The sequence below is a fragment of the Talpa europaea genome, assembly GCF_964194135.1.
Source record: "Talpa europaea genome assembly, chromosome: 14".
In the NCBI taxonomy this organism is placed as follows: domain Eukaryota; kingdom Metazoa; phylum Chordata; class Mammalia; order Eulipotyphla; family Talpidae; genus Talpa; species Talpa europaea.
In genome coordinates, this window is record NC_140082.1 from 71,732,953 (window position 1) to 71,877,131 (window position 144,179).

General features: G+C 45.1%; 1 protein-coding gene across 3 annotated transcripts; it reads left to right on the forward strand.

The window, feature by feature from the left end:
- Positions 1–13,830: 13,830 nt before the first annotated feature.
- On the forward strand, positions 13,831–95,903 carry CNIH3 (cornichon family AMPA receptor auxiliary protein 3; the record flags this gene model as incomplete). 3 transcript variants are annotated; one of them, XM_084254181.1, is made up of 6 exons in its annotated part: positions 13,831–13,911; positions 46,178–46,246; positions 50,871–50,918; positions 87,597–87,709; positions 91,794–91,937; positions 95,876–95,903. In XM_084254181.1, the coding sequence occupies 6 exons, from the start codon at positions 13,831–13,833 to the stop codon at positions 95,901–95,903; spliced, it is 483 nt and encodes a 160-aa protein (XP_084110307.1). The 3 variants fall into 3 exon arrangements, with proteins under 3 accessions (XP_084110307.1, XP_084110309.1, XP_084110308.1); XM_084254183.1 differs by lacking the exon at positions 91,794–91,937; XM_084254182.1 differs by lacking the exon at positions 50,871–50,918.
- Between the last annotated feature and the right edge of the window lie 48,276 nt (positions 95,904–144,179).

A 144,179-nucleotide genomic window follows, 5' to 3' on the forward strand; every position in this document is an offset into this window, starting at 1 on the left:
CCCAGGTGGCCTGCGCCCTGGCCTGGACCTCAAAGTCTTTGTGCCCCTGCTTGTCTGGAAGGGGGCTTGTGTGGCAACAGTAATTAGAACAAATGGAGTTATAGGATCTTGAGGCACATCTTGACTAAGCTATAGGAAGACTTATATCACTACACTCTCCCCCTTTCCAGAAAACATGAATTCTGTCCACAGTGGGTACCAAATTAAAAAGGTCACTTGGTGATTAAAGTGCAGGTGTCATTGCATTTATCTATCACTGCATAACAAATGACACCCTCGACTCCCAAACTTAGTTGCTTAAGGCAACAGCCACCCTGTATTTGCTCATGGCTCAGTTCTGGGCTGGACATAGCTGGGTTCTCTCTGTTCCATGTGGTGTTGGCTGCACCCACCCATGGTTTTGTAATCAGTTGACTTACTGTGGCTGGAAGAACCAGGCTGGCTTCCCTCAGCTGCATGACCTGGAGAGCTGGCGCTGGCTGGCCCTCTCAGTTCTTGTGGAACATCATATTTAATGAGTCAGATTTATTTTTATTAATTTTGATCACCTTCAAATCTATGGAGCTTTGCAAACATTTGGCAAAGTTGCAGCATTCCATAAATAGAAACAACTTAAAAATTCATTATGTTCTGTCATTAGTCATTTTAATAATTTTCTAGATATTTGTACAGCTTTTTAGAACTCATACATAATTTGTTTCAAGTGGTATATCCTATTTCTTTGTTTCTATATAGTTCTTTACTTATCCTTCTGTCCTTAGTTACTTGTATTGATTCTGTCCTTAGTTACTTGTATTGAATTCATTTAACAGAAATACTTATTTCTTGTAAGCTACAGAAAAGTATATCACTAGTAGAATGTTGTTTATTAAGAATAATTCTCTTATTTTTTCATTTCCAAAATTTTTACTACTATTTCACAAATTATTTGATTTATGGTAGACTGAATTGTATCCCCTCAAAATTCGTGTGTTGAAGACTTAACCTCCAGTGTGACTGCATTTGGAGCTGGGTCTATAATGAAGTAATTAATGTTAACTGGGGTTATAAGGGGTGATTTGCATCTTTTCATGTACCTATTGGTACACGATATGTCCTCTTTGGGAAAAAGTCTATTTACATCCTTTGTGTATTTTAAAATTGGATTATTTGTTTTTCTACTATTGAGTGATGCAAGTTCTTTATGTATAGGATATTTGCCCCTTATCAGACAATGTGGCTTGCAAATGTTTCTTTCCCAATATGTAGGTTGTCTTTTCATTTTGTTTATGGTTTCTTCCGCTGTGCAGAAGCTTTTTAGCTTGATGTCGTCTCACTTGGTTTATTTTTGATTTTGTTACTTGCGCTTTAGGTGTCATATCCAAAAAATCGTTGCCAAGACCCATGCCAAGGAGTTTTTTCTGGTGTTTTCTTCTAGGAGTTTCATCGTTTCAGGTCTTACACTTAACTTTTTAACCTATTTCAAGTTAATTTTTGTGAGTGGTATAATAGAGGGGTCTAATTTAATTCTCTTATAATGAATATCCCATTTTCCCAGCACCATTTATTGTCTTTTTCTACTGAGTATTTTTGGCTCCCTTGTAAATATTAGTTGATTATAAATGCTTGAATTTGTTTTTGAACAGTCAATTTTTAAAAAAGATTTATTTATTTAAAAAAGATTTATTTATTTATTTATTTATTTATTTATAAGAAGAACTGGGGTACAGGCCAAAGTTGTGGGGGTGTGAGAGGATTTACCAGAGATAGAGTGGGGAGCAGAACAGGCAGATCTACTGAAATACTCTGCTGAGGGGAGCAGCTGGCAAGACAAGAGAGGTCTGCTGCGCCATGTGGGTTAGCTCCCTGGCCAGGGATCAAACTCTTGAATGTCGATAGCTTGATAGCACTGTGCCTTTAACCCCTTTGCCACAAGGGAGGTCCTGAACTTTCAGTTCTTCCCATTGGTCTATGTGTCTGCTTTTGTGACAGCATAATACTGTTTTGATTATATAGGTTTATAATATAGCTTGAAATCAAGCTATTATTGTATGATGTTTACTTTATTCTTCTTTCTCAGTATTGCACTATCGTTTTATGACTGTGGGGGTTCCATATGAATTTTAGTATTGTTTTTACTTTTGTAAAAAATGCCAAGGGGGGGTCTCCCCTGGTGGCGCAGCAGTTTAGCGCTGGATTGCGAGGCTGCCTGCCGCCTCTGCAGCGCCAGTTCTATCCCCGGCCGCCGGCGAGGGTCCCACAAAAAAAAAAAAAAAAAAAAAAGCCAAGGGAATCTCCGTACAGTCCATCGAATCTATCAATTGAATGCATTGAATCTATAGATGGCTTTGGATAGTGTGGGCATTGTAACAAAATTGATTAATCCGTGAGCATGGGGTAACTTTCCACTTGCATCTTCTTCAATTTCTTTTATTAAAGTCTTACAGTTTTCAATGTAGATATACTTTACCTCCGTGGCTAAATTTATTCTGAATTTATTGTTTTTGCTGTTATTGTAATTGTAATATTTCTTTTTTTTTTAGATAACTTGTTAGTGTATAGAAACACTACTAATTTTGTATGTTAATTTGGTATCCTACATCTTTATTGGATTAGTTGATTAGATCTGTTTTTTAGTGGAATGGTTAAGATTTTCTATATATAGACTAATGTCATCTACACATAGAGATAATTTTACTTCTTCCTTTTCATTCTGATGCTTTTTATTTCTTTCTCTTGCCTAATTGATCTGGTAAGGTCTTCAAGTACAATGTTAAATAGGATAGTGAGAATGGCATCTTCATCTTTTTTCTGATCTTACACAAAGGCTTTCAACCTTTCACTGTTGCATAGACTATTAACTGTGGGCTTGCCATCTATGACCTTTACGATGTTAAGTCTTGTTCCTTCTATATGTGTTTTATTAAGAGTTTTTATAATGAATGAGTATCAAATTTTGTAAAATGCTTTTTCTGTGTCCATTGAGATGATCATGATTTTTTTCTTTCACCATATTAAAACAACTCACCCTTTTAAAAAGTGACATCTGTTCCTGTTATCCAGGCAGCTCAGCTGAGAGCTGCCAACCACAGTATTCCTGCACTGTCCCTCCTGCCCAGGCTGGGCAGCTGGGCCACTGTGAAAAATAGTAAGAATTTAGTCCTGGTAGATACTTCCAAGAGTATGTGAGGGGTGAGTTGCTGAACTGAGTAAAGGCTGGGTGTTTCTAACTGACAATGAACTTGTTATTTTTTTTTTTCTTGGTTACATTTGAACCCTTTCTCATCTTTGTTTAATATACATAATTTCTAACTTAAATTTTGGGTCAAGTTGACAAAAATATCTTTACTCAACTTCGAACACCATCTGCATCCCAAAATTACACCCCCAAAACCAGTGAAACCCTTATATTTTTGTTAAAATAATCAAATTATTTTAAATGAAGAAATAAAAAGTATTGTTATTTTGTACCAGTTTTTGCACAGTGTAAAAGATATTTAGGTCATTTGGATTTCCTCATAGTAACAGAAGGTATACTCGAGGCTATACTTCATTATTAATATCATTGCCTTTTTTTCCTGTGGACTTAGAAGATTGAAGTGTATATTTAAGTGGCACATTAATAAACTGTATGCAAAATTGATTGTCTTTTTCTTCTGTGAGTTCATTTTTAATTTTTTATTTATAAATTCTTAAGTATGTAAATATAGAAACACCACATTTACCACTTACACAAGAATTACAGTGCACACATACAACTAAAAAGTAACAATTATTTAGAATTTGTAGCAACCACATGCTTTTAGTATTGTGACAAACTATAATGTATATAGCATGGTGTGTTTTGTGATAAATGAGCATATGAAAAGCCTGTTTTTCAATGGTACTTGTGATGTCTTATGACAGTTGGCCTGGATGAATGAGTTTAATTTAGAATTTTTAATTATTTATTAATTTTGCTGTTTGTAAAAATAACCATTACACTTTTTACCAATCAGGACAAAAATCTTTCAATATTATCACAATCACTGCACTTCTACTAATGAATATTGGTTGAATAAGTTGCAAAGTGGAAAGCAGAAAATCTTTGAAGATAAATGTTCTTTCTGGTTTTAGAGGGTCCTGGGTGAGGAGAGAGAATGGTTTTGCCAGCAGCAAGAGGGAAGCAGGTAGTAATTTCTCGCAGACTGCAAAGAGCTGAAGTTGCAGTTCTGGAGGAAAGGGGACTTAATACTGCTTTGCATCAATGACTCATGGACCCAGGGAGACTGGATCCAGGCATAAGGGCCCACAGCACTTGAACTAGGAGAGAGTAAAAGGCCAGATGTAAAAAAGTCAAGGACCAGTCCATCTGGGCTATCTCAGCAGGAACCAGGATGGACAGATGACCAGTGGTACAGGGTGGAGCTGCCCAAGGGCAGCGGGGAGGTCCCAGTGAAGGCTGACACTAAATTTCATGTGAGTCAAGCAAGAAGAGAGTTCAAAGTTAGAATTAAATTATTTTAAAGAAAATGAAAAAGTGATTTATCTAGCACTCACAAATCGCTAATTCATAGCTAGCTTCTCCACACATGTGAAAGTGTAGCAAGCAAGTTAAGTGATGGGTTTCTAAGCTAGGCAATGTCAGCTTGGACACAGGAGGGCATTCAGAGCAACAACACTAGCTTCTGTGAGTAAAGTCACTGTGCTCAGCACAGAGCTGTCCATGGCAGACATTCAACTTGAAAAAAATTATTGTGAAATAAATTAGGTTCAAGAAAATGGTTAAAAATTTAGTGGTGTGGGTAAGAGGTGAATGGATAATCTCTAGATCTTGTTTATTTTTTTAAAGATTTATTTATGCATACAAGAACTGGGGTATAGGCCAAAGGTGTGTGTGTGTTGGGGGGGTGGATGGGTGAGAGGATTCACCAGAGACAGAGTGGGGAACAGAACAGGTGGATTGACTGAAATACACTGCTGAGGGGAGCAGTGGGCGAGTCAGGAGAGGTCTGATGCGCCACGTGGGTCACCTCCCTGGCCAGGGATCAAACTGGTGCTGCAGTGGCTGTAGATAGCTTCATAGTGCTGTGTTTTAACCCCTTAGGCCACCAGGAAGTCCCATTTAGATCTTGGTTAGAACAAACTAGCTGTAAAATACAATTTGGGGACAATTACAAGCATTTATGGAATGTTGCTAACAGTTGTTTGAAAATTTTATAGTAAATAGTCATTTAAAAACTACAATGCTCAGGACATTCCAATATTAAAACCCACCAAAGAGAGAGAAACAGAGGGAGGAGGATTAGCTGGGCCTCTCCTTTTTCTGGTTGGATCCGAGGAAGATTTTGGATAGTGGTGGGGAGTGGGGATGGAAAATGCAGTGACCTGGATTTATGTTGAGGATGGGGAAAGCTTTCAGGGATTCTGACATGGCGTGGCTGGGGAAATCTGGATAATACCACATTGGGACTAAAGAGTGCACAGAGTTTATATATGGTGGAAAATACTAATTAGGAGATACTTTTGAATTCTGTGCTAAATCAAGTGTCTGACCAGATGTTCCTATGGATGGAATGGGGTAGTGATGGGACAAAAAGAGCTTAATTAGCTCACTTGACTAAGCTTTCCATGAATTCAAAGCCACTCCTTTTTTGGTTTGACTATTTCATCTGGTAGAAGCCTGCCAGTGAGGTGGAAAGGGGTGTGTAAGGGAACGGTAGAAATAGGATAGGGAAGAAATGTCATGATAAGCCAAATCTTTAGTGGGTGGGGATACATTATTTGCCTTCACTATTGATGAACTGATAAACAGAAGCTAGGGGAAGGTGGAAAACCCAAACTAACCTATATATGTAACTTAGAAGGAGGTAAAAAAACATGTCAGATAAACATGGAACAATCAAACTTACTTAAGAGCAACAGAGAGGGTTTGGTGTAATTTGTCTAAAGTTGCCCTCTTGTCTACAAAGTCTCCACTGACCACACTGTCCCCAAAGCCCTTGGTCTCTTTTCTTATACACACTATTAGCACCACCGAACACCTGGAAAATCCCATTATGGCAGTGTGGAGTATTCAAAGGCCACTCAAAACTCTTGTTCGTTGCTTTTCTATTTTATAAAGGCTGGAGTGAGAAAAGACAAACCTTTACAGACTCAATTGCTATTAGGTGGAGGTGGCCAAGTGTCAGAGTTTGGCTAATGAGATGTGGTAGATGCCCAGATCCCTCCCTTTACTCTTGCCCAAAGACATATCTGTCAAGCTGAAATCTTTCGGTTCTTTTCTTTTTTTTCTTGCATGCAGCCTGAATAAAATGCCTGGAAATGCAGCAGACTTCTTGTGACCATGAGAACCAAGAACAGCAAGACAGGAAGGTAATAAATAGGAGTTGGGGATAATAGGTTTTAATGGAGCTGCTACACTAGCCTTGAACTGCTTATCCTGATTTTCTGTGCTAGCAGGAAAACTACTTCCCCATTAAACCATGGCATCATTTAAGAAATATGTTCTATTATAATTAACAGAAATCCTAACTTCCATGGCTTAAAAAAGTGAAAAGTTTTATTGTCAGAGAATAGGAGGGCCAGGGCTGACCCAAAAGAGTGGATGTTTTGTCTGCTAGGAAAAGAATCTCACCAGAGAACATTAGGTGTAGTTGAACTAGGCAAGGCTTTATTAGAGACTCATATCTGAGGGAACCATTTCTGTTAGGGGGAAAGGATGTCCTGAGCTAATCCCATACAGGCTTTGTGGGCCCCACCCCCACTCCAGACTAAAGCCATCAGGACATTGGGAAAGACAAATCCCGTCACCACCAAAGGGAAGGTGGCTGGGACCTGAGGGTGGAGTTAAGCAGCCAGGTTGGGTATAAAAACCAAACATGTGGGCCTTGGGGGGCTCGCTATCGCTCGCCTCCTGGCTACACAGCTCCTGGCTGGCGGCCAGCTCTCAGAGTGCCATTTTGGGATTCCTGATCGGCAGATCGGGTAGGACGCATTTAAAACTTTGTCTCCCACTTTTCTCCCTGAGCTGTACATTTCCTCATTTCCCCTTCCCTTGTAAATAAACCTTTTATTAACCTTTCGCGTGTGCCTGCAGTAGAGCACTGATAAGGCCTTTTAAGCGCGCGGGTGAGGACCCACGGTCAGGCACCCCGTTTTGTATCCGGGTTGCTCTACAACATTTCCAAAAAGGAGAATTTAAACTGGCTCCTCTAAGGCAGTTAAGAAGATATTTAAAGGCTAGGGGCATGAGGTGGGGTGGAGAAGAGCAACATGATTACTTATACAGGATGGGGCTGTGCCCAGGCAAGTACACACTAGTTACACTCCTGCTGTGCCTATAGGCTCTCAGCCTTCTGCCTCCAGGAAATTGTGAAATAATCATTGGTGAGAATCTAGTGCTTTTTGCCTAGCATGGCATTGTATGGTCAGTGCGGTACACAAACTGGACAGGATTTTCCAGTTCATGATTTAGTCTACCTGCTCAAACAGAACTTGGGGCAACTCATCCTACCAGCTTGTACTTTCTTTTACCTAGGTTGTCTCATATTTTTTTTTTTTACCTTTTCCACTCTTAATTTGTTGATTTCCTTCTCACACTCACAAGATGGCTACTGTACCTGTGGGCATTAGGTCTGCATTCCAGATTTGAAAAGCTATGTATCTCATGGCTGCTTCTGGTTATAAGGTGACTAGGGAAAAAAAAATCAAGTAATTGGCTTTTCAGTGTCTGCAGTAGATAAAGCAGTGTAGATTGGTCACTCACATTCTTAATCACTTTTTCCCTTGCCTTCCTCTTCTGTGTCTTAGTATTTTGTGTGTGTGTGTGTGTGTGTGTGTGTGTGTTTTGTAAATACTGCCTTGTGAAGGAGTTATTTGACTGGGAAATTTGTGGATCCCTGACAGTGCCCCCCCACATACGGATGCTATATAATATTTGTTGAATTTAAAAACAGGAATCCCGGGAGTCTTTATTTTCTGAAATTCTACTGCAGCAGTCACCTTTTCTAAGATACCATTCTGCAAGTGATAAAACAGGTAAAGCAGGACTGGGGGAGGGGCAAGCAGAATGGAGGTAAGGATATGGATGGAGATATGAAAGTCACAATGGTAGAACGGCCAATCCAGTTCCTTTTGTTTGAAATTTTCTTTTGATACAGACACTCTTGATTCCGGTAATGTGGAGCTAGGTAATTCAGAATCAGTCCTCACACTGAACACAATTTAAAAAAATTGAATGAAATATAAAAGCCTTTTCTTTTTTTTTAATTTAAATTTTATTTTTATATTCCCCATACAATTACAACCCCCTTATTTTTACCCCAAGCCCTCCTTTCCCCGCCCCCCACCCCCCCATAGAGTATCTCTTGTTCATAGTTATTTGTTGATTTTGATATTTTCTTTCTTTTTTTTTTTTAAAGAGGCATGTATTTTTCTTTATTTATGATTTATTTATTTGTTTGTTTGTTTGTTTTGTTTATACATGCACTGGGTACAGTCAGAAGCGCGGGAGCGTGAGAGAATTCACCAGAGCCAGAGCGGGGAGCAGAGCAGGCAGAAGGACCGAAGTACACTGCTGAGGGGAGCAGCGGGTGGCAGGAGAGGTCTGCGCACCATGTGGGACCCTCCTCTGGTGGCCGGGGAGCGGCCGGGGATCGAACCGGCGCCGCAGAGGCCGCGGGCAGCTTCGCAACCCAGCGCTCAACCGCTGCGCCACCGGGGAGGCCCGATATTTTCTTTATTATAGTTATTCTTTTTCCTGGTCCCTTATTTAAGTTTTCTAGATTCCTGCTATGAGTGAGACCATCCGATATTTTTCTTTTTCTTTCTGGCTTATTTCGCTGAGCATGATTCCTTCCAGCGCCATCCATGTTGCTGCAAATTGCATGTGTTCATCTTTTTTGAATGCTGAGTAATATTCCATGGTGTATATGTATCACATCTTCTTGGTCCAGTCATCTATTTTTGGGCATTTGGGTTGTTTCCAAATCTTAGCTATTGTAAATAGTGCTGCTATAAACATAAGCGTGCAGGTGCTTTTTGGAATTGATGTTTCTGTGTCCTTTGGATAAATACCTAGGAGTGGAATTGCTGGATCATATGGAAGCTCTAGGTCAAGAAATCTCCACACAGCCCTCTATAGTGGTTGGACCAGTTTGCACTCCCACCAACAGTGCAGGAGAGTTCCTTTTTCTCCACAACCTCGCCAACATTTGTTGTTGCTAGTTTTTTTAATATGTGCCATTCTCACTGGTGTAAGATGGTATCTCATGGTAGTTTTGACTTGCATTTCCCTGATTACAAGTGATGTTGAACATTTTTTCATATGCCTGTTGGCCATTTGCATTTCCTCTTCAGAGAAATTTCTTTTTAGCTCTTCTGCCCATTTTTTCACTGGATTATTTTCTTTGTTGTTGTTGAGTCTCATCAGCTCTTTGCAGATTTTTGTGATCAGTCCTTTATCGTTAGTGTTGTGTGCAAAAATTTTCTCCCATTCGGTGAGGTTTCTCTTTGTTTTTGTTATTGTCTCTTTTGCTGTGCAGAAGCTCTTTAATTTGATGTAGTCCCAGCTGTTGATCTTTGCCTTCACTATCACTGCTTTGGGTGATGTGTCTGTAAAGATGTCTTTGATATGCATATCATGTAGTGTTTTGCCTATATTTCCCTCTACGTATTTTATGGTTTCAGGTCTTATGTCTAGTTCTTTAATCCATTTTGAGTTGGTGTTTGTGCATGGTGTTAGGTAGTAGTCAAGCTTCATTCTTTTGCATGTAGAGACCCAGTTTTCGCAGCACCGTTTATTGAACAAACTTTCTTTTCTCCAATGCATATTCTTTGCTCCTTTGTCAAAGATTAGTTGACCATAAGTCTGTGGGTTTATTTCTGGATTTTCTATTCAATTCCATTGGTCTGTGTGTCTGCTCTTGTTCCAATACCATGCAGTTTTGATTATTATGGCTTTGTAGTAAAGTTTGAACTCTGGGAGTGTGATGCCTCCATTCCCTTCTTTTTTTTTTCAGGAGAGCTTTGGCTATTCGGGGTTTTTTGTGGCTCCATATGAATTTCATCAATAATTGTTCTATTTCTTTGAAGAATGACATTGAAATTTTGATTGGAATAGCATTGAATCTGTATATTGCTTTTGGAAGGATGGCCATTTTAATAATGTTAATTCTTCCAATCCATTAGCAGGGGATGTCTTTCCATTTCTTTGTGTCTTCTTCTATTTCTTTTAACAGTGTTTTATAGTTTTCTTTGTATAGGTCCTTTACCTCTTTTGTTAGATTTATTCCCAAGTATTTGATTTTTTTTTTGTTTCAATAGTAAAAGGGATTTTTTTTTATTTCTTCTTCTTCAGATTTATTGTTTGTGTATAGGAAGGCTACTGATTTTTGCGTGTTGATTTTGTATCCTGCCACTTTACTGAACTGATTGATGAGTTGAATTAGTTTTTCTGTGGAGTTTTTGGGGTTCTCTATGTATATTATCATATCATCTGCAAATAGTGATAGTTTGACTTCTTCTTTTCCTATTTGGATTCCTTGGATGTCTTTCTCTTGTCTTATTGCTCTGGCTAGGACTTCCAGTATTATATTGAAAAGCAGTGGTGAGAGTGGACATCCTTGTCTTGTTCCAGATCTTAATGGAAGTGCTTTCAGCTTTTCACCATTGAGAATGATACTGGCTGTTGGCTTGTCATAGATGGCCTTTATGATGTTGAGGTATGTTCCTTGTATCCCAAGAATTTCAAGGGCTTTTATCATGAATGGGTGTTGCACTTTGTCGGAAGCTTTCTCGGCATCTATTGATATTATCATATGGTTTTTATATTTCTTTTTGTTGATGTGTTGGATAACGTTGATTGATTTTCGGATGTTAAACCATCCTTGTGTCCCTGGAATGAATCCTACTTGGTCATGGTGAATTATCTTATGGATGCATTGTTGGATTCTGATAGCTAAAATTTTATTGAGGATTTTTGCATCAGTGTTCATTAGGGAGATTGGCCTGTAGTTTTCTTTTTTTGCGTTGTCCTTGTTCGGTTTTGGTATTAGTGTGATGTTGGCTTCATAGAACGTGTTTGGTATTATCCCTTCCTTCTCAATTTTTTGGAAGAGTTTGTGAAGGATAGGCACCAATTCGTCTCTGAATGTTTGGTAGAATTCATTTGTAAATCCATCATGTCCTGGGCTTTTGTTTTTGGGGAGGTTTTTTATTACCATTTCAATTTCGCTGCTTGTAATTGGTCTGTTTAGGTGTTCTATTTCTTCTTTATCTAGCCTTTGGGTGATTGTAGAGTTGTAGGAATTTGTCCATCTCTTCTAGATTGTTGAACTTGTTTCCATTTAACTGTTCATAGTAGTTTCTGATTATTCTTTTGATTTCTGCTGTGTCTGTTGTGATTTCTCCTCTTTTATTTATGATCCTGTTTATTTGTGTAAAAGCCTTTTCTTAAAGCATCAAAGATTTAACAAGAGAGTAAAGAATTACTAGGGTCAAATCCAGAAAGGTCAGAAGAGCACTTCAGGCATTTGCTAATGTGGAGGAGGTGGAGAGAGAGGTTGAGTTGTCGTTTTTAGTGTTTGTAGGACTGGGAGCAAAAGTCAGAGTCCAATACTTTTATTTTTAAACAAGAAGCTCCACATTTTCATTTTATACTTGAGCCTGCAAAATATGTAGCCAGCCCTGATGCAGAGGCAATTAAATGATGATCTGTTGACCACTTTGTCAGCAGCTGCTAGACTTGCTCTAGGTTCCTCACTTCCCACTGAAAGGCATCTAGTTTGCAAATTAGAGGTGCAGCCCAACAGCTGAAGGTGGGAGTGTAGTGGAAAGAGCCTTGGGTTAGGAGTCTGTAGACCCTAATTCATTTCTGTCACTAACTAGTTGTGTACTAGCTTTTGACAATTCATTTCTTTCAGCTCTGAAGTCATTGGAATCACATTTGTAAACAGTGCAACCAGCACACCAGGGATAGAATCAGCAACAACTATTGCGTGCCCAGTTCTACACAACATACTAGACCCTCTGCAATCACACCAAACCATGAGGTGGTTCTAGTCTTCCACTAGATTTTCCAATAACTTTCCAGGCTTAGTTTCCTCTTTCCTGACTTATCTGAAACCCAAATTCTGTCTGGAATCACTGGAGCCTCTTTCACTGCTGTAGCAGAAATCTCTTTCAAAGGAAGTATGGTGCGCCTCTCAGTAATCCCTTCCATTTATTGAAGTGCGAGACTCTGTACTCGGTTCTTATATTCCATTTAATTAAAAACTATAGATAGTATTCATCTTTATTTTTTTTCCAGATGAGGAAACCGAGGTTTAAAAAGGTTAAAAAACTTGCAGCCAGAAAGGGGTTTGACTCGAAAGCGCAGACTCTTGAGGGTTCTGCTGGACCAACACCAAACACACAGAGCCACCACGGCTGCCTCTGCTGTCTAGAATCGTCCACAGGCTGGTTCCCCAATCCCAAGGTCAGACGCCTGGGGAGGATGCCGGGAAAGACGCCCAAGGGGATTTTTACAGGGACTGGGGGCGTCTGGAGCATCAAGGGCACGACAGCAACCCCGGGTCCAGGGGCTTGTCCCGTAGCTCCAGCCAGCACAGGACAAGCCCCCCTCCCCCAGCGCCGCATTTTCCATTCAGTCCGGCGACGCTGCGGGCATCGGCAGGGGCGGCTGACGCCCTCAGGCGCGAGGCACACCCCATACCCTTCCGCAGCTTCCCGCCTCCCCCAGACGCACGTGCTTAAAGAGTCCCTGCTTCCCCCCCCCCCCGCCCCACGGCCCCGCCCGCGCCGCCGGCCTCAAGTTTCCTCGGCGAGCCCGGCGCGCGCGGCTGCGGAAGCGGCGACCGAGGGCCCCTGGGTGTCGCGCCGCCCACCTTCCCGCCGCCGGGGAGGGCGAGCTTGGCGGCGCGGAGCCGAGGGTGGGGCGCCGAGAGGGAGGGACCCCGCGCTTGCCGCTCGGCTTCTCGCCGTGGCAGAGGCGGCGGCAGCAGCAGGTGGAGCGAGCTCCGCGGCGAGCGGCGCTCGGCCTGAAATCCGCCACTGCGGCCACCCTGGCGGGAGCAGGTCCCCGGGCTGGAGTCCGTGGCCTCCCAGGTCCAGTTCCTAGTTTGCAGGGAAGTTGGGTGACCAAGGCCGGCGCCCCGGGATCCCCGCCGGGGCCGGGAGCGGGACCCGGACCGGGACTGGGCGCGCCTGGGAGCGCACGGGAGCCCTGGAAGCCCCCTCCGGGGCGCGGGGCCAAGGGGACGTGGCCCTCCCGGGCCATCTGACGACCTGTTCTCTCGGGAAAGAGTCGCTGCCGGCTCTGGGATTTGGGAGGCTCTTGGAGTCCTTCCTCCCAGGCACCTCGCCGAGGCTCTCGGTTTGCGCCCTGGGGGCGCGGGAGGGGCCCGAGCCGCACCCTCGCCTCGCCGCCTGCGCTTGGGCGCGGACAGCGGAGGGCCGTCCCCTGGGATCCCCGGGGCACTAGAGCTGCTCGCGCGGTCCTCCTTGGAGTCCTCGCACCCCTCGCCGAGTTTGTCTCCAGGGCTCTCTGCTTGGCACTAATCTGCAGGAGTTCTCTACTGATTTGGTTTCTTCTTCGTTTGGGGGACAGTTGCCACCAACGACGCCCGACACCCCCTTTCCTGTCTTCGCGGGAGGGCTGGCGCCAGGGTCGCCGGAGCCGCGGGAATCCTGTCCCTGCTCATTGACCCTCAAGTCTGTCCCTGCTTGGCGTGACTTCTCCTAGCCACCGGCTTCGTGGGGAGGGTGCAGACGTGGCTCCTTTGTGCCCCCTTTGAGGGGTGAGGTCCTGGAGAGGCCATTGACTTCTAGGGGCTTCTTGTGTGTGGAGGGATTGGGGTGCGGGCTGCGACCATGGCCTTCACTTTCGCTGCTTTCTGCTACATGCTGTCCCTGGTGCTGTGCGCTGCGCTCATCTTCTTCGCCATCTGGCACGTGAGTACCCGGCAGAGGCTTCTAACTCTTTTTTTTTTTTTCCTCCCCGAACGCGCCCCTGGCCACCCGGTACCCAGTTTATTTAAAACGCCACCCGTCTTCCTCCACCGGCACCGCGCACCGGCGGGGGGCCCGCTGCTGCTCCCCTGTCCCGGGGCAGAAGACTGTTCGCGGCGTCTCGAGGCGGGCGGAGGTACAGGGCACACCTTCGGCGCCCCAGCCGCTGCCCCCGAAGCCCAGGCGCCGCGGGTCCCCGAGGCAAGACACCCGGGTCCGGGCTTGGCCGTGCCTCCCGGCCCCGGGGAGTGACGGCTACAACCTCGTTCACCCCCAACCCCCTCTGTCCCCTTCTCTCCTGTCTGCGGGAGGCGAAGGAGGCCGCCTTTGGGCCCGGCAATTAGTCAAGTAACTATAACAACTAAACATTTAAAATGTCAGCATCTGTGGTGGGTTGCTTTTAGACATAATTGGAGACACAGTAGAAACATGCCGGGAGTGCCTTGTGAGAGGAAGCAGGGAGAGACGGGCGGGGAGCCAGGTAGTGGGGGTCGAAAGGAAAGGACGGTGAGAAAGAAAAAAGCGAGGGGCGGGGAGCCTGCAGAGGACCTGGCTGGATGGGGCTGTGGAGGAAAGTCACACCCCAGAGGCCAAGGAGAGTGAATTTCCTGGGCGCCCCCAGGGTCAGTGCCATCCAGCTCCTGAAAGACACCCCCTACAGGTGGCAGGCCCCCAGCATCCCCAGCAGGCAAGAGCTGTCTGACTTCCCTACCTGAGGCCACACCAGGTTGTGGGGCAGTCGTGCTGGGTCCCAGTTCTGCAGGTGTGGTGTGGGGATGGGGGCAGAATGCTGACTAGAAAGAGGAGCACACAGGGCGGAGAAGGATGGTAGCATTTGACAGCGGCTTGAGCTGGAACTCTGAAGACTTCTTTCTCTGAGGTTGTTTAACCTCAGTCATCATCAGGGAGTTGGTGGGAAGAATGGCAAGGTCAAGCGTTTTAGAAGGAGCACAGCAGTGAGTTGTCTGTCACAGTTAATAGCCTTACCTTGCCCAGCCAGACCCAGTGACAGGAAAGGACCATGAGGTGAATTTCTCCAGGCCTGGCTCTTCTGGGGGATCTTAGGGAGTACCCTATAGAGCACCCGAATGAAGACCAGAAGAAAATTGCAGTGTGGGTGAGATGCAGGTTTCTAGTGAGAGGGTTTATCTTGCAATAGAACAAAACAGCTAGAGTTCTTACCAGGTTGTCCCACAGAGGGGAGCGGGAAGCAGGGAGGAGGAAGACTTCTAACCTCATCACCGGAGAACAGACCCTTGTTGGACTTTCTTCCACATCTGGAAAGTGAGAACATTGCCCTGGATGATCCCTGAGTTTTTTCTTAAATCTAAGGTGCTATCAGTCCCACATACAGGAATTTCAAGGCTGACCAAAAGTCCTACAAGTGAGAAGTGATTTTGCACCCTCTGCCCTGGAATGCTGGGTCTCATCTATGGCAGAGAATTAAGCCTTTGTTAGCAATTGTTAAGGCAAAATGAAACTTCACCTGATTAAAAGAAAGAGAGGTGCCAGACAGATAAGCCCAAAGGTGCAATAGACCTCTGCTAATGTGTTTGGAAGGAATTTTCTGCTTCTTTGGATTTGGGGAGTTATTTGCATTTTGGAAGGCTAACGACTCCCCTTTTCCAAGAAATACTTCATTTTACTATTTCTTTACATTTTTGCATGAACCAAACTGTCAGGCTGGAGTTCTCTGACCTAGCCCCTGAAGCAGAGCAGGTAACCACAAAAGGAATAATTTTCTCTCACTCAGGGGAAGATAATAATTCAAAAGCAGATTAATTGAATGGATGGTTTGTGCAACTGGTTGGCTAATATAGATGTTTTAATCAAAACCAGGCATTGCTGCCATCCCATGTTGGCCTCTGCTCTCCAGGTAGAAAGGGGCAAGATTCCAGTTTCTAATAAAAAGGAATTTGTGCTCTTTAATTCATATGACAGTAACAGTTCCCATGTCTCAGTTCAGCCCCTCCTCTTTCCTTTTCCCTCTCTCCAAACCAGACAACCCAGAGCTTCACCACATTGCTTTGGCTCCTGAGAACTACAAAAGGAAATCTGAGCTGCATCCATTCCAATGCTGGCATTTTATGTGTGGTTGTTGGGTAGAGGATGGCCATTATTTCAACCAAAATGTAAGAGAGGTGCTTCTGTGTTAGAGTGTGCTTGCCTCTTTCCAGACTCATAGTTCCTATGTATTTCTGGGGAGCCATATTGGTTGCTTAGCATATCTTCACAGTTTACAGCAGGAATTGGGCACTTAACAGTACACAGCAGTTGTAGGGCCTGCCCACTGCCTTGGCACATTGTTCTTATTTATGGTACTTACCCACTGAGGGTAATGCTGGTAGCTACTATTTATTATCTATAGTAGGCACTTAGGATCTCTCTGATGTGCCTCTTATTGTTTATCTCCCTTTCCACTGGAAGCAAATTTAGAGGTGATCGACCCTAAGCACAGCATTTTAAGTCTTGTCTTTTACTTTGAAAATTTATCTGTATTTGTTTTCAAAAGAAATATTTCAAATTAATAATTTGTGTTACATCTGCCACTATCTTTGAGTACACTTGTCACCTTTGGGAGACACAGATAAAACAACTTTTTTCCTCTGTAGCTTTGCATATGTATAGGCCTCTTATTGCCTGTACGTACATGTCCTCTAACTGCCCATCCAATTCTTCCAGTTGATATTTTACAGATGAGGAAAGTGAATCAGAGAGGTTCTGAAACTTGCTTGAGGTTGCACAGCTGGTGTGTATTGGAGTTGGGATTTGAGCTGAGATTCTTATGCCTATGTCCTGTTTCTAACTCTAATCCTTGGACTGTTTAACTTTGGTGATTAGTGGACAATGTTTCTATAGAAAAGATTGCTTTTCTATAGAAAAGATGACAGTAAAATACTTGTAGTTAAACTTTCTGATTAGGGTTATAAGAACAAGGTGACATACAATATTTCCTTTTTTTAAAAAAGGAATTTCTATTTCATTTTTGAAAAAATCAGTTTTTTTCTGCTTTTGAAATGATACAAGTTATTGCCTAACTTTTGAAAATAGAGGGAACAAATCACTAATCTTCTCTAGAGAAGATTTGGATGTCTTTTCTTCCAGTCACTGTGTATGTGTATATTTTAAAAATTGCATATGGAGACTTCCATGGGAAAAAAAAAAAGTGCATGAAAGGGTTTCAGATGTGAATTGATGTCTATTTCCAGTCAGTGTGAAATGAACAATGTTTACTCCCCAAACTCTTCTCAGCTCCAGCTTGGTTGAGCCTGTCTACTGACTGGCTCATTTATATAAACACAGATGAAGCCATTCTTTGAAAAGATCAAAGATTCATTACCAGTTATTTCAGATTTCCAACTTTTGAATTTTGAAGTTTTAAAAAAATATATAGAGTCATTTTTTAAAATCACTTTTAAAATCTCTGAGTTTGGACAGTATACAAATAAAATTAATTCCCAACAATATTTCTTTGGATTCACAGCTGCCTTTGCTATTGAAACATCTTAATGGGGCCTAGTAGATGATAACAAGCATATTTACAGAGAGGCCATTCTGCTAGATGAACTATCTCAGAGTTTCAGACAGTTCCAGCCTGTCACAGACTGAGCCAGAGGGAATTGAGTGAACATTTCAGTTTCTCAAACTGTCCATCTGGGAACAAAAAATGGGATTATGTGAAATGGTCGGATGCCTGGGCTTGACAATACATGTTCTTTGAAGACCATACTTTGGCTTACTCAGAGGAGGCCTAAGTTCATTGGTCATGCCTTGCTGGGTGCCTACTTTTTGTTCCCTTTGAGACTCCCCCCTCCTCTGGCATCTCACTCTGATGTGTGCACTGCCATCCTCCCTTCCCTCTCTTTGCTCCATCCCTCTCCCCCTCATCCTCTGTGCCTCACAGTCAGTGTGGGAGGAAGCCCTAAGAGAGCATCGACCTTCTCTGAGTCACCACTGTTTCTCCAGAGTCTAGAACATTGCCTGGCATAAAGGGCTCCTAGAATAAATTCTTGTTCCCACCTGGCTTGGCACAGTTCTGGCTGACGTGGTAACTCACTTCTGATTTCACTTCTAATTTCTTCCCTGGACTGCTCCCTGGGCAGTATGGGTGCATGTGCTTTGTGCTTTCGCTTGGCACTTTGAAACCTTGGAAACTAGCTGTTACAAAAGAAGACTGGCCATTGCTGTGGGGTACAGAGTCCCCTCTGGATGACAGGGGCTAGTTCTCCTGCAGAGGCACAGCTTGGGGAGCAGTGCTGGCTTACACCCCTGTATTTCTACCACAGTTGTGTTAAGAGCGAAGAGAAGGATGCAGAATTCAGAGATGACCTAAAACAATCAGGCCCTGGCCCGATGCGTGACTTTGACGGCACACTGTCTGATGTACAGCGACTGTTACATGTGGCCTTCACCAGGTAATTGGAGTGTCCACATTTATTGGCCCTGAAGTCAGTTCCTGGTGACCTCACTTAACCAGCTTCCCGCCCTTCTGGCTGCCTGGTGTTTCTCCTTACAACCACAAACAACCCCCCCCAGCCCGTCCCCCCTCCCCCCTCCCCACACACACACTGCCTTCTCAGGACTTATTTTCTGCTGTTTCTCACTGCCCAGGACATTTGTAGAGTCCTCCGGTGCCTTCCTTTTTCTAGCTGCACCACCTTCTTGTCACTGTCATCTGGCCTCCCCTCCTCCACCCCAGGCCAGGGATCTGCTCATGGCCACATCCCCCCATCCTGTCTCATCCTGGGGCGTTTGGTCATCTCACTGCCGCTGCAGGGCTACTCCGTTCCTTCAGCCCCACAACTGGGACTGCCTTTCCCCAGGAGCCCCGGGCGCTCCCTCCTGCACTCTGTGCCCTGAGTTGGGGCCTTTATAACCCTGTCCTCCACCTGCTCTCTCCATTTGCTCCCTGCTGCTGTGTTCTGGGACTCCCACCGAGAAACCTTTGGCTCCTGAGAAATCCACTCATTTCTGTCTGTGCTGTCAGCCCAGGCTCAGGGCTGTTTAGGCTGAGACGAAGGCCTCCGTGTTGCTCAGAACACATCAGTGTGATCCTGGCCAGTTCTTTCAGCTCCCACAATACTGCTCTACATCTTTGACATTTTCTTGGAGTCCTCTGAAACTCCCCAAAGATTCATTACCATCTCCTCTCAGTGGGTGACTTCATCTCTACCTCATGGAGAGCAGAGAGGCAATGAGAAAGGGACACCCCAATATTCTGCCTCTCCCAAATGCCTCTGATTCTGTCCCCATAATTTTTCCTTCTCAGCTCAGAGGAAGCAAAGTCTCTCCTCCTATCTGTCTGATCCCTCCTCCGCTACTTCCTAGAGGACATTGCTACATCCCTTACCCACTTCTGTGTCCTCAACAACTGCCTTTTACTGGTCTACCCCGCCCGTCTCCCCCCCCCCCCAACTCCTGGCCTTCAGGTACAGTTTCTGAGCTCTAAGTTTACAGCCAAGCCCCTTTGTTCCCAGGTAGCCCTGGGACCACTCATTCTGTCTGCTCTCAGACAAGTTGGCCTCCCTACGCCCTGCTTCCTGTTCCCTCTTTTTTATTACATGAAACATACAGAGAAGTTTTTTTAATACAGAAATTGAAAAAGCCTTCTGCATCTACTATCTGGAATTAGCAAATGTTAGCGTGGGGCCATGTTGGTTTCTTACCTTTTTTTTTTTTGAGTCATTTGTATCTTTGTGCCCTTACCTTTCTGGACTCTGCTCTCGGCCTCCTGCTGGCCAGTCTCTGAGTGGCAGTTTGTGCTTTTAGAGACTGTGGCTTTGACTTGGTTGTCCACATCCTCCCAAATCTTACCCCAAATCCCACAGTCAGTTCCACATTCAACACCTGTCCCTCCTCACAACCGCAGTGGATGCAGAGGCCAGCGGGACCCGCCCCCCTCCTGTCCATGCTTCCTTTGGTTACCGAACATCTCCCTCAGTTCCCCCTGCTCATGACCCTGCCTCAGCCAGGCACTCACCTGCTCTTCCTCAGAGTATGGTGACCCCAAGCTGGCCTCCTTGGCTAAACGTCACCTGAATTCATAATCAGCCCAGTCTCTTCCCCAAACATAGCTGCCAAGAGTTACCTTTCTAGCACCTGGAAGGGTATTCTGTCATTCCTCTGTGAATCATTTTTATGGACTCTCACCTACGAAGTTTAAAGGGCCTGCGGGACCAGGACCCCATTCATTGCTTAACTTCTTCAGTATATCAGCCATTCTCGACTTTTCACAGTGATCTGAGTGGGCTGTTCAGTCTCCCAGAAACAATCTTCCCCTGACTAGCTCTGTGCCACCCTCTGTCTTCAGGAAAGCCCTGCTCTCTCCCAGATATCTGAGTGTGTCCCTCCATGCCCTGGTCTGCACTAGACACATGTGTTGTGTCTGTCTCTGTGCCTGGATGAGAAACCCCGTGAAGATGGAAACTGACCTCAGCACTTGGCACTCAGCTCAGAAGTGGCATGGTAGTTGGAGTTGAGTGAGTGCAGAATAAATTCAGGATCTGGACAATTTGCTGTAGCTAATCCAGGCTTGACAAACTCTTGTGCAATGAATGGCTTCCTGGACTTTGCTGGTTATAGCAGAGTTACTCCTCAGTTGATGGGAGACACCAAAGGGGACAGGTGAGTCTGGTTGAAGGTGAAGCAGGTCCCACTGAGCTGAGGCTCTGAACAGTAGCCACCAAAGAGGAACTGCTGTCCTAGGAAAGGGCTGTCAGGCTGGCTGTAGCCCATATGCCCCAGGGCAGAGCACATGGCTGGCTTGCAGGTTATGTGCTGATTTTATGCTTGAAGCAGACTGTACCATGTTGTGGTTCTGAACTTTGATTGTGGGTTATTCTGAAATATATCCTTCCCCTAGCTCTTGACAAACACACGTAACTAGCATCTTTATGGCATAGAACAGGCAGATATTAGATTCTAGGCTGATGTGTTTGCACATTGCTTCTGAGTTGCTTCCTTTTTTTACTAGCTGGAAGTCCTTAGGAAAAGAAAGTGAACTGTGTTAGTTTAGAGAAGAGCTTTGAAGTCAGCCCTGGTACAAGTGCTGATTCATATACATGAGTTATAAACTCAGATCTGCAGGACTGGAGGTGGTTACCATTTGGAATCTTCCACAGCCAGGGTTTCCGCATCCTAACATAGGTAGCTGAGACTGGCCTGCATTTCTTTTAATGGCACTTGGGATCTGATTAATTCCCATAAAAGTCACTGAAAACTTCAAGTACACACTTAACTCCTGAATTGTGTGTGCAAATATCTCTTTGAAGCTCTGCTATTTATTCTTTTGTGTATATAACTGAAGTGAAAATACAGGATCAAATGGTAATTCTATGTTAAATATTTTGTAGCTCCTCAAGTTGTACAAGCTGAAAAACTCTACTCTTTCATGACCCTCTGGCCACTGTGGGTTTCTCTGCTTTCTGGTTGGATGAACCAAATGCAGTATCCCAAACATCCCAGATTTACTCATTGCTTAAATGTCTGATCTTTTTTCCTACATTGCTCTGGAGTCCTCAAGTCTTTTAGGCGAATAAAACAGTTACAGAAGACTTTGTCATGGCAGCATTAGACCCTAGTAGTCAGAGGCTGTAAATACTCCTTAAACAGATTTTACTGGAGACAGTTCTTGGATTTTGCCCATGGGTAGTCCCATGGCCACAGTCATTTCTTTGGGGGATTTAATCAAAGTGAGGTTAGTTGTGTTTCCTGAAATGTTTAAGTTTGAGAATGTTTGAGGCTTGTGACTTGAGAACTGTATCTGATATGAAGTTCAAAGGGACAGAAACTTGCCACTCATGTTGTCTCCTTTCTGTGACCTGCCACTTAGCACTCAGAGCTTAGCTCCCTGCCACTGTCCCAGCACATGCTCTTGACCAGCCAGCGGGTTCAGAAGTCTTTGGTTTGGTGAGTCCCTGGCAGTAGCCTTGACAACCTGCTCTTTCTTTATCCTTCTTCCTTTCTTTTTCTATTGTTGTTGGTTTCTTTTTATTCCTTTTATTGCATGTATCCTAGCTCGGCACAGGATGCACTATATTATTTAGCCTACCTGCAGGGCCCACGGGCTGGAGGTTAGCTGACACCACTGCCCTCCCCCATGTGTCCAGAAGCGACTTTGCCAGAGCATCAGTCTTAGGCATCTGTACTGACTGTGTTCACATCATCCATTTTTGAGGATGGGCTATAGCTCTTCTGCTGGGGAAAAGTGCAGGGGAGGAAAGCAGAGTCTTGGAGTTGACTTCTTACTTTTTTTTCCTTATTGGCAACTGATTCATGAACCCTAAAAAAAGAGTTGATAGCAACATAACCGGCTAGCTATAGCGGCCCATATGGTCTCTCATATAACAGACATTTGTATCTTGGATAAAAAGTATTTAAATGTGTTCTGTGAACCTTATTAAGAAAAAGAATTAGCAGCTGCATTCAAGGGTCATGGGTATGGAGATAGTCAAATGATTAACTAGTCTCCCAGAAGGCAAAGATTGGGAAATAGGAATTGGGGGTAGAAGGCCTGGATGTGGGAAGGATCCTCTCTTGGGAGATGTATTCTGAGGGTACTGCATCCACTCCTGTGTCACTGGCAGAGGGGTCCAGCATGTGTGAATGTGGAGCTGCATATCTGGCTTCCATGTTCTCTTGCAGGTACCCCTACCTGGGGGCTTCAAGGGCAGTGGTGGGCAGGCCATAGAGCACAGATTTGTGCCAACTCTTTCTAAAGTCTGCACTGAGAACTATACAGATTGTCCTTTTTCCCTTCTCTGCCCTCCCTGTTTGTGGGAAAATGGTACAGGCTAGTGAGTCCCCTAGGCCTGCCTGAAATATTGTAGAATTTGCATTGTCCTCATTGTCAGAGCTCCTAAGCAGGCTATCGGATGGGGCTTGGAAGTCTTTGCCTGATGGGGCTTTTGAAAGGTGGTGGCATCAAGCTGCCACTTGGCAAGGATGGAGGGGAGGGACGCTGGAAAAGGATTGGTAGCAGCACTGAGTGGGTGCGGGTGGGGGGAACTGGTCTCTGGAACACGTGAATTGTTTCTAGACTCAGGCATCAGAACCAGATGCTGTGAAACTCCAAGCCACTTTATCGCAAATGGACTGTGACTTAGCCTGGGATAATTTCTCTTGGACGTTCTAGAGAGTGATGAAGGAATTGAGCTGAGGCCAACAAGGCATATGTGCTGACTGTGGAAAATGCCTGGAGAGATATGTGTTTGCTCTTGACATCCTTTTCTCTCTTTGATTGGCAGTTTTAGCACCAAAAGGCATGCCCTGGGAAGGGGCTGGTGGCTAATGTGGCTGCTGCTGCTGAGTGACACTCCAGCAAACTGCTCCTTGGCTTTAGAAAAGTCCCTGTGTCTCCCTGTAACTTTTGCTTTCATGTGGCCTGCAAGATCCTATCCCACTCCAAATTCTGGTTTCTTCTTCTGCTAGCTACTTGCATCTCATTCTGTGCCCTTTCTCCTGACAGGGTTTTTCTTTTCCAGTGGACTTCCTGAGCATTTGGAATCAGATTTCTCTGTAGGGAGTATATCAGTTAAGATTCTTCGAGATCAGATCTGACCCCCTTAATTAAAAAAGGGATTTGTGGAATAGAAACTGGAGTGCCTGGAGAATGGATAGAAAGTCTGAAGAAGAAGACTTGAAACAACAGAATAACCTAGATTTAGATCACTGTCCCGCTTTCTTCTGTCCTTGATTATTCCATGGGATGAAGGGGATCAGATTGGGTCATTGTTGCCTGCAGGTTGTCCCAAGCAGGGAGCAAAAGTCTGGTGGAATTTCAGCCCCTCTGTCTCTCTCAAGGAAGGATGGTCACCTGGATTTTATCCTCCCACCAGGATTGCACTAGAAGGAGGAAGGTAATTCACCAGAGGAAATCAGAAGGGCATCACTATTTGGTGAATGAAAAATCACAGATGCTCATTCCTGTCCCTCACCTGGTTTCAGAGAAAGCAAAATTTTCTCTAAATAAAGGTCAACTTCTTCTTGCAGTAGATCCTGTGATGTGTTGTTCTGTGTGGGTTGAGAAAAAGGTCTTGTTTATCTTTATCCTCAGCTTGATGAACAGCTGTGCTCTGGCCAGGATGCTGGACTTACTGGACTGTGGCCTTGAACTGTTTCCCCACAGAGTGATGACTGTCCACTGCCCTTTATCAGTCTCCATCTTCTCATCATGCCAAGGTTCAATGGAGGCGATGTGACATGCTTCTATGGCACACACCTGTCCTTCTGAGCCTACCAGCTTCCCAGAATCCACTTGGATGAGGGCTTTGCAGGAATCTAGCAAAGCACCTGCTCGCCTAGAAGAAACAAACAGCCGTTGTGTGAATCAAGTATAAGAACAGTAGTACTTTGTCAGCTTGGTGTCCCCCAGCCGGTGTAGTCTCAGATTCTAGAGGATGAGTGTGACCCAGTCCTTCCTTTTCCTCTTAGAAAAGCAAATCGTACACCCAAGTTCCCTTCACTACCCCAGAAACCCTTCCTCACCCCACATGTAGACTGTGTAGAGCAGATGTGCTCAATTTCAATTCCCTGCTCTTATACAGAGCCAGAAACGGGGGCCCCTTCCCAAGTCCTGTCAGTACCACTTAATCTGCCCCCCTCTGCCTTCCCAGCAGGCCGCACTCTCTTATAATTAGCAAAGTTGGCAATTTCTGCCACTGTGCAGAAGAAGTTATTTTGCTCTGTAAATGGGAAGCAGCATCAATTGTTTCCCTGGGGGAGAGGTGACGTGCTGGCTCAGGGCTGTGTTGCATGCTGGCACCTCTGTTAAAATTAGCTCCTCCACCATTCTAGGGTTGTTAGAGAGGATCCAGAAACAGTGTCGGGGCAGGATAGTAAAGCTAAGAGAGAAATAACTCTAGGTGCAGCATGCTCTTTTCCAGAAGTAAATCCCTTGAGCCATGGGAAGCAAATTGATGGGCCTGGAACAGGATCTTCACCATGGAGAGGGGAGCACCTGACAACCCCCCACACAGAATTGGTTGTTGGAAGCTACTTCTTAGTTCATGTTCTCCTGCAGTTCTTCAGTTTTCCTTTCTAATGTCAAAATATCAAGCGGAAATTTTATTAAAGAAGAAACAAACTGAGACCCAAGCTAGTAAAAGATTTGGGGGCAAGGGCGCAGCCTGTGCTGTTGGGGGGCCTTTGGGTGCTCCACACTGACTGCATTTAACTGACTTGACTTCTGGAAATGGGGTAGGATTGGGTGGGTTTGGTTTACTGTTTGCTGATTTGTTTTAACTTGACTTACATTAATGAAAGAGGAAGAGTCATAATCACATAGTCCTGGATGATGGTTCTTCAAGGGACCAAAGATCATCTGGTTTGTCTTCTCATTTAGAAGTGAGAACTTAATCCTGGAGAGGTCAAGTGACCAGAGAGGCCACAAGCTCCGTTGACGGCAGAGCGCAGAGCAGAGCTCTAGGTTTCTGAATCCCCCGACCAGAGTCCTTGCTCCAGTGTCAGGGATTTCCATCGAGCAGCCTTCTGTGTTTTACAGCAACTGAAATAAAGAACGCGCATGCGTCTACTTGGTCGTCACAGCTGTGCGCACTAAGCGTTCATATTTCCTACACAACACTAATCGGATTTCGTGCATTTGGTTGTTTTCTAGAAGGGCCTAAAGAGAATGACGTTGATTGAATTAAGAGGCACATGTGGAGTATCTGTTCAAGCCCCGAATTGAAGACAAAGCGTAGCAGCCCAGAGAAAGATGCGAATTAGAAATGTTTTAAAAAATCTTTGTTTCCTTTATCTGTATTTGAGCACTGAGTTCTTTGCTTGTAAACAGAGGCTCCTGCACACACCTGCAGCCGTGACTCAGAGTAGTGAGGCAGGAACATGCCACCTCTGGGTGCCTGTCCCCAAACCACCCTGGGCAAGTCTACTCATCTCTCTTGGGACTGCTGTTTCTTTAACTCTCAAACAAGAAAGGGGACTGGTATTTTCTTCCTACCAGTGTTCTGAATCCGTGGTCCCCTTCTCTCGTGCCTTCACACTTCGGTTCAAGACATTATGGTGGTGCCACTTTAGGGCCGGGTTAGCCCGGGCCCCAGCAATTCCTTTAAAAGGTTTTTATAAACCGTCTTTGTCATGGGGTCTGTCCTCTGACTCAGAACACTCCTAAAGGACATGAGGTCATGAGCAAGGTCATGGCTGGCTCGTTATCAAGTGACCAGTTGAGCTTTTGAGGCTCACAGTTACTCCCACCAGCCTCTCCGTGGGTAGTGACTGTGCTAGGTTCTGTGTTCCTGGGCGGCCCCTTCCAGACCCTCCTCTCTTAAGCTTGCGCTTGATCCCTTTGGCCAGCTGACGTCTTGCCTCTGCACCTGGATCCTCAGTCCCTCTCTTTGGTTCCCCTCCCTGCAGTGGCAAGTGTGACCCCTGCCTAGCAGAGGACTGTCAGATTTGCTTATGGTTTCAGTGCTTTTCAAATGGATGAATAGGAAAGCAAGAAAAAGGAAGCAAGTGGCATTTCCTGATTATCGCTTCTCCAAGATAGAAACCCTGCTTTTGAGTATAACTGTAATATTTCCTGTCCAGACTATAAAGGGAAGAAAAAGCTCACTCCATGAGTCAGGAAGAAGGCATTGCAGCCATGCTTGTGAAGAAGATGCCAAGATGCCCGTTGACCTGGCAGGGCTCATGTGCACCTTTGACTCCAGACACCACCTCTGTGAGGTTGGACAGGCTGTTCGAGATGCTGAACCCTCTAAGGAGGGAGCGAGCAGTGTTTGCAGAGGATGCAGGCAGAGACCCAAGTGCCACAGGGAGAGGCTCAAGAAGCAAGGAATGGGACAGAGCTGTGTCTTAGCCTGTCTGTAGGCTGGATGGAATTAGCCTTTCTCTGGAACCTCCAGGAGCCTCAGCAGAGACCCTCTGAACCCCACCCACCTGACAGGTGGATTCTTTTTCCCATGTCATGTCAGGTCCCATCTTCTGAATTTGGGTTCTAGAACTGTCCTCCAGATTGCCTTTCCTGATTTTACCAGCTTCATTCTATGCTCTGTGCCTCAGTTTCCTGCTCTGTAAAGGAGGAGTGGTTGGGTTAGTGGTTCCTACAGCTGCCTCACCCTTTAGGTGGTATTTCTCACAAGGTCTTGATTAGGGTTCTGGACCCTGATTGTTTGGGAAAACTCCCAGGTGATTCAGACACACGAGCAAATATTAGGAAGCTCCAGGAATTGCTGGGTTAGGAGATCATTCTGACAGTCCATTACTCTTGAATCTTATTCTAAAGCCATATGTTAAATAAGGTTAATCACTTTTTTATTCCTTTGCACTCAAGCTTATCCTGTCCTTACATGCATCTGTTTCACTAACTTGTAGTTATATTTCCTTTGAGTCCTACTTCCTACCAATTCATATTTCCAGTTCCTCCTCCTCCAGGCAGTTTTCCATGATGTGTTTCTTCTTCACTGCTTTCTCTTTTGTCTCATGGCTCCCTCATATCTTCAAGATGCTGTGCATATTTGTATATGTGCATACACATGTATATACATATGCTTATACACACATGGACATATATGCATGTATACATACATGTATACACATAACAACAATGAGCAATAATTACTGTTTTACTCAGGAAACCTATTCTCTTATTTGCTTGGTTTATGAATTCTTTCCTCCATAAGAAAGTAATCTCCCAACTGACTTTCCCTCCCAGTAACGAGCCTTGGCAAATCAAATGGGTAATTGATAGAAAGCTCAGTGAATAATGTTGATCTTTGACCTCTGTCTTCAACAGGAAATTGACAGCCACTTCTAGCATTCTCCTTTAGGCATATTTTCAAATACAGGAAATCTCATCATTTTGTGATGATTTTGTGATTCAGACCTATGCAGGGCCCCTTGTTTCCCTCCTCCAAGCCCTATTGACCTGAATAGGAGTGGGATATAGCTGAACGGGACAATAGCTCCTGCCTGTCTTGTAACCTGAAGTGTCTTTCTGTCTCTGTGTCATGTGAGAGCAGGCTGGAACACCTTTTGCTTTGTGACCCCCCTGCGGTGCATGTGCTTGCTCATGGTGCTTGCCTTCCCTACTCACCAGCCTCAGCCCACCTCCCTGGGGTGCTTTTCCCATCTGTAAAGCAAGGGGGTGGGCATGGTGACAGCTGAAGCCCCTCTCAGCTCTGTGCTGAGCAGCCCATCTGCCCTTCACACGCCACCGCACTACTCTGCGCCCTTAAGCAACAGTTGCCCAAGATACAATTTGAGGTGTCAGGAAAAGGCTGATTAGAAAAGCCCTTTGCTTGCACAGAATGTTAGTGTCAAGTTTGGCTGGGGAAGCCACGTGCGCTCTGGTGATTCAGACTCTCAGCACTCTGTCTATTGGTTCCTGTGATCATCTGAATTATTTATTTATCCACAGCCTCCCCACTGCCTTTTCTAGCTATTCTCTGCTTGTTAGTGTCTGTGCCTAGGGTGGGCAGGGACCAGGAGCAGGTGAAATGGAAACCCCTCACCCACTGTGCTGTTTAATCTGTGGAGTAGGGGTGGCAGGGAGCCCAGGGACAAGATTTGGGTGCTGATGGAGGACGTCAGCCACCACCTACCAAGATCCCCTTTGTGTGGTCACACCAGGGATGGAGGAGTGGTTGTGAAAGGGCAGGAGCTGTTTGGGGCGGCAAGGGCCACTGTTTGCCATTTTCTAAGCAGCTGATCCAAAGGTGGAGGAAGAAAGCTGATCCAAAGGTGGAGCTTGATTGTGAACAGTGGAGGTGACACATTTCCCGTGAAATAGTTGACATTGGCAGACATTACACTGAATTATTTGGCTTTGTATGTGCTATATTTGCTTTTATTCCCCAAGGCCTCAGAGGCTCGTTTGCTATGTAATTGGGCTCTGAAGTCTCTACCATGGCATCTTGGAGGTGAGGTGGTGACAGAGCCTTGGAGGGGAGGGGCCTGGGACCACCCCAGAACCATGGCATCTAACGTTGCATGAAGTTTTTTTGTTTTTTTTTAAATAATAAATTTTATTTTTATATTCCCCATACAATTGCAACCCCCCCCATTCTGACCCCAATCCCTCCCCTCCCGCCCCCCACCCCCCAAAAAGTGTCTCTGGTTCATAGTTTTTTGTTGATTTTGATTTTCACTTTCTTATAGTTATTCATTTTCCTGGTCCCTTATTTAAGTTTTCTAGATTCCTGCTATGAGTGAGACCATCCGGTATTTTTCTTTTTCTTTCTGGCTTATTTCGCTGAGCATGATCCCTTCCAGCGCCATCCATGTTGCTGCAAATTGCATGTGTTTATCTTTTTTGAATGCTGAGTAATATTCCATGGTGTATATGTACCACATCTTCTTGATCCAGTCATCTATTTTTGGGCATTGGGGTTGTTTCCAAAGCTTAGCTATTGTAAACAGTGCTGCTATAAACATAGGGGTGCAGGTGTTCTTTGGAATTGATGTTTCTGTGTCCTTTGGGTAAACACCTAGGCGTGGAATTGCTGGATCATATGGAAGCTCTATGTTTAGTAGGTCCAGAAATCTCCACACAGCTCTCCATAGTGGTTGGACCAGTTTGCACTCCCACCAGCAGTGCAGGAGAGTTCCTTTTTCTCCACACCCTCGCCAACATTTGTTGTTGCTAGTTTTTTTAATATGTGCCGTTCTCACTGGTGTAAGATGGTATCTCATGGTAGTTTTGACTTGCATTTCCCTGATTACAAGTGATGTTGAACATTGTTTCATATGCCTGTTGGCCATTTGCATTTCCTCTTCAGAGAAGTTTCTTTTTAGCTCTTCTGCCCATATTTTGACTGGATTATTGTCTTTGTTGTTGTTGAGTCTCATCAGCTCTTTGCAGATTTTTGTGATCAGTCCTTTATCATTAGTGTTGTGTGCAAAAATGTTCTGCCAGTCGGTGGGGTTTCTCTTTGTTTTTGTTATTGTCTCTTTTGCTGTGCAGAAGCTCTTTAGTTTGATGTAATCCCAGCTGTTTATCTTTGCCTTCACTATCACTGCTTTGGGTGATGTGTCCCTGCCTGCAGGACAGGACCAGAACCTGCAGAAGGAGGAGGAGAGAGAGAATAGATGTGTCCTAATTCCTTTGGTAGAGAATCAGGGTCTTGTTGGCAACTTCTGGCCTTTGCTTTCCCTTCCAGATACCAGCTCAGGCCAGAACTTCAAATTCTCAGGCCCTCAAGGAAGCCAGGATCCACCAGTCCTGTGGCTAATCAATATCATGATGTCTGAGTGGAAAATGTTGCTAAGAGGCGTGGTCTGCTCAGGCAGCTCAGTTGGATTCAGGGTCTATTTTGAGCACTCTGCTTATCTCAAATAAGGACAGCCAACTCTCAGAGCTACCGGCTTCTCCCCACCCCACACTTCCTTTTCCCTTGGTCATGTCTCTATCGCGTTCTGGTTCCTTAGCAACTCTCATAGCATAGGGGCATTGGCCTGTTCTCATCTCCAAGAATTCCTGAAGGTGTCTGTCCCACAGTCCCATTCGTAGTTACAGCAAAGTAAATACGTTGCTGGTGGTGCACCGGGGCGGTGCTTTTTGATTTGCCAAGAAAGTTAAAGAAGCAGCACATCACGCGAGGCTAGCACTGCGGCCAGCGCACCCCGCCATCTCTCTTCTCCCCGCGCTTCACCTTCTCTGATGATGGACAGTTGAAGAGAGATGAAAACTGAGTTGTATTTGTAACACTAGTAAAAGCTGTAAATTTCATTCCTCCTGCATCTTGTGTTGTTCCTTTCAGGATGTTCCTTACAGGCGTCCTAGGCGAGTGGTTCTCAAACTTAACTGTGTGCATGAAATCGCCAGGAAACTTTCACAAAGTTCAGATTAATTCCAGCTTTGGGGGATTCTGGTTTGAGAGGGTTAGTTATGCTCATTTTGAACATAGGCTTTTGTCAGATCTTAGTATTTCACCTCTATTGCTCTTTTGAGTAAGAGTGTGAAGGGTAGTCATCACGTGACGAGAGCTCATACTGATTGAATACCTACTCTAGCGGGTACTTCTCCAACTGCAGAAGCTCATGTAATCCTTGCAGTGTCCTATTATGCAGATTCTATATTATCTTCATTTTTTCAGATGAGGAAATGGAGGCACAGGAAGGTAGCTCATGTCACAGTCTCACAAACGACAACTTATTTAACTTGCCATTAACTTCTGATGGGAAAGTGGAGCCTGGAAGCTTCAGGAATTCTGGCAGGTGGGGACTACTAATAACCTCATAGCCCATGGCTGGGCAGGACTGATTCAGAGCAGCCTGACTCCGGAGCACGGCTCTGTACCCTCGAGTGCTTCGCCTCTCTGCTCTGTCATACCTTTTGGGTATGATAACATCTTGTTAATGGAGCTGAACATAAAAGTCAAGATGTGGTCCTCTCCTGAGGCTCCCAAAGGGCCCTGATTCCAACTGTGAAGCAGTTGTGACCTGGCAGCTTGGACACGTCGATAGGCCTCCTGTGGTCTTGTGGCTGAAGGTACATTTGGAGTTTGCACTTTAGTTTGAGCTCTTGTTTTCCTGTCCTTACACGCATCTATCCCACAATGATCCAGGACCTCCCAAGGATCCTGAGCCTTGGAATTAAAAGGAAGAACGAAGCAAGGCCTGCCTAAGGGCCACAGCAGACTGTTGGAGAAAACGGATGTAACACGAGCAGTTACCTTCAGTGTGTTGGTCACTGTGTCCACAGAGCATCTGATTTGCAGTGTCTTTTGGACATTGGTTCCAGCTACATCTGCATGGAGGCTCATCTATACTTATGGCATGGAGGACATGCAGTAAGATGTTAAATGTAATCACACTTGTCAGCTTGACTGGAGTGAGCAGGCAGGACAGTGAGGCCTGAAGGCCAGACCAGGTGAGGGGTTTGGTCAATAAGGGGAAGGCCTGCCTTCCTGAGGGCTGGGTAGCCTCAGGGTACCTGGGGATAGAGCCCAGGCCAGGCCAGGCGACTCTAGTGTCTCCATATCAGGAGGTGGGTGTTAGCAGAAACCCTGGTCAATCTTGTGGGCTGTTTGAATTGTAGAGCCTAGGAGACCCCAGGGACCTCTTAAGTGGAAAGCCCCATGAAACCAGGATCTCAGTCGACCTTGTTTTTATCCATTGTCCCAGTAGCTAGTGTGGCCCCGCACACAGCAAGCCCTCAACATGTGCTCGGCAAGTGAATGTGTGGAAGAGGCGCTAAATATTTCTCCTGGGAAATTTCAGATCTAGGGTGGTAGCTATGGAGATGGAGTACAGAAACCCAGAGAGAGCGAGGCTGAACTGGTGGTGTCTGAAGACCCTTTGGCTCTAGCATCTTGCCTGGCATACAGGACATATTTGTTGAATTGAAACAAATTCTACAATTCTAGGGAGGAAAAAAGCATCCTAATAACCCTTAAACACTTCCCTGTGTTCGCATCATTTTTAGTGAGATTTCTCCTGGCTGCTGCTCCTTATGATTCAGGAGGTCCTTGATTGATCTAAACAGCTTTATCTTCAGTTGGAGATCCAGTTTTCCCCCCAACCCCTCTGCAGAATCGTAATGCTCATGCATGGCCACTAGAGGGCTGAGGTTTTGTACAAAGCTCAGCGTCAGCCTCTGGTGCAAAGGTCTGAGAAACCTGGAGAGTCCTGAAAATTTGCTTAAGCAGTAGACGCATACGCAACCTGCAACCCACTGCTTGCACATCTGAGCTGGGGGTGCAGGAGAATGATGATTACACCTGTATTTCTAGCAGACCCAGTGTGGACAGTGGCTCAGGTCTCTGTGGGCTGACTAGGACAAATGGGAACATGTTAGAAGGTCTGTGAGGATAGCTTATGGGAAGGGCAGTGGTTGTCTCACCACTGTGAGCAGTGAAGTATGAAACTATTCTTCCCTTTAAGTGCTGGGATTCTTTTATTTTAAAGGAGCAGAAATGTTTGGAAGGATGTGAGATATTTATCAGGGAAAAACTGACACTTTCTGTCTCCCCTGTATATTACATTCTTTTCTCTTTCCTTCCATCCTCTTCTCCCTCTGCCCTGCCTCTGCTTTGCACTTTGTCTGGTGTCTGGTCATTGCTGGGTGCTGCTGTGAGTATTCAGGCCCCCAAAGGTGCTTGACCCATCTCTAGAAGGGAAACCCAAAAAGAAGCAACAAAGAGTGTTGGTGTGGCCTCTTGCACTTGCTCCTGCTCCTTGCTCAGTGCCCTGCTGGATTGACAGGATTGCCCGCCTGTCAATGGGACTTAACATGGAGAATGCAAAGCCATCAATGTTAAGTGTTTTCAACTGCTTTGAAGTTTGGCCATACAGCTCACCCATAAATGCATGCCTGATGTGGCCTCTGTGCTCCACATCTATTTCCAAAGATAGTGTAGTTTAGGTCCTAGTCTGATTCAGAGTATGACACATGGAGCTGTCTCAGTCTGGAAGTTTCTCTTATAGCAGCTGCTATGACCAGCAGATGTTTATATCTATCCTACCAGAAACATCTAAAGAAAAGCACATGAGGCCTTCCCTGGTGGTGCAGGGGTTAATTCTCAGCACTATGTAGCTATCTGCAGCCTGCAGCATGAGTTTGCTTCCCAGCCAGGGAGCTGACCCACATGGCGCAGCAGACCTCTTCTGTCTGGCTCGCTGCTCCCCACAGCAGTGTATTTCAGTCAGTCTGCCTGCTCTGCTCTCCACTGTGTCTCTGGTGAATCTTCTCAACTCCCCCTCGCCCCACACCTCTGGCCTAAAACCCAGCTCGTGTATGCATAAATAAAGAAAAAAATAAAGAAAAGCACATGAGGGGCCTCCACTGGTGGCGCAGCGGTTGAGCGCTGGGCTGTGAAGCTGCCCGTAGCCTCTGCAGCACCAGTTCGATCCCTGGCCGCAGGCGAGGGTCCCACATGGCGCGCAGACCTCTCCTGCTGTGCCCGCTGCTCCCCTCAGCAGTGTATTTCATCACTCTGCCTGCTCTGTTCCCTGCTGTGGCTCTGGTGAATTCTCTCACCATCTCGCGCTTCTGACTGTACCCAGTGCTTGTAAAAATAAATAAATCTTTTTTTTTAAACTTTTTTTAAAGATTAATTTATTTATTTATACAAGCACTGGGTGCAGTCAGAAGCGCGGGAGGGTGAGAGAATTCATCAGAGCCAAGGTGGGGAGCAGAGCAGGCAGAAGGACCCAAATACACTGCTGAGGGGAGCAGCGGGCGGCAGGAGAGGTCTGTGCGCCATGTGGGACCCTCACCCGGGGATCGAACCAGTGCTGCAGAGGTTGCGGGCAGCTTCGCAGCCCAGCGCTCAACCGCTGTGCCACCAGGGAGGCCCTAAATAAATAAATCTTTAAAAAAAAAAAAAAAAGAAAAGCACATGAAAATCCAGTCATTTCTACCACTCCCCAGTGCTTCCTCACACTCTCAAATTTATGTTGCAGCATATTCTCTGTCCCTAGCCATCTTAGGTATTAATAAGGACTGAACTGGCCTGTGGGTAGGAAGCCATGGGGGAAATGCAAAAGAGAAGTATAGACTATATTTAATTCATAAATCAGAGAATTTCTTGCCCTTGGCAATGTGGAGGATATTTTTGGTCCTGTGCTCAGAAACTCTTTAGGGAAACCAGTTGTATTTAATTTTATTCATATTATTAAACAGCTATTTGTCACTCACTGTGCCTGCACTTAGAAGGGATATAAAAAGTAAGATAAAGGCCCAGTCCTCCAGGGATCTTACAGTCTAAGGTGGTAATAACTGTAACATAAGGCAGATGTCTACAATGAAGTTCCAAATCAAGGCCACATCTGACGGGGTATCACGGAGAGATGGCATTTGTATGGGTCTAAGCATTTTGACAGGTAGAGAGGGGGAGAAAGATGGAGGAATTCGTCCAAATGGTCAGGATGCCTCTGGCAGAGTTCTGAAGTAGTCTGGCTCGCCTTTTCCATGGAGTGTAGCTTTGAGTAGGGAATGTTGCAGTGAAGCAGGAATGTCCAATCTCCCCCCAGGCTCCCCACCCGCACACTAGGGGCGGGCAGATGTTGGCTGGGCAGTCATAGGCAGGGACAGGGTGCTGTGTGGCCAAGGCTGCAGTAGGATATTCTTGCACAAGACTGAAAGTCTGTGACAGAACCAGAGCAGAGAGTGGGTGCAGAATCCCTCAGGCAAAGTGAAGCTCTAAAAGCTAGGAGTATTAAAAACAGAGAAGGAATAAGCTATCAAGTCATGAAAAGACATGGAGGAAACTTTAGTGGTGTTACTCAGTGGAATTGAAAAGGCTGCATGGGTCCAGCTATATGATGTTCTGGGAAAGCAAAATTGTGGAGACATAGAAAGATCAGTGGGTGCTGGGGTTTGGTGAGGAGAGAGGGATGAACAGGTGGAGCACATAGTTTTTAGGGTGGAGAAACGCTAATGTATATCATGGTGGTGGTCATTATACATTTGTGCCAGTGTCACTTCCATACATAGAATTATACATTTGTCCAGAGCCACAGAATGTGCAACCCCAAACGAAAGACAATGTGTTAAAGTAATAATGTGGCTTATTAAAAGTACTGAGTTTGGGGTAACAACAGAGTAGGAAATACAGGAGGATTAAAAAAAAGTAAAATAGCTTTGGGAGGTATTTTCTTATTATTTGAACAATTCATGTTTCTTGTAAAAAATGCACACAGTACAGGAATGGTGTGAAGAAGCTACCCAGCGATGACTTTTCTTGTGAATGCTTCTCTGACTAGACTTTCATATGTCTTTATGGAGACACATCTGCACAATTTTGCATCAGTGGAGTCACACCATGCATTCTGTTTTTAAAAAATCTTGTATTTGTTGCTGTTTTTGCTTAACTAGTCCCTTCACCTTTGGGCTGTCACTTTGTCACTGTCACCTCCCATATACAGGGTCACCAGTGTTGGTGGCCTGGTGTAGCTCCTTCATGGTCATGCAGTCATATATAAACACACATGCTGTTCTCACGTGTCTCTTGGTATTGGTTTTAAATTGTTCTGCATCCTGCTTTTTTGTGCTGAATAACAGCCCACGGCAGTCTGTACACTCTGGTCTAGATCTGACTCAGCCGCATAATATCCTGCAGATTGATGCATTGCTGCTTACCAGTCATTCTTTTTGATGGGTACTTCCTATATTTCTGGCTTTTATGTTTTCCTTCTCAAACATTGCGTAAGCATCTCTACTTATCTAGTGCTGTCTTTATTTCAACAAACTAGATCCCCAGAACGGGGATCACTGGGTGAAGGAGATGAATGTTTCCACTAACAGTAGGTACTAACACATTGCTCTTCAAAGGCTGCGTCCGTTTACATTTTCACCAGCAGTGAGGCTCCTTTTTCCTCTGTTTCCCTGACAGCAGTTTATTTATCACAATTAATTTTTTTTCACTCTTATAGGCCTCAACTGCTACTCTAGCCTATCATTGAGGTTGAGACACTTTGATAAATTTTATTGGCCTGTTGGGAGCTCTTGCTGAACAGGAAGTAGCATGGCTTGGAAATTTGACCTGTAATTTCTGGGTTTTAGGGGGAGAGCAGATAATTGGCCTATGACCTCACCCAGACTTCTCTTCCTTGTGTGTTGCTTAAAGCTGGAGGCTTGACCCGATGGGAACAAGCAGATGGTGTCTGTTTTGAAGCAGATCAACAAGGAGATTTGGGGTAACTTTGACATGTCTGTACTGAGACTATACAGAGAATGGGGGAATAAGCTGGGTACAGTCCCCAAGGGACTGCTGGGTGGTCTGTACACAAGAGCCACCAGGTTAGATGAATTTAGCAGGCAGGATCCCCCACTAAGGGATGGTTGGCTCAAGTGTCCAATCCAGGTAATCAATCAATTTGCAGTCAGCTGGACTCAGCCAATTGCTTGGTATGGGAGGAAAAGGTGTAGGTTGAGGAAAAAGGACCTGAGGCCCCTGGGAGATGAGTAGACTAGGGCTAAGCAGTGTCACAGTCTCTGACAGATATGTCCTTGTTTCAGTGAGCACATCCTATACTTGGCAGGGTCACTGAGGCTGGAGTTTGGTTGTACAAAGCAGATTGACAAGGAACAGAACACTAGAGAGATAGTTGAGATGTCCCATGGGGGTTGTTCTCTGGTCTTCCAAAAACTAAGCCCAGGAATGCAAAGCTAAATCTCAGTCTGCACCAGCTTGGGGGGATGTGGACTGCTGATGTGCTTCCTGTCCCTGCTGAGGCTCTACAGGAGTCGGGGCTTGTGTTCACTGCCCAAGCCTTCCTGTGCAGGGTCTTAGCACCTCTGAGTAGAGGTCAAGAGGGAAAAGGTGGTGGAATCGAGGCCAAAGCAGAACTCACTCTCCTTATTCACTAATGGTGAGGGAAGATTGAGGAGAGGAAAACATTTTGTACCAGCCCAGTTGTGTGACCTACCAAGATAAATTATTGATTAGGTTCCTTTTTCCTTCTAACTCATTTTTTTGCTAATCATGTTTCAATCTGGGAGAACTTAGTCACTAAAAGCAACTGTAGTTGATTAAATACTTCATCTACATTTCATATTTTCTCCCTCAAATGCATCTGTATTTGTCAGATCAGCATTTTATATGAGGAACTATTTAGTTTTATTTCTGCATTTTTATTGATTACTTTTGTACTCTTCTTTCATAAAGACATCTGCTAAAGAAAATATAAGACTCTTGCAACCTCTTTTAACTTTTACTTTGTGAATGGTATTGCTGTATGAATTCAATGTAAACTCTGAGTTACTGTTACTTTCTAATATCATTGCAAGTTAGTATGGACTCCAGTGGGGAACAAAGTAAAGCAGCTATGTTCTAACCCCTCTTCCTTTTATAATCTAAGTTTAAAGACATGATGTTGCCTTTGAATAGTCTACATTTATACCTCCTTGCTATCGAATTTGTTCTTAAATAAGCTTCTATATGCTGTTTCTGCATTCCCCACCCTCCCCCCACCTTTTTCCTTTGGTAATAAGCTGAGACCTCAATAGACACTTATTTTTGCCATTGTCTGAAACCTAGTTCTCAACCAGAATCAGCAGATGTCCTGCTGACTTAATTGGTCATAGTCAATAAATCCACATAGCAGCTCACTTCCTTTAGTTGCTTAGGGACACACTTTGCAAATAATTCATCCTGGAGAATTCATTAGGAAGCTGTATTGTTAGGCCAGATATTCCATAGGCGCATTACTGAGATTTAAAAACAACACAAATCTCTGCTGAGAGCATCTAGACCAACTAGTAACTAGTTGTACTTGCTTTAAAATTTTTCCAGACCAGAATAAGTCCTTTCTCTATGGTATGGAATATTGATGATCACCTGTTCATGTGCTGGATCATGTTCTGAATATTTATTTAAAAATTTTTTTTGGGAAGGTCTCTCATTGACTCCTGTATGAGTTGGGGACCCAGTAGAAGGCACAAGGCACATCCAAAGCGGGGTAACCAGGGATAGTTAATGAGAGGACGATTTGCAGAAGAGGGGCAGAGTGAGGAAACCTGCATTGATAAATTTTATTGGCCTGTTGGGAGCTCTTGCTGAACAGGAAGTAGCATGGCTTGGAAATTTGACCTGTAATTTCTGGGTTTTAGGGGAGAGCAGATAATTGGCCTATGACCTCACCCAGACTTCTGTTCCTTGTGTGTTGCTTAAAGCTGGAGGCTTGACCCGATGGGAACAAGCAGATGGTGTCTGTTTTGAAGCAGATCAACAAGGAGATTTGGGATAGTGAAGCACCAGAGTGTAGCAAAAGAGGGGGCAGTTGCCACATCTCAAGGCCACAATGGGGGAGTGTCTCCTGATGGAGCTGTGGTCTCATGTGGAAGTGCAGACACCCTGGCAAGCTTAGTCTATCAGTGAGGGAATTAGGGAGTAAGAACCCGGCTAGGACCCTGTGGTTTTCTGTTGGAAAAACTTCTTATTGGTTTCCCATAATGAGTGAACCAGAGGGAAGGACAGAAGACACATTCTTTAGAGGTCATCTTCCCTGAGCCCAGAGCCAGGTAGAGAAGGGGCAGAGAAGGGTGGAGAGGAAGCTGGGGGTTAGACAGAGACTCTCCAATACAACTTACATTGGAGTGAAGGAAAATGGACATCTAGGCAACTGTACTGTTTAAGAAAACTTTAAGAGGCAAAGTAAGTAGGTGTTCCTGTGCTGGGGCACAACTCTCTGCAGGTGATCGTCACAGCAGGCATTGCTACCAGCGTCTCAGCAGCCCATGTGGGTTTCCTCAGAGAACTACAATTCAACTTTATGGTACCAACCTCATTCATGGGTTTGTGCAGGTTTGGAGTAAATGGCTCCCTGAAAATGACTATACTAGAAGGAGTCTCTCTTTGGGTGCACTATGGAAGCTGAGCTGAGTGCATTTGATCAATTTTTAATTTGTGGTGGTTTCCACATTTGGTTTTGAGGACTTGAGTGGTAAAGCCTAATATTAGAGTCCAAATCCTTCTAGACTAGGAAAAGAAACCTAAAGGTTCCAGGATAATCTTCTCAGGGCTATTCTTGGACCACACAAATATTTGCATTGTCATTTGACCAGATTTATATATGATTTACATTTGCCTATTGACTTAGACCTCTTCCAGGCAGTTTGCAAGTTGAAGTTTCATTCTATCTACTTAGGACTAGCCTTTCCTCTTTCCACTTGTTTCCTGTTTCATGGAGCTGTGGTTCCACTTCTTTCGTTAGTTGAGAGACTTGTTCTAGCTTCTAGTTCAGCTCCAAGTGCAGTTCCTAACACGTAGTAAGTGCCCATTAGATACTAGGTGAGTGAACCATCTCAGGTTCCTTGAGCTGGTCTGGCACAAACCCAGATACTGTTTTGGAGGCCAGGAAAGGACCAGAGTCTTAGAATTTCATAAAGAAAATGGAACATAATATAAGCATCTATTTTTGGGTCTCAGGGATAAGAAAGGACTTCTTAAACTTCAAAAAGTATAAAAAATGAGGCAAAACTTGACTGAATCCATTCAGTGAAGGACACCAGAGAGTTAATGAACAGGTGGCAGGTAAGAGAAAGTATCCAATATGTCTAAAACCCAGCAACAAGTGAAAAATAAAAAAAAAAAGTGATAATCTTAAAGAAAAATGGGTAAAGCATCTAAGCAGATGATTTACAGAAAAAGAAATACAAAAGGCCAGAGTATGGAGAGGATGTAACATTGCTGGAGAAATGCAACAAAGAAAGATCACTCTAAACCAATTAGACTGCAAAAACTAGAAATCTGGGTGCTGCCCAGTGTTGACAGGGATGTGGGGTTCTGAGTCTGTAGCCTAGTGGGGAAGTGTAGCTATTTTGAAGGGTTGTCAGGGACTACTTTGTCCAATTTAAAAAAACAGCATAAACCACCTGACCCAGCAGTTCCACTTCTAGGCATCAATTCCAAAGAAATTGCTGCCTCAGTCCCTAAGGGAACATGCATGCAGCTTTTGTAACGATTTGAAGTGACAAGAGTCAGATCAGTGTGTGTCTCACTGGAGCACAGCCAGGCAAATGTAGGGCTACCCTATGGAGCCCTGTAGCTAGAGGGCTGAGTGAAAAAGGCAAGACAGAGAATGAGACAGGAGTTATGTAAGTTAAAAATGCATGCACCCAAAGAGCAGTACCCATTTTGTAGGAGCAGGGCAAAGGGAAAGATGCATATTAAACATGAACCAATACTTGCCAAGGATGGAGGGAAAAGGCTAATGAGATAAAAGGAAATAAATGAAAAAATAAATGAGAGAGGTCCTACATCAATGATGATAATGTGCTGTGAACTAGATAGTTTGGTTAATTCACCCTCTGCCAGTGAGGATCTCAAAACAAACAAAAAGCAACCTACTATGTACACTGACTTTTAACATTTTAAGTTCATTCTCCAAAGTAGATATACAGATGGCTAACAGGCAAATGAAAAAATGCTCATCACTACTTATTATCAGGGAAATGCAAATCAAAGCCATGATGAGATGCCACCTCACATGGGTGAGAACGCCTTCCATCAATAAGAATAGAAACCACAAGTACTGATGAAGGTGTGGCGGAAAGAACCCTCATACACTGTTGGTGGGAATGTGGACTGGTCCGGCTCCTATGGAAAACAGTATGGAGTATCCTCAAAACATTAAAAATAGTTCTACCATATGATCCAGCATTCCTAGGTATCTAACCCAAGTATACAAAAACACTAATTCAAAGGATATATGTGCATCTATGTTCATTGCAGCACTATTTACAATAGCCAAGCTATGGAAACAGCTTTAATGCCCAAGGACAGATGAAGGGACTAAGGAGATGTGGTATGTGTATACAATGGAGCACTACTCAGCAAAAGAAAAAACATGAAATCTTTCCATATGCAGCAATATGGATAGAACTGGCAGGGATTATGCTAAGTGAAAAGGGTCAGAAGGAGAAAGATGGTTTTACTAGTAATACTAATAAGAAAACATAAAAACATAAGAAAACAAAACAAAGAAATAGACAAAACCCAAAACAAAACCTAGAAATCTGACTGCAGAAAAGAAGTTACCAGAAGGAAAGAGAGAATGTGTGTGGGGTGTGAGGGGAAGCGGGCGGAGGGGAGGCAGAGGGAGAAGGCTCGGTGGACTATGGTGGGAGATTATTGCTGCTTTGTTGGTGGGTGTGGTGTGATAGCATACATTGTAAAGATATAAATCTGTACCCTAAAATCAATGTCACTTCAGTAGACATTAAAAAAAAATAAAAAATTTAAGTTTAGGTCCAGAGGTGGGAATTTTGCCCCTTTTTAAATACACAGTCCACCTTTAATTAAAGGATTCACATTTACATTCAGAATAATTAATGCTTTGCTTGATGGTCTCCTACTCCCAGAGGGTGTTGCTTTTTCAGAATGAAGAGAATGAATAGAGATTGGTGTGTTAAAACAATTATTCTGACACTTGTTAAAATGGTAAGGAAGACTTTATTCAAGATTATTGCAATGGGAGAGAGAGAGGGCTCAATTCTGAATTCAACAGGGATAAATGGGGATTTATAGCCATGGAGCTGGGTTAAGGGATTGTTGGATGGAAAATTACTAAGAGAGGACCGCAAGGATGGGGGCTTCTTACTAAATTGACTAAGAAGGAGTCTTGCTGAAGGCAAGCCAGAATTATCAGATAGCAAGGGTGGGGAATACTCTCTAAATCGACTTAACAGGATTCCAATTAAAACTAGGCTCTGCTGGAATGGACAAGGAAGCCCAAGTTGGGGCAAAATTGAGAAAAGAACTCCTATAAGAGTCTGACTAAAGATGGATGAAGGGGAATCTTTGTCATTGGTAAAGGCCAGCTTCTCACCTGCTGTGCTTTTTGTAGTATCTCCAGTGCCTAACAGTGCCTGGTAGGTGCTCAGTAAGTACCTTAACATGAATAATTATGGGTCTTCATGGAAGATGCTTTGGTGTGTGGAACCTTCCTGCTGCACATCTGTGCTCATTCTTGCATGCTTTCCGCCAGAGTTCCAGAGCTTGACCCTGATGGTGGGGCAGGCCTAGGGATTGGAGAAGTTACTTGCTTCCACAGGACAGAGGACATTGGAACCAAAAGAAGGAACGGTTACAAGAGTTAGGCGGGAGAGTGAAGGTCAAGAGCCCTAAAGGTTGTCTGGAGGGTCACCAATATGAGCCATAAATTGCCCCTGAAGCCTCATGTTTGAGAACCAAGGATGCTAGTGCAAGGATGAGTTTAGTGGAACAGAGATGAAAGGTTCTGGAGACAGTCACCTAGGGCAGGCTCTGTGGTTCCTGGCTTGCTTGACATGGAGGGCCATAGCTGGGGGGGGGGTGAGCTGGATGAGTTAGGGGGCTTTAGTCAGACTGAGTGGGACCAGAAAGGTCCCAGAATGCTGCAGGCTGCCAACCCTCTTTCCACCCCTTCCTCACTGCTTGTGTTCTTCAGAGTGGCTGCCTCCCCTGTGACAAGGGAGCAGAGTGTCCGGACCTTCTCATCACTCTCTCTTCTCAGGATTTTACACAGGCAGGGATAGCTGCTGGCTGGAGCCCGGGTGACTCTGCTGAGTGTCAATGGGAGCAGGTTGGCTGGCCTGCCTGGTCTCCTGCTCACTTGGCTTCCATCCAGATGTGCATGGCTCTGGGGCATCTTTGGGCATCTGGGGCATCTTTGGGCATCTGGGGCATCTTTATGTTAACTAGACAGGGACCAGGGAAGCAATGTCAGAACCAGCTATGTCTGCAAATTCTGGTGCAATCACAAATAAGCTGTGTCCTATGTTTCCCAATTTGTACTCATCATTCAGGTCCAGGGACTGGGTCAGGGGAGCTGAGGCCTCTGTTGCCAGTTCACCTGCTGGTGTCCACCTCCTTTCTGGCAGCCTGAAGCTCAGTCTTCTACTTGTGACAGGAGGGGCCCTGCTACTCTCTTACCCACCCATGTCTTCAGAGCAGCTTTGCCTTTGGCACCTATTTTTACTTTTCTGCCACCTCCTGCCACCCCCAGAGTGGCTGGGTTCCACTGCATTCAGGCTATGGGGTGCTAATGACAGTGCGGAGGTTAGGGAGGGGAGGAGAGTCATGAGACCAGAGGTGGGACCAGACACCTGCATGGTGATAATAACTACAGTGGTAAAGGTGACAGTATGGATTGTTACTACATGCTGGGCTCCATGCCCAGTGCTTTCATGTAATCCCCAACATTATGATTTAGGAATCTTTACTGTCCCTTATTTATATTTGAGATTGCTGAGGCTTGGAGAGGTTAAAAGACTTGCTAGCAGTTACACAGATATCAATAAGGTGGACTTTGGATTTAAATTGAGATATTCTGATTCACATGCATGTGCTCAATCATCATGCATGTTCCACCTCTTCGTTAATAGGAGTTTCCTCCCCTCACCCACCATTGTCTTTATTTCTCTCTAGCTCTCTAGTCTGCATCATCTCATTTCACACTCACAGCTAGACCAGTTGAGGTAGGGACTTTGTTATTCCCATTTTATAGATGAAGAAACCACAGCTGGAGAAGTGACTACAACAGCTAGTTAATTAGTGGGGCCAAGACTCACCTGAGCCCTCCTCCAAGTGCAGGACACTTCCCTCTAATGAGCAGCACCTGCTATAATGAGGGGGATGTGGAGAGAACCCACTGTGTGGAGGTGCAGAGCCAGTGGGGGCTCATCTTGTGGTGGTATGATGAGAGCAGTGGGGCTGGTGTTGGTGGGCTGTGCTATTAAAGGACTTAGGGTGATGTGACATAGGGAATTGTATCTGGAATTGTGGGCTAGGTCTGGGAGTGCTGGTGGAAAGTCACGGTGGAGGGCGTGGCTGACAAAGGACTGGAGTTCATTTTCTCCCTGGCCAATTGTCCTTCTCCTGCAGAGTCCAAAGGGCTCTTGAGCCTCAAGAATTTGCTTTGAAGTTGGCCCAGTACCTCTTTTTGTGGGGCCCCTTGGGCAGCCCACAGCAGGGTTCTCCAGTCCTGGTGAGGGCTTCCACCGCTCTTGTGATGGAGATAAACTCCCCTGTTTGTGCCGTGGGAGAGAGCATAAGGACAAGTCTTGTTTTCTTCTCTGGCCCTTAGGCTCATCATCCCTAAGTTGAAAAGACTCTATCATGCACCTTTTCCAAATTATTTTAAGGCAGCTTTCTTCCTAAGATGAGCTTATTGACAGATCCCAAGATTCATGAAGGTTTCCTGCCGGAGAAAGGGACCAGTGGACCATTACTCTGTCTTGGTTCTCTAACCAAGCCCTAGTGGCCGGGGTCCAGCACTGCCCAGAGCCAGTCCCTGATTTTGGGGGGTTGTGATGGTTTATTTGTTGTCAGCTTGGCTGTGACATTGTGCCTGAGCCTAGTGGTGGCAGGGACAGGCCTCAAACTGCTGCAGAGTCCCTGGCTGGGCCAGTAGCCCCACTCTCTGTATCCTCCTCCCTGGACCGTAGCTTCCATGCATTTCTCTCCACCCACTTCCTGTCTAGTGAGCCACAGATTTCTTCTTTGTCTCCTCTGGTGCAGTCCGTGCTGGTCTCTGAGGTGTAAGAGGTGTTCATTCTCACCCCAAGCTATGGAACTTTCTGGGTGTGGCACAATGTGGTTGTTAGATGTTCCTCTTCGGAGTGAGGCAAGGAACCTCTTCTGTTACCGTCTTGGTGATATCATCTCTTGCCCTAAATCTTTGAAAGAAATTGAACTTGTAGTTTAAAACTTTCCATAAAGAAAACTCTAGGCTTTAGAAAAACACATACGTGAAAATCTTGTGACCTCATGAATTCTTAGATCCAAAAGGATTCTTAGGTCCAACACTAAAGCACAATCAATGAAAGAAAAACTGATAAATTGGATAAACTGATGTGTCAGAATGAAAGAGAAAACATTTCCTTGGAGAAACATACTGTTAAAAATGAAAAGTTAAGCTGTAGAATAGAAGAAAATATTTGCAAAGTACATATCTGACAAAGAAGATGTACCGAGATATATAAAGAAATCTCAAAAGTCATCAGTAACAAAACAAACAGCTAAATTAACAACAACAAAAAGATGAGCCAATGATTTGAACATGCGCTTCCCCAAAGAAGATATACAGATGGCAATTAAGTCTGTGAAAAGATACTCAGCATCATTAGTTACTGGAGAAATGTAAACTAAAATCACAATGAGATGCCGCCACACATCTCTGGAATGTCTAGAATTAAAAAGATTCAAGGAGATGAAGTTTGGGGAGGCCAGGAAGTGACTGGCACACTCATAGATCGCTGTGGGAATGCAAAATGGTCCTGTCAGTTTGGAAAAACAGTTTCTTGGTTTACAAATTCCACCATACACTTACCGCACAAACAAGCCATCCTTCTCCTGCTTACCCAACAGAATTAAAGACTTAAATTTAGACAAAAATCATTATGCAAATGTTGAATGCAGTTTTATTCTTAATTGTCAAAATGGGAAACAACAATCTAAATATTCTTTATCCCTTCCTGGAAGGAGAAAGACTGAAGGGCTGGTTTGGAGTTGCAAACTTTTGCGCCTTTTATCCAAACCCAACCTGCCCTCACCACCTTAGGGTTTGATGTCTTTGCAAATCACAAGATGGTTAAACAGTGGTATTTGGGGGGTTGCAAAGCATGCACACGGAGTAGCCGGAAGAGCACAACTACCTCCAAGTGCCCATTACTGACTTCGGCAGCAGCCAGTGCCTGGCCAGTCCTGTGTCCTCCATACCCTCTCCCCACTGCCTGTGATTTTGAAGCAAATTGATAGGAAGCGCTTGACATGGTGTGTCCACTCCCCTTTGCACTAACATTTTGGTTCTGTGTTTTCTGTTTTAGATAATTGCCTTTGATGAACTAAGGACGGACTTTAAGAGCCCCATAGACCAGTGCAACCCTGTTCATGCGGTGAGTAGAAGGTGCTGGTGATGGCAGGGCTGCCCAGGGCTGTCTGTGAGGCATGGTTTCGACAGGAATGAGTAGAGTATGTTGGGCCCCGACTATACCCCCATGCCAAACTCAAGGTTATTGAGGAGACTTCTCCCTCTCAAAGTCTGCAAGTCCTGTATAGTCCTATTAATCCAGGTGCTGTGTCTGTTAAGTCCTCTTTTTAGTGTGGTTTTTCTTTGTCTGTTGTTGTTGTTTTGTTACTTATTTTGAACAAGGAGAGAGGCTCCATGGTGATGAACATTTTGGAAGGAGCATTGTTAGTGATCGTCCCTGTTCTGGGCTTTGCTCTGAGGGAGATTTTCAGGGTGATTTATGTACAAAGCTCCTAGCCCCTTTCCCGTCTCTCAGGAGGAGCTGTGTGTCTGAGGTCAGTTTCCCTGCCACTGGGGACTCTGACAGTCTGCTGATTTTGGTCTGGCTGCACAGGTGACAGGTTCCCTGCCCCCAGAACATGCTGCTCCAAGCTTGGTGCCCCCTTTTGCTTGTTAGATGGTGCCTGCCGCCCCTCCATCTGCCCTGACTGTAGATGAAGCCTGATGCTGGGAGAGGAGGAGGGCATCACTTTTGTTGAGTCCAAGAGCCAGGGGCCAATTGTGTGTGGACAGAGCTTTTCCTGCAGTTACTCTAAACAGGTTCTGCTGTGTTCAAAGGACGGAGCATGTACCATTAATTCCACTTGTCTCTCCTTCTACATCCACTGTCCTGTGTCTAGTTGAAGTGCCATCCAGACTATGGATTTCACTGCTAAGACAAGTTGTTATTTGCATAGTTCTGTTGATACTTTCATTCAGAAGTTGTAGAGAGAACATCAAGCTCTACCAGCCTGATGCCATGTTTTTTTTTTTTTTTTAAAAGATGTATTTATTTATGCATACAAGAGCTGGGGTACAGGCCAGAGATGCGGGGGGTGAGAGGATTCACCAGAGACAGAGTGGGGAACAGAACAGACTGACTGAAACACACTGTTGAGGGGAGCAGCGGGTGAGACAGGAGAGATCTGCTGCGCCATGTGGGTTGCTCCCTGGCTGGCCGGGGATGGAACTCGTGCTGCAGAGGCTGCGGATTGCTTCATAGTGCAGTGCTTAACCCCTTGCGCCACCAGGGAGGTCCCCCCACTGCCCATGCCATGTTAACCTGAATGGCTTCGCCATCACTCTTCAGTTACAGGGACAAAGGTCTGTTCTTCACTGCCTGCCCCCTGAAGGATATGCACATAGGAAGGTACCAGAAGACCATCTGGCGGGACCAAGCTTCAGTGTCCTCTTCTGTAGAGGATTATTATTGGAGTTGCAATTTTTTTTTTGAATTTTTATTACATGCCAGGAACTTTATATATCTATCATCTGTAATTCTCACAACAACTCTGCCAGACAGGCATGGTTTACCCAATTTAGAGGCTCTGATCCAGGGACTCATGAGTGGTGAGGTGAGGATTGGAAGCCAACTCTGCCTGTCACCAAAGCCCGTGTTCTCGCCACCTACTCTGTGTTGTCTCTAAGAGACTTGATTTTGTAATGCCTGATTTTATCATCCTTTTGGCATCACACTTTGATTCTGTGAAATAGAGCCAAACAACATCAACTGTGTGAAGTAGAATTTTCTTGCAAGTTGAAAGGATCTCTAAGATACACTCAAATACTAACTGTATTTTGTGAAAGTTATTAAAATCCATTTTGTTTCCATCTGTCAGCCTCACCATCCACCTGTGATAGCTTGACTCTGCTGGGCCTGAAAAGGTTTCACCCAGGGTCTCATATCTTTCTGGACGTTTTTATCTTTGGCACCAACATCACACACCTGGCTTGTCAATGTCTTCCAGGTGCTGCGCTAGTCTGGGAGAACACTTCCAGTTTTGGATGCTGGGGAAGTTCAGAACTTGTTTCCATTCCTCCTTGGTTGTCTGGGTTCAAACTAGGAAGTAGCACCCTTAGAATGCCAGAACCTTCTTGTATGATCTCAGGGTATATGTCAGCGAAGAAATTTGTTCTCTCACTAAGTTCCTTCATGTAAACTCAGTACCAGTTTACTGGAGATTAGTAAAATGGGATGTTTTTGTGAACCTGTTTCCCTGTCACCTCAGCAAGCTCCTTAGCTCAGATACAGCAAGAAAAATAAGCACTAATAATATCCACTGGGCACTTCTGGGAAAGTCAGTGCAAGAACAGGACCTGCACACAGTACCTACTTGTAGGGTAAGGAAAAATGTCAGGATTTTCTGCCCTCCCGCCATCAGGATAGATGAGGGAACCCTGTGATCCAGAATGCATGCCTGATGGTGGGCACCTGAAGTGGGTACACCTGCGCTAAGACTGTGCTTATAAGGGCAGCGTCATGGGGACGCCAGCAGAAGCCAAGAAGCTGAGAACGAGCAGAGCCGGGAGAGAAGCAGAGAAGGCCAGAGAACCCACATAGAATGCAGACTTGCTGGGGGCTGGGAGGCCTGCCAGCCTCCCGGCCCCCCAGCACCCCTGCCTGCTGTGTGCTGGGTAAATCCCAATAAAAGCCTGCAAAAACCATCGAGGACTCTGACTCCTCCTTTACCCAGTCTGCTGGATCAGAAAACCTGCACTGTGCCCTGTTCCTGCCTTTACACTACTCAAGTACCTGCTCAAATACTATTTGTTATTTTTTTTTAAAGATTTATTTATTTATACAAAAGAACTGGGGTACAGTCTCACTGGGAGGGTGAGAGAATTCACCAGCAACAGAGCAGGGAGCAGAACAGGCAATCGGGCCGAAGACATTGTTGAGGGGAGCAGCGGGCGAGGCAGGAGAGGTCTGCTGTGCCATGTGGGTTTCCCTGGCCGGCCAGGAATCGAACCTGCGCTGCAGAGGCTGCAGACAGCTTCACAGTGGTGCTCAACCAGCTGCACCACCGGGGAGGCTCTCAAGTACTATTTGTTGATGAAAGAATGAATGAATATTAAGGTGAGGTGTGTACAGAAGCTGGGTTTCAACTTTTACTTTTAGTAAGACTACACTGCTAATTAGTTAATGAATTTATTGAGAAGCCCAGAAATCTCACAGATAGACTGAAGCCCTTAGTGAAAGAAGTCTTCTCTGAGATTTAAAAAGTCCATAAAAATCCTCAATGAAAGAGCATTAGATTTTCCCAGGTTTTATGATGTTATTTTCTGGTGGGAAATTAAATGCTTTGGCTGCCTCATTTACTCATCCTCAAACTCTTTAGGCCTCCATAGAGACCCCCAAGTATCATTTCAGGATCAGGTGGCTTGAAAAATTTGCTTTATTGGTTGATAAGTCCAGCCTGGAAGGACTTACGTTATAAATAAATGCTGATTGGCATGATGCATTTTTAAATAAGTTTGCCCTAGGTGTGTTGGTTCTTTGGATTTGAGATCCACTGAAGCTCCAAATATTGCTGGGTCCTCTGGCTGGACCCCGCTTCCGGGAGGGGGGAAGGAGAAGTAATGCGCTGCTTTCCTCCTAGTTTCTCTTGCTGATTCTTTCTCCCTCTTAGCAGCTGGAGATTCAGCATCAATTTAAAGTAATGAGACATATTGTCCTTTTGAGGACCTGGCTTGCTGGGGGGTGTGGGGGCAGGCAGCTAGTGTATCCTGTACCACAGTCTTTTATCCTACCCCTCACATATTTTTCACAGTATTTTCCACTTAGGCAGCCTTGATGCCCAACTCTAGGTGCGTGTTTGTGTGTGTGCACTTATGTGTGTACACGCATGTGTTGAGGAGGATGGGGTCTGTCCTCCTAGTCATGCAGACACTAATTTGTCCTGATGTGGGCTTTTTCCTCTGGGCCTAAAGGATGCGCAGGAATCACTACATTTATGATGCAATTAGGGAAATTGAAGTGTCCCAGCCACCTGTCTTCTCCAGATCCATGAGGAATCTCATTACCGTCACTCCTGCAACAACAAATTGCCTCGGTAATGAAGCACACGGAGGTGCCACAGCTGTGTTCAGAGAAGTCGGGAAAGGGAAGGCGACAGTGTTTGATGTGAGCAGCATCACCTGCCCAGCCGTGGGGCATCATCCCTCAGCACCTGGAGATGGACTTCTAAGTTCTTGAAAAGTTTAGCCTGGGGGCATTGCTGGGGGAGATCGCTGCCTCTACATACACTCATGGTAGAAAAACAAAACCAACGGGCAGAAAATTTCCCTTCCTCAGACATTAATAGGGTGGATATGCCCTTTGAAGCCCAAGAGGGGAGTCTTTCTTGAAGGGCTGACTGCAAGCTTTGGGACATTTAGTGGCTACGTGGTGCCCTTCTACAGTCTGACCATCTGCCGTATTGGTACACGGAGGCTAAGAGACTTCGCCTGCAGGAAAAAGAACTGACGCCTCTGTTAGGCCAAGAGTGTAGCTCTCCCATGCTGATTGCAGGAGAGTTCTATTAAGAGCAAATAACCATGACAAGCTAGATGGAATAAAAACAGAAACTCTTGTTAGGAAGAGCCAGAGGTGGGAGCATGCAGGCTGTCTGGCGGGAGGGATCTCTGGGGATTCTGTCTCCACTGTTGGGGGCTGAATGTGGGGTCTTCTCAAGCTGTTTCAGAAAAACCTCTGACTTCCCCTCTCCTTTCTTTCTGGTGCATCTGGATAGAGGGAACGGCTGAGGAATATCGAGCGCATCTGCTTCCTTCTGCGAAAGGTCAGTGCACAGGCTCCATGCCAGAGGTGGACTGTCCCGCGGGCACGTGTGCTCACAGCACAAGGGCAGGGCCACTCCAGTCCTGTCTCTCGGGGAAGGCAAATGGTGGGGGAGGGGGAAGTTTCTGTCAGTTCTTTGGAAACCTTCGGAGACAAGAGAAGCTAATTAAAAGGGGTGGCCATCTATCAAAGTGTCATGACAGCACAGGGTATTTGCAAGTGCCCTCTGGTTGAGTTTAGAGGTTCTTTATCTTTCCATGATGATGGATGGCATTTACAACCAAGGTTGCCTCCCAGCCTTTGTTTCTCTTCAGTGCTGCACTTAGCAATGCTCCCGCCCCAATTAGGGAAGTTTTAACTGGAGGCTGGGTTTCCTTTGAGGCTTGCAGCCTGCCACTCCACTTTGCAATTTGATTGACAGTGTAATTGGGAATGTCTGAGGGTTGGAAGGGGAGGTATTATTAAAGGGAACCAGGCATTCAGAGAGTTGGCTCTGAATGGATGGACAGTAGGTCACAGCTGCTGTAAATGTACTCAGGCAGCACATGTATGCACGCATATTTATCTGTGCACGTGCAACTCCAGCTTGGTGTTTAGCACATCATAGAGACCATCATAGAGACCAGTCTGTCACTCTCCAGGCATGGAAGTGTGAGATTTCTGTAGCAGTTGTGGAGAACAGCAACTTGCAGGTTAAATTAGCAGTGTCCATTAGTCTTGTGCCACAGGACACCCATGGTCTCAGGACAGAGCAGATGGATACCAGCCATACAAAAGCCACCTGTCATCCCCAAAGGAGTTTTTGAGCCTTGTGTGAATAGCAGAGAAACCGAATGCCATGACAGCACGGATAGAGAGGAAACAATTTTGTAAGTTTTGATTTTTAAACAAATTTTCAATAGTGATGCATTTCATTGGGTGGGAGCTTAATCAAGAAGTCAGTTATTTTTGCATCTAGTTCCTTGTCCTTTCATGTTTTCCAAGAAACGCAGTACTAGAATTCCACGTCTTATGTATCACAGCAGGAAAGTGTGCTCAGATAAAGAAAATACTATGATCCAAGGAGTAAAGAATGACTAATAACACAAATCTTTTGGCATTAAGGATAATTCATGAATTTATAAATTATTTTCCCAGATAATATTTGGATACCACTGACCTGCTCCAGCTTTAACTCCATAGTCTTTGGCTTGCTCTTTAAGACTGACACCCAGGTGGGATAAAATGGACCAAGACTAAAACATAGCTTTATCTTTCACCTCTAAGTTACCCCTTCCCCTTCCGTGATGAAAGCACCAGCCTGAATTTTGTGGCAGGTTGATAGTTTATTATCTATCACATTGCAGCCTTGCTCAACCTTCTTCCTTGCTTGACCATGGACTTTCTGACCAGACAGTTGGAAATAACCTGTGGCCGCCCCTGCTAAGGTCTTGTTGCCCATAGCCCTGGACTTTTCTAAGGTCAAAACAAAGGATATGAAAATCTGTAGACTGTGCAAGGATTTGTATCACCCTTTGCAAATTTGCATATAGTTTGCATTGCATTTCTATAACAGTAGACTGAGGCATTTTACTCCACGACACAGTGTACGCCTAGTGCCTTTTTCTGGTTTTTGCCCTTTTCATTCACCACAGTACTGCCTCTGCTGTTTCTGTGAAGATAAACACAATTGCTATTCATTGCAGTGGGAAACACCAAGGAGAAAAGTGCAAGGTAGACTCAGAGGACATGAAACACTGACTTGAGGACTTCAAGTGTTATAACTGGCCGATCACATTTTCTGCAGCCTGATGGTTGGTCTTCCACGGGGTCCTGCACTGGGGTGACAGGCACCCCTTGATTGACTTAATGTAGAAACAAGCCACCTGAAGCTTTCACTCCTGCTCCAGAACACTTGCTGTGAGCACATCTTCCTTTCAACATGTCACTCTTTCGGTTTCTTCATGTCTGTGTCTGGGTCCTGGACTCCAAGGTTGTTTGCACTGAGGTTGACATGATTTCCTTCTGAATGTAATTTCAAATTATTTGCATTTTAGCTTAATTTGGTAACTGTTCTCACAGACATTTTAATACTGGGCATGAGGATCTCTTCTTCCACTAGAATGTAAGTTCTGGAAGGATAATGTCTTTGTTCTGTTCATTTCACAGGGCATAGCCTACTGAAGATGATCAATAAAGATTTATTAAGGAATTTAATAAATGAGGGTTAACTTTCTGACACTTCTATAATCTAAGTCCTTCTCGGAAGCATTGAGATCATCAATAATCTTTTCATTTCTTCATTTCGATAATGTCTGTGATATGTCACAAAACACATCTTTCACTACATGGGTGACTTACATCAGACTTATATTTAAAAATCAAATTTAACTCTATATTGTTTTCAGTATTGACCCAGAAGACCTCTAACCTTTTCTCCTATCCCATTCCTTTCCTTGTGTTTATGCCCCCTGACCTGTTTGTAGTTTGTATTATAACCTTATTTATATCTTCTCTCAGCCAATTCTGGTTTAATCTGTTATAGAGCAGGGCGAGGGGTGCCCTAGGGCACCCAAACCTGCCTGTCTAAATGGGCTCTGCTATCTGCCGCATCAAGACAAAACATACTCTATTGCGTAAGGCCTTCAATGGAAAAGAACTTTAATACAATTAGTGTGCGATACAGAGAAGAGAAAGACAAAGAATGTAGTTTCCAAATCAAGCACCCAAAGTTACCCATCCCCTCATGGGCAAATGCCCAGCCAAACAGGGTTGACCTGAAGCGGGGCAGGTGAGGCCCAAAAGCTTGCCATGAGTTGAAAACATCTTCTGGTGGGGACCCAAAGGAAAGGGGCACAAGGGACCAGGCAAGTCTGGAGGGAAAAGAGCAAAATCAAACCAAGATGAAGGCTGTTGTCAGCCTCCCATAGGTGTCTCGTCCAAATCTGCTTCTTTCAAGTGTCTCCTTCCATTCCCCATGTCCCTGGTACACGTCCACGCCAAGAGTAGATTCTTCTTTACATGTCTTTCTGCCCCGTCTGCCTCCTCCAGTCTTCTTCCTCCTTCTCTTTCTGCTTCTTCTCTCTCATTGCTTCTTGCTCAGTCCTTTCTCCTGCTTTGCCTTCCTGCCCAGCTCCATCCTTCCTTAGGATGGGGTAGGGAGTATACACTTCCCCCAGAAAGGTGGTGTAGTGTGGTGGTCAAGTATACGGGCCTCTGCCCTGATTATTATCATGGTGACTCCACAGTAGGGGGGAGTAATAACAGCACCTTCCTCATCCAGTTCTTGTGAGAATTCAGTGAGATAATGCAAGTATATCTAGCTCATAAATGCTCAGCACACATTAAATGCTATTATTAGCCCTATCCTGAGCTCCTCCCTAAAACGAACATCCCCAGGCACACACTTGGGGAAGCAGGCTGACGTCATCCTTGGCTGGTGGCCATCCCCCAATTTCTAAGCTAAGTGTTGCTGGTTGGACAGTGTCATGAGGCGGGCTGACCTGTCACGTCCCTCCTGTCTCTCTTCATGGGCTTCTGAGCTCAGGTTCCCAAGCTGTGAGTGCCCGTTGGGGGTGGCGAGGAGAGCTCATGGGGTCTAGTTAGTGTTGCCACCACCTTCTGGGAACTGTACCTTCCAAGAAATTTCTTGGAACTCGTCTCCTAAACACTCCAGAATGTGATGCATCTCAGCAGCTGATTGTTGTTAAACCACCTCCTCAGCTTTCTCAGGAGAAAGGAAGGGATTTTCAAAGTAGAACCATTTTTAGCTCTGTAATTATCAGAAAATGTGTTCTTTGGGTAATTGGTTGAACTGCAGGATTCACATGTCGACTTTGCTTACGATTCATCCCTTGTGGCAAGAGCCACTTGCTTCTTGCTGTGCCCCCCAAGCATGCCATCGGCTCCGTGGGTTGCTGTAAAGTGCAGGGTTGGGATAGGGAGCATTGCAGACGGTAGAGGGTGGTTTGATGGCTGCTCTCAGGCATGTGTGGGGATGAATCTAGGACCTTCTATTGCATCTCCAAGTTCAGTGAACGTAAGTGAGATTCCGAGATTGGTATAAGAATAAAGAAAAAATTCCTTAATTTTACTCTAGGAAAAGTGACCGTCATCAAACCTTGGTGTGGTTGTCCCGAGGCGCTATGAAATGTTCACCTCACTTGCATCCAGTGAGACAACAGAATGTCTGAGCTGGTTTCGAGTTACACTGACTCTGCCTGAGAGGGGGCACTTAGTTTCATAGTGTGGGGTGTCACTTCTGTCTTGACAATTCTGTGATCCTCCAGTTCATTCCTGGGTTTGTCCAGCCTTACTGAAGTTTTCCTGACAGTTATGCGTGTAGAGGCTCTAGTTTTGTGTATTCTCTCCGTCGAGCAGCCACATAAGATGTGGAAGAGAAGGGGGAGATGAGTGTGCAGAGGTTGGAATGGTGGGTGTTGAGTTCACTGGGAAGGAATAACCAGGCTGGTAGGAGGGGCCAGATGCATCAGGTTTAATTCTGGAAAGAACATGATGATGATAAGGCCACCCGTGCCCCTTCCCCTCTCGTGCTACTCAGAACTGCACCTCTGTCTTAGGGGAGGAGTCACGATGTGAAGTGCAGCTGAATGTGGTGAAGCTTACTAAATCTACTGCAGACGTTCTATGACATGGTTCTGAAAGCAGGGGTTGGCAGAGATGGGGAATGAAGATGAGATAGTCAGTTAAGTGAAATGATTGCACTATTCCCATTTCTTTACCCTTCCCAGTGCGTATGCCTGGCCATGGACTATGCAGGGCCAAGTGAAAATGAAAATTGCCAAAAAATGGTTAAGAATTTTACGACACCAACATCAAAGCATTCGACCAAAGGTGGGGCCTGTTGGAGCACAGGGGTCTGTGCAGCTAAGTCGACCCTGCCGGTGTCCATGCCCTTTGCTCTATAATTTTGCAGTTTCTCCCGCTGGAGGCGGAGTATATTCCCCTTCCCACTGACGTTGGACTTGGCCATGGGAAGGGCACATGGGAAGGCAAATGAATGTGTGCCGAGGTTTAGGGGTCTTCGGTGCTTCACTCTCTCTTGTACCTCTGATGTTGTCAAGTCCACCTCTCTGGTGCGAGGAGCATGAGGCTTGGCATACAGACCTGAGGCAGCTGTAGCTTGGAGCCAAGCCCGCCAGAGCAGGTGACCTCCAGCTAAGCTTTAGATGCATGAGCACGTCTAATGCTGTTGCCTAATGATTGTTGTTTTAAGGCACTGAATTTTGAAGTCATTTGTTATACAGCATTATTCTGGCCATAGCTAACTGATACTGTGACTCATGTGCCACTTCTATAAAGGGGAAAATCCTGTTTTGAAAAAGTGATTTTATTCTGTACCAGAGAGCAGCCATTTGCTGACTCTGTGAATTTATAAATAGACAGTTTCAAGCTCTGTCCTGATTTCTTTGTCTTAGAGGAGGCTACTAAGTGCATTTATGTACTAGAACCTAGAGAAAGAGCCATGTCACTTTGAAGCACAATATTTGTTATGCATTAACTACTTAAAAGAATGCAGAGGTACTGCCCCATCTAATTTCTGACAGTCATGCCACAGGGGTTGACTTGATTTCCAGTGATTTTAGCCTGTTAGGACCATCTTCCTGCAGGACTCTGGAGAGAATGGTGTATTTTAGTTGAGAGGCATAATAGGGTGAGAAGGGGCACGTAAGCTCAGAGGCAGCTGCATGGAATACCTTAGAGGAAATGTCCTTGACGCAGAGAAGTTTTCCAGAGCAGACTTTTCTATTGCTTGGCGGGCGTCTAAAGCACAACAACAATAGCTGTTTATATTTCTTGAGTGGCTATCTGTGTCTTTACAAGGATTAATGTTTAATTCCCACAACAGCTCTATGAGGTAGTCACTATTAATAGCCCCATTGAACACATGAGGTGACCAAGACTTAGAGTGGTCAAATATATATCCCAGAGTCTCATCATTCCTGCATTGGCAGCTAGGATTTGAAGGCAAGTCCCTCTGACCAGAGTCCACATTTTTAATCACTACATTGTAGGGGAAATTATCTGTTCTCTTTGAAAAATGCTCCTTAAGGACCACCAATATAGTAATATTGCTCAGCTATTGTGCAAGGAAGATATGGAACGGAAAGTCACATAGGGCCTCAGGGACCCTGTAACATGCGCGGTTCACACTGATGGGGCTGAGTGGATTCCTTTAAGGCTCTTTTCTAATTCCACTTAACTTCTTGGTAGGATACTTTGCCCTGGAGAGAATGTTTGAGGAAAAGTAAAAATATCCTGGAACAAAACTTGCAACTGGTTCAGAAACTGTGTCTCATGTATAATTAATTTTCAGACATTTTCTGTGGCAAACTCCTTGATAGAGAGAAAGATGGAACATTTTCCTTGCTGTGTAAATAGTGGTGCTGTCTTGGGGTTGTTGAACCAGAAGCAGGAGGGAGCTGGAGCAAGAGCTTTGTCCTCAGTTCACTCTGTCCCCTCTGGGGCCTCTGCAGGCAAAGGAGAGGACTTCATAACAGCTCAGGTTTCTCGCTCGAATCTGGGTAGCTGGTTGGTCCTATCCTTCTTCATTCTCTACTGTTACCATAATAGAGCATCATACTGGTTTACAACAACCATGATGTATATTTCTCATGAGTTCAAGGATCCCAAGTTGGGTCCACTGATTTTGACTAGGATTGGGGAAAAGGGGGTGTCCTGGACTTGGCTTAGACTTACTCATTTGTTTGACAGTCAGCAAAGTATTAGCTAATCTAGGATGGCCTCTCCTGGGCTGGTTGGTTATGCGCTGCAGCTCCTTCCAGTGACTAGCTCAGGCTTATTATCATGGTGTCACAGAGAAACAAGAAACGAAATGGAAATGCAGACACAGTTTTCCAGCTTCAGTTTGCATCAAATCTTCTAGTGTCCTGTTGGCCAAAGTAGTCACATGACCAAGCACAGTGGAAGGGGCTCAGAGTTATAGGCAAAGGGCATGGATACAGGGAAGCCATTAACTGGTAGCTTAAATCCCATCAGTGGAAGGGGATAATGATACAGGAGTTGGGAATTTTGCAGATTTTCTCTAGGATAGTACCATTACTCTTTGATGTGTGTGTGGAGGGTCCACCATCTCTCTTGTATCACTTACTACACTGTATTATTATCTCTGAAAATCTGCATTTCCCATGAATATGTGAGTTACACAAAGGTGTAGCCCAATGTCTTGTTCATCTTTGATTCCCCAGAGTTTATCAGTGTGGAACATATGATTGTTGGTCAGTATGTGATTGGGAGATGAAATACAGAACTGGAATGGATATTAATTTCAGATGGGGATGTTGAGACATAGCAGGCTGGCTAAATGATGGGTGGCATCAGAACCAGAGTGTCATGGGATGCTCAGCCAGCTTGGCCACAGTGCCCCTCTGAAAATCTGAGGTCACTGAATAGGGACAGAACGCCACCCAACTATAAACTCTCTAGGGCCATGCTTCATACCTTTCTCGCTCACCAGTCCATCTATAGGGCTAAGAACATTGTTTTTATTTTTTTCTTTATTGAGGTAATTTTTTTGGTTATTTTTTGTATCATTGTTCATTTTTAAACACTATTTGCTTCCCCCACCCCCTCAGATGTAGTCCTCTTAGAGTTTCCTTCCCCAGTGCACCCGTGCACCATCACCTCAGGCCCTTGTGCTCCTCCTTCCCTCCCTTTGATCCCTTTCCCGCCTCCTCCCCTGCAGGATGTCTCTGGGTTATAGTCGTCTGTTTTTGTTTTGTTGTGTTTTGTATTGTTATTATTTTTTTTTTACACTGATGTCTTTATTTGGTTCCCCTATATTCCTGCTCTAAGCGAGACCATCCAATATTTTTCTTTTTCCTTCTGGCTTATTTCACTGAACATAATTCCTTCTAGCTCCATCCACGTTGCTGCGAATGGCATGAGTTTATCTTTTTTGATTGCTGAGTAGTATTCCATTGTGTATATGTACCACATCTTCTTGATCCAGTCATCTATTTTTTGGCATTTGGGTTGTTTCCAGGTTTTACCTGTTGTAAATAGTGCTGCAATAAACATAGGGGTACAAGTGTTTTTTTTTTTTTTTTAAAGATTTATTTATTTATTTATATAAGCACTGGGTACAGTCAGAAGTGTAGGAGGGTGAGAGAATTCACCAGAGTTAGAGCGGAGAGCAGGGCAGGCAGACTGACGAAGTACACTGATGAGGGGAGCAGCGGGTGGCAGGAGAGGTCTGTGTGTCATGTGGGACCCTCACCCAGTGGCCAGGGATCTAACCGGCACTGCAGAGGCTGTGGGCAGCTTCGCAACCCAGTGCTCAACCGCTGCGCCATACAGGTGGTCTTTTGTATCAGTGTTTTTGTGTCCTTTGGGTAGATCCCTAGGAGTGGAATTGCTGAGTCATATGGTAGCTCCATTTTTAGTAGGCTAAAGAACCAATTTGAGGTAATTTTGATATGGGGTAATATGATGTAGTGGAATAGGTTCACACCTTCTAGATGTGTGGTAGTACCCCACAGCCACCATCCAAGTACCCACTCTTTTACCCTAGACCCCTCTCTTCCTTGTTCACCCTCTAGTAGCCTTCTAATTCTGCAGTCATATTTCTAGGGTTTATTTTGATTTAGTTTTACAGATTCTTTTTTTTTTAAGTAGAGCATTTCTTTTATTTATTTATTTATTTATTTATTTATTTATACATACAAGCACTGGGTACAGTCAGAAGGGCGGGAGGGTGAGAGAACTCACCAGAGCCAGAGCGGGGAGCTGAGCAGGCAGAAGGACCGAAGGACACTGCTGAGGGGAGCAGCGGGCAGCAGGAGAGGTCTGTGCACCATGTGGGACCCTCCTCTGGTGGCCGGGGAGCAGCCGGGATCGAACTGGCGCTGCAGAGGCTGTGGGCAGCTTCGCAACCCAGTGCTCAACCGCTGCGCCACCGGGGAGGCCCGATTCTTTTTTTTTTTTTTTTAATCTACATTCCACATGAGTGAAATTATCCAGTATTTGTCTTTCTCTCTCTCTTGTTTCACTTAGTATAATCTCCTCCAGTTTCATTTATACTGTCACAAATGGCAAGAGTTCATCTTTTTTTTTTATAGCTGAGTAGTATTCCATCACTTACATATACTACATCTTAATCCACTGCTCTGTTGATGGGCTTTAGGTTGTTTCCATAATTTGGCTGTTGTAAATAGTGCTGCAATGAACATAAATGAATGTATCTTTTCAATTAGTGATTTTATATTCTTTGGATAGATACCTAGAAGTGGAATTGCTGGGTCATATTCTGATCTATTTTTAATACTTTGAGAAACCTTTATACTTTTTTCTATAAGGGCCAGACCAGTCTACATTTCTACCAACAGAGTACGAGGGTTCTTCTCCACCCCTCCCCACTCACTTTGCCAACATTGTTGTTGCTGTTTGTTTTTTTTTTTTTTTTTAATATCTATGGGCCATTTTCACTAGACTGAGGTATATGATGTGCAAATATTTTTTATCATTCAGTACAGTATTTTTGTTGTAATGATAGCTTCTTTTGTTGTACAGAGGTTTTTTTTTAAACCTTGAGCAGTTTCATCAATTTATTTTTGCTTTGGTTTTCCTTGCCATTGGAGTCAAGTCTCAGAGACATCCCTGAATCCAGTGTTGTGGAGTATTTTGTCTATGTTTTCTTCTATGTATTTCATGGTTTCTGGTTTTACATCCAAGTCTTTTTTTCCACCCAAAGATTTATTTATTTATGCATACAAGAACTGGGATACAAGCCAGAGGTGTGGGGGGTGAGAGGATTCATCAGAGACAGAGTGGGGAACAGAACAGGCAGATTGACTGAAATACACTGCTGAGGGGAGCAGCGGGAGAGTCAGGAGAGGTCTGCTGCGCCATGTGGGTCACCTCCCAAGCGGCGGGATCGAACTTGTACTGCAGTGGCTGCGGACAGCTTCACGGTGCTGCGTCTTAACCCCTTGCGCCACCAGGGAGGCCACAACATCCAAGTCTTTAATCCATTTTGAGTTAATTTTTGTGTATGATGTAAGAGTGGTCTAGTTTCATATTTTTGTAGGTGGCTGTCCAGTTTCACCAGCAATGTTAGTGGAAGACTTTCCTTTCTAAGTTGTATACTCTTGGATCCTTTGTCATAGATCAAGTGTTCCTATAAATGTGGGTTTATTTCTGGGCTCTCAATTGTATTCTCAATTGTATTCCAATTGTGTGTCTATTTTTATTCCAATACCATACTGTTTTGATTGCTATAGCCTTGTAGTATAGCTTGGAATCTGGGATTGTGATACCTCCATTCTTCCTCTTTTTTGTCAGATTGATTTGACCATTTGGAGTGTTTTGTGGTACCATATAAGTTTCAGTAATGTTTGCTCTATATTTTTAAGAATGCCATTGAAACTTTGACAGGAATTGTATTGGTTCTATATATTGCTTTGGGTTAGATGGAAGTTTTGATAATGTTAAGTCTTACAATCCAGGAGTGTAGAATATGTTTCCATTTCCTTGTGTCATTTATATTTCTTTTAACAATGTCTTTTAGTTTTCATTGAATAGGTCTTTCACCTCCTTTGTTGGATTTATTGCTAGGTAGTTAATGCTTTTTGATGGTACTGCAAATGGGATCATTTTCTCGATTTCTTTCTCTTCATTACCTTCAGTTGAGTATGGTTTTGTTCCTCACTCATTATTCTACATGCAGGCATTTTCAGTAATTGCCTAGAGAGCACTTACAGTTTTCAATGAAAATTTGCTGCCTTTATTATGACAAATCATATGTTAACATAATTTTGGGAAGTGGCAAATATTAGTGTCCATTGTTCTTTATGCTTGTCGTTTTGCATGTCACTTTGCATGTCAAAATCCCCGTGGAGCTTTTCCAACATACTCTGCTTAAGAACAACTTCTAGAAGTTCTGTTCTTGGAGGTCTTATGGAGTCCAGTCATCTGTATTTTGAAAATGGGTGGCCAAGGTGGAGAAACACTTAGGAAATATTTGATGACTTCGATGATTGGTGGGTGCCCTGGTGATTCATAAGCATTTTCCAAATGGTTCCTTGGGGTATGGATCTGCTAAAGGAGAGGAAAAAGGGAGAAGAGATTCGACCCAGAAAGATGGGGAGTCAGCAGGCAAACATGCTCAGGAAGCATCACCCAGCTTGCTGTGTCCTATATTTGGAGGGAACATCAGATTGACCCACAATATGATAGAAGGTTGGTTCTGAGTTAAATGTGGGGCTGGCACAACAAGCTTCATGAAGGAGGAAGTCCAATGGTTGAGGGAGGAACCTGGAAACCAGTGATTTTAGGGTGTCTTATGGGGAAAGTACATTATGTGCCTCATATCACATCTGGAGAGGTTATTAAAGTACAGAGTCCTGAATGCCCTGCCCTTGTGATGATAATTTCATATGTCAATTTGCCTGGACCATCTTGTGCCAGTATGCGGTTAAAGCTTATTATAGCTATTTCCCTGAGGGTTTTTTGGATGAGATTAATATTTAAATTGGGGGGTTCTGACTAAAACATGTTGTGCCTTCCATAACATGGGTGGGTGTCATCTAATCACATAAAGGCCTAGATAGAACAAAGATTGATCTCCCCTAAGCAAGAAGAGTTTCTTCAGTAAATGGCCTTTTGTCTTCAGCTGAAATGTTGGCTCTTCCTGTATCTCCAGTCCGTTGGCCCTTCATGCAAAAGTTGTACTTTTGTGCAAATCATAGTGTACAAAACATTATGATCTGGTGAGCAATTCCTTAAAATCTCTCAATCTCTCTTTCTAGAGATATATGCATATATATGATGTAGGATATAGCTATAGCTACAGCTATATTTACATTTACCTCTACAGCTACATCAAATTATATCTATATCTATGTTGTTAATTCTGTTTCCCTGGAGAGCTCCAATACAACCCCTCTACTCCCCAAACCCTGGGAAGTTTGGGTTTGATAGGTTGCAGAGGTGCCCTAGGACCACTGTTTAATTGAATCTTCATAGCAACCCTGTGAGATGGGTGAAATTGGCTACCTTTACCAGACAGTAAATACATGCACAAGGTCACTCAGCTCATGGGTCTGGTTTCAGAGCCCATGATCACTTCCTTTTTCCCAGACCGCTACCATTTATCTACATCCATATGAGCCAGTAATTTCCCATAATATTTCCAGAGCTTGTCCCTGTACTGGAGGCTAATCTCTGCAGGCCACTAACCAAGAATGATGATCACTTAATTTCCCCTGTAGTCTCCATAGACCATGTGGACTAGAGAAAGTAGGCCACTTAACTTATTGCACGCATTGGCAAAATTGATTCTCACAGCCTGAACTTCTAAGCAATAAAGATTTATGGAGTTTGCAGTTTTGCTTTGAGAACTCACCAAATCTTTGACCATTCTGACAGAAATAATTTAGTTTTCTATAATACCTCTCCACTCATTAATAGAAAAAGAAACTCTAGGTATTATAAGACATGTGGGAGACAGGAAAGCATATTGGAACATGGCTCTGCTATGAGTAAGAGACCTGAGATGACTATGGCTGAAACATGAGGATGCTTGCCTTGTCTAGGAGTCCATGTCCCGGCTATTGGTGGTGGTGGTGGAGGATGAGGGGGACATTCTGCCTCACAGGATCTTCAGGGGACCCAGTCTTCTCCTCCCTGTGGAACTCTCATTATTTGGGTATTTCCTTGTCTACCCGGTTCATGTGGACATCGCCCCGATGTCCTCTCAGGCAGCAGGTGGAGGAGGGGAGAGGAAAAGGGCCCTTTCCGTGAAGTACATGTCCTGGAAGTTGCACACATCACTTCCACTTAACTCATTGGTCAAATATTAGTCAATGCGCATTTTGGTCTTCTTTCGGGGCGCTGTATGCTCAGTCAAGAAGCAGGGATTTTATTCCAAAGAGAAGGGAGCATGGACACTGGGAGACAATGGCATATAGTTGGAATCCATCTAGTACCTTCTATGGATGTAGCCCTGTTATATGCTAAGGTGTGTGTGTGTGTGTGTGTGTGTGTGTGTGTGTGTGTGTGTGTGTGAGATGTGTTAGTTGTGAAAACGTGCTGAGTCCTGCTAAAAGGAATCTTGTTTTTTTCTCTAAATTCCTGTGTGAGAGTCTCTCAAAGTCCTAATCACACAATACCTTCTATTAAGGTTGTTTGTACAGTATCTTACTCAGTTGTATCCTTGAAGGTAGGGATCATGCCCTCCTAATTTTTGTATCTGCTGCATTGCCTAGCATGGTGTCTAATTCATGTTCATTAGCTAAATGGATTAGGGAGCATGAGCTCGGCAACCACATAATGGCTTGGCCTGTTATTTTCATAATTCGTGAGGCAGAATCCTCCCTACTGAGCATGGGATTAAGACTAGTTGAAGAGACCAAAGAAAGGCCATTTACAGGCACAACACCTTATCTCCTCAGAGCATCCTTCAAGGCTCTGTGGGGGAGTGTGGAAATGGAAGTGTTTAGAGAGATGGTTCTCAGCCTTGGCTGCACAATGGAATCACCTGGGGAGTCTAAGAAATAATGTTGCCTGGGTCCCACCCCCAGAGTTTCTGATTTCAATGGTCTGGAATGCAACCTGTGCATGGGGGTTTGAAAACCCCCCTTGGTGATTCTAATGTGCAGTGATGCTGCAAATCACTGAGTTGGAGGGTAAGCCAGGCTTCAGCAATGCAGGTGGGAAAGGCATTTCCACATTCTCATTGTCCCAGGGTATGATTTAGAGAGCCATAATTTTCTAAATCAGAGAGTAAAAGCAATCATTTGCTCATGGGTGCCCAAGTGGACTGAGGATTTAGTGCCCAACTTCTTTCTTCTCACAAGAGGGTCAACGCAGCAGGATGGCTCATTGCCAGTAATCCCTGGGCAACTTGCTTTTTTTTTTTTTTTTTTTTTTTTTTTGGTGGGAACTTTTTTCCCAGGTGCTCCCTATCCAAAATGCAATGAGAAGTAAAAATTTTGTTTTTTGATTCCCCAAATGCCAACCTTCCCAGATACTCATTCTTGGCCTTCTCCAAATTGCTGAAAAAGCAAGAAGTATTTCTGGGTCATGTTTCTAGGCCACAAAATGTGCAGATATTACCAAATCTTAATAGTTTTTTATTTCCCGTGGTATTACCAAGTCTGTGCCTCTCCCTAAAATTAAAGCCGGTGCCAAGCTGTACCTAGGCAGGGCCAACAGAGGGGCCCTTTGACTCAGATGAGAATGCCTATGGGCTCCTGGCTTGTGCTGAATTGATCTGTATATTCCAGATGTATCCTCTCCCCATGGAATAGCTGTATTGCTGTGTTGTCATGCTGGATCCATTTGCGAATTATGTGGGATTTGTTATTCTTTAAGCAGTTTGGGGCATTGGTCCCCTTCCAGCAGAGTTTCACTGGCTTTGATTCCTAAGCTGTCTCTATAGCACAGACAATTACAAAACACATGGAGTTATGTTTCATTAGGATAAGACCAGGCAATAGACAAGAAAATTCACTGAATAAGTTAAATGTGCTATACAAATGCAAAGTGCCATTATTCTGAAGGGATAGAAAAGCCATACTGTTCCCTTTCTGTATCTGCCAAATGGTCAAAGTGATGATGAAATTCGGGAGGACAATGATCCCCAATTATAGCATTGGGAAGTGGGTGGAGAACACGCAGCAACAGCAGCTCTGCTATTGTGGCCTTTTAGTGGTTACATCATTGCTGTTACCACTCAATGCATCAGCATAAAGTAGTGCCAGTGCCGCTGGCATCCTGGTGGGAACCAAATAAAGAAGTCACTTGGGTAAGGTTCCTGCCCTTGGGAAATATATATATGTACATATAGGTATATGGTGGAGATGACGTCAGCAGGGTGCATTGATGAAACAGCACAGCTCATCTCCTGACAGGGTCTACACAGTCCTCCTGCATCAGCTAGACCTTAACAATTGGTATGTGACTCTCAGTGCAAGTGTTTTGGTAGTAGTGCTGTCAACTCTGAATGGTGGTGGGTGTTGTGTTGTTTCAAGTTATTGATAAAGTGTTTCAAGCACAAATATCCTGAACTTTTAAAGGAAGTCAGTGTGGCAGGGGAAAGCCAGAGGTATAATTTGTACAAAGTTCTTTTCCTCTGTGGACTGTCACCTTGGTCAATGCAGCTCTCTGTGTCCTGTTCACTGCTTTGAAACCAGCGTGTATTCAGCACAGCATGGGCAATGCTAGCACAATGGATGAGTGCGTGGAACTGCGGCTGTGCGTCACTAGTGTTTACTCATGCGGCTCTGTAAGGGGGTGATAGGGTCCTGAGAGGCAAGGGACTACAGCACTTGCCTGGGTATACAGAGAAGAACCCAGTTTTTCCTACTGGGTCCTTCTTGCCTGTGAGTGACCTCCACTACTCACAGAGCACCCTTCCTTTGACAGGGCTGCTCCCCAGACTTGTGGGGTGCCCCCCCTGCATCAAGCAATTCTGAGATATCAGATGGGTATCCTACAATTTTCATTTATTTATTTTCCAAAAGGACAGGTTTATTATAAAAAAAGAGAGGAAATGACACTTGCACACATACAAGCAGGCAGAAAGAGCTGCCTCTAAAAGGGACAGTTTTGTTAGGAGACGCCTGCATAGACATAGGTGGGCAGTCTCGGGACGAGAGCTGCTTGGTTATCCTACAATTTAACTCAAACCTGACACCCACAGATTAAGGGCTCAGTCCCACAAGACAACCCCACCCCCATTCAGACGCCAGTGGTAGGCTTAGGGTACCGCCTGTGTTTCCGGCCATCTGGCTATGGATGGGAGATTCCAAAGACCTCCTCCTTGGGTTCATTAATTTGCTAGAAAGACTCACAGAAGTCAGGGAAATACTTTGATAGAATAATATGGATCTGATAAAGGATACAAATGAACCACTAGATGGAGAGATTCATAAGGAGAGGTCTGGGAGTGTCCCAGGCATAGTAAATTTTGTCCCCATGAGTTCTGACCTGGAAGCTTTCCAAACTGTACTATTGGGGTTCTTATGGAGACTTTTTTATGTAGGCATGAGCAATTGTTAACTCCATTTATGAGCCTTCTCCTTCTTTGGAGAATGGGGGGGGCACACTGAAAATTTTACATTTCTAATTAAGACCTGGTCTTTCTGGTGACCAGACCCCACCCAGAAGCCCATCCAGAGTCACCTCTGTAGAACAAAGTTTGTGCCCAGTACTCTTATCATATAGGGAACAGCAAGGGTTTCAGGAACCCTGTGCCAGGAGCCCGGGTGGGGTGGGAGGAGGAGGGCAGAAACCAGCACATATCTTCGGTCATCCCACAGCATGTCGCTCGGGTACTAAGTGCTGGCTTGGCCTTCAATCCAGCTCTGTCTCTCCAGCTCCTGCCTTCCTGGCAGTACGGGTGATTCCATACACGAGGGACCAGGCACGGGTTCGCCTGCCTTTCCCAGGGTAGTTACACACTTTTGAGTTGGTCAGAGCCATATGGATGCCGCCCTCTGCACCCTCTGCATCCCCTTCACGGGACATGCATGCTGTGCGCTTCTCTAGTCTCAGTGCCATGCCTTCCCAACAGATTCTCATTCTCCAGATCAGAAAGAGGCCCTGAGATCTGGACCAAAATCATCTTCTCAATTTCAAGAGACTGATAGGACATGAATGACTTGGGAGAAGGGCCTTCTTATGCTAGTCCCCTTGGGAGCTGTGCTAGTCTGCTAGGGCTGCTGTGACAAGGGCCACAGACTGGGTGGCTAGGATAGCAGAAATCTATTCCCTCGGGGTACTGGAGGCTTGATGTTCAAGATCAAGGTGTGGTCAAGGTGAGGTCTCTCTCCTTGGCTGCAAATAGCTGCATTCTCTCACAAAATCATCGCTCTGTGTATCTGCGTCCTAATCTCCTCTTACAGGGATCCCAGTCACATTGGGTCAGGGCTCATCCTAATGACCTCCTTAATCTGAAGACCCTGTCTCCAAATGTAGTCACATGCTGGGGGACTAGGGGACAGAATTTCAATAAAGCACATCCTTGAGTAATGTCGTTTCATTCAACATTGTTTTGTTGATGAGGGAAAAAATTAATTCCTGGCCTGGGCCACTGTCTGTAGAGTTTGCACATTCTCTCTAGGGGAGGCTCCGGCTACTTGATACCCTGAGTGGAGTACATGGGCTGGAAAATGAATGCATCAGTACAAATGATTGTGGATATTAAACATTTTTTTTTTTTATGGAAATGACATCCCCTGGGTTAAGAGAAGTGATTGACCTTAACCTTGACTCCTACTCTTGTTGGTAAATAGCAGACAAAGTGATTAGCGAGCCTCTGGGTTTTGATTTTACTAGCATTTCCCATCATCCACAGGTGAATCCAGTGAAAGAGAGGGTGTGATTTTGATACTTTCTATTGGATTTTATAGGCTGTTTATCTGAATCAAAAGCAAACTTATTCTGAGCAAAGCCCATGAAGAATCGTCCCATCATCCTCTAGAGGAGGTGGTCCTACTTAACAAAAGGGACTGACCTGCATCTTCATGAGGCCACGCCTCTTGCTGGGAGCAGCACACAAAGCTGGGCCCCCAAGACCAGACAGTTGACTTGGTGCATGATGGACAAGGACAGATCATTCATCACTCTAATTAGCTCTGTTCCTGTCTCCCCAAGGCAGAGTCAGGATTAAATCCATGTATATGATGTGAGCTGCTGCTGCAATGCCAATTGCTGAGATGGGTGGTAGTGCTATAATTATTATGACTACTTTTGTTTATAGGCCATCCCTTCCCAGGAGATTCCAGGCACTTCCTTGCCCAGAAGTTGTCACTTGGTAGCGGGACAGCAGGAGCATTGTGTGGCAGAGGGAGAAATGAAGAACACTGGCCTCCCCTAGTGCCAGGCGGGCTGTCCGAACAAGTGTCGTTACATGCCTGGCTCCTGGGAAGACTGACTCAGTTGTCTCTCTGCTCTGCAGTGTTAACAGGGGGCTTGGTTGCTTGCTGGAGGAAGTGTGCTGACCTAGACTTAGAAGATTGGTCCTTGGTGGTTAGGGCGAAGAGTTTTACATAACAACATCTATTAAGTCTTTGCATGCACATAGGATGTGGCATAGACATTGCACGTCATGCTTGACCGGCTCATCTTGCTCAGTCCTCACTCTGCTGTGGGTGGACTTCACCATGGTCTGCTTTTCACTGATGAGGATAATGAGCGTGAAGGGGTTAAGGAATCTAATCCTGTGAAGCCAGGATTTAAATCCGGTTAACCTTACCCCAGAGCTGGTTCTTTGACTTTTCTTTATTAATGGTTTTTTTTTTTTTTAATAGAGGCATGCTTTATTTATTTATTTGTTTGTTTGTTTTGTTTATACATGCACTGGGTACAGTCAGAAGCGCGGGAGGGCGAGAGAATTCACCAGAGCCAGAGCGGGGAGCAGAGCAGGCAGAAGGACCGAAGTACACTGCTGAGGGGAGCAGCGGGCGGCAGGAGAGGTCTGCGCACCATGTGGGACCCTCCTCTGGTGGCCGGGGAGCAGCCGGGGATCGAACCGGCGCCGCAGAGGCTGCGGGCAGCTTCGCAACCCAGCGCTCAACCGCTGCGCCACCGGGGAGGCCCTATTAATGGTTTTAATTATAAAAGCAGTGTGTCTAGTTTGACTAGAAAATGATGCTGCTGATATGAAGAAAACAGGAGTCAGCTTCCCAATCCATCTTTATTCTGATATTACTACTGTTAAAAAACTTGAGTCCATCTTTTGCTTTTATCTCCATGCACATTTAGACACAAGTACAAACATATATTCCTACATACATTCAACATTGGCTTTTTCAGTCTGTTTATTTTTCCCAATAATGGAAGACATTAGTGTTTTGTAACTTGTTTCCCCCATAAACCTTTATGGCATGGATACCCCGCTAGAGCAGTGTTCAAAGTAATGACACAGACTTTACTAATATTCCATTGGACACACAATGTCTTCAATCGTAGCCATAGTTACGGGCATTCTGTTTGCTTTCAGTTTAGTTTATTTGGTCCCTACCCACTTTTGCATGTCATGTCCACAGACTGTGATGGACAGGTCAAGGAGCATATGAATTTGTACTTTTCTAAAAATTGTGACTCCTTTACTAAAAGATAGAAGCCATTTGTGTTCCTGCCAGGATGTAAAAGGGTGTTTGTTTCCCCACATCATTGTCATTGACTCAGTATTATTGGGATGCCATTATTGGGGTGCTGGCAGGCTGGCCTGTGTCCCACCCCCAGGGCAGGGGCAGAATTGAGTGCTTAGGAAGTTGTTTTCATTTACCAGTGACTCAGTCTGGGCAGCACATTTGAATCTCTTGGGAAGCTTGTAAAATGCAAATTCAAGGGCCCAATCTCCAGGACCTGTGGTGTTTTCAAAAGCTCCCCAGGAAATTCTAACAGCTGTCAAGGAGAGGAGTTTCTGAGAAAGACACAATAACCCTAATTTCCCTCCTACCTCCCTTCCCTTCTTCTAGTTCCCTTCTTCCATCGGTGGGGGGTACCTCTCCTTGCAGGTCAACGGGGATTTTACTGGAAGCTATAGGTGTTTTCCTTCGGCCAGCAGTCTCCTAGGAGTTCATGTCCTTGCAGAAAGTCCCTTGCAAGGACCCTGCAAGCAGCCACTGCTCTAGCGAGCACCTTCTCACCTGTGCTGTCCAAACTCCACAAGAGTGGTAGGCACCCTTGCCTCTGATGACCAGAGACACATGGAAGAACCTGTCCTGCGTAGCAGGTGACGTGGCTTGCTCCTGTCATGCAGGCGCAGATCATCCATTCTTCCACATGGCACTCTGTCCTTTGTTACCTGAAATGCACTGCTGCCTCCAGCTCCGCAGCCCAAGCTCTTATGCCACTGCTCGTGCACAGACCCTATGCTGAGTCCAGTACCCCCAAACTGACCCCTCTCATGGTGTGACTGCTACACTGCCCTTCGTGGCCAACAATGTTCACCCTGCGTTAGAGCAGTCAGAACACATCACGGGCTGATGTGGGAAATTTGAGACCAACAGTGATGCAGGTAGGGTTTTACACCTCGTTGGGGTGGGGGTGGATGTATGCAGGTGCTTACCTTGGTCTGCCTAAATACCTGCTGTGCACTGTCGTAGCCAATGGCTGGGGATAGGACTTATCGAGTCCTGCAGAGCCAGGAGATAACTCACATGTATGAAAATACTAGGAACGTTTGTGCATGAAAAAAGATGAGCTTCTGTCTATTGGGAAAGAACTTGTTTCAGAAATTCTATACTTAGCTCATGAACCAGTTAGGGACACTAGAAAGAGGCACCAGGTTGGTGAAGACACCAATGGTACTAGAGCAGTAGCTGGCCATCATCCTTGGCAGGCCCACATAATTATAGACTGTGACACCTAATATTTGCAAACTGCTCTGTAGAGCATTGTTTTTTCAAACTTGACTGCACATTGAAATTACGTGGTGAGTTTTAAGAAATACTGATTTAAGAAATACTTCTCCCTTGCTCTCTCTTCCAGCATCTCCTGCTCCCACTCTCTGTGGGGTTTTTTTTTTTTTTGTCTTTGATGTTAGTGAGCCCTCCACATACTTATTGCCTGAGGCAGCCTCACAGAGGTGAGCATGGTCTGCTCCCCCTTAGAGAAGCAGCAGGTGGTTGAGAATGTTCTACAGAGAGGGACAGTTTCTTTGGCGGCTGCCACAGCCCCCTGCTCTGGTCACCCCAGACTATAAACCTCACTTGCACCCTTCTTGCTCATTATTCCTCAACTTATTTTTTTTTTTTTTTTGCTGAATCAACCCATTCTTTAAAATTCAGCTCATGTCACCACTCGGGGAGGCCTTTGCTTCCTTCTAGAGTTGGGGGCCGTGCCTTCTGTGGGCCCCCCTAGCCCCTGGACTGCATCCCACTCTGGCTTTACCAGGCAGCCCTGCAGTTTCTCTCCCCATCTAGACTGAAGGTGTGGGCTGAGGCTCTCGTGTGTCTAGTTCTCCAGAACTTAGCCCAGTCCCTGCCCGTTGTGGTGTTCAGAGTTTGGTGAGGGAACCAGATTCGCTTCGGAGACCCCGATAGCCATGGTTCTCATGGTTAGACTCTTAGAACAGTAGAGCTAGAAAGGACCCCGAGTTCTGGTCCAGCTCCATCACTGAAGATAAACTGAAGTGCAGGGAGTAGAGACTCTCTGTGACCCCAAATGGCTAAGTGAAGTCCAGTTTCATCTTCTATTTCCCCTTGAGTCCAAGCCTTTCCCCTCTGGTAATGCTCATCTTTATTCCATTGGGCTATTTTTTTTTTTTTTCATTTCCAATTTCTCAATGCCACCGACTTGCCATCATTCACAGGTGGGTAGTCCTCCGGCTGCCTATTGCAATATTCAGCCTCTGGTTGGCTGCTCTCCTTTCTCACCACAGGAAAGGGAAGGGAAACAAGATATAGTCAGGAGAGCAAATCTGTTGGATGCAAAAACCACCACAAAACAGCACCGAGCTACCCACAACCTTGAATCTTGTGCTGCGTCAGAACACCGCCAGGACCTCTATTGGTGTGGACAGTGGAGTGTTATGCACCAAGTTCATGGAAGTGGTTTTTCTTCTCTCTCCTCCATGTGGAATTGGCCAGTGAGCAATATGATTTCTAGAACTTGGGCAGGCTGCACTGGCATCATCTGTTATAAATGAAAATCTCAGGTCCACGCAGACCTGCAGATTCAGTATTCTAGCCAGATCTCCAGGACATCTCCACTTACATTATTTTGAGTAGATTGGCCAGAACCCCTGGCTGGCAGCTACACCTCTGACTGGCTACACTGCTCTTCTGCAGGTACTGGCACCACTGTGCCTAGCCTCATAGGAGTTTACAACCCAAGTGAACATTCTGTCCTACTGCCCTGCCTTCACCATCCCGGGCTTGCTGTGCGAGGGAAGCCCAGGTACTCGTGGGGCTGTCTCTCCCCTCTTACTGAATCGTGGTCCTTTCCTCTGTGTGGCTGGCCTCTTGATCATCCTCCCCCACTTCTGCCCCATCAGCTGCTCTTGACTGCTCTCCACTCCTTAAGTGTCCCACCTATTCTGCTATTTCTCAACAGGGATACTTGAGCTTATGCACCAGCAGGCATTGATGCTGGTTCCGACCTCTTTCCTCTCTGCTTACACCCGTGTCTCTCCATCCCTTCTCTCTACCACAGGGCCCTCTCTGCCCCATTTTAAGGTTCACCCTTCTCCAGGTTGCCTTGATTCAGCCTCCTGCTAACTCATTCTGGAGCAGATCCAACTAGCTCCCTTTTAGTGGACTACCTTTTCTTTTTCTCTCTCTCATTGTCATCCAGCCCTTTCCCCAGCTTCAAACACATCAAATTTTCCTTGTCTTAAAAAATATTATCAACCTTGGTAACCCTTCATATTACCAACCCACACACGTCTTCTTTCATACATAGCCACGTTCTGGAGCCATTGACACTCCTTGCCTGCACTTCCTCACTCCCACTCATTTCAGAATCCCTTGTAATGCGGCAGATGCGCCTTTCATCCTTTGAAACTGGCATCTTGACGGTCACCAGTGAAGTCTCAATCACCAAATAGGATAGAGCAACTTCTACATTCTTTCGGAGCTTTCTGGAGTGTGACACTACCAGTCACCTCCTTCGTTTTGGTTTCTTGCACAAGGCCATCTTAATTTTCTTCCTGTTTCATGCATACTCATTTCTGTCTCTTTCTGGTTCCTTTTCTTTCCTCACATCCCGACTACAGGTCTTTGTTTTATGTTCTCTCCCCTGAGCTTGTTTTCCTCTTGTTCTATACTAAGAATTGTAAAACTAAGATAATACTAATTATCTAATTATAAATACTAATTTATGCTATATATTTATATAAATATACTATTTATAAATACTAAGAGTTGCAATTTACATAAGTGGCCTATAAATTTGGTTTTTTTGGCTCATTTAATTGTTTAGGAATCTGAAAGTTCCACACAAAAGTCCTGAATTGTGAGAAAAGGATCTGGCAATATTGGAACCATATTCCCTAAGGCGGTAACCAGGCTGGGTGTGGCTTGATGTGATGTGTGTTGTTTAAATTCCCTCTCCTTTTACCTGAACTGTCACAGCAGCACTTGCTAGGTGGTTTTTCCCTGATCTTTGGTCTGCTCCCTAGTCCTCCTCTCCATCTTGCCCTGCACATCACTGTTGGAATGATCCATGTAAACCTTGGTCACATGTTACTTCTTATCCAGAAGTTTCTCTGAATCCCAATTTTAAAGAAAAAAACAACTGTTTAGTATTGCTTCTAAGGACCTCTGTTTTCTCCCCTAACCTATCTTTTGATCTTATTGAAATCTCTTTCCTTTCTAACACTCATTAGCTGACCTAGTATTTTTTGAAGACCCACTATGTGTCAGGGATTGTGACATTCACATGTATTGTGAATAGAGATCTGTAAGACTCTGCTCTGAGACTCCCTTTCTTTATGTCTTTTCTGACACTACTTTATCATCTAGAATGCTCTTTTCTGTTGACTACAATAATATTTTTCATTTTAATGCAAATGTTATCTCTGCCATGCAGCCTTCTCTAATTCACTAAGAAAGGAATAATCTCTGCCTGTTCTATTTCCTTTTTTTTTAAGATCATTAAAACTCTTTTTCTTTTTAGATTTATTTTTACTTATGCATATAAGAACTGTGATGTAGGGGAGAGATGTGGGGGTGAGAGGATCCACCAGAGACAGAGTGGGGAGCAGAACAGGCAGATCTACTGAAATACACTGCTTGAGCGGAGCAGCAGGTGAGACAGGAGAGGTCTGCAGCACCATGTGGGTAGCTCCCTGGCCAGGGATCAACCTCATGCTGCAGTGTCTGCTGATCATTAGATAGCGCTGAGACTTTAACCCCTGCACCACAGGGGAGGTGCTGCCTGCTCTATTTTCTTGGATCTTTTATGGCCTTCCCATGCAGTGATGTCTGGTCTATGTGTTTGGTTATTTGACCTGGCTGCAACCCTCCAGAGTCCATCGCTGAGTCTTCTTCAGCCTCGAGTTGCTGGCAGTGCCTATGCTGCCCCACAACATACGAGGCCACCCGCCATTGATGAGTGTTTATAAAATGGAATTTTTTCCAGAGCAGAGACTGGAACAAACCCAGAGGGAAGTGTTTAAAAACACAAATAAGTTCAGTATGATCCTAGGTATGACTAAATATAGCTGTACAGAGACAAATATGTCATGATAAATTAACAACACATTTGTGAGCCACCTACAATCCATTTTGAAATAAAGCAGTATATAAAAATACTAAATAATATTTCTTCATCTCTTACTTTTCATCGCTGCTATTACCATCTTAGAGTCTTATCTCTTTACCTTTCAGAACCAGAGGTCCCCTTTCTGGTTCTGAAAATCACATGCCAACTCTTGCCAGTCCATCCATCACGACTCCTCCAGGTTATTTCTGCAACCATTACTGTGGGTATGTCATTCCTGTGCTTAGAGGCCTGTGATGGTTCCACATTACCTTTTTTTTTTTTTTAAGATTTATTTATTTATGTATACAAGAACTGGGGTACAGGCCAGAGGTGTTTGGGGTGAGGGGATTCACCAGAGACAGAGTGGGGAACAGAACAGGCAGACTGACTGAAATACACTGCTGAGGGGAGCAGTGGGTGAGACAGGAGAGGTCTGCTGCACCATGTGGGTATCTCCCTGGCCGGGTATCAACTCATGCTGCAGCGGCTGTAGACAACTTCATAGGTTGCATCTTAACCCCTTGCACCACCAGGGAGGCCCTCCTCATTACCTTTTAATGGAGCCCCAACACCTCTCTCTAAGTTTCAATACCCTCCCCAGGGTCCTTTCCCAAGCTGTTGTCCAAGCTGTCTTAAATTAGGGCCAGCCACGTAAAGCTCATCCAATTGTGTGCGATATCTTCTTGAGGGTCCAAAGACTTGCTGAAAGTCCATCCACTGCCATTGCAGCCAGGGTAAGTTCTCTTCTTCTTACCTTCAGCAGTTGTTTTCAAACCTGCTTGCTCAGCAGAGTCAAATGCAAGACATTTAAAATGCAGATCCCTGGGCTCCACCCTCTGAAATTTCTGAAGTGGAGTTTGGGTATCTGCATTTTTAGAAAACTCTGCAAAGTGGGCCTCCCTGGTGGCGCAGCGGGTTGAGCGCCATGCTGTGAAGCTGTCCGCAGCCTCTGCAGCGCTGGTTCGATCCCGGCTGGCTGGTGAGAATCCCACATGGCGTGGCAGACCTCTCCTGTCTCACCCGCTGCTCCCCTCAGCAGTGTATTTCTGTCGTCTGCCTGCGCTGCCTCTGATGAATCCTCTCACCCTCCCACGCCTCTGGCCTGTACCCCAGCTCTTGTATAAAAATAAATAAATTTAAAAAAAAGAAGAAAAGAAAACTCTGCAAAGAATTCTGATGTACAACAGTTTTGGGAACCAGTAACTTTTGAGATCCTACAATCACATGATAGGATCTTATACTGTCTTGAGTTCTAAGTATGAATCTATCTGATCTCTCCTTCTGGGTTTTACTCTTCCTAAAGGCAGGACTTTGCCATTAACTTAATCCTGCCTTTAGATCACCTGACAGGTATCACTCACAATAATACAATAAATTATGCGCCAGTGCTTGTTGAATGAATGTGTGTATGCATGCGTGAGAAACTTATTAAAGGGCTAAGACTTGAAGGTAGAAGGAACTTGACATGCAGTTGGAGTTCAGAGGAAATTCAAATGGAAAGAGGAGCTTTCAATTTAAATATTGTGTGCAAGATGCAGGTGATAATCAGACCTCTGGGGAGTCACTTTGAAATTTGTTTGCATCCAGGGTCAAAATATGCTTCATAGATAGAATTTTTGCGGTTTTGAGAAAAATGCTCCTCTTCATAAGAATTTCCAATGTGTATCTTATTATTTGGTTGTTTCACTGTGCTTCTGATGATCAACTGGTTATTTTTAAAATAGAATGTTTCAGCTCTTCCAGGATCTGGTCCCTGAGGTTGCTCTGGCAACCACCTTGAAAACTCTAAAAAGACTTATCTTAAGTTTCCAAACTTCTTGGATTTTCTAGTTGCCATACTGCTTTTTCACAGTGGCTTGTTAACATTAAGTGATCTCAATTAATTAACCAAATCTGCTAAAACTCTCTCAAAAAACCCCAGCATTCTTAGCATCATTGTTGTTGCTTATCTCTTTCTGCTGGTGTTGAATCCTGCATCTTCAGGGAAATATGATCTTCCTCAGTGTGTTAACCAGACATCACACACACACTGCCCAGGAGACATTCCTCTGCAGCCTGGTAATTTAATTAAGTCATTATTATTGTACTTCCTACTTCTAGAACGTGCTCTCTGGTTTTACTGAAAAGTCAAATGGAAAAAAACTGTGGAACTGTTGAGAAGTATGCATGGTCTTGCTCATCAGGGCTCAGACTTTGCATGGTTCCAGCAGTGCTGCGGACAGCATAGCTCTTGCCTTGCTTTTTGTGCATGTGCTATGTGTGGGTCCTGTTGTTTGCTTCTGGAAGCCCACACGTGCTACTGGAGGTCAGGGCTGCAGCAGTGCTGGGTGAATCACTGTAGGGTAAGGAAAAAGTATCAGGCTTTTCTGCCTTCCCTCCATTAGGATAGATGAGGGAACCCTGTGGTCCCGAATGCATGCCTGATGGCGTGCACCTGAAGTGGGTATACCTGGGCTGAGAGACTGAGTTTATAAGAGTGCCATCACGGGGACGCCAGCAGAAGCCAAGAACGAACGGAAGCTGAGAGAAGAAGAAGAGAAGCAGAGAGAATGCCAGAGAGCCCAGAGAGAGTGAGGATTTGCTGGGGGCTGGGAGGACTGCCAGCCTCCCGGCCCCCCAGCACCCCTGCCTGCCATATGCCTGGTAAATCTAAATAAAAGACCTGCAAAAGCCACTGAGGACGCTGACTCCTCCTTACCCGGTCTGCTGGATCATAGAAAACCTGCACTGTGTCCTTTCCTGCCCCTACAGTCACAGAAGGGCTCTTTGACTTTGGGTAAGTTACTTTGACTTCTCGGAGCTTCGGTTTCCCACTCTGTAAAAATGATTACCAGTGCACATAGCCTGACATTATAGGAAGAAATTAGAAAAGCAAAGCTATTTTCCATCCAGTGTGAAGTCCACCTATTTTAGGACTTTAGCCTGATTGAGTTTTATCCCTTCTGTTTCAATGTAATTTTTGATTGGTCTGCAACACACAGCGCAGATGTTATGTCTCTTCTAAGCAGTCTCTATAGGGCCTGGGGTTCCTGAAGTTAAATCAGCCTCCAGCTTGGACATCAGGATGGTATCCGTCACCCCTTTATTCCAGTCTAATATTTCCAGAGTTTTCTGTCATGAAAGCATATGCTTTTGCAAGACCACCCACTGCTTAAACTCACTGAGAATCACCTTCCTGAAACAAAGGCACCAGGAAAAATGTGAAAGATGACAGGGAGTCACCTGTGCTGGCCTGTTTCCCTTGCTCCCCGCAAGGGGGTGAACACTCACCTTGGACCCTCTCTTTGTAAACCATGTGGGGAGCTGCTTGCTTTGCACTTCCCAGGCAGAAGGAACACGTGTTTTGAGTGACTTGCTTGTGCATCCCACACGTTCACTGTGGGTCACAGTTGCCCATGAGTAGCCAGCTCATAGGAACCCATAGGGATTGTATAGATTCTGCCTGGCCCAGGGCTCTGGGGCATGTTAAGCCCTGAATAACTCCTGTTGAGTGAATGTGGAGTATGAGTGAGCTGGCTGAAATTAAATCCAGTGAAAAGTAATTAATTGGCTCTTAGGGTCATTTCATTCATCTGCTCATTGACTAAGTTATTATTGGACACCTACTCCAGGGTACCTGGCAATGCTGTCTCTGAGTGGTAGGGGCTGCAGGAGGAGCCTGGACTGTCCCCAACTAATACATGGATTGTTTGCATTCCAAAAATTTACCTGGAAGTTGATCATTTGAAATAGAAACCTGGTTTCCACCGGGTGTTCAGTCTTCAGGCAGATCCAGAGCTTCATGTCACTTTCATGGGAGGAACAAAATCACTCAGCACCGCCCTCCCTCCACGTTAGGTTGTGTTTATCTGGTGTGCCTTCTTGAAAACAAAGAAAAACATTAAAAAGCCCTTATTCCCATATGTCTCTCTAGCTACTGCCCTTCACCAGCCTCCTCTTCACAACCATACTTCTCTAGACAGGTACAGTGGCAGGGACTTTGGTGTCTCCTGATCCCTAGGACTGTCTCCTGCCATGACGGCCCTCTCCTGCAGCAACCTGGCTGCCTGTTTCTCTGTCTTTAACCACCAAGTTACAGCCTCTGTTTTCCTCCCTCTTCTCTGGCCGCGCTTTCAGAGGCATCTCAGTCTGCTCTGCTTTCTCTACTCATTCCTTGGATGTCGGTGAACCCCAGAACTTAATCCTGACATTGGAGTGTTAGGCTCTGAGGTGCGAACACACAGGAGGAATGACAGAGAGTTGAGGTAGCTGGTGTAGAGAGAGCAAGGCAGCAATGGTGGGTGTGGGGTCAGATCAAATAGGGCCTTTGAGATCATTCTAAGGAGTTTGGGGCTTACTCTATGAGCATTGGGAAGTGCTTTGAGCAGATAAGTGATATGATCGAATTTGCATTTCAGAAAGATCCCTTTGGCTGCTAGGTAAAAGTAGATTGGGAGTGGAGCTGGGGCAGAGGAACGGAGAACAGTTAGGAGACAGTCATGGTCTCCATGAGAGATGATGGAGCACCATCCAGCTATCATTGGCCTTAGCCATGCTTTGGACATACCCACTTGTGCATGCTCATGATCAGGCCACCTTCTCCACTGGGCAGTCTGGAAGGCTGTCTTCATTAGTTTTGCCTTTGCACTTGGTGCTGCATAGCGATGGTCACCAAACTACCCACCTCCCTGTATGTGCAGCGGCACTCCTCAATAATTACGAGCTAGTGGTGATCATGTCAGTTTGCTTCTCTTTCACAAATGCTGATACTTGTTCTCTTCTTCAGTTCACCCTCTGTTGCTTGTTTTGAGCAAAATTTCTCCAATCTGCTGAAGATAACAGGTAATTAACACCACTTAATAGCTGTTAAGTAGGATAATCATCTACTTTTATTGTGGAAAGGGCTCTCCTTGGGAAGCTGGTGCAGCTCAAGACTCCCTCAGCCTTTGCTCTATTAAGGCCCAGTCTGGGATGCAATGACTTAAACTCTCTCCTCTGAATACAGCCCCTTCCTGTTACACAAAAGATGTGGCAACAGAAGCCTCACATGGAAAACATCACTTTAGGAGGACAGTGGATTAAGAAGAGGTGGCCTTGGGGCTTGGCAACCCTTTCTCCCAATGAGAGTTCCCCAAATCCCCCAAATTCGCTGGGGAACTTAATGAAGGTGAATCCAATATCAGGACTAATTGTCATGCACCATACACAAAACTTTTAGCCCAGTCTGTGGACAAAATAAAGATAGATGACTTGTTTCTGCCCCTGGCCCCGTACCTGTCACTGTGGTCCTCCCTGGCCCAGTGACATTGTCATGACTGTTCCCTGAAAGTCTCGCAGATTTAAGAAGAGGCTGCTATGAAGGACTTCCTGTCTCTGTCATTTCTGTGGAAGATGTAGAAGTGATGTCTTACTAGGACATAAAGAAAAGTGACTCAACACCTCAATGAAGGTAGCTGCTGAGCATCCCTGGGGGATGCCTTCAAGCTCCACATCCTGCCCTCTCTCATACAACTCATTCTTTAAATCTCAAGTCAGAAACGATTCTCCTCCAAGGGGCCCTCTTCTATTTCCTCATCCTGAATGAATGGTTTCTTCTCTCTTCCTGCATCACCTTGCTTGGACCTGCCTTTCTCTGTACTTTGGCTTGATATTTGTTGTGATCTTTTATGTTCTGTCCTCCTCCTCCCCTCAGACTGCTTTGCATTATCTACCTAGTAGTGCATACAATAAATATTTGCTGAATGAGTTCATAAGTGGGGCTCTTTAGCATCAGAAGGTTTGTTAAACCCTTACCCTGTGCCTTCCGCATTCTAGAACATTCCCTTTAGTTCGTGTCTCTCCACTGAAACAATCTGAACTTTTGCCTAATCACTCTTGATATTCTGAGCACGATTATTACTCCCATCATCTGTGGCTCAGAGAAAAGAAGAAAAGGAGTGGGTAGCTACAAGTGTTAAGATGTCTGAATTGCCAGCAAGTTGTAGGAGAATCTTGTCCCTTTAAAAATATGGCATTATTTGGGAGAGTGCTTTTATTCTCACCTCCTCCCTGAGTGGGTTCTTAGGTAATTCAGTAATTTAACAAGTGTGGAGGAAACTGGCAGAGAGGCTTTTGAAATTCAAGTGTGTCTTGAAGCTGCATGAAAACAAGAGATAAAAGGCAGGCTGGGAGGTGTGGGCAGAGAGGGCCAGGCCCAAAAGTGATCCTTAAAGGAACCAGTCACTTCTCAGAACCATTGAGATACTAGGAAGGCCAGAGATAGCTGAAAGGAGCTGGTGAGGGAGGGGGCAGAGGTTACCAGGTGAGGACAGGCAGAGGTTGCTGGAGCCATAGGCAGTGGGGTTCTGGAGGTGGAAGGGTACTGGAGAGCTGACCTCTGTCCCCAGTTGATGCCAGGATAACCATCCAAGATTAGAGACTGTGGCCACGGGCACTAAGGGAGCAGGCACCGGTGGATGGAAGAGCTCCTGCTCTTTCTGCACATGCTCCCTTCCTGGACTCAAGTCCATGGGCAGTAGTTAGTGAGTAATGCTCTGTGAGTCCAGCACTGTCATAGCCCTCTTGGGGGTTTAGGAGTAAAGACTGGGACCCAGGACTAGGTGACTTTTAAAATTATAATTCTAAACTAGTGATTTGTGTATGGCTTATGTATTGTAGTTCTCTGCTCATCTATTAAAAATATTGATAAACATTGGTGCAAAATCCAAGAGGTCAAGTAATTTAACATACTGACTCCATCAAAGAGGCCATGCTTAAGTTGGCCTAATCCCAGAACCCTCCAGGTCCTGAGCTATTGAGGTGTTGTGCTTAATTGTGACATTTCAGATGTTGGGGTACTAGTCCCAGGCATGAGGGGATCAAAGGCCTGCAGGGAGCCATTCCCCTGGGGGAGGCAGACCTGAGATTCTGGGACTTTAATTTCTCTCTCTCTCTCTCTCTCTCTCTCTTTCTCTGTGTGTGTGTGTGTGTGTGTGTGTCTCTCCTTTCCTCAGGGTAATTAAAGAGAAAGTGGCCTCCTTGCAACAACGGGGTTAAGACTAAGTTCTAGAGAGTGCTTGGGGGTGTTTTTCTCGTGTTCCCAGTTAGCAAAATCCTGGGTTCCTAAGCATGCATCCTTCCCTCCTTCCCACTGTACCCTCTGTTCCCCATGTGAATCCACCATGATCTCACTGGGTGATCGTGTGCAGGTTATTCATTTGGGGTTAAATGGAGAACAGATCTCCCCAGAAGACATTTATGTGAAATTTGTCTCTGTCCTACTCATCCAGGAAGGGCTCCTCTGTTTGGGGGTCAGTTCAGCATGGGCTGGGGACTCCAATAAGAGATATTTTCCTTTACTGGCTCCAGGGGCAGAGAAACCTCAGAGCAAGACTCAGGGGAGTGGGTTATTGTTGGAATAGGCAAGGTCAGTAGTTTGTATAATTTGAGGGCCAGCTCTTGGTTTCTCTGGATTTAATGCAGGAGGGGGTGGCACAGGAAAGGGGGTGATGGCACCAAGTCTGGTTCTGTACCACTTCACTAACTTTCAGGGTAAGAGTGACAAGTTACCTACCTGAAAATGAGGATTAGTTGGTACATGATGGTCACGATAGATGCTCACAGTTATCACAGCAGTGGCATCATCCTTCACCATGAGAGCCCTGGTATTCATAGGATGTCGTGTCCTAGCAAGTCTTGTTGGAGGTTGTAAATGTTGGCACTTTACCGATGAGGAAAACAAGAGTCAGCATGGCTTGCTGCCTTTCTCAGTATCACTCAGTTGATCATTATGTAACTGGTAAGAATTTATATAACACTTTGAGATATTGGGTTAATATTTTTAGCCCAATGTGATCACAGAGGAAGAGTTTGTTGTCTGAATTGACAGGATCCATTCAAAAATGAGTGGAGACTCTGGGTCTTAGAGTAGCATCTGTGGCCCCAAGTGGCCCCTGTACCTCTTAGTATGTTTGCTCCCAGGAAGGCTTATACCAGCTGCTCAGAAATTCCTCCCCACCTTACACATTACCCCACATTACATTATGCTGCCATAACATATAAAGTTTACCAGTCATCTGTAAATCATTTGTGGACTTAAGCAGTGATACACGAATGAATAAAAAGATACATAAATGGAAATAAAATATTTTGAATATAAGTAAAATTCCTGAAAAAACCAGGCTATGGATGAAGATTTAGAGCTGAGTTGACTGTGTCATACACACGGTGGAGGAGGTAGCTGGTCTATGGATGGAGGGGGTGAGCGTACAGGACAGAAAACCTACTGATGATTCTTGCGCCGGCCGTGGGATGAGGTGCAGGCACCCTGATCAGTACCAGACAGTGGAAATAAAAAAAAGAAAATGAACAGAAGCGGCTGTGAACAAGAAATGGCAAGATGTGTAAAGAGCCTGGTGTGGGAATGTATGAGGTGGAGGAGTCAGAGATGGTCATTGTTAGCAGAATTTGAAAATTGAGCGGATAAATTTGGGTAAACTGGATGGAGTGTAAATTTTCAACACGGAGTAATTGTGGACCATCTGGATGGAAAGGTATGCCAGGAAATGGAAACTGAGGACTAAAATTTGGGTAGGAAATAAGGACAGCTGGTCCTCAGCAGAGGCCGCATCCATTCTCATAGAAGTGATGGAAGAACGTGGGGTGAAAACTTTGAGGTCTTTGCTTATAAGTGTGTGAAATTTGCTGGTGTTTTATTAGAACTTCACCCGACCTTTGACCTCTGTGTTCATCAGAGCAGGGGCATAGTGGGGGTGAGGGGAGGTTGCTATAATCCTATTGTCACATCATCCCCAGACCTTCAGCATATGCTGCTGGCACAAGATGACTCCAGTGCAAGTGATGAGAAGGCTGGGTCCTGTGTGAGGGGAATAAAAGGGACATTTATCCAGTCAGTTGGCTCTTGTCAGGCATGATCTAAATACCATTAAAAGACAAATAGGCGTGCAGACCTTTCCTGCCGCCCGCTGCTCCCCTCAGCAGTGTACTTCGGTCCTTCTGCCTGTTCTCCTCCCCGCTCTGGCTCTGGTGAATTCTCTCACCCTCTCGCGCTTCTGACTGTACCTAGTGCTTATATAAATAAATTAATTAATTAAAAAAAGAAAGTAATCTTCATTTATATTAAAAAAAAAAAAAAGACAAAGGCCCGGCTGGGCTGGTGGAGGACCCAGCCCGGACAGTGACTGCAGCTCTCTCTGCTTCTGCTCTCACAGTTCCCCTTCCTGAATGCTGCCCGTTGGCTTCCTGTGTGTGATAAGGTTTCACTCATCCTTTCCAGTTACCTGATTCCACCTTGATCATGAAACCTTCTGTGAGCCCGCCTGGTTGGAATGAATTGTAGGCCTTTCAACAACCCACAGTACCTGTATTGAGACCACTTATCTAGTATTTATAACACTGCAGGATAGGCCATGGTCTGAGTAAAGTAGTCCCCGTGTGTTGTATGAAGGAATGAGACTATACATTTAACAGCTTCTCTTTATGATTTCCATAAGAGTTTCTCAGTGCTGAAGATGACTCGGGGTCAGTCCACGCTTCAGTCTGTGTTTCTGTTGTTTGCCTGGTAGATTTGGAGGTGGTGTTTATATGCCCACTGGACAAGCTCAGAGCGAATGAATGAGGATTATGCCTGCCAGGTGGTCCTTGGGCCTGTTCCTGAGCACCCAGCTTATGAAAGGAGGGGCTGGCTGTGGGCAGGGGAGGATCATGAACACCATTTTGCTTTTCCCACTGATTACTCATCTGTCCCAGACCAGGCAGGTTAAATCATACTGTGAAGCAACCCCCAAATCTCAGCAGCTTAAAACCACATGTGTTTCTTTCTTGCTCATAATTTTTGTCCATCATAAGTTGCCCCAGGGTCCCTGTCCTCGCTTATGGTTTTAGGGTGTAAAGCTGACACGCACTAAAAGTCAGTACACACTGAGGTGCACATGTAAGAAATGCATTTTGGAACCAAAGGTCTTTTTGCTTGTTAGAGAGGGGAGAAAGAGACTCTAGAGTCCATTACATTGGTTAGTCAATGATTCAGCCCTCTCTCCACATCATTTCTGCTCACACCCCATCAGCCCCGCTCAGTCGCTGGGCGCTGAGAAACGCGGCCTTGCCGTGTCCCTAAGATGGATGCTGGAAGAGTGCGCGGGGCAGCAATAATGACCCCTCTGTGTGCAGATGGGCTCACCCATCTTCATCTGGTCTAGGAGGTGTAGATTCCCTGTATCCGCTGCATGGAGACCACGATGGCTTGGGGAAGTAGGAGAGAACTAAGGTGTGTGAAAAGGGCAACTCTGCTCTCTGGATCCGCTGGTTGGAGGCTCTTCCCCACTTGTGAGGATCCCGTTCAGTCACACTAAGAGGCAATTAGGAGAAGCCACCCCAAAAGCAAGATGAGTCCTTCAGCTTTTCTTGCACCCATCCAAAAGGCTGGGGACCTCTGGAACCAGCTGGCACCCGTGAACACTTTTCCTCAACATGGTGATGGTGATGAATCCTCCCTGCTCAGAAGGTTGCAGCTTGCGTTGTAAATCAAACCCAAAGAGGGAGGAAGCAGCGGTGATTAATACCGGGACCTGGAATTCAGACTGTAATCAGTCAGAGATTTGTCACTGGAGTTGGCGATGGGGTTGGTGCTACCAGGGATGATTCAGGCCCTCGGTGGCTGTCTCTGAACATGTTAATTATCTCAGTCTAACAGGCTGAAACTGGCGATTTAAAAATATAGAGACGTGTACGGCAGAAGTCACAGCTACTGCTCTTAACACTGGCCTGCCTGCCTGAGCTGAGAATGTGCTTTCTGTCCAAATGAGAGGAGGCAGGGGAGGCACAGATGGAGTGGGCAAGGATGTCTCAGTCCTGGGAGGAGGCACTGTAGACGTATCCCCTCCCCTGAGTTGGTTGAGGTTCGAAGGGACAGGCTGCCAGGTTTGCTCACTATCGCTGTCTCTGGAGTAATGGCTCTTTCTCTCATTCTCTGTTGATGATTCCAAGGTGTGGGTCAATGGAATTCATTCTTCATCAGACTTGAGAATAAAAAAGACCCTTGGTTCTGAAATGCCTTTCTTACATGTGCACCTCAGTGTATATTGATTTTTAGTGCGTGTCTCCCTCTGGATCTGTCATCTGGGGTAGTTAGTACATCTGACTGAAGCAAGAAATGGGGACCAAAATCATCTTCTCTACCTAATAGGACAGTTTGAGGCAGTTGGTTTCACACCTAGAGAAGTCTTGGTTTGTGACCACAGGAGACATCCCTACCACTAGTCAGCCACGGCACAAACAAATGCACTTGGTCAGTGCATTTTAAGTTTTAAATCTCTACTAAGTGCCAGGCATTATGCAAGGCACTTTGCAGATGGAGATGAGAGCTCAGCAAGCAGCTTATTAGAGCTATGGAGTGGATCTGCGGAGGGGGCACATGGGACGAGGAGAATGACACTTGTGGATCAGTTGTGGTCAGTGCCCTGGGGTGGGTCAGGAAGCACGATGCGATGCAGGCCTCAGAGCTGCAGGGTGGAGCGGGGTGAGGTAGGGAGGGGTGGGCAGAGCTGCCATTAGAGCAGAGGCCTTTGAGATGGACCTTGAAGGATGGCTAGAAAGATTTGCTAGAAGGACTACAGCATTTATGATGGTCCAAACAGTAATACACAGAGACTATACTATACACACACACACACACACACACACACACATCCCTCTGTGACTGAGAAAGATGGTGCATTTGCATCTGTCTTTGATTTTCCTTACTGCTTGCCTAGGGACCAACTTTTTCCTTTGATTTCTGTTACAACTCTGATTTCTGTCTGTTGTAAACAGTCTTGTTTGGGAGGGTGTTCACTATCATTTCAATCTCTTTTTACCCTTTGACATCTGTGTGGGTGAATGGAGGGTATTTGTCTTCCTGTGAGTCCACTTCCACCACCGTACTCTTCTTGGTCTGGGCTGGTTTCTCTCCCCTTTCTCCAAAGGCTATGCTTTCCTCTTCAACCATCACTGCATGTCATGTTCTTTCTCTGGGTTCCCCTGGATTCACCCATCAGCAAGCAAAATGTAGTTTCTCAGTTATTTTTCTCAATCCTCCATATTTGAATAAACACATGTATTTACTTTAGATTTGTGATTTACTATATAGAAAGATACACATGGGGCTAGAAAAACAAGATCAAGGCAGGTATAGAATCACTAGAAACCCTATTACTTTTTCTCCTAGTGGATCCTGCCTCAGTTCAGACATTGTAGAGTCTGGACCTCTCCTGTAGTCTTCCTGGTGTCATCCATGGGTGACCCCAAGAAGCAAGTGCAGTATTTTGTTAGGTGGTATGCTGGTACTGAGGCCTATGTCCATTTGGGGCTGGGTATAAAGCATGGCTCTGGTACTAGGAAGCAGAAAACCTACCAGAAATGGATGACAGTTTGTGGGACCGTGATTTTGCTGTGGCAGTAAATCACCAGCTGTCAGAGTCAGTGTCCAAGCAGGAGTGACTTTTCCTCCCTCTAACCCAGGCCTGTGTCTCTGCTTCTTCTTCAGCTGGTGCTGCCAGAATACTCCATCCACAGCCTCTTCTGCATCATGTTCCTGTGTGCGCAGGAGTGGCTCACCCTGGGGCTGAATGTCCCATTACTTTTCTATCACTTCTGGAGGTAAGTCTGCCTGACACTGGTCTGCCCATCCTCTTTTCTGCTTAACTCGCTGGCCTTCCATAGACAATGGCCCCAAGTAGATCAGCCACCTTCTTGTCATCCCTTCCTTTTGGGCACCCTCTCCAGAGCCTTCTTCCCAAGCTACTCTCAGTAAGTCCCACAAGGGAAGACTCCTCTCACTAACTCCATTAGCCACAGCCTAAACTCTGGAAGATCAGTATTAAAAAGCAGCCACAACATTATTCACAATAGCCCCCCAAATGGAAACTTCCCAGATGTTCATCAACAGATGAATGAATAAACAAGATGTGGTCTATCCTTAAAATAGAATATTATTTGGCAACCAAAGCACAGATGTGCTGGTGTACACTATAACGTGTATCAACCTTGAAATACATTATGAGTGTAAGAAACCAGTCATAAAAGGCCATTTCTATGAATAGCCACAGTAGACAAATCTACAGAGACAGAGAGGAGATTGGTGGTTGCCCAGGCCTGGAAAGGAGCGACCTCCAACGGATGCAGGATTTTCTTTTTTGAGGGTGATGGAAATGTTATGAAATTAGAAACTGGAAATGGCTGTGCAACTCTATCCATATACGAAAACCCACTGAATACTTCGAAAGGGTAAATTTTATGGTATATGAATTATATTTATATAAAATAAGTGTACCTACCAGAGAGGCTAGATTTTTTCTGGGATAGTTCTGATTTTAAACATTCTGTTGCTTGTTAAGGCCACGCATCAGTTCTTATGATTTGGGCTTTCATAAAAATATCATCACTGTATGTATATAGGAGACAGGGAGGGGGCAAGACAGAAGTCTTCACCCCTGGATCCCAGAGTTTGGTCCTCTAAAATATTTCATCATTGTCATTTACCATAAAATATAACCTATATTTAATTATGCCTGGAGAATTAATTCCTTCATATGGAATTAAGCCTATGAACACATGCTAATGCCAAACATGAGATTCCAGCATCAATGTAACATATAGCCTTTGCTCAAGGAACATACACCCTATTGGCAGAGGGAAGTATATTAGTAGATACTTGGGGAATACATGTTGGAGTGTATAGAAAAAAGCATTTAAATTGGACTGGGAGAATCACCTGTGAACATCTAGAAACGCACATTTTAGGTTGAGGGACTAGCATACGCATAAGCCCGACAGTAAGAGGACAGCAACTGGAGAAAAGCGGTTATTCAGTTTGGCTGGATAAAGGATTCTTGGAGGAAAGTGAGCAGAAACGGGGCTGACAGACAGCTGGGAGTCAGATACGGATGATCTAAAATGATTGGAGAGGAAAATGGGAATTAATTTGTTCTGTGGGAAATGGGAAGCCTCAGGAGCTAGCCTGAAGTGATTATTAGAAACATAACTTTGACATCAATTCCAGGGGTAGATTAAAGGCTACGTTTATGAGGAAGAGTCAGTTTAGGAGGTGATGGTGAAATTCCAGGGGAAGAGATGATGGAGTCTTGAACTAGGTGGTGGAAATTGGAATGGACAGGGGATTGGAGCCATGGAGGTAAACTGGACAGGCCTTGGCCAATACCTGGGTGCTGGAGGCGAGGGAGAGGGAACCTTATTAAATGATGGGGAGGGTGATGGTGCCATTGACCAAAACCAGAAAGACAGAAGAAATCACAGGTTTGGGCATGAGGGAAAATGATTCAAATACTGAAATGTGAGCTCAGAGAAGTCAAATAGAGGCATTGGGGTGTTGAAATGTGTTGTGTACCCACTGAAGGATTTTCCACACTTTCCTTGTCCAGAACCCACAATGGGTAGTTGTAGTTGCTTTTGTCTATTTTGCACATGGGGAACAGCATCTCACAAAGCTCCAGTCCTTGCCCAGAGTCGCTCAGCTAGGACATGGCAGGGCCGTGTCCTCTCCTGGATGGCAGTCCATGTGCTTACACACTGCCCCAGGGACTGGCTCTTGTCCTTATAGAGGACTATATCCCCAGGTCCTTCGAAGGGTGCATGTCAATGTAAGGGGTTGAACATTTGATCAATTTGCAAAACTCTTATCTTTTTTTTTTAAAGATTTATTTATTTTTATGCAAGAGCTGGGGTACAGGCCAGATGTGTGGGGCATGAGAGGATTCATCAGAGACAGCGGGGAACAGAATAGGCAGACAGACCGAAGTATACTGCTGAGGGGAACAGTGGGTGAGATAGGAGAGGTCTCCTCTGCCACGTGGGTATCTCCCTGGCTGGCGGGAATCGAACTGGTGCTGCAGAGGCTGCAGACAGCTTCACAGTGCTGTGTTCAACCTGCTGTGCTACTGGGGAGGCCCCACAAAACTGTATCTTTTGCTAATCCAAAGAGGAGGAGTCGGAGAGCCAGCCGGTGTGTCCTTACACTTGGAATATTTGGGTCTGTATGAGAAGAGTCATTGCAGTCTTTCTGGTGGTGGTGGTGGGGGGGATGTTGTAATTTTTTTTTTTTAAATCCCTGACAGGGTCTAGCCTCGTTCTTGGCAGTTGGCAGCTGCTCAGAAAATGAAAGAAAATATGGGGAGGTGTCCTGTAAAAATCAGGGTCCTCCAACTCTCTCTTTCTTCCTCTCCCTTCTCTTCCAGCAGGTCAGTCCAGCCACCTCTCCCCTGCAGATCAAGCCCCTCTCTGCCCTGTCTGCTTAGAAGGGAACTGTCTGCCTTTGTCAGTGCCTGTGTTTTGCACATTTTTGCACCCTCCACGTCACACCATCACACAGCAGCCCCGTGAGTGGGCAATTTCATCCCCACTTAGATGAAAAAGTGGAGGCTGAGCGAGGTTAGTGGCTGACCCGAGGAAGATCAGCCTGGTAGCCGGTGAGCAGCAGCCCCTTGGCCTCCCTACTCCACTTAATGAGGTCATCTGGGAGCAATGCCACAGCTAAAGCAAATAGGTTTTGAAATCTGCCCCAGGGAAGAGGAGAGGTGAGTGGCCTGGAGGGCTGCAAGTTGGCAGATATCATTGAATCTGGCCTGTGATTTTCTCTCAGCACAGTGTGGATGACAGATAATGTCAGTGCGATCCTCTCAGGGGGACAGAAGAAGAAACTGAAATACCAGTTCCCCGAGTTGCTATGTTACAGGAATGCTCTTCAAAGCCAATGTGATTAATCCCTTGGTCAGAGTCCACTCTCCTGGTCCTTGTTGATGATCAAGAACCACAGCCTGTCCCAGAGCCTTGCAGGAACCATTAATTTGCACCCCTGGCCTCCTCTTCCTTTACCATCTGACAAAAAAGCAGCCTTCGAGCCATTTCAGCCGCATTTCATCCTCAGCCTCACATGGGATGTGACCAAGGCCCCAGGGGCCTCCCATTGAGTCAGAGGACAGGTCCTTGCTCCACCAGCTCACCAGGCTAAGGGCGCCTGGGATTAAGCCTCCTGCACCGTCTCGCCAAGCCGGAAATTTCTGTCCTTTGAACATGCCAGTTCCCTGTGAGCTGATGTGATATTTTGAGGCAGGCACAGTTTGCTTTGGCCCCTCTCCTCCCTCTGGTCTTCTGCCCACTGTTTTGGGGGTGCTCTCTGCCCAACATGACCAGTGATCATTTTGCTGTTCTGGATCCTTCTATCAAGATGAAAAGTATCTGTAAACTACCCCACTCTCTAGTGGGAATATGAAGTCCCACTCAAGAGTATTCAAGATTTCAAATGAGGGTCTGAGTAGAGGTTGATATTTAATCCAGAGTAGCTCATGATTAAGGTAGGATCATGGGAGAATGCCATGTAGGCAGCGGGGTTGTGCTGTGCTATCCGCATATCCCCATTAATACACAGTGTCGGCTCCTCCGCCCCCGTGGAGAAGGGGTCTCCTCCTGGTACCTCCCTGGTAACACCGGGAGAAACATCTTTCCTTCTGTTGCATGTGGGTGAAATCGCCACAATGCCCTGGAGCTGAGTACCTGGGGGATCACCACCTGCTGGAAGATAGTGCCGGAGTCTCTTCTTGCAGTGCCTGGGCTGTGATTTGGGCAGGAGGCAGACAGCAGCTTCCAGTGCTTCCCCTGAGGGAAGTCCTGCCTCTGATGTCCCTTCCGAGACTTGGAGGCAATGATGCCGTGTCCTCTTTTTCTACAGGTATTTCCACTGTCCGGCAGATAGTTCTGAACTAGCATATGACCCGCCTGTGGTCATGAATGCAGACACCTTGAGTTACTGTCAGAAGGAGGCCTGGTGTAAGCTGGCCTTTTATCTCCTCTCCTTCTTCTACTACCTTTACTGGTGAGTTTCTGCCCCTCCATGGTGTGTTTGACGCCTGCAGCAAAGAGAGGAAATTAGATTGGCCTCCTGGTCTTTGGCAGGTGGTCTAGCAGGTCTAACCCCAGCTGAGTGGTTTCAGAGCAAGGGCTTCTATATAAAAAAAACTCAGGGAGCAGGAGGCGTTGCCTGCTGATGGGCACGTCCTGCTACACCTCTTGGGAGATGGTGGGTGTTGTAAGGTTGTCGCTTCTGTTCCCTGCCTCTGGGACTCTGCAGCTGGGCCAGTCAGTGGCCCCGGCTACACAGCCTTGTGCTCCTTGTCCCCAGCCTGTGTGTAAGCATTCTTGGGTACCAGAACAGAGACCCCCCCCCCAGCAGTTGCCATGTTTCACCAAGGGGCAGGTTGGGTCATTAAACACTTACACTAACAATCCCCCCAATGTTACATAACACCATTTTAATTAAGAGAAGCACGATGACTTGGCGATTGTTTCAGGAATCTCCCCTCTTTTCATCTTTTTACTCAAAACATCCCAGTAAGCAGATAGCTATAAAAAGATTCTTTTATGGTTTGATACCCCAGAGAGTGCCTTTTCTGAAAATACCTCCTCCTCCTCATCCCTCTGTGGGCTCTTCTCTGGGTGTCTGGCTGGTCACCTTGCTCTCCTGTCACTACCTGTAAGTGTCCTGGTGCTGTCTCCAAAGTGGCTCAGTTCTCCGTGGCTAGGGGAGGAAAGGAAGTTGGTGGCTAGGTACCAAGGCCACAGGGTTCATTCAGGTCAGGCTTGGAAGTAGCTACATTTAAATTGCGCCAGACTCTGGCTGAGATCTTCACATGTATTGCTCCTATCTTGAGCTAAGTGCTGTCACTGTCCACAAACTCACAACAAGGAAATAGAATCTGAGAAGTTAGTTTTCCTGATTCTGTCACAAGTCTGAGTCCATCTCACTCTGATCCCCAAGGCTGCTGCTGTCTCTCAGACAGCCCTAAAAAAGTCTACCAGAATGTGGTCTTTGGGCATCCTGCACTGAAATTAGGGGCTGAGGAGCATGTGCTCCTTCAGAATGCAGGTTCCTGGGCTTAGATCTGCTGATTGAGAATTTCATGCCAAAAGGATGAGACCTGCCACTCTGGAGGTGCTGCTTGGTTCTGCCTCCTCTCCCCTCTGCATCCTGTGTCCGGAAGTCACGCAAGTCCTGCAGGTAGGGCTTCCTGTGAAGGAGGTTCAGTTTTTCTGTGACACACTCTTCTTGGAGTCAAGTGTTGGTCCAGGCTCAGGGTGACTTGTTTCTTTCTCCTCGTTAGTGGGGTGTCCTGGGACATTATCTGCTTTATCTTGCAAGGAGTCTGAGGGTCCCTGAAGCCTCTCTGGAGATTCCCAAGGTGCCCAACAGGTTCACTTAAGCCTCTCACTCCAAGTCTGAACTCTCTAGCAACTCAGGTGGTTCTTTATTGGTCCTATTAGGAAACCAGTAAAGTGTGGGCCAGGTCCTCACAAGCTTAGCAATGTAAACCTTAGGCTAACGAGGAGTTGGGTTTCTTCAGTGGAGAGTGTGCAGTCTCTTTCTTGGTGGGACTGCAGACAGACTGTGCTGCAGTCATAGACCAAGTGGCCTGTCCTCAGAGGTACACTGCCTCCCCTCAAAATCAGCAGAACCTGGCTTTTGCTTCTTTAATCTGGGGTCCACCTTCATCCAAGTGGACACTGAGGCAGGTCAAGTTCTCTCCATTCAGCTTTGCTGCAGTAACTGCTGGAGCCTAAGACATTGTGGGCAAGAAGGCATGTGAATTCACAGAGAGGGAGCAAAGCAGCTCTATCTGCCGAGCTGTGGGGGTGGGACGGATGGTGTGGGGGTGATGTTGGTAGCTCCTGCCAGTCGTTAGTTGGGTGTGATCATTTTGTAAGCAGTTGTGTTCCAGACATTCTGTTTAACTATCTGTCCTCAAGTCCTTTAGTTCATTTTGGCACTGCCTCATGCTTACTCGTTAATTGCTTTGTTTCCAAAACAAAATTGGAGTCAACTGCTCCTCCACCTCACTGGGAGCAGCCAGGGCTCCACAATCTTTGTTGAACCTGACCTGTTAGGGCACTTCAGGGCTTCTCAAAGAACCCCTTACACCCACGTCAGGAGTTCTTGGTCCCCCAGATTCGGAGCTGGTAGAGTGCATAGGACTGTCAGCCTGGGCCATTCTCAGAGGGAGGGGAGGAGACACACGTGGGGACTTGCCTTGGAGCCGAGCTCGGTGACAGAGACTCAGGTGGCAGAGCTGGGAACCCATGAGTGGGAATGGCATTTTACAGCTGAGGTTTCTGAGGACCTCGGAGAGGCAAAGAAATGTGTCCATGGTACTAGCAAGTAGCAATCTATCTGGCTCTAAAACAGGGGCTCTTCCCATTATTTTCCTAAGCACTGTGGCATCCAGCGCCACCCTTCTCAGAGTGTCTTGTGGACCAGGAGACATTTGAAGGTTTCATGGGATGGGAGGTAGATAATACTAACACTAACTCTAACATTAAGGCAGACCAGCACTTGCACTGGCACTAATACTATCCCTCCTGGTGAGTGTAGTGTGAACTCTGTCTGTTTAAGATAAAGATCTTTCCAAATGAAGACTGTTGAGCAGCGACATTACCCACATAAATTAGCACCACCCTCCTGCTCTCTTGCTTTGGGTCATGCTTGGCTTTCCCCATGGTTATTTCTCTTATTCTGTAATTATGTTATTAATGGTTTACTTGAGAGACCTTGTCTATTTCATTTCCCTCTGTATCTGCAGTGCCCTGGTCAGGGCCTGACCTACAGTAGGTGCTCATTCAATCCTTGTTGTTACGGCATAACTGTGCAGTCCCTCAAGGCAGGGACCGGGGCTGTGCACTCACCATTGTTTCCAAGAACCCAGAGTAGTGCCTGGCATGCAGGAGGCCCTCAATGAATATTGACTGCATGGGTGACTGAAAGCGAGACATCAAAGGCATTCACAATGAAGCTCAGTTTTATCACAGAAAGAACATTGGTTTGGGCGTCACACTCTGGTTCCTCACCTTGCCTTCATTAGCTGCCTGACGTGGAGCAATCCACTTCCCATTGACCCTCGTCCAGTAAGGCCCCTCTAGCTCCAATTCTGACTAATGATGTTTTCTGGACATGAGGTATATCAGGTTCTTGCAGATAAAACTTTAGCTGCTGAGAAGAGCTCACTGGGTCTTTGCAACTGGATAGAGTTAGAAGTAAAATACTTCAGTTTCTTTCATTTGGTTTTGTTTTTTGGATTATCCTTTCTATCTATAAAATGTGAAAAGATGGTTGTTTTTCTTTCTGCCAGACAAAATGATTTCTTTTGATGCAGAATGTCCCCTAACCTTGCAGAATTAGGGGTGCACCACTCTCCTTCCCCAGTTATGTTGGGGAGCCACCTGAAGACAATGCTCATGATGCATGTCTAATATCCTGGATTTTGTTTTAATCAGGATGACCAGGGAATTACCCAATTAAGAATTATTGTAGCATGTGTGCCCAGAGGCCCTGTGTCCACATATCAGTCCTTGTAAGAGAGAGGATGATGGTTTCCCCCAAGTAACACATGATCCGGTGTAAGCGGGGCACTCATGGACAGAGCCGTCACAGAAGCATGTGGCAGCTGGGAGGGATAAAGAATCAGCTGCACCCTGACATCACAAGAAAGAGGAATAACAACCATAATAATCAGCCCGGCGAGGATAATAGACACTTAGAACAATCACATCTTTTACCCAAAGGTTGCAATATGCTCTTTTAACAAATATTTGGTCCTATGTTGTAGAAAGCTGTTGGGGGTGCGACAGGGGATTAGACAAGATGTCCAGTGACTGGGCTAAGAAACCAAGGGGTCTGGTTTTGGGAAAAGCCCTCTTCTGAAAGCCAATCTGGGCCCTTTGCAGGCTCCCACTCATGCCTTCTTTTCTCCATTTTGCTCTTAGCATGATCTACACCTTAGTGAGCTCTTAACTCAGAGACCACACACATCATCGGAGACTGAGATGGGAGAGGCTGGAGGCGGGGAGATCCACTTCTGCTGGTGATTGAAGGACAGACCTGAGGGGGAGATGTGAGAGAGCGAGCTGTGGACACCTGGAACTGGGAACTGGAGCCACACATTAGCCCGTGGCCCAAGTTAACTGTGCACATATGTTGTTGCCTGTGTATCACAGTCTTTGACATTCACATCCCACACTCAGGTGGTGGCAGGGTGCTGGGGACATGCTGCTGAAACACTGAACCTCTCCTGAGCCGAAATTTCTGCTTCCTCATCGAACAAGTCCCTGCAGCAAGTTCACACCGGGCTCCTGGACCTCAGGTGGAGGTTGGAACGTGCTAAGAAACAACGTGACCCCAAAGTCGAGGCTGAGTCTGTGGGGCCCATGATAGATGCCAAGGATGTTGTGGGCTATCTGAGACTGTTGCTCAAGTCAGGGGCATGCCCTTCACTTCAGTGGGAAGGCTCTGGAAGTTGTGCGGATTGGCCTTTAGCTGTCACCAGCCCTGGGCCTGCACGGGCGTTTCATGCCCTGCTCTGTGACAGCCTGGCTGAGTGACATCATGGACGGGATTTGGCACAGTATGTTGGTCATGAGTTGTGTCCAAAATGACGGGGTGGGAGGGCTGAACTGGGGAGAGGGGAGTCCTAGTGAAAAAAGATTTTTAAGAACGTTTTCAACACATTCCAAGTGTTAGTTTTTCACCACCATGAACTGTATTCTTTTGTTGCCATCCAAAGCCATCACAGAGTTAGTGACTGCAGATCAACTGGTCAACACTGGGCAAGGTCACCTTCCAGAACAGTTCCGGAAATGCTGGCATGACCGCCCTGTGCAGTGGACATCTGGTGGCCAAGAAGTGAGACAATTTAATTACAACTTCATTTCACGATGCAGCATCATTCACACTGTTTACTTCAATGCAAAGACGTTAATTTATTTAGAACTTTCCATTTGATATTCTCTCCTTTTTGAGTAGGAGTTGTGCTAGGAGGTTGTAAATAATGACAAGGGTGAGATTTTTATTATGGTTCAATTGGCCACATTGATTTTGACCTTTTTCCTCCATCATCCCTTCTTTTTCTTCTGACATACACAGGCTATTTATACATGTACCCAGTTCCCATCTGAAACCTGTGATTCAGGTTTATGAATGGTGTTTGTGTAACACGTTGTGAGCTATGTTTAAAATGCAGCAACAACTTGGGTGTCTCGCCTACCTGAGTGTCTCATTTAAACTCCATTACAGGCTCGATTTGTCTCCGTATGGTTGGTGAGTAGGTAGAAATAGCAAATTTTCAAAAAGGCATTTTGTTTCTAAAAATTCTCCAGAAAACAAAAGCAGACTTGAGGCTGAAGATATAAAACCGGAGAATTTGAGAGGACATGGGATGCAGCTGGGGGGCTGCAGGGGAGCAGATGGATTGCTCCCAAGACTCCCCCTTCACCAACACCATTGCTTTGGCAGAGTAGCTGTGGCTGGGGTGGGGGGAGCATTACCTTTAGGGCTGGCCACCTCACCTTTGACTCCATTCCTGAAAGACCACTTACCTTCATCCAGAGAAACGGCCCTGGGCTCCAGGCTGCAGACCTCGAGTGTCACCCCACAACTGTCACACGAACATATGTGAAGGAGAGGGTCCATCTTTACTTCTTATGAAGGAGCTGTTTTGTTTTTATCCTTTGCCTCTTTTCAAAAAGATTTGAGATGATTTATAATAGCACACACAAGCACATGAAGGCTGTTAACATCAAAATAGCAAATTCAGGACTATAAAGTAGGAGGTTACAGTGATAACCACCATCCTGAGGGGCTCAATTTACTGTGATTGAGCATTAAATCTGATATAATTTTCTTAGCAGTGTGTGATAACCATTCCCATTTACGTCGTGTTTTATTACACTGCAGGTGGCATCCACATTTGCCCTCCTCACAATCCTATGATGTTGATACTATTTCCCCCCCATTTTCTAAATGCTGAGACTCAGAGAGGGTAACTGACTGACCCCCACAGTCCAGACCGCCTTTGGAGCTATGTGATGTGACTTCACCCCATGTTCTTTCTATCCCATCTGGAAGCTGGTGGGCCATTTTAGCGTATGGCAAGATTTGATTAGCATTAATTTTTGGAGAAAAGAATACTTTTAAAAGAAAGTGCTCTAGAGGGCATGTCAGGTTTTCTTTTCCTACTGTGCCAGCCTCAGCTTTACTTTCATGTGAGAGGGTCTTCTCTAAGGTGATCCTCTGAAAGCTTTAACCACTGCAAGTACTTCTTGGGTACTTATGTTCATGGAAGAGAAACATCCAAATATTTCCCTCCTACAAGTTGTGACTGGGAAATAATTCCAGTGGTTACCTGGCAGAGTCGTTAGGGTCCATGTTACATGCCAGGTGCTGTGTTAGGAGCTTTGTGCCCTGATCTCCCCCATCCTTACAAAAGAAGTCTGGTTATTCTTACCCCACTTTACAGATCACACTGAGGGAAGGTGAGTCTTCCCTGGGTAAACTAATCAGAGAAGAGCACAATACTATGAAACACTATGATAAATGGAGAAATAATAGTAGATGCACAGTGTGGTCTTGGGCTGATCTTCATTATAATACCACGAAGTCCACATTATCTCTGCTTTCTAGATGATGAAACTCCCAGAAGACAAGTCTCTGGCAGTAGCCCACAGTGGTAAGCATGTGTAGCCATGGCTGGAATTTAAACTCAGGTCTGCCTCTGCTCACATAATTTTTCCTGCCCTACATCTTTGTCTCGTTGTTTATTGCATAGAAAGGACCAAAGGGAGGAAGGAGAGTGAAGCAGGGGAAATAGCACCCTCGATAAATCACAAAGTGATTGTTACCTCTGGGTGATAGAGAGCTCACTCCACCCAGCATGAGCGTGGGCACCCAGGGGAGCACATCTCAGGGGGCATCGCATGCTGGCAGTGCTGGCACTCTGGTTCCCATCCACTCAGGCAGCGCCTTAGCCCTGGCACGGGGGTGCCTTGAGGGTCAGAGTGGGACCTGGGGAGAGCCCCTTAAGCTGATTTTTCACTTTGTGAAGCAAAGTGCATAATCGCACCCATGGCATTAATTTGCTATAATGATTCAATCAGTTCATTTTGTAAAGAACTTAGAACTGTGCCCCATACATGGTGAACACGACCTGACACTTTGTAGGGGTTGAGTTTTCTGGCCATCTTTACTCTGCCCTGTGCTCAGCCGCACAAGGGCCTCTGAAGGAAGGGACATGGAGTGACCGTGTGGGATGGGGTGAAGGTCCCTGGGCCCAGCTGCCCCGCTGCTGCCCACCCCCATCTGTGGTATCCCAAGCAGAGGTCAGCTCTTTTCAGCGCTGTGTTCTTTAGCCAGCTGTTCTATCACCAGCTGTGATAACAGCTGGTGTGAAATCTTTGCATGTGTGGGTACCATGCACTTGGCAGACATCGTTTCATACATGCTCACAATATAATGAAGTGGGAACTATTCTTGTCCTCAATTTATATTTGAAATATGAAAGTTTACAGAGGCTATCCAAATGTGAACCAATGTCACAATTACTAATAACAGAGCCGGGATTCCAGATCAAGTCTTTTGGACTCCAAGACATTGACTATTTTTGCATTTCCAAGGGGGTGCTGTGGTACAGAAGGGGCGATGGGATCTGCCAAAACAGAGAAAAGAGGGTGAAAAATAACCCCGGGGGAGGGGTCCTGTCCCAAAGTGTGGCTCTGCTCGCCACCCATGGCTCACAGTATAAATGATTTTGTAACCAGAAGGATTTGAGGTGTAGGGTCCTGTGCAAACTTTCTAGCCTTTCTGAGACCCAGCTGTCCTATCTGCAAACAGGGGGTGGTGATAGTAATAATAACACCTCCTTTAGAGTATGGTTGTGATAATCACAGTAAATTATGTATGTCGAGCTAGTACTGAGAGCCTGTCTTATAAAGCAAATCTTGGTGCTCAGTGGTCCACTCCGTTCTTCCTCCCTCCACGGAACTGAAGGGAAGATTAAAACAGCAAAAGGCTCCTCATAGTAGCACATGGCAACATTCAATGAATCTCAACTTCCTGTCTTTCCTCCCTCAATCCTGGGGGTGGACTGTCCCAGGCGTGCCACATGGGTAACAGAGCTCAACCCTCTCAAGAAAACCTCCCCTTTGCTTCCTATTTTTAGGTTTGGTAATTGCACCACTGTTGAATAAAGTTGTCACCGTTATGACAGCTTTGTTCTCCTACATAAGAGATGAATGCAGCCAGCAAAATGCTTTGACAACAATTAATTGCACTCACGCTGTGTCATTGCACAGACTCATTTCATAACCCTTTCTTTTCCTGGATTTGGGCTGTTCTGTTCCAAACTGAGCTCTGGTTCATGAAGTCAAGAACCTAGAATTGCCACACCTCGCAGCTACCTGTGCCCTCGAGGCTTAGGCAGAAGGCTCTATGATGGCTGGTGCTGGAGGAGGCATTCTGTGACTTGCCTCACCCTTGGCAGAGAGAAGAATGAGCTGAGCAGAGGAGTGGTGGTTCAGGACACAGCCAGGTGTTGGTAAGGAAAGAAGGGGAAATGTCTTATTTTTGTCCCTGTGAGGAGCAGGGAGCAGTCTTTCCTGTTGCTAGGAGCGGAAGTATTTTGCATAACTACATTTTAGAGGGAAAAGACCTTAGTGCTGACACCTTGGTTTGGTTTTCAGTGTCTGCCAGTGATCAGAAATAGAAAGAGAGTTAATTTGTCCACAAAACAGTACCTCCCAGACTTTGCCCCACCCTCTCTGTGATCAATTCTGCTCTGGTTAAATTCTGCCCAGGCAGCTCTAGATGCCCCCGAGTGTCTTCCTGGGCTGTGGATGGGTCACTCACACACCACGGGATGCCCACATTCTCTTCCTTCCAAGTCAGTGGCATGCCAGGGCTGGCTCTTACTGGCTTTCAAGAGCCAATCATGACATTTTTTAGGATTCTGCCAAACAGCTGTTAAAAATATTGTTAAAAATGAGTTATGTAAAGTTGCAATTAAATAGCTTATATTGAAAATAAAGGGAATATATAGTCAAAACTCATTACCTCCTAATTATTTCACTATATTTTACTATTAGCTGTGCTCTTGGGGTCATGTCTATTGTATTCTGGCGGAAACACCACAGCACGGAGCAGCTGCACATTGCCTCCCATTCTTTCATTCAGTCATGCCCTGCCAGTGGCTTGAAATTGTCATGCAAGTATTTACACCACAGATATTGGCAAATGCTACAGATTCGGTCTCTCTCCCTTATTGCCTCCACTTCCAACATGTACTGTGCTCACCCAACACTTTCTTTTTAAAGAATTATTTTTGTTTATGCATACAAGAACAGGGGTGCAGGCCAGAGGTGAGGGGGTTGAGAGGATTCATCAGAGACTGAGCAGGGAGCATAGCAGGTGGATCTACTAAAATACAGTGCTGGAAGGGATCATGCTCAGCGAAATAAGCCAAAAAGAAAAAGAAAAATACCGGATGGTCTCACTCATAGCAGGAATCTAGAAAACTTAAATAAGGGACCAGGAAAATGAATAACTATAAGAAAGTGAAAATCAAAATCAACAAAAAACTATGAACCAGAGACACTTTTAGGGGGGCGGGGGCGGGAGGGGAGGGATTGGGGTCAGAATGGGGGGCTGCAATTGTATGGGGAATATAACAATAAAATTTATAAAAAAAAAAAAGCAGAATTACTCTTGGACTTTCAGAAATAAAAATAAACATGTAAATGTTAAAAAAAAAAATAAAATACACTGCTGGGGGAAATGGCAGGCGAGACAGGAGAGATCTTCTGCACTTTGTGGGTAAGTTCCCTGGCTGGGGATTGAACTCATGCTACAGTGGCTAGTGATAGTGCTGAGACTTTGACCTTTATGCCACCAGGGAGGCCCTCACCCTTCACATTTAATGGTATACACCATTCCCAGCTCCGGCACGTGGTGTGGCTACACTGCTGGGGGGCAATGCCAGGGTGGCAGCCAGGTGGCCAGTGCCTCTGAGAGCATGGGTGCCAAGCTAATCTTGAAGCCCCTGAAAGGGCCTCTGCCTTTGTGACCAGACCGGCCATCTACCCCACAGCAGTGACACTGGTGGTGTTGCCTTTTACCCTCTTTCTGTGCCCCAGAGGTAATAGGAAGAGTCCTTGAAGCTTTACACAATGTTAAGTCATGAGGTCATGAGGGTGTGGCTTAGAGTTAATGATTTGCTGAGCATGAAAATACCTTGATACTTTGGCCCTAGCCCCACTGCCTTGAATTAATTTGATGGTCGCCATTCTTCCTGTAGGACGAATTCCTTTTCAGGAGGCTTCTGAAGTCTTCATGCACCTGCATCCATGCCTCTTGTCAGAAGGCTGGGGTGCACTCTGCTACATTACCCATTTCATAAAGGGGTCTTAGCTATAGTTGCCATAATGTCTGTGAATTGCCCCACGTGGTGCTTCTGCATGACAGAAGCTCAGTAACCACTGCACCTTTCCTTGCCTCTGCTCATCTTTGCAGGCTGTTTACAGTATGCGTGTCCAGCCTGGCTGCTACGAGATTCCTCCCCATGCACTCTGTCCTCCAGCCAAGCCAGCCTCTCTTCCATGGGCCCAGGTACCTCAGGGGGAAGACACATGCCTTTTGGTCTAGAGACACAACAGTCTGAGGAGGTTGTTTTGTTTCCTGGAGTGTGGCTACCTGACGGTCAGCAGAGAGACTTAAATGCCATTGCAGTATTTTTGTTCAAACATCATAATGGGTCTGAGCAGTAAACCCTGTCCTTTTCAGAAATACCTGGCACATCAGAAAACCATCCCCTTTCTAGTAGGAATATATTTCTGGTATTTTAGGGTAGGGGAAGTAGGGAACCGAGAGCCTGGTTAAATACCAGTCCCCAGTTAATTATAATGAAACACATCTATCAGGCCCCCATGCCTGGGACAGTCTGTTTTGACTGCAGCGATGAAAACAACAGGGCAGCCCTAGTGGCTTGGAGAAATTTTGTCAGTAACTTCATATGGCAGGTTTTACAATGCTGTCCTCATTTTCCCACTGCTAAATGGAGGGTGAGTTCCACGTTGAGCTATGTTATCAAGCACTTTCGCTCAAAGGCAACTGCTGGCATGTTCAAAGCAGAAAAGGATTAAATCAGGATAGAAAGAGGAGATTAAAAAAAAATCACAAGCTCAGAATCACTAGAGACACAATGTCATTAATGGAAGGTCTTGAGATTGGGCTAAAAAAAAGTCAGCAGCAAAATCTAGAAGGGGTTAGGGTGTGAGGGTGGAGTGGTGATGGTGGTGGGCAGTGGGTTGTAAGTGACACTAAGCTGATACTAAGCCAATGACTGAGCACTTTCTGCTAAAAAATTGTGGTAGGCCTGAGGATAAAATGTCTAGAATGGAGCAATAGAACAGCCCTAGCGTCCTTGACTCCATCAGCTCTCCATGAAGAATGGTGTTCAGTGTGCAGCCACCTGCTTTAAAAGGGTCGCTGAAAACCTCAAGCCCCCAGAGCAGAGCATCTAGAGTTCATTTCATAGGACTGGGCAAAGAAAGCTTAAGAAGACTGTCTTCAAAGAATCAAAGACCCCCAGAAGAGAGGGGGGCAGGGCTAGGTGAAAGCGGCCTTCCCCACTTCTATCTCTGGATATGGTGTGGAAGCGGGTGCTTCCCAATGAAGGCTCTGGAGAGGTGGCAGGTGGCAGGAGTGTCCTGTGGTCAAGTACCACCTGTGGCCAAGGACCTACAGGGCTCAGTCCTTCCAACCTGCACAGCAGGAATCTATTAGTCAGTTCTAATGATAATTAATACATGTAAGTTGAATGCAGAAAAAAGTAGGAAGGGCTATATTCAGGATATCATTGATTATCAATTCTTTGAAGAGTTACTTGTTTTGATAACTCCAGAGCTGTGCCTTATTAGGCCATGGTAAATATACATGTTGGAATCTGCAGGAGGCAGAGATAACTGTTATAGTCAGTAGGAATCAATATCTATGAGAATTATAGGAAGGGAGAATGTTAAAGCAATGCGAGGTCTCACATACACAGCCTGTATTCTGGAAACATCTTGTTGGGTTCAGCAGCAGTAAAATAGGCAAAGGCATGTACAGGGTACCCACAGATTGTTGTTTTTCTCTGCCAAACCCTCTTTGGGTTTGTTCTCTGAATCAGTGAAACAGATAAGGGTGGACATGGATCCTATTTTTAAACCCAGGTAGAGCAGATTCAGGGACTGATAGATCAGCCTCTGATAGTTTCCTGATGCAATAAGAGGAGGTGGAAAGAAAGCAGGATTTTGAGATGACTAGAAGATGGAGCAGATGGGATTTGGTGACCAGGGTAAGGGATCTGAGGATGGTGTCATTGTTTATGGATTTTGTGTAGATGATGGGGCAAGAAAGGAAAAAAGGAAATGCAAGTGAAGTTGTCTGGGGGAGATTAGTGTTCAGTTTCAATGTTGTGCAAATTCAGGCGATTCTAGCTAGGGCGCAAAAGTGCACCTGGCTCCATGTTCAATGATTGCTGACAACTTTCAAGCCTCGTCATCCTCCCTCCCTTTCTGGGCAGAATGCTGAGAAAGTTGGCACACTCCTTCCCTTGACACCAGGGAGACGTTCAAACCACACAAAACCTGGCCCATCTGAGGGACTCCTTGCTCACTTCTCAACCACTATAAAAGCCCACACTAGTCAACACCCCTCATTCTCTCAGACTATTTTTGGACTTTCTGGACAGTCTGCTCTGCTCTCCCCTGAAAGCCATTATGTGAGTGATAAATCTCTTCATGCCCTCTTGAGACAGGTATGCGCTCATCACTCTCAACATGCAAACCAAATTTTGGGCAGTGGGGCAGGGTCAGGGTGGTGGAGTTTGGGCCCTCATCCCAGGACAACCAAACATATCCCAGGACAACCAAACAGAGAAACTCTGAGAACAACAGAAGTTTATGTCATCGTACTGGGTGGGGGCCAGCCTTCTGTGAGCTCACACAGACCCAGATTCCTTTCATCTCACAGATCCACCTATTTTAGAAGTCTCTCCATTCCGTCATTAGATTGGAAAAGAGCAGGGAGGCTGACATGACAGGGTTTTTGAAGGGGTCAGTCTTGGAACTGGTGTATATTGCTTCTGAATTCCGTTGCTGAGATTTAATAAGCCACACCCACTTTAAGGTCAGGAATGACCACTGAGCAGGTTTTCTGATCCCATGCAGACCGGGTAAAGGAGGAGTTAGAGTCCTCGGTGGCTTTTGCAGGTCTTTTAATAGGATTTACCTGGTACGCAGCAGGCAGGGGTGCTGGGGGGCCGGGAGTCTGGCAGGCCTCCCAGCCCCCAGCAAGTCTTCACTCTATCTGGGCTCTCCGGTGTTCTCTGCTTCTCAGCAGCTGCCCCTTCTTGGCTTCTTCTCGGCTTCTACTGGCGTCCCTATGACGCTGCCCTTAAAAAGCACAGTCTCAGCCCAGGTGAATCCCATCTACCTATGCCCACACCCTACTCCAGGTGCCCGCCATCAGGCATGCATTCTGGACTGCAAGGATCCATCTTCTGTCCTAATGGCAGGAGGGCAGAAAAGCCTGATATTTTTCCTTACCCTACAGTCCACTCCCTCAGGGTTTTCTGCCATATAGTCTTCATATATACAATTTTCTTAGCAAACATAAACAATGCAGCCGTGGCCCACAAAATCAAATACATCACAATATAACAACAAACTACAACAGAACATAAATAAGTCCAGGCAGGGCCCTAATCTAGTGGCAAAAGACAATTATTGGTACCAGCAGATGAGCCACCAAATCTGCTGCCGAAGGCACTGCTCATGCGGGGGAGGGGAATCTCTCATGGCATCTACTGTAACACACCAGGAGCCGTCAGGCTTCCTGGGCTTCTCTAGCTGTAGTCTCGGCTACAAGCCACACACAGCATACACCCCCAGCACACACTCACTCTGGCATTGGGGATTCTCTACTCTTTGGGGGTAATCACCAACCCTCAGGGTTTCTGTCTGCAGTCGCTCCAACACTCGGCTTTCATAGCCACCAATGCGACTCGCAGACCCCTGCACTCAGGCCAGCCCACTGCACAAGCACATGGGTCGGGGATCCAAACTCTACATTCGGCCTCTCTCGGGTCCCCTCTTCAGCTTGGGCTCCACCCCAAGCCACATTCCCCACCCGTCCCCCAAGGACGGGTTCCTCAGCTCCTCACCCTCACTCGACAACGAGCAGGGCATCATCCACAGGTGATTTTACGAGACTCACTGGCCTTCGGCATACTCAGGCTGCTTAACAGCCACTCAGGGCTTCCCAAACTTAGCATCAGCACCAGCTTTTGCCTTCTCAGTCAGCTTTTTTCCTCTGCTTAGCTGCTGGGCATACGCAGGCTGCTTTGGGCCACTGAGGCCCACTGGCCACCCCCAGATTCCCATCTCCTGGGGTGTACAAACAATAGCATTCTTGCCCAGTGTAAAGGGCAGGAACTGGGCACAGTGCAGGTTTTCTGATCGCATGCAGACCGGGTAAAGGAAGAGTCAGAGTCCTCAGTAGTTTTGCAGGTTTTTTATTTGGGGTTCACCAGGCATTGGCAGGCAGGGGTGCTGGCTGGGGGGCTGGGAGGCTGGCAGGCCTCCCAGCCCCCAGCAAGTCTTCACTCTATCTGGGCTCTCTAGCGTTCGTTCTGCTGCTTCTCGGCTTCTGCTTCGGCTTCTACTGCTGCTGCTGTTGCTGCTGCTGCTGCTGGCGTCCCCGTGACGCCGCCCTTAAAAGCACAGTCTTAACTCAGCTGAATCCCATCTACCTATGCCCACACCCTATTCCAGGTGCCCGCCATCAGGCATGCATTCAGGACAAGGATCCATCATCTATCCTGATGGTGGAAGGGCAGAAAAGCCTGATATTTTCTTTACCCTACACCCAGGGTCCCAAAACAACATTAACTTGCCAAAGTTCCTCCGCCTTCTGGCGGGATTGTCAGTCCAAAGTCCAAGTCTATTAGTCCAAGTCTGTTAGCCTCTCCCTGCATCAGCACTAGCGAGCTCTGAACCGTGGTCCTCTCTTCCGATGATTCTTGCTGCCTTGGGGGTCGTTGGCTGGTCCTCTCGGGCATCTCCTCCACGCGAGGTCTCATCCCGCAGCTCCCGGACCTTGTCCATCTCCTGTGCCACTATCGACGCCTCCAGCGTCGTCACAGGGAAACACAGTGTAGGATAAAGAAAATGTCAGGCTTTTCTGCCCTTCCACCATCAAGATAGATGATGGATCCTTGAGGTCCTGAATGCATGCCTGATGGCGGGCACCTGGAATAGGGTGTGGGCATAAGTAGATGGGATTCACCTGGGCTAAGACTGCTTTTAAGGGCGGCATCACAGGGACGCCAGTACAAGCTGAAAGAGAAGCCAAAAGAGAAGCAGCAGAAGCCCAGAGAGAAGCAAAGAACACCGGAGAGCCCAGATAGAGTGAAGACTTGCTGGGGGCTTGGAGGCCTGCCAGCCGTGTACCTGGTAATCCCAATAAAAGCCTGCAAAACCACTGAGGACTCTGACTCCTCCTTTACTCGGTCTGCATAGGATCAAAGAAAACCTGCGCTGTGGTCTTCCTGACCCTACACACAGTCTGTTATTCCTTAGTCCCTCCAGGTCTTTGGAGGGCTCCATACTCATCTGCATGGATCATCTTGCCGACTTATGCCAATTGTAGGGACAGGAATGACACAGGGCAGGTTTTCTATGATCCAGCAGACCAGGTGAAGGAGGAGTCAGAGTCCTCAGTGGTTTTTGCAGGTCTTTTATCGGGATTTACCCGGTACACTGCAGGTAAGGGTGCTGGGGGGCCGGGAGGCTGACAGTCCTCCCAGCCCCCAGCAAATCCTCACTCTATCTGGGCTCTCCGGTGATCTTTGCTTCTGCTTCTTGGCTTCTCTCTCAGCTTCTCTTTCAGCTTCTCCTTGGCTTCTCCTTGGCTTCTGCTGGTGTCCTCGTGACTCTGCCCTTAAAAGCCCAATCGAATCCCATCTACCTATGCTGACACCCTACTCCAGGTGCCTGCCATCAGGCATGCATTTAGGACCGCAGGGTTCCGTCTTCTAGCCTACTGGCGGGAGGGCAGAAAAGCCTGATACCTTTTACCTTACCCTACAGAAACTGAGCAGGAAGATAAAAACTACCACTCCCTTTGAATTAGACACACACACACACACACACACACACACACACACACATACACACTTTTAATGATCTGGCCCTCTAGTCTCCTGCCCTTCTAAGTCTCCAATTAGAAGGAAAAGAAAATGGCAGGCTAATTGGAGAGAAGAGTGAAGACATTTTGGCAGATTGGGTACAGGAGAGAGGAAACCAGTCTGTTACAAGGATATGAAAATCTTCACATAAACCATTATAGTTTCCCAGCCAGTTAATTTCCCCTGGAGAGAGGTTGAAAGGTAATCTGATAGGTTTCATTATCTCTGCAAACAATTCATAAATTTAGATGAACTCAGAACTATGACATAGCATAGAGGAGCATTTCAAGGTCTGACAAGGTGATAATTATGAGGACAGCACTAGACCTGACAGCTAGTATTGGAGTCATCTCCTTTTTTTTTTTTTTTTTTTTGCAATTCTCTGTGTGATTAGGGAAAAAAAAAGACAGCTTAATTAAATTAATCTGCAATAGCCAGCTGACCCATTTCACTCCAGTACAGGCCAATAGAGCTAATATGTGGGTGCATGTGGAGATGGCAGAGTCCTTGTGGCTAATTGAGAACTTCATCGGCTGAGGGCTCCACATTGAGCCAGTGATGAGAGAGTAACACAGATTTTTAGAGAGAAATGGCATGTTCAGTTCCAGAATCTTGCAAAACCAAAGAAAGGGAGTCAGAATACATTTATCAGAATAAACCAGATCATTAGTAATAACTCCTGCTCTGCCCAGGCTGGAGATGAATTGCTGCATTAGCTGGTTACCTCTATTCCACAATCGCTTCTCCCACTCCACTGCCTCCAAATGAAGCTAGGCCATAAATGGTTGTCTGGTGGACCAGAAGCAAATATTACATCTTTTGTGAGCAGTAAAGCATTACTTTATGGTAAGTATACTTCTGTAGGGTAAAGAAAATGTCAGGCTTTTCTGCCCTCCCGCCATCAGGATAGATGATGGATCCTTGTGGTCCTGAATGCATGCCTGATGGCGGGCACCTGGAATAGGGTGTGGGCATAGGTAGATGGGATTCACCTGGGCTGAGACTGGGCTTATAAGGTTGGCATCACGGGGACACCAGCAGAAGTCAAAAAGCAGCAGAAGCAGAAGAGAAGCCGAGAGAGAAGCAAAGAAGCAGAAGCAGAAGCAGAGAACACCAGAGAGCCCAGAGAGAGTGAAGATTTGCTGGGGGCTGGGAGGACTGCCAGCCTCCCGCCCCCCCAGCACTCCTGCCTGCCATGTACCCGCTAAATCCCAATAAAAAACCTGCAAAAGCCACTGAGGACTCTGACTCCTCCTTTACCCGGTCTGCTGGATCAGAAAACCTGCACTGTGTCCAGTCCTGACCTTTACAATTGGCGTAAGTCGGCAAAATGATCCATGCAGACGGGTATGGAGCCCTCCGAAGACCTGGAGGGACTAAGGAGTAACAGACTGTGTTTGCCTGTGACGACGCTGGAGACGCCATGGCGGCACAGAAGGTGGACACCATCCGGGAGCTTCTGGAGGAGGAGATGCCCGACAGGACCAGCCAATGATCCCGGAGGCAGCAGAATCATCGGGGAAAGAGGACCATAATTCGGAGCTCACCATTGCTGATGCAGGGAGAGGCCTGATGGACTTGGACTAATGGAGTTGGACTGACAATCCTGCCAGAAGGCAGAGGACCTTGCAGGATAATGTTGTTTTGGGACCCTGGGGGAAAATGCTATTGTTTGTACACCCCAGGAGATGGGAATCTGGGGGTGGCCAGTGGGCCTTGATGGCCAAAAGCAGCCTGTATATGCCCAGCAGCTAGGCGGAGGAGAAAAGCCAACTGAGAAGGCAAGAAGCTGGTGCTGATGCTAAGTTTGGGAAGCCCTGAGTGGCTGTTAAGCAGCCTGAGTATGCCGAAGGCCAGTGAGTCTCGTAAAATCACCTGTGGGTGATGCCCTGCTCGTTTTCGAGTGAGGGTGAGGAGCTGAGGAACCCGTCCTTGGGGGACGGGTGGGGAACGTGGCTTGGGGTGGAGCCCAAGCCGAAGAGGGGACCCGAGAGAGGCCGCATGTAGAGTTTGGATCCCTGACCCATGTGCTTGTGCAGTTGGGCTGGCCTGAGTGCAGGGGTCTGCGAGTCGCATTGGTGGCTATGAAAGCCGAGTGTTGGAGCCACTGCAGACAGAAACCCTGAGGGTGGGCGATGACCCCCAACAGAATAGAATCGCCAGTGCCAGAGTGAGTGCATCCTGGGGGTGTATGCTGTGTGTGGCTTGTAGCCGAGACTACAGCCAGAGAAGGCCAGGTGGCCTGACGGCTCCTGGTGTGTTACAGTAGATGCCATGAGAGATTCCCCTCCCTCGTATGAGCAGTGCCTTCGGCAGCAGATTTGGTGGCTCATCTGCTGGTACCAATAATTGTCTTTTGCCACTAGGTTGGGGTCCTGCGTGGACTTATTTATGTTCTGTTGTAGTTTGTTGTTATATTGTGATGTATTTGATTTTGTGGGCCACGGCTGCATTGTTTATGTTTGCTAAGAAAATTGTATATATGAAGACTATATGGTAGAAAACCCTGAGGGGGTGGACTGTAGGGTAAGGAAAAATGTCAGACTTTTCTGCCCTCCCGCCATCAGGATAGATGATGGATCCTTGCAGTCCTGAATGCATGCCTGATGGCGGGCACCTGGAGTAGGGTGTGGGCATAGGTAGATGGGATTCACCTGGGCTGAGACTGTGCTTTTTAAGGGCAGCGTCACGAGGACGCCAGCAGAAGCCAAGAAGCCGAGGAGAAGCTGAGAGAGAAGCAGAGAAAGAAGCTTAAAGAGAAGCAGAAGCAGAGAGAAGGCCAGAGAACCCAGATAGAGTGAAGATTTGCTGGGGGCTGGGAGGACTGCCAGCCTCCCGGCCCCCCAGCACCCCTGCCTGCCATGTACCCGCTAAATCCCAATAAAAGACCTGTAAAAAGCCATTGAGGACTCTGCCTTCTCCTTTACCCAGTCTGCTGTATCAGAAAACCTGCACTGTGTCCAGTCCTGACCTTTACAGCTTCATATTGGTTTCCCGCCCCCATCCTCAGGTGTTTCCCCAAAGACACCTTGTTAACGTAGCAAGATACACCTTCGTTACTCTCACTACTTAGGAAATTCTAAGTTTCTTGGGAGCTGTGAGCAGGAACTGTGGACGAAGACCAAATACATTATTTTCCATATAAAGCACAATATTGTAGGGGGCCAGGAGGAATCTGGGAGCAATTTAGTTGTGTTGTTCTGGATCAAAGTGTCTCCTGAGATTGTAATCAGATATTGGCTAGAGCCGTGGTCCCACAAGGCTTGACTGGGTAGATCTGCTCTGAGATGTCTCCTACAAGGTGTTAGTTAGCATTAGGCCTCCATTCTTCTTTCTCACAAGGTGATGCATGGATTTCTCCAGAGTGAGCCAGAGATGAGGGAGACCCCGAATATATTCTATAACCCAGTTGTGGAGGTGGAGGAACCATACATGGGCATGGCTGCCAGAGGTCATCACACAGCCTGGCTACTGCAGGGCATGCACTTCAGGGCTCTAGGTTCAATTTTATGAACACCTGAGAGCAAGAAACCGGTGGAAGCAGAACTGTGGAGATAGAAACTGTAACAGGGTGGTCCCCAGGGAAAGGAGAGGTTCCAGGCTCCCTGCCCCACCCAAGGAGGGGTGGAGCTGAGCCGGGAGGAGAAGCTAGAAAAGAAGAAAAGGAAGAGAAAATCAGGAGGAGGCATGGGGAGCGGAGACATGTTGTTATAGGGCAGCCCCGATACAAAACGGGGTGCCTGACTGTGGGTCCTCACCCGCGCACTTAAAAGGACTTATCAATACTCTACTGCAGGCACACGCGAAAGGTTAATAAAAGGTTTATTTACAAGGGAAGGGCAAATGAGGAAATGTACAGCTCAGGGAGAAAAGTGGGAGACAAAGTTTTAAATGCGTCCTACCCGATCCGCCGATCTGGAATCCCAAATGGCACTCTGAGAGCTGGCCGCCAGCCAGGAGCTGTATAGCCAGGAGGCGAGCAATAGTGAGCCCCCCAAGGCCCACGTGTCTGGTTTTTATACCAAACCTGGCTGCTTAACTCCACCCTCAGGTCCTTTGGTGGTGATGGGATTTGTCTTTCCCAATGTCTTGATGGCTTTGGTCTGGAGTGGGGGTGGAGTCCACAAAGCCTGCATGGAATTAATTCAGGACATCCTTTCCCCCTAACAATGTGAAGAAGCCACACTTGCCTTTTGGCCTTGCACTTGTACCAAGGACCTGGGGGACATGGAAGGAGAGACTTGAAAGAGGCAGAGTGGGTGAGAGACTGGGGAGGCTGATGATGACAGCCTTTATATTGACTTGTATTTTGACTTTGCTCTTTTCCTCCCAGACTTGCCTGACCCTTCCTGCCCCTTTCCTGTGGGTCCCCACCAGAGAGACCTTAGATTTGTGGTAAGCTTCAGGCCTCAGTGGCCCTGATTGGGGTCAACCCTCTATGGCTGGGCATTTATGCAAGAGTGGGTGGGTAAATTTGGGTGTTTAATTGGAAACTATTTTAACTATATTCTTTCTCTTCTATCACACACTATTCTCTATTGCACACTAATTGTATTAAAGTTCTTTTTTTAATTAATAAATTTTATTTTTATATTCCCCACACAATTGCAATCCCCCCATTCTGAACCCAACCCTCCCCTCCCGCCCCCCACCCCCCAAAAAGTGTCTCTGGTTCATAGTTTTTGTTGATTTTGATTTTCACTTTCTTATAGTTATTCATTTTCCTGGTCCCTTATTTAAGTTTTCTAGATCCCTGCTATGAGTGAGACCATCCGGTATTTTTCTTTTCTTTTTGGCTTATTTCACTGAGCATGATCCCTTCCAGCGTCATCCATGTTGCTGCAAATTGCATGTGTTTATCTTTTTTGAATGCTGAGTAATATTCCATGGTATATATGTACCACATCTTCTTGATCCAGTCATCTATTTTTGGGCATTTGGGCTGTTTCCAATGCTTAGCTATTGTAAACAGTGCTGCTATAAACATAGGGGTGCAGGTGTTCTTTGGAATTGATGTTTCTGTGTTCTTTGGGTAAATACCTAGGAGTGGAATTGCTGGATCCTGTGGAAGCTCTATGTTTAGTAGGTCCAGAAATCTCCACACAGCTCTCCACAGTGGTTGGACCAGTTTGCACTCCCACCAACAGTGCAGAAGAGTTCCTTTTTCTCCACACCCTTGCCAACATTTGTTGTTGCTAGTTTTTTTAATATGTGCCATTCTCACTGGCGTAAGATGGTATCTCATGGTAGTTTTGATTTGCATTTCCCTGATGGCAAGTGATGTTGAACATTTTTTCATATGCCTGTTGGCCATTCGCATTTCCTCTTCAGAGAAGTTTCTTTTTAGTTCCTCTGTCCATTTTTTGACTGGATTATTTTCTTTGTTGTTATCGAGTCTCATCAGCTCTTTGCAGATTTTTGTGATCAGTCCTTTATCATTAGTGTTGTGTGCAAAAATGTTCTCCCAGTTGGTGGGGTTTCTCTTTGTTTTGGTTATTGTCTCTTTTGCTGTGCAGAAGCTCTTTAATTTGATGTAGTCCCAGCTGTTGATCTTTGCCTTCACTATCACTGCTTTGGGTGATGTGTCTGTAAAGATGTCTTTGATATGCAAATCACGTAGTGTTTCGCCTATATTTCCTTCTATGTATTTTATGGTTTCAGGTCTTATGTCTAGTTCTTTAATCCATTTTGAGTTGATTTTTGTATATGGTGTGAGGTAGTGGTCAAGCTTCATTCTTTTGCATGTAGCGACCCAGTTTTCCCAGCACCATTTATTGAACAAACTTTCTTTGCTCCAATGCATAGTCTTTGCTCCTTTGTCAAAGATTAGTTGACCATAAATCTGTGGGTTTATTTCTGGATTTTCTATTCGATCCCATTGGTCTGTATGTCTGTTCTTGTTCCAATACCATGCAGTTTTGATGATTATGGCTTTGTAGTAGAGTTTGAAGTCTGGGAGTGTGATGCCTCCATTCCCTTCTTTTTTTTTCAGGAGAGCTTTGGCTATTCGGGGTTTTTTGTGATTCCATATGAATTTCATCAATAATTGTTCTATTTCTTTGAAGAATGACATTGAAATTTTGATTGGAATAGCATTGAATCTGTATATTGCTTTTGGTAGGATGGCCATTTTAATAATGTTTATTCTCCCAATCCATGAGCAGGGGATGTCTTTCCATTTCTTTGTGTCTTCTTCTATTTCTTTTAACAGTGTTTTATAGTTTTCTTTGTATAGGTCCTTTACCTCTTTTGTTAGATTTATTCCCAAATATTTGATTTTTTTTGTTTCAATAATAAAAGGGATGGTTTTTTTGATTTCTTCTTCTTCAGATTTATTGTTTGTATATAGGAAGGCTACTGACTTTTGCGTGTTGATTTTGTATCCTGCCACTTTACTGAACTGATTGATGAGTTGAATTCGTTTTTCTGTGGAGTTTTTGGGGTTCTCTATGTATATTATCATATCATCTGCAAAGAGTGATAGTTTGACTTCTTCTTTTCCTATTTGGATTCCTTGGATGTCTTTCTCTTGTCTTATTGCTCTGGCTAGGACTTCCAGTATTATATTGAAAAGCAGTGGTGAGAGTGGACATCCTTGTCTTGTTCCAGATCTTAATGGAATTGCTTTCAGCTTTTCACCATTGAGTATGATACTGGCTGTTGGCTTGTCATATATGGCCTTTATGATGTTGAGGTACGTTCCTTGTATCCCAAGAATTTCAAGGGCTTTTATCATCAATGGGTGTTGCACTTTGTCGAAAGCTTTCTCAGCATCTATTGATATTATCATATGGTTTTTATATTTCTTTTTGTTGATGTGTTGGATAACGTTGATTGATTTTCGGATGTTGAACCATCCTTGTGTCCCTGGAATGAATCCTACTTGGTCGTGGTGAATTATCTTATGGATGCATTGTTGGATTCTGATAGCTAAAATTTTATTGAGGATTTTTGCATCAGTGTTCATTAGGGAGATTGGCCTATAGTTTTCTTTTTTTGTGTTGTCCTTGTTTGGTTTTGGTATTAGTGTAATGTTGGCTTCATAGAACGTGTTAGGTATTATCCCTTCCTTCTCAATTTTTTGGAAGAGTTTGTGAAGGATACGTACCAATTCGTCTCTGAATGTTTGGTAGAATTCATTTGTAAATCCATCAGGTCCTGGGCTTTTGTTTTTGGGGAGGTTTTTGATTACCATTTCAATTTCGCTGCTTGTAATTGGTCTGTTTAGGTGTTCTATTTCTTCTTTATCTAGCTTTGGGTGATTGTAGAGTTGTAGGAATTTGTCCATCTCCTCTAGATTGTTAAACTTGTTTCCATATAACTGTTTATAGTAGTTATTAATAATTCTTTTGATTTCTGCTGTGTCCATTGTGATTTCTCCTCTTTCATTTATTATCCTATTTATTTGTGCTTTCTCCCTTTTTGCCCTTGTGAGCCTGGCAAGGGGTTTATCTATTTTATTTATTTTTTCAAAGAACCAGCTCTTGGTTTCATTGATCTTTTGGATTGTTTTTTTAGTTTCGATTTTATTTATTTCTGCTTTGGTTTTTATTATTTCTTTTCTTCTACTGGTTTTGGGGCTTTTTTGTTGTTCTTTTTCTAGATCTTTGAATTTCGAGATTAGGTTGTTTCTTTGAGTTCTTTCTTGTTTCTTGATGTGAGCATCTATTGCTATATATTTTCCTCTTATTACTGCTTTTGCTGCATCCCATGCATTTAGGAAATTGGTGTCCTCCTTGTCATTCAATTCAAAGAATTTTTTAATTTCTTCTTTTATCTCCTCGTTAGTCCAGTGGACTTCCAGTAGTGTGGGTTTCAATCTTCACGAGGTAGGAGAATACCTTGCCTTCTCTTTATGGTTTATTTCTAGTTTGATGCCTTCATGGTCGGAAAAGATGGTTGGTATGATTTCAATCTTGGTGTATCTGTTGATGTTTGTCTTGTGCCCCAGTATATGATCAATCCTAGAGAATGATCCGTGTGCGCTTGAGAAAAATGTATACTCAGATTTTTTTGGGTTTAGTGTTCTATATATGTGTGTTAAGCCTAAGCACTCTGGATCCTTATTTAGAGCTTTAGTGTCTTTACTTATTTTTTGTCTTGTTGATCTATCCATTGTTGATAGTGGTGTGTTGAAGTCTCCCACTACGTATGTGTTTTCTCTGATGTCTGTTTTCAGAGATGCCAATAGTTGTCTGATATATTTTGGTGCTCCTTCATTTGGTGAATATATGTTAATGAGTGTTATTTCTTCTTGAAGTATTATCCCCTTGATCATAATGTAATGACCACTGGGGTCTCTTTTTATCTTTTTAAGTTTGAAATCTGTTTTATCTGATATGAGTATAGCTGTTCCTGCCTTCTTTTTTGGTCCATTTGCTTGTAGAATTGTTTTCCATCCTTTAACTTTGAGTCTATTTTTATCTTTTGCAGCTAAATGTGTTTCCTGGAGACAGCAAAAGGTTGGGTTTTGTTTCTTAATCCAGCCTGCAACTCTGTGTCTTTTTATTGGAGAGTTTAGTCCATTTACATTTAGAGTTAGTATTGATATGTTAGCATCTGTATTTGCCATTGTGTTTGTCTTTCCTTTGATTTTATTTATTTATTCTTTTAATAACTTTCTTTGGCCTTCTTTTGTTGTTATTCGTCCCTCTGAGGTTCTGGCTTTAGGACTCCTTTTAGTATTTTTTGGAGTCGGGGTTTAGTCGCAATGAAATTCCGGAGTTTCTGTTTGTCTGGGAAGGTCCATATTCTTTCTTCAAAGAGGAAGGAGAGCTTTGCGGGATAGAGTATTCTTGGTTGGCATCTGTTTTCTTGGAGTCTGTTGACTATGTCCCTCCACTCTCTCCTTGCCCGTAGTGTTTCTTCAGAGAAGTCTGATGTCAGTCTGATTGGTTTCCCTTTGAATGTTATCTGTTTCTTCCCTCTTGTTAGTTTCATTATTTTTTCTTTGTCTTGGATTCTTGGGAGCTTTACTATTATGTGTCTTGCTGTATTTTTCCTTTCGTCATGGAAGTTTGGTGTTCTTCTTGCTTCTTGTATGTCAATTTTCAGATCCTTCTTAGTGTTTGGGAAGTTCTCTTCAATTATATCCATGAATATTTTCTCTGTTCCTACATCTCTCTCCTCTCCTTCTGGGATTCCTATAACTCTTATATTTCCTTTCCTCATGGAGTCAGATAGTTCCCGAAGTCTTTCTTCGGTCTTTTTCCTTCGTATTTCTCTTTCCTTTTCTGTTTTAGTTCTTTTTATTTCTGTGTCTTCAAGAATACTTATTCGTTCTTCCATTTCATCTATTCTGCTTTCACTGCTTTTCCCAGAGTTCTTTAGCGTCTCCATTAATTCTTTGATCTCCTGCATTTCTTTTACTTCCCTCTTTAAGGACTCAATTTCATTCTTCTGGTCATTAATTATTTTCCCCTTATCATTGTTTTCCTTTATGACTTCTGTCAGTTTTTTAATCACAGCAATTTTAAATTCTCTATCTGGAAGGCTCAGAAGTTCTTCCAAGTTACTGTCGTTGCAATCTGGTAGATGGTTTTCTTTTTGTGGTGTGCTATTTTGCTGAGGAGTTGCTGGGTTGCATGTTGTTTTTCTACTCCCTACTGCCTGTTTTCTAATTTGCCGTATTCCTTGTGACACTGTGTTGCTGGTACTGGCCGGCATCTTGGGCGACCTTCCCAGCTCACCACTGGCTCCTCTGGGGAACTTCTGCTGGGTTCACAAGTCTCCAGCAAAGACAGGTCCCTGCTCTGTCTCTTCGGTGAGCCTTCTGCTGGGTTCACACAGTCTCAGCAAGAAGGGTCCCTGATGCAAAATGCCAGAGCCGGGGTCGCGCTCCCCTGCACGCCCGGTCTGCCCCAGGGGTGGGTGCTGCTCCCCTCTGGGCTGGAACTGCAGGCTAGAAGGCGCCCAGCATGGGCAAGCCTCCCAGCTTACCTCTGTCTCCTTGGTGAGCCTTCTGCTGGTTCACACAGTCTCCAGCAAGAAAGGTCCCTGCTGCAAAATGGCGATGCGGGAACGAGCTCCCCTGCACGCCCGGTCTGCCCCAGCGGTGGGTGCTGCTCCCCTCTGGGCTGGAACAGCAGGCTAGAAGGTGCCCGGTGTGGGCAAGCCTCCCAGCTTAACCTCTGTCTCCTTGGTGAGCCTTTTGCTGGGTTCACACAGTCTCCAGCAAGAAGGGTCTCTGCTGCAAAATGCCGGTGCTGCTGGCGACGCGCTCCCCTGCACGCCCGGTCTGCCCCAGCGGTGGGTGCTGCTCCCCTCTGGGCTGGAACTGCAGGCTAGAAGGCGCCCAGCATGGGCAAGCCTCCCAGCTTAGCTCTGTCTCCTTGGTGAGCCTTCTGCTGGTTCACACAGTCTCCAGCAAGAAAGGTCCCTGCTGCAAAATGGCGATGCGGGAACGAGCTCCCCTGCACGCCCGGTCTTGGAATCTATTAAAGTTCTTTTGAATCTCTTAAACACTAAGTGTATTTTGTCTCTGTGCTATGGATGGCTGTAAAGGCAGGAACGGGCACAGTGCAGGTTTTCTGATCCCATGCAGACCGGGTAAAGGAGGAGTCAGAGTCCTCAGTAGTTTTGCAGGTTTTTTATTGGGGTTCATCAGGCATATGGCAGGCAGGGGTCCTGGCTGGGGGGCTGGGAGGCTGGCAGGCCTCCCAGCCCCCAGCAAGTCTTCACTCTATCTGGACTCTCTAGCGTTTGTTCTGCTGCTTTTCGGCTTCTCTTTTGGCTTCTGCTTCGGCTTCTACTGCTGCTGCTGCTGCTGGCGTCCCCGTGACGCCGCCCTTAAAAAGCACAGTCTTAGCTCAGCTGAATCCCATCTACCTATGCCCACACCCTACTCCAGGTGCCCGCCATCAGGCATGCATTCAGGACAAGGATCCATCATCTATCCTGACGGTGGTAGGGCAGAAAAGCCTGACATTTTCTTTACCCTACAATGGCAGAACCCATATAGAGCATGCAGTTTTGGGTGTTCCAGGGTACCCCTCTGTAGGATAAGGTAAAAAGTATCAGGCTTTTCTGCCCTCCTGCCATTAGGATAGATGACGGATCGCTGTGGTCCCGAATGCATGCCTGATGGCGGTAGGGTGTGGGCATAGGTAGATGGGATTCACCTGGGCTGAGACTGGGCTTTTAAGGGCGGCATCATGGGGACGCCAGCAGAAGCAGAAAAGCAGAAGCAGAACCATGAGAGAGCAGAGAAGCAGAGATCACTAGAGCCCAGACAGAGTGAAGGCTTGCTGGGGGCTGGGAGGCCCGCCAGCCTCCCGGCACCCCAGCAACCCTGCTTGCTGTGTACCTGATAAATCCCAATAAAAGCCTGCAAAAGCCACTGAGGGCTCCAGGACTCTTTCTTCCTTTACCCCGTGTGCATGGGATCATAGAAAACCTGCCCTGTGCCCATGTCCTGCCCTTACAGTCCCAGGGTACCCCTCATTATGCCTACTAACAGTTGCAGTTTCCAAGAACATGTGGATGACATGAGGAGAGGAGGGCGCTGCATGAATGCCTGTTTACAAACAAGGAGACAGAGAACAAGTGATGCTCTAGGTTACCTGCCCTTCATTTCACATTTTTTTAAGCAGAAACTCACTGAACCGGTCAGTGAGGTTTCCATACGTGGCCAGGAAGATGGGCGTCACAGTTCAGGGCTGCTCCTTCTGAGGTTGGGGTGACAACATACTAAACTAGATGAAAAAATGAACCATGGCAGGGAATTGATTAGCATATCTGCTAGAATAAACAGTCACTCTGTTCAACCTTGAACTTTGCCTTAATCACCACCATTAGGAAATAGAAATCTACCTGTGTTGTGTGCAGACAGCAGCTAAAAGCATTAAAAGTCCCATGAAAGATTTTCTCTTGTAATTTCAGCAGTTTAAACGTCTGCTACTGTTTTTCTTTTTTCTTTTTTTTTTAAGATTTATTTATTTATTTATTTATTCATACAAGCACTGGGTACAGTCAGAAGCCCGGGAGGGTGAGAGAATTCACCAGAGCCAGAGCGGGGAGCAGAGCAGGCAGAAGGACTGAAGTACACTGCTGAGGGGAGCAGCGGGCGGCAGGGGAGGTCTGCGCGCCATGTGGGACCCTCCTCCCGTGGCCGGGGAGCAGCCGGGGATGGAACCGGTGCTGCAGAGGCTGTGGGCAGCTTCGCAACCCAGCGCTCAACCGCTGTGCCAACGGGGAGGCCTTCTGCTACTGTTTTTCATATTAAGATTTTGCCATCTTGTGGCTTGCCTTATAGCGACTGAAGAAGCAGGTTGTTTTTGAGATGCTGCACATTAAAAGTCCTAGAGAAAGGTCTCTGGTGCATTTGTATTTCAAATATACATCCAGCTCCCTCTGCCAATAAATGAGAGGATAAGGAGCCAGGATTACCCCATAAAAATAGAGAAATCATTTAAATACCAAACACTTCATCCCACTGTTATATTTTTGTCTCATTCCATCTTTTTATATTTCTGTTCTGTTTCTGGTGAATAAGAGGAAAGTGGATAAGTAGGATCCATTTCTGAGACAGGGCAGTGTTCATTCACCCATTGAGTTCTGGTGTGTGAAGTGTGTGCTGGGTTGGGGTGTACTCAGAATTCATTCATCATCTTCTCATTAGGTTTATTGAGAGCTTTTTAGCTCCCTGAAACCTGCTGGATACCATGAAGTTTCACAAAAAAATAGAGTTAAGGGAGTAACATAAGTAAGACAAGCTTTATTTTTCCTAAAATTCTTGAAATATCATTGAGAAAACAATTAACATGAGACAAGCAAAAAACAAAACAAGGCAGTCATTCAGTGGGAAATCTTGTGGTACAATTGAAACACAGCCTAAATGGTTAAAGTTACTTTCAAACTCTAAGAGCACAAAAGGAAAAAGAAAAACATATCTAAGCTTTTCTCTTTGAGGTGTGCTTTCACAAACACACAATGGAGTAGGGACCTTAATGGCAGATTTGGGTGGCTTTTCCCCTCCCGCTTGTCGACCTTCAATAAACTCACTCTGCTTTAAGCACTGTGAGTTTAAATCTTAGCTAGGTGCTGGCTCAAGGTCAGGGACCCAATCTCTGGGAACACTGTGGATTTCTAGAAGGGGAGCGTGTGGGAGAAGCTAGGGACCTCCTCAAGGGGTTGCTGCTGGGAGGCTTAGTCCTGGGTCAGAGAACCAAAAACTGATACTAGGCAAAACTAAGAGGTACCCAGGACCCCAAACATTCTAAAGGTCTGTGCCATCCCTGTCCTCTAGGGTTCTCCTCTGGCCAGGCCAGCTTGCCCAGGCCTTTCAGTGCTAACACTGGGAGGGGCCTGGGACACTGGGGGAGGGGGCAAAAGTAGCTCCTCTTGGTTCTTACACTTTCTGCTGCTGCCCTGGCCCAGGCTCAGGTCCACCTCGCTCCAATACTGCTTGTAGCAGGAGCATAACCCCCAGCCTGACCCTTAGGACTCAGTCCCAGGGATGAGTTGAGCTGAGAGGAGTTTACCCAAGACTGCATGGTCCAGTTGGTCAGAGAATCTGGTCTTAGCTGAATCTCTGTGCCATGTCCAGGCCAGAGGACAACCCAGGGAACAAAAAACAGAGCTTGAGTGAGGCCTAAACCAGGAGTGTTGGGTGCAAGGAATGTGACAAAGCAACAGGTTTCTTCTGTTCCATTGTCTCAGTCAGGGACAATAGCCCTGAAAAAGTGGGGCACCCCTGACTTCACGCTGTCTTCCTCATGCTCACTTAAGTGAACTTATTTATTCTCCTGGCTTCCGTGAGGCTGTCAGGTACAATTTCCGACAGTGAAGAAGACCGAATTTGTGCCGACAGAGCTCACTTTTAAAGGGGGCAAATCTCTGTGGAAGAATATTGATTTTTGTCTCAAACAGGAATGATTTTTTAAAAATGGAATGGTTTTCATTACACGCAAGTGTGTCTGTATGCTTGGTACCATATGTGAGTGCCAAGTGCTTTACCGGGATTATTTTACTAAGTCCTCACAATAATCCTATAGGTGAGGGGCCATCACACTCCCCGTATTAGCAGGTGAGGAAAATGAGATCAGGGAAGTGAGGTCACACGGTGGTAAATGGGGGACCCAGGTGTAAGTTTGGGTCCAGACACCACATTCTCAAGTGCTGCATGTGGTTGGGCTGAACTGTTAGTGGAACTGAAATTTGGAGATTTTTGGATTTTATCTTGGTATTCAGAAGATACCTGCCACTCCTTGTTGGCATAAGTAATCAAATGAATTACCATTAACACTTAGTATTTATCTAATTTCATCAGAAACTATTGCAATACCTAAAAATAGCCTCTGTTGGTGGTGATGCTGGTTCTCATTTTTTTAATAAATTTTATTTTTATATTCCCCATGGTTCTCATTTTTTTTAAAAAGATTTATTTATGCATACAAAAGCTGAGGTACAGGCCAGAGATCCAGGGGGTGAGAGGATTCACCAGAGACAGAGTGGGGAACAGAACAGGCAGAGTGACTGAAATACACTGCTGAGGGGAGCAGCAGGCGAATCAGGAGAGGTCTGCTACGCTGTAGGGTAAAGAGAATGTCAGGCTTTTCTGCCCTTCCGCCATCAGGAGAGATGATGGATCCTTGTCCTGAATGCATGCCTGATGGCGGGCACCTGGAATAGGATGTGGGCATAGGTAGATGGGATTCAGCTGAGCTAAGACTGTGCTTTTAAGGGCGGAGTCACGGGGGGACGCCAGGAGCACCAGCAGCAGCAGTAGCAGCACCAGCACCAGCAGCAGAACCTGAAAGAGAAGCCGAAGCAGAAGCAGAGAACGCCAGAGAGCCCAGATAGAGTGAAGACTTGCTGGGGGCTGGGAGGCCTGCCAGCCTCCCAGCCCCCGAGCCAGCACCCCTGCCTGCCATATGCCTGGTGAACCCCAAATAAAAAACCTGCAAAACTACTGAGGACTCTGACTCCTCCTTTACCCGGTCTGCATGGGATCAGAAAACCTGCACCGTGTCCAAGTCCTGCCCTTACATACGCCATGTGGGTTGCTCCCTGGCCGGCCGGAGATCGAACTCATGCTACAGAGGCTGCAGATTGCTTCACAGTGTGGTGCTTAACCCCTTGCACCACCAGGGAGGCCCCTGATTCTCATTTTTAAGGGCAAGGACCTGGTGGCCAAAGAGGGGCTCATTATCCTGGTATTGAATAATGTAAGACTATGCTGGGATGAAGCTTTACCAGTTTAATGCTATTTTTCTTGCATATAATTGAAAGAAACTAAGCTTGGGCTGTCAGAGGAAATGAGAGCCATTCAGGCCCTGAGTGGCTCACTCAGGAAACTACACGCTGCTCATTGAAAACTCAAGCCCCAGCCAGGATGGGGGAATGAGGCCAACCTGTTCAGTGCTTTTATCTTGAAATTTTTTTAGTGGTTTGAGCCAAACCAGGCACATGCTTCCATCCTGTCTTAGCTTGGACAGCTGTAACAAAGTACACAGTGTGGGTGGCTTTGCTTCTCATAGCTCAGTCTGAAAACAGGATGCCAGCATGGCTGGGTTCTCGTGAGGGCCTTTTTGATGACAGGCTGCTGACTTTCTGTTGTATCCTCATGTGGCCAAAAGCAGAGAGCAACCAGTTTTCGTGGGACTCTGAAAAGGACACACTAATCCCATTCATGAGCCTCCCACCTTCATGACCTTCTCTAATTTTAATTATCTCTCAAAAGTCCCACCTCCCAATGCCATCACATTAGGGTATTTCAACATGGGAATTTTGGGGGGACACGACATTCAGTCCATAGCATATCCCAGTTGATGAGACTTAACACCTGAATTGTCTAAAAATAATTAAGTAGGAAGTGTTCGGGCTGCATGATGTGGACTCAGCAGTTACCTTCCAGTTCAGAATGACCGAGTTATCCCCGGCACCTTTGTGAGCATTAAAAGAAGGTGCCCCCTCTGGGTGGATGTGGCTTCAGGCAAGTGGATTCAAGGTTCTATCATAGCCCCCACTTCCTTCCTCAACTGGGTACCAGTCAAGGCCTTAGGGGTGGCTCTAGCCACAGAGTAAGCCTAGGAGTCTTCAGGTTCAGCACCATTAGGGCCTGGTTCTACAAAAGGACAGCAAAACAAGTAAGTCATAGCCCCTGCTCTCAAGGGCACACAAGATCCTCACTCTCCTGAGGGGAGCAGACTCATCAACAAATGAAACACACTGCTGTGAGCAAGATGTGGCCTGGGGAGGGAGTGTGGGCTGAGAGAGGTAAGGGTGGGATTATGGAGAGTGCTCTGGAGAAAGCCCTGGCTCTTAGTTAAGGAACAGCTGGAGCTACACAGAATTAATGGTAGTGAAGAGCACAGACTCTTCTGGAACTGAGATTGAATCTTTTCTCTGTTACTTACTAGCTAAAGACTTAGGTATGTTACTTGTTCTCTCCAAGTGTTGGTTTGCTTACCTGTAAGATGGAAAGCAAAAATACCTACTTTCATTGGGGTGTTGTGAGAATTAAATAAAATAATGTCTGATAAGTTCTTAGCTTCACAGTGCTCAGTATAATTATTGTCATAGGTGGTGCTGCCCCAGAGTCCCATCTGAGGCACACACGGATACAATCAGGAGGGAGGGGCTGCTCAGGCAGCAGAGGGGCCAATTCCATGTGAGGGTGGCTGGGGCTGTGCTTTCAGGAGGCTCAGGGTTACCAGAGTCCTCGGAGCACTTGAGCTCCCCCACTATTTTCTCTCAATGTGGGAAGACTTTTGGTATGAACAAAGGCTTCCATTTTGCAGTTGGATGAACATTAAATCATCCAGGAAAGAAAATATGCTTCAGACTTTTTTTCCTGAGAGCAGTTTGTGGGTAGAAACTGAAAAGATGGTAAGAGGAGAGCAGAAAGGAGGTTGGTCACAAGACAGCAAAATCCTCCTGCTTCCTGGACTTGCCAAGGTGTGGCTTTGTGTGCAGGGTACTTGAGAGGAAATAGACCAGAGCACCTGGCAGGGCCAGTAGGTGGGTTGGGTGAACTTTTCCTTTGGGTTCCTCTGGAGGGTCACTTGCCTGTCTTGCTCAGCCCCTTGCCCAGGTCTATTTTCTAGTTTTTCCAAAGCTGGAGCCCAGAGGTATGGGTGTTGTAGAGCAACCCCGATACAAAACGGGGTGCCTGACTGTGGGTCCTCACCCGCGCGCTTAAAAGGACTTATCAATGCTCTACTGCAGGCACACGTGAAAGGTTAATAAAAGGTTTATTTACAAGGGAAGGGGAAATGAGGAAATGCACAGCTCTGGGAGAAAAGTGGGAGACAAAGTTTTAAATGAGTCCTACCCTATCCGCCGATCAGTAATCCCAAAATGGCGCTCTCAGAGTTGGCCGCCAGCCAGGAGCGGTGAAGCCAGGAGGCGAGCGATCGCGAGCCAGAGAGCCCAAGGCCCACGTGTTTGGTTTTTTATATCCAACCTGGCTGACCAACTCCACCCTCAGGTCCCAGCCACCCTCCCCTTGGTGGTGATGGGATTTGTCTTTCCCAATGTCCTGATGGCTTTAGTCTGGAGTGGGGGTGGAGTCCACAAAGCCTGTATGAGATTATCTCAGGACATCCTTTCCCCCTAACATGGGGACACACTGGGTCAGACAGTGGAATGCCCAGTCAAAGATTCTGTTACTAACTTGATGCCTGAAAGATAGGATGCCGAAGGGTTGGGCGGAGGGGTGGGTCTTCTGAGACAGCAGCCTTGAATATTGATTTATCAAATTCCTCTGATATTTTCTCCTGCCATTCCTTCCTCTTGAGGTAAAGCATTGCTCTGAATTACTGACATTGCTTTCCTGCAATGAGCTTTGGAGAAATGACTCAAGAGCTGCAACTGAATCAAGGAGAATTATCTCCAGAGTGGCAGGTCTCAGCAAAGATCCCGATTCTGGCCATGTCAACACATCTGTCCTTTGCCAGTCCTGACCTCTGGTCTTCCAGACTCACACATTTGAAACTGATTGTTTTCTGCGCTTTGAGGCCGAGCGGTGTTATATAACTCACCCTTTGCAGGTGAGCAGTAATATCATTTACCACAGGGCTGACCTGTATCAAAATAGCGATGCCTAAAATGCCGAAGTGCTGAATAAAAATAAGTCACACTCATTAGATGGCTCCTGCCCTATATAGTCACCCCAAAATTGTGCCTTGTTCTGCCCAAGTGTAAATAACCTCCCTATTTAGAAATGGCACAGTGGGAGGTAAATGGATCTGCTAGGAGACACCAGTCATAACTTATCACATTGAGAAGCTTAAAAGCTCTTTATGTAAAAAATACTAATGCATATCAGTTGCAGAAAGCCAGGTTCTGTGCTACAGGCTTTACATACATTATCTTATTTAATCCTCCCACCAACTCTGCAAGGTTCTTCTTATTCTATTTTACTGATGGGGGAAGTAGGATTGGCAAAATTAAGTAGCTTATTCAAGGTCATGCAGATAGTGATAGAGGAATCAGACGCTGGTCACTCTTGTCCAAGCCTGTGTTATTTTCATTAGACTCCATTGCTAAATAACTGGCCAGTACAATGAGATTATCAGTATATTTTAAGAAATTGCCCTTTTTTAAGATTGTATTTTTATTTATTTATACAAGCACTGGGTACAGTCAGAAGCATGGGGGGGGGGTGGCGAGAGAACTCACCAGAGCCAGAACAGGGAGCAGAGCAGGCAGAAGGACCGAAGTACACTGCTGAGGGGAGCAGCAGGCGGCAGGAGAGGTCTGCGCGCCATGTGGGACCCTCCTCCGGTGGCCGGGGAGCAGCTGGGGATTGAACCGGCTCTGCAGAGGCTGCAGGCAGCTTCGCAACCCAGTGCTCCACCGCTGCGCCACCAGGGAGGCCCACTATTGAGTATTGTCAGGAAATTCTTGTCCTGATCCTTGACTGAAAAGTACCCTGCAGTGAGGGTGCTTATGAAAGATAAAGCTTGAGATCAAACTCCCTCTTGTGTGGTGGAGGCCTCCCCTGTCTGCCCTGGGCCCCAGGCTCTTGCAGAGTTCCTGTTCTGTAGATGACGTTCATATAATAATGACATTCTTGGTGCCCTGCCTGCCTCTGTACACTGGCCTTACATGGATTTCCTGAATTTAATGGCTGTTGGGAATTTAAAGCAGTTTAATAAATAGCTCCTCCACTCCTTGTCCAGGTCCTGATTCAGAAACAAGGCAAAAGAGTAAGGTAGATGTAGACCACAAAATATTGCCTTAATTATGGTTAAGGGTTAGATTGGAGACTGTTGCTAAGTGAGAGCTAAATGGGTTTCTGCACAAGATGGTGGCAAGCAAAATCTGTGGAGACTGGTTGCAGGAAATCCATTGTGTTCTTTTGGGATCTATAACGTAGGGGGAGATTGCTGCCTGTTGGGGATGGGCATGAGCCTCCAGGCCGAAACACATGCACACAAGGGCGTGGCATAATCCAGAGTTCCCTGACATGGGGACAGAGGATCAGCATTAAATGGATATTTAGCTGGAATTTATTGCTTGTTGGCATCCTGTGTGCCAGTGTTTCAGATTTAGAGAGGAATGAATCTCAGGCTTACTCTCCATAAGATACCACCCAAGTATACAGTGTTAAGGAATAGAGTTTAAACTTATTCTTTTTTTTTTTTTTTGTAAGGGAAGAAAAATGATTTTCCTTCTATTTGTCCATGTTCCAGCTTTGTTCATATAGTTTAACCAAGTTATTTATTTTTTTTAAAGGACATGGGCAGACTTTATTAGCTATGGAATTCTGGGTTAAGGAGGTGGTCAGAAAAGGATGAAAGAGAAAGTCTTTTCCCACGGAGTTTGTGCTTGAATAAGGGGAATACGACAGAATATTACATTGATGCTATAATTGGGAAGGAGGTGAAGGGGGTAAAGGCGGAGGGCCCACTTGTTCAAGATACCAGCCTTTTGCAACGGAACTTATTAACAATGAAATGACTTGGGTCATAACTTCTCAATTCACAACAGTGTCAAGGTTTCTGCTGTTAGTGTTGTCCTTTGCATTTCACAGGCTATGTGTGGTTCCAGTTGTTCTATTGTAGGTGGAATTCTCATAGGAGTTGCTGCTATTCAAAGGTCAAACCACATACTCAGCAGAGCCAGCTGGGAGCTGCACAGCTAGCTGGGAGGAGTGAGCCTGTGACAAAGAGCTAGAGCTGCACAGCTAGGAAGCCCTGCCCTGACCATGCCTTTCCTTTGTTCCTAACCCCTCCCTTGCTAGCTTTAACAGTAGTTCTCACTCCCCTCCTGAGTGGGCAGGTGCTTTGGCACACAAGTTCCTCCTTTTCCACTGCTTGTTAAACAGTAAGTTTCTTGCGCTGCCTTACCCAACCTGGTCATTCTATGGGCTTTCATCACCAGGCAATGGGGCCTCTTGGCATCAGCGATATTAGCACCATACATGGGGGAAAGGTCAGCCTTGGACTGAAGGGGAGGTGCAGAACACATTTGGAGCTCTTGCACGATCATCTTGTCTTTGAAGGGGGCCTGTATTCTTGACCATGCAGAACGGACCAGAAAAGGAATTTCAAGTCAGGTGACACTTTGGTTCTAAGGGATAGGGTGTCCTGAAGCTAAGTTATTAAAGTGTGTAGTTGATGCCACCGACCTTCCCTTTCTCGCCCCTCTTCTGGTCCACTTTCTTGCTCCCTGCCCCAGACCCAGGGTATGTTCAGTGTCCCAAGGTTCTGGGGGCCTACCTGCATCACCCCATCTTTCCTGGTCTCAACGAAACTGCCACCTTACTTTGTAAGGAGCATTCTGGGAATGAAGTCTAATCAGAGTATGGTTGGTACCCCACGGAAGCTTATGAACTATCCCTTCCAAATGCGGTGCATTTTAGCTTAACTCAATGTCCTGATCAAGTGAAGCACCCCTAATTTGGAATTTTCAGTATTGAGGTCTATGGGTCAGAGTGCACTCTGGGGAGGTTTGTCCAGAAACCTTGAAGTTGCCCCAGAGGGGGAGCGCAGTTCCCCCCAAGGAGTGACGTCAGGTTGCGTTAGAGCCTGAGTCTTTCTGGGGCGAGTCACTCAAACTCCTGGAGCCTCATTTCTGCTACTTGTAAAATGCAGAGGTTACTGCCTAAGTCGACTCATTGAATTGTTTCCTGGTAAAAATGAGCTGTGAAGGTATTTTTGAACCAAAATGCATCCTGTGGGGATGCTGGCAATTGCTGTGCAGCGCAAGGCATGGGGCAGAGATGAAGACGCTGCTGGGAGAGACCCGAAGGGGGCTCAGACTGCCCCGGCGGGTAAAGGAAGGGGCAGTCAGCACCCCCACACCTCACGCCACCTGCTTAATGGCTTACACTTGGCTTTTAGGCAGTGCAGGTGATTCCTTACCTGAATCAAGCCCTCCCTCACTCTCCTCCAGCAGATTGGTGAGTTAGGCATAAGAAGACTTTTTGCAGGGTTAGGCTATTTATGCTTCCGTGTCTCTTAACTTTTTAGAAAGAGCAAACTTTCAGAAAGGTTAACATGAGGGAGGGGGCTTGGTTAACCTGCTGTGTAGGATGCAGCGAGAGGAAGATGTCAGGGAAAACACGTCCAGAGACAGAGATCTGTGGGAGCTGCTGCCCTGGGAATCCCGTGTGATTGCCCCAAATTCAGATGAGTTTAGCAAAGACTGGGCCAGCTTGATGATTGTTCAGAAACTAGTAAGCCCATATTGCTGGTGGATTAATTGGTTTAGAAGAAGGGTGGAATTAAGTGGGCCTTTAACATGATGGGAAGCTTTAAGATATAATGAATAGCAGTTAATCAAGCCTTGCTAGTAAATTTGAAGCACGCTTAGCAAATAATAGCTTCTAATTATAATGGCAGTTATGACTAGAGGTGGCTGCATTGGTCTCAACACAAGCATGCTGCAGTCCCAAGGAAGTGTAATTCATAGCAAATCTAGTTTCTCAGATCAAACAAAAAGGAGGAGGGGAAAAGCAAGGAACAAGGAAGCTAGAGAAAAAGGGAAAAACCAGAAATTTCAATTCCTGATTGAAATTCACTAGAGAAGCAGAGCAAACGAAAACAGACTGAAGGGCTCAGCAGACAATACAGATTTAAGCCCCAACTGAAATTGGTTAGTGCATCTTCCATCACCGCGAATGCCAGGAACCTTATTGACTTAAGAGTAATTTTCATTTCAGCTGAAAAGCACTGGTTCATGATCGCTTTCATTTGAGTTCTGTTGAGCCCAGGCTCTGGAAAGCTCGCCCTTACTCACTTCACAGGATTATAGCGTCTCCTCTGAGACCACAGGAGTAAGCTCTTGGGCAGGAGGGGAGACCACCTACCAGTAACTACAGTCAAAGTTGTTAAAGGACCTTCCAATAAACTGTCTCATTTAAGGCTACATGAAACCGAAGAAGAGGGTTGATAAAATTGGAACATACCTTTAATATGCTTTTTAAGCTCTTGCTCTGTGAGACTCTTCACTTTATTACTTCATGTTTGTTATGCTTTCTCAATGTTTGACTCAGTTAAATTAATATTTTTCAAGTTTGTAAGGAAGAAATGATTTTTCTGAGGCATAGAAGATGCAAAGTCCCCACCCCATCTATTCTACAAAGCAAAACTAAAAAAACAGAAAACAATAGGACCACCTACTTATGAATATGGATGAAGATGTTCTAAATAAAACATTAGCAAGTAGGATCCAGCCCTGTGCGCCACAATGCAGTGGGGCAGATCCCAGAAATGATAGGTTTATTCAGTATTAGCAAATATGTTAATAGAGCTGATAAAAAGCTGAGTGTTCAGGGGTGTTCAGACTGCAAAACAGGATCTGTGGGAAGGTGTTTTTTTTTTTTTTTTTTAAAGATTTGTTTATTCATGTATACAAGAACTGGGGCACAGGCCAGATGTGCAGGAGGGCAAGAGGATTCACTAGAGATAGAGTGGGGAACAGAACAGCAGACTGATTGAAATACACTGCTGAAGGGAGCAGCAGGCGTGATAGGAGAGGTCTACCGCGCCATGTGGGTAACTCCCTGGCGGGGGGGATTGAACCTGTGCACTCGCGCTGCAGAGGCTGCGGACAACCTGACAGTGCTGCGCTCAACTGCCTGCACTACCAGGGGAGGCCCTGTGGGAAGATTTTTGAGCAGGTTTTTCAGCAGAGGGAAGTGGGATATGGTTTTATGGGATCACTTTGGCTGCTGTGGAGAGATTGAAGTGAGGCAATGGTGGAAGCTGAGAGATAAATTAACCGTGCAGTGGGCAGACTAACGTGGACAAAAATACCCATAGGCTAATCTCAGACCCTGTGAAGTGTTACATGGCATTAAGGTTGCAGATGGAATCATGGTTACCAACCAGCTGACTCTGAGATGGGAGATTATCCTAGATTATCTTTGTAAACCAGTGTAATCACAAGGCTCTTTATAAGTGAAATAGGCAGGACAGTGAGAGAAATGTGGCATGAGAAAGACCTGCCTGCAAGTCAAGCTGTGCAGGTAGTTTATAAAAACTGGAAAAGGCAAAGGCAAAGGAGGTTCCAGGAGGGAAGCAGCCTTACTGTTGAGCTCCATTTTGGACTTCTGACCTCCAGAACTTTAAGATGATACATATGTGTTGTTTTAAGCCATTAACTTTGTGGCAATTTGTCACAGTGGCAATAAGGAACAAAGCAGGTTTTTTAGTACAATAATCCCAGTAGGAGTTGGAATGGCATGGACAAGAGTGGTGGCAGTAAGTTGTCAAGAAGTGGTTGGAGTCTAGACGTATTCCAAAGTAAAGTCAACAGGATTCACTAATAACTGAGTATGAACAGCATTTGAAAGAATGAGAAATCAGGGAGATTCTCAGGTGAGAAAAAAGGTTGAAAATTTCTGTGGAGTAGCACATACAATTTGAAGAAGCTTTCACAAAGCATCTTCCCCCTCCCAACCATCACACCAAAGATCAGTGGTTTGAATTAAAAGTATATAAGTGGGTTTTATGGGTCATTTTTTTCTAGGCCTACACCCTAACACTTCACCCTAAACATATTGCCACATTGATGAAAGAATTAAGAAAGAGAAAATGAAATTATGAGATTTATAGCATCTTTTTTGTCTTGAGTCTCCCTCCCCCCTCTCTTTCCTTGGGCTCAATGTCTGGGCTGCAGGATTGGTTGGGAGAAGCCAGAGCACTCCTATCAGAGAGGGAGCTAATATCTAGAGAGAGAGAAGAAAGTACATACAAGGTGGGGGCATGGGGTGGGGGCGAGGTTGGATGGGGGGAGAGGAGCCAGAGGAGTTGGAAGTCAGCTGAACAAGTCGTCAGGGGATGTTGGCAATGAGCTGGAAAGGAAATAGAAAGAGACTATGTGCAAGGTGAATAAGCAAGACGGAGAAGGAACAAGGGAACGAGTCACACTTAAGTTATCTTTCAGAACGACATCCTCTGTGATATTCTTTGAGAACATCAGTAAAAATAGGAATTGCTTTTAAATCAATAGAGAAAAAATATCTCAAGCCCTGTAATTCATTTGTTAATACTCCTATGCCAACCTTCTCTTTTCACACTGAAGTTCTCAAATTCTCAGCCTAACTCTTTCCCCCTATGTGCTAAGCATGGAGTTTCATTGCTTTGTCTTGAGAGCTTGTTTGGAGGTTCTAGCAGGGGAGCGCAGCTACTCGTATACCCTCGACCGAAGACTGGTCCGTCTCTATTCGGGGAAGGCCGTCCTCTTCGACCGAGCGCGCAGCTGCTTTGTCTTGAAACTGTGCGCCCTTTCAATGACTGATGAGAACAACTTGAATGAGATGAGTTCTTCAGGTTCTTGATACTATTCTGTGTTGTAACATAATCCTTGCTAAAGGAGATTTGTAAAAAAAAATTCTACAATTGTTAATAGTTGTCTTACTGAATGATTATTCTGGAAACGGAAGAATGTTTACTTCAACATGCTTTCTGCAAAATATAAATACTTGGGAATTTTCCTTTGAAAAACCAGAGAAGGATCACAGACACTTTCTTCTTTTCACACTTTCACAAGAATGGATATAAAAATAAAGTCTAAGATTTTGTTAGATCTCTTATTTTGCCTAATGTTGGGCATCTAGGTCCCATCTTTCACTGATAAACACTTAAGTTTGCTCAACTCTCTTTCCTGGAGTTCTATACTGAGTGGGATCATGAATCTGTGGTCAGTGGATGAACTCACAGCAAGAATGATTATGTCATCCCTGAAAGAAAATGGACCTAAGCTGACATCTCTAGTCCTCCTGAGGGGGTAAAGAAATCATCCCCACCTCTCTCTCAACACACAGGAGAGCAGAGCTGCTGGTGCTGGTGGGGGTTGCAGAAAACCACTTGAAGAAGGACCAGTTTCAGAATAGTGCCCGCACCCCATCCGGCCCTGTTGATGAACTCTCCTGGTCGTTCCTCCTGCAGATGTGTTGCCCCTCAGCTCTATCCTTGGAATCCTCTTTATTTTGAATAAGAGGGTTTAAAATCAGAGGAATGAAAAACTGTCTCTTTCTGACTCATCTTTTGTTTACTTTTCTGTTAACACAGGACTTGACAGCCTGGCTGGTTGCTGTTGCCAGTAAGAGGCATCAACAGACTTCCCAGGAGGCTTTCCCAGCATCTCCATGAAGTTCTTTCTCTGACCCTTCTCATGGCTGTCTGTGTCTCCCTTTCTATAAGTTCTATACATTAATCATGTCTTTTTATTTTCTTATGTTTTTATATTTTATAGACTTTGTGATCCTGAAAAGACTGCCACTTGGAGGGTTAACTAATTCCCATAGATAGTACAGGGTTTGTCTGCAAACAAACCTTTCATGTCTGCCAACCGATCAGAAGCCCATGACCTTAATCCCTTGGTTCTTATGGGGTTCTTAAATTCTCAGCAGCTGTTGCCCCCTTACCAGATACTGGATAAATCGTCACAGACCCTACACACATGAGCCCACTGAAATCAAACTAATGGACCCCAAGACTGCTCACTGTGCATCCCTGTTTCTTCCCACAGAAAGCACAAAAAGGTTCCTGCTCACGTTTCCCTCTCCTTTTCCCCCTACCCCACTCCTGACTGCCCCTGCTTCTTTGGGTGGCCCTGGCCGGCATGCCTTGCTCCTGTGCTTGAGAACTGGGAGAAAAAGACTGTCTTTTCAGTGGCAACCACCTCTTGATCTGTTGGTCTCACTATACCTGAATAATAATAGAAATATATTTGAACACACATTAGAACAGTGCTGGGGGGCCTCTGGTGGCACAGCGGGTTGAGCACCATGCTGTGAAGCTGTCCGCAGCTTCTGGAGTATGGGTTCGATGCTGGCCAGCGGGTGAGAATCCCACATGATGCAGCAGACTTCTCCTGTTGTGTCCACTGCTCCCCTCAGCAGTATATTTTTGTTGTCTGCCTGTTCTGCTCCCTGCTCTGTCTCTGGTGAATCCTCTCACCCTCCTGCACCTCTGACCTGTACCCCAGCTCTTATATTAAAAAAAAAAATCTTAAAAAAAAAAAAAGAACAGTGCTGGGCACTTTAGAGGTACTTAGAAAATATTCATTGAATTAATAGACAATGAAATTGGCAATTAACAACTCAAAACTCTTGGGTGCAGCTGTTGGAAGACCAAATTGTTCAGGAGATGATTTCAAATAATGTCTACTTTAAATTGAATTGAATAAATGGCCAAAGTTTATTTGCATCTGAAAGTATATTTGGCTAAGTCCTCCAATCAAACTTGCCAGACCAAACATAGAGAAGGCCAACTAACAATTTCACATGCCAGGAGGAGGGAATGTCCCCAAATTATTGATACCATATAGCATTGGTTGAGATATGGGATGCCCCTTTCATTATTAAATAACTGGGATGCCCCTTCCATTATCAAATCAACTCATTACTCTCTCAGAGAAATGGATGTTCCCCAAATTACAGAACATTTTGCATGTCTAGTATTTCTGATATCTAGTATTTCTTGGGTTTCTTCATCTTTAGGAGCCTGGAAAACTTTTACTTGAATTCATAGGACTGTTTCCATATTTTTGAGGTGAGTTAAGTCCAGGTCCAAGCCTCTTTCCAAGGTTATTAAAGATTCAAATTGCTGGAGTCATCTTTAGAAAAATCACCAAATAGCAAAATCAAATGTGACTAGTGCAGCAACTAATCATCTAAGACATAATTATCTTACAAAAGAGATCATTAGGGAAAGACATCATAGAGAGCACAGAAATAATAAAATATGACACCTGTTCCTAATGAAACTCTTTTAAAGATTAGGAATAAAAGGGATACTTTGTTGACTCAATTAAACAGTATCATTCTTAACCAACAACCAACATCATATGAGATAGTTAACTAAAGAAGAGCTTTTGTCAAACTGGGTACAAAATAAGGACAGCCGTAATCACTATAATTATTCATTTTTCTGAACATTCTGCCTTATTTCATGAAAATACAATAGAAAAAAAGGCTGAAATATTGTCAAGAACTAGTAGCAGCCTTATTATTTGGAGATAAGAATGCACTATAGAAAACCAAAAGGGAATAAAGTAGAAAAAAATCAGTTAATGAGTTCAGTAGAGTAGAAGAATATGTAATAAACACATAAAATGAACAGTATCCTTTTATAACATTAAATGCAAATTTACAAAGTATTTTTTAAAAACTGGGATCCTGAATATAAGAGCCGAAAAAGTATGAGATGCCAATAGATAACCTTAACAAGAAAGTTGAGTATGTATTTTGGAGAAAATTCCAAAACATTGTTGAGAATTGTGAAGGAATGCTGGTTCAAATGAAGGTCTATCATCATGATGTTAAGTCATTCTAATATAATTACTCCATTTAATGTTATTGATACAGTACAATGTGGTATTTTCATATGTATAAAAAAAATTCTGACTTTCACCTGGCAGAGTAAGCAGGCAAGAATAGCATGATTTATGGAGGGAATATTAAATTACTAAATATTAAAGTTCAGAAAACCTCAATAATTAAAAGCGTGATGTTGTGTAAGAATAAGTAAGGTACTCTTGCTATGAATCATCACAACAATATTTCCTTCATAACATTTAGACATATTATAATTAATTGTTGTTTTAATTACTTTGTAAATCTGTTATCTTCTTCTGCTGTATTCCCAAGACCTAATATGGTGTCTGGCATATTGCAGACACTAAATATATGTTTGCTAAGTGAGTGAGTGAATACATGAGAAGAGAAAGCAAAGAAACACATTTTATTACATATAAGAATCTAACATCTTTCAATAACAAAGAGATTATCTACAACCCTTCTGGCCTGCAGTCTGAGCCCAGAGGGGGAGCAAGAACCCACCACCAGGGCAGACCAGGCGCGCAGGGAGTGCCTCCCTGCATCGCCACTTTAGAACAGGGACATTTCTTCAGTAAAGACTGCTTGAAACCAGCAGAAGGCTCCTGGAGGAGCCAAGGTGAGCTGAGAAGTTTGCCCACGCCAGGACCCTTCTGGCCTGCAGCCCGAGCCCAGAGGGGGAGCTGGAACCCACTGCCGGGGCAGACCAGGCACGCAGAGGAGTGCAAACCCACATCGCCTTTTTAGAACAGGGACCTTTCTTCAGTAAAGCCTGCTTGAAACGGTAGATGGCTCCTGGAAGAGCCAGAGGTGAGCTGGGAAGTTCGCCCAAGATGCCGGCCAGTACCAGCAACACAGTGTCCCAATGCATATAGCAAATTAGAAAACAGACAGTAGGGAGTAGAAAAACCACACGCAATCCAGCAACTCCTCAGGAAAAAAGCACAACACAAAAAGAAAACCACCACCCAGATTGCAATGACAGTAACTTGGAAGACCTTTGAGCCTTCCAGAAAGAGAATTTAAAATTCCCATGATTAAAAATCTGACAGAAGTCATAAAGGAAAACAATGATAAGGGAAAAATAATCAATGATCAGAAGAATGAAATTGAGTCCCTGAGAGGGAAGTAAAAGAAATGCAGGAAATCAAAGAATTAATGGAGGTGCTAAAGAACTCTGGGAAAAGCAATGAGAGCAGAATAGATGAAATGGAAGAATGAATAAGGAGTCTTGAAGACATAGAAATAAAAAGAACCAAAACAGAAAAGGAAAGAGAAGTACGAAGGAAAAAGACCAAAGAAAGACTTTGGGAAATATCTGACTCCATGAGGAAAGGAAATATAAGAGTTATAGGAATCCCAGAAGGAGAGGAGAGAGATGTAAGAACAGAGAAAATATTCAAGGAGATAATTGAAGAGAACTTCCCAAATGTAAAGAAGGAGCTGAAAATTGATATACAAGAAGCAAGAAGAACACCAAACATCCACGACGAAAGGAAAAATACAGCAAGACACATAATAGTAAAGCTCCCAAGAATCCAGGACAAGGAAAAAATAATGAAGCTGACAAGAGGGAAGAAACAGATAACGTTCAAAGGAAAACCAATCAGACTGTCATCAGATTTCTCCGAAGAAACACTACGGGCAAGGAGAGAGTGGAGGGACATAGTCAACAGACTCCAAGAAAACAGAGGCCAACCATGAATACTCTATCCTGCAAAGCTCTCCTTCCTCTATGAAGAAAGAATAAGGACCTTGCCAGACAAACAGAAACTCTGGAATTTCATTATGACTAAACCCCCACTCCAAAAAATACTACAAGGAGTCCTAAAGCCAAAACCTCAGAGGGATAAATAACAATGAAAGAAGGCCAAAAAAAAAAGTTATTAAAAGAGTAAACAAATAAAATCAAAGGAAAGTCAAACACAATGGCAAATACAGATGTTAACATATCATGTTAACTTTAAATGTAAATGTACTAATCTCTTCAATAAAAAGACACAGAGTCCCAGGTTGGATTAAGAAACAAAATCCAACCTTTTGCTGTCTCCAGGAAACACATTTAGCTACAAAAGATAAAAATAGACTCAAAGTTAAATGATGGAAAACAATTCTACAAGCAAATGGACCCAAAAAGATAGCAGGAACAGCTATACTTATATAAGATAAAACAGATTTCAAACTCAAAAAGATAAAAAGAGACCCAAACTGTAACTACATTATGATCAAGGGGACAGTACTTCGAGAAGAAATAACTCTCATTAACATATACTCACCAAACGAAGGAGCACCAAAATATATCAGACAACTATTGTCATCTCTGAAAACAGACATCAGAGAAAACACATACGTAGTGGGAGACATCAACACACCACTATCAACAATGGATAGATAACCAGACAAAAAATAAGTAAAGATACTAAAGCTCTAAATAAGGATCTAGAGCACTTGGGCTTAACAGACATCTATGGAACACAAAACCCAAAAAAATCTGAGTACACATTTTTCTCAAGTGCAAACGGATCATTCTCTAGGATCGATCACATACTGGGACACAAGACAAACATCAACAGGTACACCAAGATCGAAATCATACCAACCATCTTTTCTGACCATGAAGGCATCAAACTAGAAATAAACCATAAAAAGAAGGCAAGGAACTCTCCTACCTCATGGAGATTGAAAACCACACTTCTGGAAGACCACTGGATTAATGAGGAAATCAAAGAAAAATTAAAAAATTCTTTGAATTGAATGACAAGAGGACACCAATTTCCTAAATGTATGGGATGCAGCAAAAGCAGTAATAAGAGGAAAATATATAGCAATAGAAGCTCACATCAAGAAACAAGAAAGAAATCAAAGAAACAGCCTAATCTTGAAGCTCAAAGATCGAGAAAAAGAACAATAAAAAAACCTCAACACCAGTAGAAGAAAAGAAATAATAAAAACCAAAGCAGAAATAAATGAAATTGAAACTAAAAAAACAATCCAAAAGATCAATGAAACCAAGCGCTGGTTCTTCAAAAAAATCAATAAAATAGACAAACCCCTAGCTAGGCTCACAAAGGAAAAAGGGAGAAAGCACAAATAAACAGGATCATCAATGAAAGAGGAGAAATCACAACGGACACAGCAGAAATCAAAAGAATAATCAGTATCTACTATGAACAGTTATATGGAAACAAGTTCAACAATCTAGAGGAGATGGACAAATTCCTACAACTCTACAATAACCCAAAGCTAGATAAAGAAGAAATAGAACACCTAAACAGACCAATTACAATAGCAAAATTGAAATGGTAATCAACAACCTCCCCAAAAACAAAAGCCCAGGACCTGATGGATTTACAAATGAATTCTACCAAATGTTCAGAGACGAATTAGTGCCTATCCTTCACAAACTCTTCCAAAAACTTGAGAAGGAAGGGATAATACCAAACACGTTATATGAAGCCAACATTACAGTAATACCAAAACCGAACGAGGACAACACAAAAAAAGAAAACTACAGGTCAATCTCCCTAATGAACACTGATGCAAAAATCCTCAATAAAATTTTAGCTATCGGAATCCAACAATGTATCCATAAGATAATTCACCATGACCAAGTAGGATTCATTCCAGGGACACAAGGATGGTTCAACATCCGAAAATCAATCAACGTTATCCAACACAACAACAAAAAGAAATATAAAAACCATATGATAATATCAATAGATGCTGAGAAAGCTTTCGACAAAGTGCAACACCCATTCATGATAAAAGCCCTTGAAATTCTTGGGATACAAGGAACATACCTCAACATCATAAAGGCCATCTATGACAAGCCAACAGCCAGTATCATTCTCAATGGAGAAAAGCTGAAAGCATTTCCATTAAGATCTAGAACAAGACAAGGATGTCCACTCTCACCACTGCTTTTCAATATAATACTGGAAGTCCTAGCCAGAGCAATAAGACAAGAAAAAGACATACAAGGAATCCAAATAGGAAAAGAAGAAGCTAAACTGTCACTATTTGCAGATGATATGATAATATACATAGAGAACCTCAAAAACTCCACAGAAAAACTAATTCAACTCATCAATCAGTTCAGTAAAGTGGCAGGATACAAAATCAACACGCAGAAGTCAGTAGCCTTCCTCTACACAAACAATAAATCTGAGGAAGAAGAAATAAAATAAACCATACCTTTTATTATCGAAACAAAAAAAATCAAATACTTGGGAATAAATCTAACAAAAGAGTTAAAGGACCTATACAAAGAAAACTATAAAATACTGTTAAAAGAAATAGAAGAAGACACAAAGAAATGGAAAGGCATCCCCTGCTCATGGATTTGAAGAATAATCATTAATAAAATGAGCATCCTACCAATAGCAATATACAGATTCAGTGCTATTCCAATAAAAATTTCAATGACATTCTTCAAAGAAATAGAATAATTATTGTTAAAATTCATATGGAATCACCGAAAACCCCAAATAGCCAAAGCTCTCCTTAAAAAAAAAAAAAAGAAGGGAATGGAGGCATCACATGCCCAGATTTCAAACTATACTACAAAGCCATAATCATCAAAACTGCATGGTATTGGAACAAGAACAGACATGCATACCAATGGAATCAAATAGAAAATCCAGAAATAAACCCACAGATTTATGGTCAACTAATCTTTGACCAAGGTACAAAGAATATGCACTGGAGCAAAGAAAGTTTGTTCAATAAATGGTACTGGGAAAACTGGGTCGCTACATGCAAAAGAATGAAACTTGACCACTACCCCACCCCATGCACAAAAACCAACTCAAAATGGAGTAAAGAACTAGACATAAGACCTGAAACCATAAAATACATAGAAAGTAATATAGGCGAAACATTACATGACATGTACCTCAAAGACATCTTTACAGACACATCACCCAAAGCAGTGATAGTGAAGAAAAAGATAAACAGCTGGGACTACATCAAATTAAAGAGCTTCTGCACAGCAAAAGAGACAATAACCAAAACAAAGAGATACCCCACCGACTGGGAGAACATTTTTGCACACAACACTAATGATAAAGGACTGATCACAAAATTGTACAAAGAGCTGATGAGACTCAACAAAAACAAAGAAAATAATCCCATCAAAAAATGGGCAGAAGAGCTAAAAAGAAACTTCTCTGAAGAGGAAATGCAAATGGCCAACAGGCACATGAAAAAATGTTCAACATCACTTGTAATCAGGGAAATGCAAATCAAAACTACAATGAGATACCATCTTACACCAGTGAGAATGGCACATATTAAAAAAACCAGCAACAACAAATGTTGGCAAGGTTGTGGAGAAAAAGGAACTCTCCTGCACTGTTGGTGGGAGTGCAAACTGGTCCAACCACTATGGAGAGCTGTGTGGAGATTTCTGGACCTACTAAACATAGAGCTTCCAGCAATTCCACTCCTAGGCATTTACCCAAAGGACACAGAAACATCAATTCCAAAGAGCACCTGCACCCCTATGTTTATAGCAGCACTGTTTACAATAGCTAAGCTTTGGAAACAACCCAAATGCCCAAAAATAGATGACTGGATCAAGAAGATGTGGTACATGTACACCATGGAATATTACTCAGCATTCAAAAAAGATAAACACATGTAATTTGCAGCAACACGGATGGCGCTGAAAGGGATCATGCTCAGCGAAATAAGCCAGAAAGAACAAGAAAAATACTGGATGGTCTCACTCATAGCAGGAATCTAGAAAACTTAAATAAGGGACCAGGAAAAAGAATAACTATAAGAAAGTAAAAGTCAAAATCAACAAACAACTATGAACCAGAGACACTCTATGGGGGGTGGGGGGCAGGGAGGGGAGGGATTGGGGTCAAAATAAGGTGGTTGTAATTATGGGGAATATAGAAATAAAAAATTAATAAATAAATAAAACATGAGGGTATCAGATTTGCTATGAGAAAAAAAGTACTCAGTTGTGCATTAAAAAAATTATAGTATGTTCATAAAGTGCACCAGAAAACAGTAAAAAAAAAAAGAGATTATCTATAATACATCGAATTAAGTGGTTAGGAATTTGAGAGAATTTAGTTTCATTCCATATGCCAAACTGAATTCCATACCCAATTCTACACACTCAGCTAAATTCTTGACTCTGTGATAACTTTTAATCTACAACTCCTACTTAGAATAAAAACTCTTCGTAAAGTAAAAATTAAGTAAGAATAAAAAATAAAATTTTATTTTAAACTCTTATTAAAAGTAATTATAGATGATTTTCACACTATTGGAGAAATTTAAAATAGTTAGGAATATGTAAACTCATACAGATCTATACAAACTAGCTTATTACACCAGTAGGAATCTTATTATCTTAATTCCATAAAAGGAACAGGGAGGTGAACACTTATTAAGCAGCAATCTGTGAGCATAATTTACATGCATTATATTTAAAGCTTTCAGTAATTTTTTTCATGATTTTGCAAATGAGAAAACCTAGGCTAAGGGATAGTAAGTAATTTGTACAAGATTGCACAGTGGTCGAACCAAAATTTGAATTCTGAGTTACCTGACAAAAAAACAGAACCCTTCATAAGCCTTAGGGACCTAAGGGTTTTCTGTAGGAAAGTGTCTACTCTAAGCCTCTTGATCTCAGTCCCTGATTTCCCGCCCCCTTCCTATGCTCCCCTTGATGTTGAGCTGCAGTCCTCCTTAATGAATTAGCCTGGAGGATCGCATTGTCCTGAGTGGCAGGGTCTCTTGGCACAACTAAAACTGGAACTTTAAGTCCTCTGGTATGTAGGATCCTGTCTCCTCTTAAGTATTAATTATGCAATTTAATTAGCAAATATGCATAATATGTCATTATGCAAAATATGTAATCTAATATTTGGAGGATTTAGGGAAAGAGCTGGAGATAAGTGATTATGGAGGGGCTAACATGACATGCTGGTGAACATTTACCATTTTTGTTTTTTATTTTCTGACCTTCTGACATCTTAACCCTCTCTCATGTATTTGGGGCATCCACAAGGTGAGCAGAGATGTCCAGACAATTGTCCTGGCCTTCTCATGGCCTGGGTACAGCACACGAACAAGACCTGGGCAGTCAGACAAACACTGCCAGGGCTCTGAAATGGGAACCAGTGAGCTGGAGGAGGTTGGGCCAGAAGCTGAAGGGTGAGTGTTTCTGACTGACTGTCAATTTCAGGGAACCATTGGCATTTCTTTGGAGCAAAGAAACAGTGCAACCCATAGTTGGAGAGGGAGGTTGGCGCCCTTCCACTCTGCATTGACTCCACTTGGTCATAACTCTGGCACATGTCTGATGCACTGAAAACTCTGCCTTTGGCAGGGAAAGATTTGGTCTGAGCTTTGTGGGGTGTCTTAGTATCCTCCTGGAAGCCCAGCAGTGGAGGAGCCATAAACAGAGAAATCAAGCAACTTGCTTCTGAACATATGTGAGACCTCTCAGGGAGGTCCAGAGAGGCTGGGAGAACTTCCAAGGAATTGTTCATATAGAAATGGGTGGGTAAAGGGCCAGGGCACCTTAGGACAGGTAAGGTTTGTGACATGTAGGTGACCTCTACAGTGATGAGATCTCTTCTCAGCAACTCCATCAGAGTGTGGACTTGAAGCAGTGAGACCGATTTCGCAGCCACCTCCAGTACAAATAAGGAGTATCAGTGACCTGTCACAGAAGTGGAATCCCCGTGTCTATGTCTGAGCAATGGGCATAATAATACAACTCAGCCTGCTGTTTTCAGGACTATCAGGAAAAACTGGGTTTCAGAAAGGCAGCCAGGGGGCCGCAGCAGCATGCCCTCCGCAGGCAGGAACCTGTGGTCTCAGATTCTCTAAGACACTACAATTGCATGCCACACTAGAGGCCCTTCACCCCATCTGTCTCTCTTCCAGACTGGGTTCCAGGGAGTGATGCACTCTGATTGGGTCACAAGCCAGTCCTGTGCTCAGCAAGCCTGAGTACGGAGGGTGCCAGACTATCAGAGCCACATGGTGTTGGGATGCAAATTCTAAGTAAGGGATGTTGTGTCTCCCTTGAAAACAAACAAATGTCCACTCCACTCTTTTTCCCACCAAAGACTTAGCCAAAAGGAAGAGTTACTGGTTGGAACGCTCTCACTATGTGCAAGAGGTAAATATAAGGAGATCAGAACTTTACCATTAGATGTCTGTGCTGCTATGGTAAATGTGAACAGTTAGAGTCTTGAAGACTCGGATTTCCAGACTTATTCTAGTCGTAGGTTTTCCTATTACA